General features: G+C 47.7%; 1 protein-coding gene and 1 long non-coding RNA gene across 2 annotated transcripts; one reads left to right on the top strand and one right to left on the bottom strand.

Annotated features, from left to right (window-relative positions):
* The first annotated feature begins 14,302 nt into the window (after window positions 1-14,302).
* Window positions 14,303-41,838, top strand: LOC123368738. The gene is made up of 4 exons (XR_006578873.1): window positions 14,303-14,432; window positions 23,369-23,467; window positions 41,395-41,547; window positions 41,699-41,838. It is a non-coding gene; the product is annotated as an uncharacterized LOC123368738 (long non-coding RNA).
* A 4,467-nt stretch (window positions 41,839-46,305) lies between these two features.
* On the bottom strand, window positions 46,306-83,534 carry LOC123368720 (acyl-CoA 6-desaturase-like). Its single transcript, XM_045013775.1, has 12 exons — window positions 83,271-83,534; window positions 72,367-72,477; window positions 70,630-70,827; window positions 70,110-70,211; window positions 67,686-67,811; window positions 60,173-60,233; window positions 59,578-59,654; window positions 59,287-59,384; window positions 54,693-54,789; window positions 52,472-52,551; window positions 51,098-51,223; window positions 46,306-49,121 (listed from the first exon to the last, which is right to left on the bottom strand). The coding sequence occupies exons 1-12, from the start codon at window positions 83,475-83,477 to the stop codon at window positions 49,070-49,072; spliced, it is 1,335 nt and encodes a 444-aa protein (XP_044869710.1). The 5' UTR covers window positions 83,478-83,534; the 3' UTR covers window positions 46,306-49,069.
* Window positions 83,535-128,140: the final 44,606 nt, after the last annotated feature.

Genomic DNA, 128,140 nt, shown 5'->3' on the forward strand with positions numbered 1-128,140 from the left:
GCCATGAGCCGTGGTGGGATTGCAAGGTCTAATTCCTCTTCAGCAACTGGGTGTCCTGGAAATCCTCACTCTGATCCTGGCTGAAAAAATATTAGCTGTTTTCTGCAGGGGAAGGTGATTTACACTGTGAATTACAGGCCTGGAGAGAGCATTTAGGGACAAGCTAGGCTGGGTGCCAGCATTTGAGCTGGTGTGAATCAGCATCTCTCTGAGTCCAGAGGAGCTATTCTGATTTACACCAGCTGTGAGAAGGGAAACCTGAGAATGTCCTCCTCAGAGTCAGATTTCAGCTCTTCCCTTGCAGTTCCACCTGGATCTATTTTTCCATGGTTCCTGCTCTAAATTGCTATGTAATGTTGCTGTGTGCTGTTAACCAGCTGTGGTGTTCCAGCCTGGAGGTCACTGCAGGTCAGCAGTGGGTGAGATGATCCTTCTGTGTAGATTTTCCTATCAGTCTGTAAAGTGCTTTGGGATGAAAGGAGCTAGAGAACTGCAAGCTGTTATTGGTCTAGACACTTTGTTTTTGTCTTACATTTAAAACAATGTGTTAATTACTCTGAAATTGCTCAATTTAAACATCAAGATGGCTGCACTCTGCTCTTTATAAAGGAAAATAAACCTTTGTCTAGAGGAAGAATCACAATTCCAGACTCCGTATTTGGCTTGGCCACACCAAGGAGGGCAGGGAAGCAGTTTAGTGGCCAAAATAGGGATCCAAATAGCTCTGTGGACAGGACCGGCTCTACAGTTTTCTCCACCCCAAGCAGCGCACCGAATTGCCGCCATGGATGGCGGGGGCAGTCCGTGTGCCTTTAGGGCGGCAGGCGCTTTTCCGCGGCGGCGGCAATTCGGCGGCAGTTTCTATGTTTAGCTAACAGCGGACAGCTAAATATAGAAGCTGCTGCCGAATTGCTGCCACCTCGGAAATGCATGTGCCGCCCTAAGGGCACACGGACTGCCCCCGCCATCCGCGGCGGCAATTCGGCGCGCTGCTAGGGGCAAAACAACAGGGACTGCCGCCCCTTGCAGAATGCCGCCCCAAGCACCAGCTTGGAATGCTGGTGCCTGGAGCCGGCCCTGTCTGTGGTGATAAGCTGGTCTAAGGCTCCTCAGGATGAGCTTACGTAGGGGCTCATGGATTGGCGTGGAGTTGCTGCCTTCAGTGGTTTGAGCACTGGCCTGCTAAACCCAGGGTTGTGAGTTCAATCCTTGAGGGGGCCACTTAGGGATCTGGGGCAAAAAATTGGTCCTGCTAGTAAAGGCAGGGGGCTGGACTCAATGACCTTTCAAGGTCCCTTCCAGTTCTAGGAGATTGGTATATCTCCAATTATTACCACCCTGGGTTTCTGCACTGCTTGACTAGGAAATGCCCTGGTGCCACTGTAGCAGGGGTAGGCAAACTTTTTGGCCCAAGGGCCACATCTAGGTGGGGAAATTGCATGCAGGGCCATGAATGCAGGGCTGGGGCAGGGGGTTGGGGTGCAGGAGGGCTCAGGGCAGGGGGTCGGGGTGCAGGATGTGGCACGGGGCTCGACAGGGTTTTGGGGGCTCAGGGCAGGGGATTGGGGTGCAGGAGGGGTTTGGGGTGCGGGCTCCGGCCCAGTGCTGTTTACCTCAAGCAGCTGTAGGTGGCAGCGGCATGCAGCAGGGCTAAGGCAGGCTCCCTGCCTGCCCTGGCCCCGCGCTGCTCCTGGAAGTGGCCAGCATGTCCAGCAGTGGCTCCTGAAGCTGGGGCAAGCAGCTCCGCCACATGCTGTCCTTGCTTGTGGGTACCACCCTGGCTACGGTTCCACATTCCCAGCCAACGGGAGCTGCAGGGGGCAGTGCCTGCAGGTGAGGGCAGCGCACAGAGCCCTCTGCCCCCCCCCCCTGCCTTCCCCAGGGGCCACAGAGATGTGGTTCTGGCCACTTCTGGGAGTGGCATGGGGCCAGGGCAGGCAGGGAGCCTGCCTTAGCCCCACTGTGCCACAGGGCTGGCAATCCCGTGGGCCGGGCCGGGCCGGGCCAGATCTATCCCACAGGCTGTCTTGTGCCCTCCCCTGCACTATAGAAACTGGCCAATCAGAGCTACTGGAACTGCAGTATTGCAATAGGAACAGGGGATACCATGGTACTGTTACATAAAGAATGGATTGGCAGTGATTGTGTAACCAGTTTAGGAGAACGTTGGTCTTTGTCTCCCTCTAGTGGCATAGGATGCTTACGTGTCTGCTACCCCCGCCAAACAGGAGAGTTAACTCTTTAGCTCAGGGGTTGGCAACCTTTCAGAAGTGGTGTGCCGAGTCTTCAGTTACTCACTCCAATTTAAGGTTTCGCATGCCAGTAATACATTTTAATGTTTTTAGAAGGTCTCTTTCTATAAGTCTATAATATATAACAAAACTATTGTATGTAAAGTAAATAAGGTTTTTAAAATGTTTAAGAAGCTTCATTTAAAATTAAATTAAAATGCAGAGCCCCCCAGACCAGTGGCCAGGACCTGGGCAGTGTGAGTGCCACTGAAAATCAGCTCGCGTGCTGCCTTCGGCACACGTGCCATAAGTTGCCTACCCCTGCTTTAGCTCCAGGAGTAGATGCTGGAGCTGAAGATAGTTGGGTTCAAACCCTACTGTTGTCTGATGGGGATAGATTGGTTATAATTGTTTTACTGGTAGGGCAAATGCTGAGTTTTAAGGGGGTTTGCAGCACTACACCTTCACTTCTGCCATGTGGGACCTGGTGACTGGGAAAGGAACTCAGCAAATCAAAGGTGAACAAGGTGCAGGGTGAGATCAGAGCAGAAAAGTGTCCAGAAATGTGCTACATTAGAGTCTAAATCATCTGCAGCATCAGGGTCACCCTCAGCCTCCAGTGGGGACTAGCTGCAAGAGGTCACCTCGGATGAGCATACACAGCAGCCAAATGCCATTCCCCACCATCGCTGGGGCTGAAGATGCCTTGGAGATCAGTTCTCACCTAAATATAAAAGGATCCTGGGAAGTTTTCAGTTCTACACCTGAGTTGCCACTACACGTGTCCTAAGGCCGTGGTTTTATAGCAACTCATTCACTTCAACAGACCTGGAGCCTGCTCCTATAGAGTCAACAGCCAAACTCCCATTGACTTCAGCAGGGGCAGGGGAGGCCAATACCAGCCCATTTTACCTTCAGTAGGTAGGTGTGGGACCAGCATTGGGGCCTGGGCATATCAGTGATTACCTTTGAAAATGGGCCCCCAATGATGGGGAGTGGGGGTTCCCCAGCATTTAGCCTCCTTTCTCCTGTGTCATTACAGCACGTTAGACTCTCCTGCACTAAAGCAGTGGGTGATCCCAGCCCATCACTTCGGGATCCAGTGGGATTCTAGGAAATCATTCTGGCAGGGCCTGTCTCATCTTTCAGCAGCCCCTTGGACCAGTGTTCTCCTGGGTGCATCATTATCTCCTTATTGGTATTGTCCTATTTAAACATCCTCTCTTCCTGAGAGCAGGGTGGTCTTTCTTGCCTCAGTACTGTTTTACTCCTCCTAAGCCTGTCTCTCCTCCAGCTGCAAAAGAAACATTACCTTTTCCACATGGAGCTTCCATGCATTTGCCTTCCCCACGTGGGAGGGTTAGCCCTAATGAGGAGGCAAGTTAGCTTCCTACAGGCCTGGAGGAAGTGCCAAGAGTGACCTCACCTGCTGAGTGCATCTAGATCCCTGCTGGGGTCAGACTTATCCAGCAGCTGGGGCTTGATTTGATTAATGAGGGTAATTATCTGGAGGAAGAGACCACACACACACACACACATACTCAGGCTGGGAACACAGGGGCAGACTCCACCCTATGCCAGCACAGGACCAGAGGGAAATCATTCAGAGACTGTGAGTGATGGGTCAGCCTCCAGCACAGCTCTCAGGCCTGCCTTAAATTGTCCCAGCACCTGGCTGCTGTGAGCCATTGCAGAGGCACAGCAGATCTACCCTAGCCTGTCTCTTGTCCAGCCTGCCCATGCCCTGCCTCGCCATGCCCGCTGTGCCTGGTGCTCATGCAGTGGCAGGGTAGAGGGGCACAGCTGGAGTATGGACCTTCTCTGCCAGGTTTAGTCCTTGGGAAGGGAAGCGATCTCAGGGTGGCCCTATGGCCTTTTTGTGCCAGCTGGGCTAGTGCAAAGAGACCCTGCGCAAGGATGAATGAAGCCCTTATTCCACCAAGAGGAGACTGAGACTAAGCTCCGAGAGGTTTCCAGTTGACAGACACTAGCCAGAAACAGATGGGCTGTGCCTGCTCCTTCCGTCCCAAAGTATCCCTCTGAGTTCAACTGAAGCTTGACTGAAAGACGCTGCTTTTCTCCCGAGCAGAAATGAAATCAGATGCAGACCCCTGGGGCCACTTTCATGATGGTTCCTCCTAGAAGACTGAGGAACATCAGCTGGTGCAGCTGTTGTCCTCCCCACAGAGCGCCTGCATGTTCCTGGAGAGAGTATGGCAGTCCCCTGCCAGCGGGTGCCGATCTCGCACTGGGCACACTGCCTACCGTAATGCCAATAAGGTACCGTGTGTGCCGCTGCAGAGCCTCGCTGGAAAAGCAGGTGTAAGTCACAGCCAGCAGATGTGTTAGATTGTCCGTTCCATGTCCCTGGGCCCAGTGCGTGGCTATTCCCTCTGCAGCATATCACCTGGTGTTTGGTCCTATTGTGAGACGTCCCAACCGCTGAGTCTCCGTCCACTTCCCTCAGGATTCTTACAGCTTAATCTGCTATCCAAACTTGTGCATCTTCACAGGCCTAGAGTTTCACCTGGTTTGTACCTCAGATTGGTACAAAACAACCACTCTTCAGCCTTTCCTTCCTCCTCCTCTGGCACTGTCCCACAGGGAAGGCTCAGGAGTGTTGCGTCCCCTCCCCTGCCCCCCATCTTGCTTCACACCATGCACAGTGTTTCCATGGTAACGTTAACAGTGCATCTTAGAATGCTTTTAATCAGTCAAAATACAGATTGAACTGTCAGGATTCCCCTTTGGGAAAGTACTTAAATCCCTGGTTTTATTTCAACACTGGTTTAGAAGGGGTTTGGTGTGAAGGGTTGGAGGTTCATACTGATCTTAAAGCAGGGGTGATAGAGGGTCCAATACCCACCTTGGGCTTAACTGTTCCCACAGTCACACCCTTGGACTCCTACATCTATGGGTTTGCATGGGGCATAGGTCAGGGCAGAATTTGGTCCTGAGCCTGTAAAGGCCCAGTTCTACCCTCAAATACATGGGTGAAGCACCCTTGTAATCCCATTGATTCCTAGCTCCCTTGCTGTGTCTCTGCCTGTAGTTCCCTCTCGCCTGTCTGTGGCAGTTGATATGTTCATGGCAGACCTGAGGGGGTATCAAATGGCATCAAATTCATGAATTTCTTCCCTATTCAAAATGGCCACCATTTCCCCTGCCTTTCCATAGGGCTGAAGAAATAGGCTGCGTTTGGTCAAGCTGGCTGTCGTTTCCCTCCAGCTTTGGGTGTGGAGGCTGGGCTGTAGTAAAGATAGCTACCAGCCAGTGCCGATGTCTTTCAGTCATTGTCCTTTTCCCTTGTGACCTGCCTGAGTCCCTCAGGCTTTATTCGTTCTTATTGCCACCAAGGTGACTAGTAGTTATTGAGTAAGAAGGGATGGTGCGGGGCAGCGGGGGAGTTACTCCAGCAGGTTGGGCTGGAGGTTGTCTCTGGCAGACCTCTGCTGTTAGACAACTCTGGGGTGAGATGGTGGGTGAGCTCCCAGAGTGTATGTCACCTGCTGGTCTGTGCCACAGCAGTCAGTAACTCTAGAGGTGTGTGTGTGTTGGGGGGGGAGGGGGACGCTAAAGGAAATCTGGCTTCCACTCTTGCATGGTTCTTTTGTCCAGGATGCTTTGGAAATTCTGTCCTGTGATCAGGGCTGGTGCCAGTGTGGCTGCTGGGATTCCTGAGATGAGAGCTGGAGGGGATGGTTATAGTTGGCAGCACTCTGACTTCTGAGCTTGCTGGGGCAGCCCTGGGGACAATTAGTACCTTCAGACACAGCCAAGTCCTTCCCTCCCTGGAAATATCTGGGAAGGAAATCAGAAAGAAAACTGTCTGTGGCTGTGCAGGAGCAAGTGGGGTGGGGAGGATAGCTCAGTGGTTTGGGCACTGGCCTGCTAAACCCAGGGTTGTGAATTCAGTCCTTGAGGGGTCATTTAGGGAACTGGGGTGTGGAAAAAAAAACTGTCTCAGGAGTTGTCCTGCTTTGAGCAGGGGGTTGGACTAGATGATCGCCTGAGGTCCCTTCCAACTCTGATATTCTATGAAACAGGCAGGAAGGCTACCAGGGCCATACTGATTCCTGTGAAGACAGCAAGGGCCTGGTTCTGATCTCACATCAGCCTTACAGCTGTCTCTCTCTTGGTGGATTTACACCAGCATAAATGGGAGGAGAATCAGCCCTTGGGACTCTTCTGCAAGCTGGCACTGAAGGTCAAAGTCCCCAGATCAGAGAACAGAAATGGTGTTAGAATGGATCAAACAGACTTTTTTATCATAGAATCATAGAATCTCAGGGTTGGAAGGGACCTCAGGAGGTCATCTAGTCCAACCCCCTGCTCAAAGCAGGACCAAACCCAACTAAATCATCCCAGCCAGGGCTTTGTCAAGCCTGACCTTAAAAACCTCTAAGGAAGGAGATTCCACCACCTCCCTAGGTAACCCATTCCAGTGCTTCACCACCCTACTAGTGAAAAAGTTTTTCCTAATGTCCAACCTAAACCTCCCCCTCTGCAACTTGAGACCATTACTCCTTGTTCTGTCATCTTCTACCACTGAGAACAGTCTAAATCCATCCTCTTTGGAACCCCCTTTCAGGTAGTTGAAAGCAGCTATCAAATCCCCCCTCATTCTTCTCTTCTGCAGACTAAACAATCCCAGTTCCCTCAGCCTCTCCTCATAAGTCATGTTCTCCAGCCCCCTAATCATTTTTGTTGCCCTCCGCTGGACTCTCTCCAATTTATCCACATCCTTCTTGTAGTGTGGGGCCCAAAACTGGACACAGTTCTCCAAATGAGGCCTCACCAGTGCTGAGTAGAGGGGAATGATCACATCCCTTGATCTGCTGGAAATGCCCCTACTTATACAACCCAAAATGCCATTAGCCTTCTTGGCAACAAGGGCACACTGTTGACTCATATTCAGCTTTTCGTCCACCATAATCCCTAGGTCCTTTTCTGCAGAACTGCTGCCCAGCCATTCGGTCCCTAGTCTGTAGCAGTGCATGGGATTCTTCCGTCCTAAGTGCAGGACTCTACACTTGTCCTTGTTGAACCTCATCATATTTCTTTTGGCCCAATCCTCTAATTTGTCTAGGTCCCTCTGTATCCTAGCCCTACCCTCCAGCGTATCAACCACTCCTCCCAGTTTAGTGTCATCTGCAAACTTGCTAAGGGTGCAGTCCACACCATCCTCCAGATCATTAATGAAGATATTGAATAAAACCGGCCCCAGCACCGACCCTTGGGGCACTCCACTTGATACCGGCTGCCAACTAGACATGGAACCATTGATCACTACCCGTTGAGCCCGACCATCTAGCCAGTTTTCTATCCACCTTACCGTCCATTCATCCAGCCCATACTTCTTTAACTTGCTGGCAAGAATACTGTGGGAGACTGTATCAAAAGCTTTGCTAAAGTCCAGAAATAGTACATCCACTGCTTTCCCCTCATCCACAGAGCCGGTTATCTCATCATAGAAGGTAATTAGGTTAGTCAGGCATGACTTGCCCTTGGTGAATCCATGCTGACTGTTCCTGATCACTTCCCCCTCCTTTAAGTGGTTCAGGATTGATTCCTTGAGGACCTGTTCCATGATTTTTCCAGGGACTGAGGTGAGACTGACTGGCCTGTAGTTCCCTGGATCTTCCTTCTTCCCTTTTTTAAAGATGGGCACTACATTAGTTTTTTTCCAGTCATCCGGGACCTCCCCCGATAGCCATGATTTTTCAAAGATAATGGCTAATGGCTCTGCAATCTCATCGGCCAACTCCTTTAGCACCCTCGGATGCAGCGCATCCGGCCCCATGGACTTGTGCTCGTCCAGCTTTTCTAAATAGTCCCGAACTACTTCTTTCTCCACAGAGAGCTGGTCACCTCCTCCCCATACCGTGCTGCAGAGTGCAGCTGTCTGGGAACTGACCTTGTCTGTGAAGACAGAGGCAAAAAAAGCATTGAGTACACTAGCTTTCTCCACATCCTCTGTCACTAGGTTCCCTCCCTCATTCAGCAAGGGGCCCAGAGAGCAGGAATGCAAGGGTGTCCTCACTACAGGCCTAACAACAAGCTCAGTCTACATCTGGAGTCACTCCACTGAAGGTCATGGAGTTTCTCTAGATTTACACCTGTGTGGGTGAGATCAGAACTGGGCCCTTTGGCATGTAATGTGTAGCTGAGAATCAGTCACTCATGCCCCCCAGTACAGAGGGCTGAGTCTAGAAATATCACTGCCCCCCCCCCCCCCCGGTGATATATCCGTGCAGGGGCAGGCATGGGGGCCAGTGTTCTCTTTGGTTTTGCTTTCCTCAGGGTGCTCTCCACAAGGGGTCCATCATCCCCTATGCTTTGTACTCACTCCTCAGATGAGCTGTGTGAGTGGAATTCTCCTTGCAGCTTGTCATAAGCAATTGAGTGATGTGTAGATCTTTTTCCGTGGGAGCACAGGCCACCACACTCCCAGCCCCTGCCAGCAGGGGGCATGGGTGCTACACCAATAATTGGACATGCTTCTGCTGCAGAGGTGGCAGCATTTCAGTGGTAAACCAACTGGCCACCCCATTCACAGAGCATTTTGTAGAATGCTTGGAGATCCTTCAGGTGCTGTGTACATGGAAAGTGATTTATTAATCTGAATTGTGATAGATTGTAACTTCTCCTGGGCAAGGACTGTCGCTCATGCTCTGTACAGCACCTAGCACAATGGGGCCTCTTAGTATAATAGTAGTCATAATCAACAAAGAGTCCTGTGGCACCTTATAGACTAACAAATGTATTGGAGCATAAGCTTTCGTGGGTGAATACCCACTTCGTTAGACACCTGATAATAGTAGTAATAATAGCTCTGTTATTTTCCATTCCCCCACTAGGTGGCACTATAGATGAGGCATACACAGCTTCCACAGATTGACAGAGCCAGAAGAGTATCCAGAAGCCACCTACTACAGGACAGGCCCAACAAAGAAAATAACAGAACGCCACTAGCCATCACCTACAGCCCCCAGCTAAAACCTCTCCAGCGCATCATCAAAGATCTACAACCTATCCTTAAAGATGACCCCTCACTCTCACAGATCTTGGGAGACAGGCCAGTCCTCGCTTATAGACAGCCTCCCAACCTGAAGCAAATACTCACCAGCAACCGCACACCATACAACATAAACACTAACCCAGGAACCTATCCTTGCAACAAAGCCCGATGCCAGCTCTGTCCACATATCTATTCAAGTGACACCGTCATATGACCTAATCACATCAGCCACGCCATCAGGGGCTCGTTCACCTGCACATCTACCAACGTGATATATGCCATCATGTGCCAGCAATGCCCCTCTGCCGTGTACATTGGCCAAACCGGACAATCTCTACGCAAAAGAATAAATGGACACAAATCTGACATAGGAATCATAACATTCAAAAACCAGTGGGAGAACACTTCAACCTCTCTAACCACTCAGTGACAGACTTGAAGGTGGCAATTTTGCAACAAAAAAACTTCAAAAACAGACTGCAAAGAGAGACTGCTGAACTTGAATTAATATGCAAATTAGACACAATTAACTCAGGCCTAAACAGAGACTGGGAATGGTTGGGTCATTACACTAATTGAATCTATTTCCCTATGTTAAGTTCTCCTCACACCTTCTATGGGTCATCTTAATTATCACTTCAAAAGTTTTTTTTCTCCTGCTGATGATAGCTCATCTCAATTAATTAGATTCTTCCAGTTGCTATGCATACTTCCACCTTTTCATGTTCTCTGTATGTATAAATATCTCCTGTCTGTGTGTTCCATTCTATGCATCCGAAGAAGTGAGCTGTAGCTCACGAAAGCTCATGCTGAAATAAATTTGTTAGTCTCTAAGGTGCCACAAGTACTCCTTTTTACAGTCAGCTTGGTTACATGTTAGGATGTGATACAGAATGATCCTATAGGGATAGGCAGCTCGTTATAAATTTCAGGAAGTTGTAAATTAAATCCCTTAACTCCATTTCTTTCTCTCTTAAAATGCAGTGTCCAATGTTAGGGAACTGTGTGGTTCGGGTCCTGGCTACCCAAGAAACAGCCTCTCCTCCTGCTCCATCCTGATAACCTGCTTTACCTACTTATAGGGTTTTTTCACCCAACTCTTTAGCACAGCACAGAGAATGGTTCCTGCTGCTGGCTCTCTGGATGCCTGACCTTGGAACATGGGCAGTGGGGTCTGCACTCTCTGCTGACATGGCTGCAGAGTAGGGACAAAGGCCCCTCTGGGCTGTAGCCAGTCTGGTACTCAAAGAATACAGAGGATTTACAGGGAACAAAGTAGGCTCCTTCTGCAGTGGGGACTGGGGAGAGGGACAGAGAGACAGTGAAGGGAATTGGCCACTGACTCTACAGCAAAGGAAATTGGGTTGTAAACTGTACAGAGTACGGACAAACTCCCTGATATAGTCATCGGAATGTGCAAAATGCCCAGGGCAGCCTGGATTTTAACCCTCCTAAGTAAAGGCAGGAGATTGCCACCACACCCTTAACTCTGACCCCCTTGTGCATCTGCATTACAACAAGGTCTTTGGTTCTATGGTTGCATAATGCACAGGCCCAATTTTCTGCTCCCCTAGCCCAGCATCAATCAGAGGTAACCACTGAAGTCTATGGTCTTACAGCTGTGTGGAGCTGACATAAGTGAAAAACTAATCAGGCTCCCAGCATGGTCACTGCCACAGGAGTGCTTTGTAAAAGAGAGAGTGGTTATTAATAGAGAAAGTGGCAGTAGATGGTACTCAGGAATGCACCACACAGTTCTTGGGCTTTGTAGGACCAATAAAACTACATATTGGTGAGCACAACACTGCTTTACATGCATCTCTAGTTAACAGTCCCTAGTTCTTGCCAGTTACCACACACTGGCACCAAAGACAGCCTGTTTTCCTAGGCCTAGAGTACAAAATAGTCTTGCTGTCTCAGACACGGTGCAACGGCCTGTATTGATAAATGTGGGCTGTCCCTAGCTAATCATGGTTTTCCAGGCACAAACGGAATGCATAGAGAATGACCAAACAAGAAAAAAGGACACAGTGTGCATGTGTGTGATCTGAAACCGTGCACTGAGCTGAATGCCACATGGCTGCTAATCTCTGCAGATTTAGAAATGTAAAGGTCACCCCAGGTACACAGCTACAGTAGATGCACCTTATTTGTCACATCACCCTGCTATCACAGCCCACTGCAATATGCTTTATGGATGAACATTTTTGAGCAGTTACCTTGCCTGGGGGCTTTCCATAGCCGACAGCCAGATGCTCCAGGTTTTACCTGTCGGATCCTGTCTCCAGGCAGCCAGATCCACCCTGGGAATCAGGAGACTATTGCAGGGGGACAAAGTGGTCCAGGAAGTGGCTGAGAACATGTCTATGTGGAGCTGGCGGATGTGGGCATTCTCGCACAGGATCCAGAAGAGAGTTACCTTTGCCAGCTCTTCTCTCTGCTGGGAGGTGTAGCTAATATGTAGTGCCTAGCTAAATAATGCTGACATAAGCATCCCTTCCCTATAATAAATCCTGGGTGGCCTGAGGAATCTGAGGAAGCTAATGCTGTGATCACCCAGTGCTGGAATTCTGAGCTGGCATTTGGGGACTGAATGACGAAGTGCTGCTTTGTCACAGGACCTCTCACCTGTCCCCATCAAACAGAGCCTAGAACTGCTTCCCTAGCAGGCAGGCAGGCCAGGAGCTCACCCACCTCATGTGTATTACACTAGGGATGGGTGGATGGCTGTGCCATTGCTCCCGCCCTGGGGCCAGCATTAAAGGTTTGATTTTCAGAGGTGCCAAGCCACCTGCACCTGCCACTGAAGTGAGTCAGAGTTCTGGGAGCCCCGTGATTTCCAGGCGAAGGGCCATTCCCTGCCAGCTGCAGTCTGATCCTAGCATTAGTTTCTGTTTGCTGTATAAGCTTTATCAAGGTCAGGGCTGCTCTTATATAAATCTACGTGTGCATTAACTTGGTGTAGTGTGTAGCATTCTTGGCCCGTCTCTGATAAGAGCAGGGTCTGCCAAGCAGGGAGGTGTGAGAGAACAGCTGAGAAATATGTGGTGGCAACTATGGGTCTGATTCAATGCTCACTGATGTCAGGGGAAATCTGTCTGCTGGCTTCAATAGGAGTTGGGTGTGGTCCTGAATGAGGGATGCCATGCCATGGGCTGGGCAGCTCCAAACTGTTGCCCTGATTTGGAGATATGCACGGATGATCTTGCAGGTCTCCTGGTAGCAGCATCCCTCACTCCAGGTGGGGCTGAGCTGGTGGACAGCTGCAGGGACTCTCTCATTCTCCCTCAGGAACACAGCTGCCAGGACCTGTATTCCTAAATGCTCATCAGATCTTGAGTGCCCTGGGGAGGGAAGAGGCCATTAAAGCAGGAATTCTAATGTCATTTCAGTGAAATCCTCAGCACTGAAAGCCAGCTCCTCCCATGTGCTGTTGACTTGACAGGAGCAGCTAGACCAAGACTGCACTCTGCAGGCCATTGCACAGATAGAATAAATCACCCATTTTGGGGGCAGAAACAAAGCATGCTGTGGAGGGACACCTAGCCAGAGCTAGCAAGAGGAGATGGAACCCAGCAGAAAAGCCAAACTGGAAAGGAGAAAGCAGGTGGGAGCATTGGCTCTTAGAGGATAGAAGGCAGCCCAAAACCAGGATAGAAAGTCTTCCATGGGGCACCCATGTTACAGACTTAGAATGTGCCCCGAGACATCCCCTAGGACAGCCATGGGGTGGAGCATGCAAAGCAGGTCCTGTACAGGGCAGCCATTGTATTAGAGAGGCCATTTGAGAATCCAAATTAGAAGCACAAATGGAGCACGTGGGAGAGAGACATTGCTGGGAAGAGAAGGAGAAGCTCCAGAATCAGGAAGAATTTGGGGAATTTCATTCCAAAAGTGACTGTAGTTATTTAAAGCGTGTGTTGGAACAGCAGCCAAACCAGACATATACTGCTATCCCGCCATGCTGTCCTGAGCGTCTCCTACCTACTACAAAGCAGGAAACATCAGACATGTTAGTGGGAGCACAGGGGTTCCTAGTCAAGGTGCAGGAATTGGGGGATTTCTTCTCAGTGCAGGGCAGGAGGGGAGGCCCCCCCACTCCCATCAGAGTACTTCAGGTTCCCAGCCAGCAGCCCAGCTCGTGGGTGAAGTTGCAGAGTTCCTTGGCCAGCCACGAGGCTGTGCTGCCATCCACGAAGGAGGTGATGCTGTTCAGCTGCTCCCGAGGCTGCAGCTGTCCTAGGAGGAAGCTAGATCCACCAGTGCTGTAGGCAGGTGAGGAGCAGATTAAGGGTGGGCTCTCTATCCTGCCCCCACCCAGATGGTGATCGTCTGACAGGGAAAACATGGCAGTAAATACCCTATGGCCCAGAGACACAGTGACAGCAATGAAGAGATTTCAGTGCCAGGGGTGTATTCCCTATGGTCATTCCAGGGGAGAGAGCACAGGTCCCTTTTCACAGAGTCACAGAACCTAGATTTGCGTTATGACTACTGTTAGCATACTGTTCTTTCTGTTGTTACTGAGTGCACTGAGACCCATTTGCTCTGGCCATTTGCCTGAGCACAGGGCCTGTGCAGTTGAAGGCACAGTGTGCCTGGATAGGGAAGAGTTAGTGGAGCCTTGGGAACAGTCTGTTCCATCCACAAAACAGGTGGTGCTGGTGCTCTGGGGAGTCAGGTCCATGTCATGGTCAATCCACTAGCCCCACTCCACAAGCCTGTGAACATATAGTCGCTGTCCAGAGAGACATTCTCATTCTGCCTATGCAGGACCTCATGGGAGATCCGGTGCCCCTGGAGGAGCAGAGAGATGGATATGTGTGTGTGTGTCCAGTTACTAATGGACAACAAGCAGCTTGGCAGTCAGATACCTGACTCCCAATTTGGAGCAATTTTAATTCCATCTGAAACAGGATGGCTTGCAGTGGGCTGGAGAGCCTAGGGCTTCATTGGGCCACTTTGCAAGATGAGCCCCACCTGAGAGGAATCCCATGATTCCAATATAAAAGGCTGCAGTAAGCTGCAGGCAGGGCTGGGGATGAGAGAGTGTAAGTAGAGATCATTAGTGGTGAGAAGGCTGGCACTGAATTGGGGAGCTCAGGAGAGTGTGTGAAACTGAAGCTGGTGGAAACGGCAGCTGCTAGGATCAAATGTGGCCCCTGCAGAGCCCTAACTAGGTAAGGCCTGTGAGGGGGAGTTAGAGAAGGGAAGATGAACTGAAAAGCTTTTGAATTCTATTTGATAAGCTCTGTTGCCAGCCTGAGGAGAACAGGGGAAGTGTGAATGGAAGGATTTGAGCTTAGCAGGTCACTGGTGACTGTGTCCTTAAAGAGGCCTGGATGAAGGAAAAATAGAGGTGGGAGGGCCAAAAAGGCAACCATAGCCACTAGGGGGCACGCAGGAGTCAGTAAGCAGGCACTGTGCTACATAACTCAACACAGCGGTCAGTAGTCCCCTGGCTTGGCTTGGCTCGGCTCGGCTTGGCTCTCTTCAGCTGGATAAGACCACAGGAGGAGAAGCAACCTAACAATGCTGTTCGGAATAGCACTGGCATTTAATCATGTTGATTACAGTAATGCCTCACAGCCACCCAAGAATGGGGCTCCGTTGTGCTAGGCATTCACTAGAGCTGGGTGATGCCTTCTCAGCCAGGCACGGGTGTGACACGTTTTGCCTCTTCTCCTGTGTGTCTTGTCTGTGAGCCACTTCAGATTGTCTTGGATGTATTTGTTATGTGACATCACTCCCTAGATGATTTCAGACAGTCACCAGTAGGTCTCCCTGTGAGCCATTCATTGTACATATGCAATATTTGAGCTTCAAGTTATGCCCATTTGATTGGACCGGGGGGGAGGGGGGGTGTCACATGGTATATTTCCATTCCCGGACTGAATCAGTGTGACTGTAAGCTTTGCTTCCATGAGCATTCGCCAGCGTTCAGTTCAAGCTCGCTAGGCCCAGGCCTATTCCTGCGGGTGAACTTGATGCTGGCAAAGGCACAGGAAGCAAACACAAAGGGACAAAGATATTTGAAGCAAAGTCATTTAAACGTTCAAATGCGGCTTTTTTATGCTATTTGCCCAGCTCTAATAGAACTCAGTGACCTGCCCAGACGTGAACGAGCCTATGCACCTCCCTAATAGCCAGACATACACGCTGCTCCTCTCTATACCTGTATGCACAGCACAATATGCACTAACAATATACACAAACACACCCACTGAGGTGCTTTTACATAGAAACACAACCACTCACCCCATCATACATGCTCCTACTTGTAGACAGTGCTCTCTCATTCTTGCACATCCACCCATAACTTCATATAGCTACACAGTCACATGCACCCATATAAACTCTAGTATGAATGAACCCCTTCCCCCATCGCTATACAGAACAACACCTGTCTGTGTGGGGTAAATACAGAGGAGAGGTACTAAGGGGATGGGGCCTGGGAAGCATGTGGTTACATGGCCAGTAAGTCTTCCTTGCTGTCACAGTTGGCTCTTTGTGAGATGCCTCTGCCCATTCCCACCTGGAGATGTCTCTCTCCCCACCCACTTTCACATACAACAGCTACCTGCTGCAACTACCGTCTCTGGGTTTCATTCCAGTTTTAGGCACATTTTCAGAGTCTGCAGGGAGCCAGCAGACATAGCCCATGTTTGCTGTGCCCCAGAGAGGGTTCTTCCTGCCAGGGTGGGCATAAGTAACCTTGGAATGTGAATGAACCGTAGTCACCAGTGTAAAGAAACAGGTGCATACGTGCAGAAGAGAAGTAAGCCTGTCTCCAGATGTGGCACGTGCCTATGGATAGTGCACTGGAATGGGCTTGAGACCCCCGTTCTAGTCTTGGCCACTGATCTGCTGTGCGACTTTGGGCCTGTCGCTTCCCCTCTCTGTACCTCCATTCCTCTTTGTCCCCTTAGGGTGTATGCACTTTGGGGCAGGGACTATCTCTTCTTATGTGTACATACAGTGCCTAACACAATGGGACCCCAGTGTTCGTGTCACAGGGCCTTTGGGGAGATGGGCCCAGTCCCCTGTGACACAACCTGTTTGCCTCCCCAGGTGGAGGGAATGAATTGAGTCATTAGAAAAAGCGAGGCCTGGAGAGAAAACTGGAGCAGAGAATAGATCCCTTGGGAAGGAGGGGCTGGGCCCATCTGGAAACTGCTGTGACAGTGCAGTAGAGAAGGGCAGGGACCTGAAGAAGCCAGGGGAGAAGGAGAGGGTGGGGTTTGCCTGCTGGCCTGGGGGTGGGGGGCAGAAAGAGTTGGACATGGCAGGCAGAGGCCTGTGGAAGGACTCCACAGAGCCCTAGGAGTGGCTGCGGAGTGCTGCTATTCTGCTGCTGCTCTGCAGTGTTTGGAGTTCCAGGGTATTGCGCATTAGCAGTGAGTGCAAAAGCAACAAGGAGTCCGGTGGCACCTTAAAGACTAACAGGTTTATTAGGGCACGCAGCAGAACTAAAATTCATTTGCAAATTTAACACCATTAATTTGGGCTTGAATAGGGACTGGGAGTGGCTGGCTCACTACAGAAGCAGCTTTGTGTCTCCTGGAACTGACACCTCTTCATCAGGGCTGGCTCCAGCTTTCTTGCCACCCCAAGCGGCAAGGAAAAAAAAATCAGTCCAGGATGCCAGCCTCCATCGCCCACTTGTTGCATTTTCAAGCAAGCCCTTTTGTGCTTCCCCTAATGCTGTCCCTCACGCCTGGGAGACGCTCCCCATCAACATCCACAAAGCTGCCCCGTCATCCTCCTTCAAGTCTTCCTTAAAACTCGCCTTTGCTGGGATGCCTACAAAACCCTGACAAGACCTACGCTGTTGGTATGCAGAGAGCACCGTCTGTCATGCTGACCAACGTTGTCTCATTGTTCACTTGTACTCCTTCACCTGTCTGTACCCTTCTGTTCGCTCTTGTCTTAGTGTGTGTGGGAGCTCTTTGGGATGGGGAATGTGTGGTTTTGTTCAGGGTTTGTATAGTGCCCAGTGCAGTGGGCTCCTGGTCCATGACTGTGCTCCTATGATAATACACACAGAACCTTTCTTCCATCTCTCAGCATGAGTTAGAGGGGCCCTGTGGGCTGGGTTAGTCTTTAACAGGCCAGATTAATCACTGTTGTAGTAACTCCATTGCCTGCCGTGGAGTTACACCAGGGAAGTATTTGCCTTTTCTTTGTGCCCTTTTCCCACCACTGTCCTTTCCCTCTGCAGTCCAGCAGGTGGCAAAGCAGCCTTCTGTAGCGGAGAGCGACAGTGGGTGAATGTACTCATCATTCCTCCCAATCCACCTGGCTTGCACTGCGTCTGCCCCTTTGAAACCTTGGCCACGTTTCACCAGGCTAAGCACCTGCCCTTTGTGGATAAAAGCTTCCCAGCCATTTGTCCAAAATAGGTTGTTTGTTTGCATGTTTTGTGATAAAAAGTCTCTGGCGGGGAGGTGGAGCAGGGGAAGGTGTGCACATGTACAGTGTTTAGTTGCCTGCTGGTGCAGAAGGGGAGAGGGTGTTGGTGTGGGTGCCCAGTTGCATACAGGGATGGATTAAGGCAAGATCCCCAGATGTAGCACAAGACTGGGAGGGGGCATGATCCACAAAACTTGAATCTATGGACACATGTGGCTGAAGGCTGCTACTAGAGAGATTTAGGAACCGCTGTTGGGGCTGGAGAGCAGCAATGAGCCATGGGAATGCAAAAGGTCCCAATTCAAAGCTGATTCCGATTCCTGCCTCCCTGATTTTATTGCTGGATCTGGCCCCTCTGGCTCTTAGCTGGCTAGTGGCTGCTGCCTGCCCCTGAGTGCTGGCTGCAGATGTGCACTTGGAGGATTCCCTAGATGTACACGTGTCTGGATGAATGAATCCATCATTATGCATGCAGATGCACACGCACTAAAACGTGGCTCCTCCAGTCTGCAGTTTGGCAGGATCTCTCATTACCTCATTCCAACAAATGTCTCTCCTAACTTCTTCTGTAATGACCAGATGCACGTGCATGTGCATGCATATTCACATGCCTGTGTGGGCATGGGCTTAGCTATGCACAGATACCCATGCACACCGCTTGGAGATGTTACTCAAAGCCTCTCGAGTATGTGCATGTGTATATGTCCAAGGGCTCATGGCCATGCCTTTTTATGCATATACATCTGGCCAAAGCACCACCATTGTAGAAATTCAGGCCCAGGCTAGGGAAACCATTTGTAGGAATGAGGGACTGAGAAATCCTGCAGAATTGCACGTGGGAGGACGCAAGTGGTCTGTTCTTGCCCAGCTCCCTATAATTCTGTTGCTTTGAAGGTTGTGACATATCAACTCAAGCCAAGTTTCTCATGTACCTGGCTGTTCTTAGCCCTGCTCTTGTGTATGGTGCCAAAACCTGCATCATGTACTTTAGACACCTCAAAGTTCTTGAAAGATACCCACAGCGTTGCCTCTGCAAGATCTTCCAAATCAAGTGGGATGACTGATGCACCAACATCAGTGTTCTGTCCCAAGCCAAAACCTCCAGCATTGAAGCTATGATCATCCACCACCAACTCCATTGGGCTGGTCATGGTCTTTGAATGCCAGAAAATCAACTCCCAAAGTAGGTCATGTTCTCACAACTGAGCCAGGGCCAATGGATGCAGGGCAGGCAAAAAAAGCACTTCAAAGACACCATCAAAGCCAACATGAAGAAGTGCAATATTGAAATAAACTCATGGGGAAACCTAAGCCCTCAACTGACCAAAATGGAAAAGGACCTTGTGGCAAGGATCCCAGTATGTTGAGATCCAATGGAGACACAGGAAAGGAGGAAAGAATGTGCCGCAGCCTGACTCACCAATCAGATCTGCCCTTTCCATTGGGAAATGTCTTCCCCACTTGCGACAAAATCTGTGGATCCTGGGTCGGTCTCAATAACCGCCTGTGGAACTACCAGTGATAACTGTCTGGCTAGCATTTTAAGGAAATCTTCCTCAAACTCTAAGGGATTGTCAACAGTGATTCTGTGTGCATATTTTTAGGGCATGTTTGTGACCAAGTATGTTTGTGGATGGCTCTGGGCCGTGCATTTTTAATGTGTGCCTGCTTGCATGTGTGCGAATAATCTGGATTTGTTTACATAAAACTACCTCTCCAGGGCAGCCATTTCCTTCCCAATGCCCCATGGACTCTCAGAGCCCTGCTGGCTTTATTAAAGTGATTGGGATGAGATCAGTGCCAACTGTGTTCCCTGATGCCGGCGGGGGAAGAAGCAGAGCACACTAATAATTCACCTGAATCCACAGGCCACCTGTGATGCCCAATAACCCTAATCCCTCTGGAGAGAGGGGCTGCTGGATCCCAAACCAGCCTGGGGCATGAGAGAAACCATTGGGTCCCCAAAAGGGGTTCCACCCATGAGAACATCAGACTTCACCTTCAGCAGAGGGAAGGAGTGAAAAGAACACAGGGGTCAGCTGAATGTCTTGGGGCAATGAAAAACAAAAGAAGAAAGGCATTGGGTCAAAGGTTCAAACTAAGGGATCTGGAAGGGGACACCAAGCAAAAAAGCCCGGACACCTCCCTTTGCTCTGAAATCAAGGGAGTTAGTGGGTGGCATCCAGAGGCATGGTGCCCAGATCCATGAATGCAGATGTGCCAGGAAATTGGGCCCACAGTCACAGAGAACATCCTCAGCCAGCTTCCTCCTCCTGACTGGTAAGTGGCCATTATGGCCAGTCCCAGGGGGAGGTTGGTGATGAGATTCCTGGGCTTACTGGGGATGGGATGTGAATAAACATAAGGACGCAAGGAAAAGTGCAGCCAGAATCCCAAGAAGATGTTGTAGAGGAGACAGAAGAGGGGTGGTAACCTGACTGCAGGTAGACATGCACCAGTATCTTCTTCTGAGACGGTGCTTTTAGCAACTATAAATAAAGTCCCTTTTGGGAGCCAGCGCCCTGGTCACTTAGAAGACACAGGAACTGGGCATAGTTAGAGTAGGAGGGAGTAAGGTAGTCTGGGTTTGAAGAGTTAGAGGGAGTCATTTGCACTTGTAAGGAGTCTGATGAACTAATGAGATAATTAGCTTGCCAGCTAGGAGAAGAAAACAACTAGTATAAAAGGCTGGTGCAAGAAGGAGGCCCCTTTGATCTGCTGCTAAGTTGAGTTGTACCTGGAGCATAAGGCAAAACAATAATAAAGATGCACTTGATGGTACCCTGGTAGATTCACACAGCAGGAGGGCTTACCAGCCAGAGTTTCCCTCTACACTTAATCTCAGTGCAGAAAGGGCAGGTGTATCAGTGAACCATGCCAGCAACACGCCTGGGCTCATGGCTCCATGAAGGAGCCACCAATTTATACCCTTGGTGGTTTGTGGTACCAGGGTGGAATATAGGCCAGCCCACCTTACAGCCCTGGAAGCAGAAATCCTCTCTTCATCCACAGAACTGGCATAGCACAGACAGTGACAAGTTTAGCCCTTCCAGTGCTCTGCCAATGTACCTCAGTCCTGACATGAAGGAGCCGCTTAATACCAGTTGTGATGTGGATACTGGCCCCACTAGGAAATGGACTGAATCCCACCATCTTGCTCTGCTTAGGCCACTAAACAGTCATCAGACGGTACCAACTTCAGTCATGAGGCTTCTGTATTGGATTTGAACTGTCATCCTAGCTAGTGAAACTCTTTGTATCTTCTTCCCAATCCCTGGAGCTCTTATCACTGCCATAGCTTTAAATGGTAGGGTCAGGGCTGGCTCCAGGCACCAGCCCAGCAAGCAGCTGCTTGGAGCAGCCAATGCTGAGGGGCGGCACGTCCGGGTCTTTGGCGGCAATTCGGCAGCGGGGTCCCTCAGTCCCTCTCGGAGTGAAGGACCAGCTGCTGAATTGCCACCAAATCCTGAAGTGGCGGCGGCAGAGCTGATCGCGATCGCGGCTTTTCTTTTTCTTTTGCGCTGCTTGGGGCGGCAAAAACCCTGGAGCCAGCCCTGGGTAGAGTACCCTGTGGATAGAGAGAACCCAAGTCTGCTCTGATTTACCTGGTTGCCATTAATGGGAGTTTCACCCATGTACCTGAGGGCAGCACAGAATGTGGGGTGACTTTTGAATGACGTCTGCGTGGGTATGTCCACACTGCTGTTGGGGTGTGTGTGTGTGTGTGGGGGGGGGTGATTCCCAGCGCAGGTAGGTAGACTCACACTAGCTCAGCTTGACCTAGCATGCTAAAAATAGCAGTGTGGACACTGCTGCTCAGGTGGTGGCTTGGGTTAGCCACCTGAGCTTAGGCCCAGGGGGTTGGGCAAGCTTGGCCTTGGGCGGCTAGCCCAAGCTGAGCTAGAGTGTCTACCTGTGCTGGGAATCACACCTCCCAGCTGCAGTGCAGACATATCTTGCTGTGCTCAGGGCTATGAGCATTTCTTTTCTGTTCACACTCAACTACCCATTTGCAGAGGAGTCGTATGAAAACGAGGGGCCCTCCTTGCTGGACTGTATAAAGTCTAATGAGCCCCTCAAGTGTTCTAAAGCCAGCAGGCAAAATCAAGAGAATTGACTCCTTTGTTTTCCTCTTTCCCTCACTCACCAATCCTCTTTTCCTGCCATAAAGAACATTCTTATCAAGATTTTGCATTAAGTTTGGGGATATTGCTTCATAAATCAGGTTTTAGGCTACCCCCTCCATCCCCAGGAGACTTTTAAGTAGAAAAGCACCCGCATGTGACTTTAACCTCTTCTTTCCAGGGCAATTCTTTCTTCTTCGACTCTTTGCCCCTAATAGTAGTTTGTATCACCCCACACTGGGGAAAATACTCCCTGAGTGGTGAGGAGTGGCTATGCACACATTTTCTCCTACTGTGGGACTGGTGCTTTAGAGTGAGAGGTGACACTAGGGAGAACAGCAGTTCTGATCCCAGCTTAGCTGCTAATTTACTGCTGCATGACTTTGGGCAGCCTTATAGCATCTGCTGTCTTAAGTAGTGTTAATATATATATATGCACAACCACATAAGTGCCTCTATGCCCAGGGGCAGCTCTAGCAATTTTGCCGCCCCAAGCACGGCGGCACGCCGCGGGGGGCGCTCTGGCGGTCGCCGGTCCCGCGGCTCCGATGGACCTCCTGCAGACGTGCCTGCGGAGGGTCTGCTGGTCCCGCGGCTCTGGTGGAGCATCCGCAGGCATGCCTGTGGGAGGTCCACCCGAGCCGCGGCACCAGCGGACCCTCCGCAGGCACGCCTGCGGGAGGTCCACCGGAGCCGCCTGCCGCCATCCCAGCGACAGGCAGAGCGCCCCCCGCGGCATGCTGCCCCAAGCGCGCGCTTGGCGCACTGGGGTCTGGAGCCGGCCCTGTCTATGCCTATGGCTTGATGCTGAGTCAGAACCAAGAGTGAGCACCATCTACTGAACTGCCAGCCCCTGTGTTTTCTGAAGAAGTCTGTAATGCAAGTAATAACTACACCTAGCAATGCTGTTTGCAAGGTGAGAGTGATCTTGAGTGAAAAATGAGTGGTCCTGCAGTTGAGGCAGAGGGGACTAGGAATCAGTTAATCTGCATTTTACTTCCAGCCTACTACACACTTTCCTTTGTGACCTTGGGCAAGTCCCTTACCTTTCTGTGCTTTGGTTTCCTTATCTGCAAAATGGAGACCGTAATACTTCCCAACCTCATACCAGTGGGGTGAGATGCTCCGAGACTGTGACTACTGTACGTTATATCAAATATGATCATTTCACTGTCATCTGGGCCTCCCCGTGCCCTTGTTTCTTACCATCACCTGTTGTATTGTAAGGTCTTTGGGGCTGTGACAATCTTATTACGCACAATGGGACCCTGATTTCTTAGTGGCACTATTGTGTTACACATAAATACTAGTACTAATAATTAATGTGCACCATAGAAATACCACTAAATCCTGTATAACTTGGCCACATTTGTAGTTGGTTGGATTACTCCTTATAATATCTATTCTGCATCTTCAATGTGGTGGAATTAATGGTGCCAAATTGAATCTCTTGGCTTGTTTTGAAACACTTGCTCCATTGCACATTGAAAGGAACTTGGAGAACAGGGAACTAACTTTGTTTGTCAACATTATGGCAAAGCATTTTGCCCCAAGGTGACCATCATCTTCCTTCTCGGCAGGTGCCAAGGCTCTGAAGCAATCCTCTCCTCCCCTGCACATGCTGCTTAATGCGCTGAGCTCACACTTGCAAGGTTGCCAGCTTTGAAAGGAAGATCCAGGTAAGTTTCCTAAAAATAGCATTAGGATTCAAATGTGATTTTGGACACAAGTAAAATGGGCTTTGTGTGGAGTTGGCTTATCCTAGCCTGGAAATCTTTTGGTTCATATTAGCAATCTGATACACAACTCATAGGGAGGTATCTGTCTGAAGAGCTCCAGAACTGGAATAAATAGGTGGTGTTGCGGTTCAGATGTTAGAATGGTGAGGGATGCAGCTCAGAACTGAGATGCATTGGCACAGCAGCGTGGGGAGCCCAGACCAGGAACAGCAGGAAGGCTGTTGGTCAGGACTGAATTATTAACAGAGTTGTGTGGGAAGCCCAGAAATGCAATAACTATATTATATTAATACCTAGTTCATTTCATCCCTAGATCTCAAAGTGCTTTACAAAGGAAGTAAGTATCATTAGCCCATTTCTACAGAAGGGGAAACTGAGGCACGGTGCAGTGACTTGCCCAAGGTCATACAATATGGCAGTGGTACAGCTGGGACTAGCACCCAAGTCTCCTGACCCCCAGTCTAGTGGACCTATATAGCTGGGGAGTAGGGAGGCTTCAGGTTAAGACTGACGTGCACTGGCAGAGCCGGGAGGAAACTGATGGTTGGATTAGCAGGGGATGTTGTGCATAAGAACGGAATTGCACAGTCTCAAATGGCCAGGTTGCTGAGGCTGCACTACATTCAGGTGCTTGAAAGGGGTTCATGTACACCTCTACCTCGATATAATGCTGTCCTTGGGAGCCAAAAAATCTGACTGCGTTATAGGTGAAACCATGTTATATTGAACTTGCTTTGATCCACCGGAGTGTGCAGCCCCGCCCCCCCCCGGAGCACTGCTTTACCGCGTTATATCCAAATTCGTGTTATAACGGGTGGCATTATATCGAGGTAGCGGTGTACTTCTATTAGTTTCTGTGGTGGACCCACATGTGCATGAGTGTGTGAAATTTAACATCAGCTTTGAGTGACAGGAAGAGAGAAAGTGAGATTACAAGACTAAAGATGCTAGCTGGCCAGTGACAGGAATTCCCCCAGCACTCTCCTTCCTGTCCATTTCCCCTCCCCCCATCACCAAAGATTTGGACAGACTCTAAAGCAGGCAGACTTAAAGACACAGATGAGAGATTCCTGGGAATCAATAGATGCAAGTTTTAATTTCAGATCCAGACAAAGAGAGGGTGAGAGGGGCAGAGCAAGAGCGCAGGTAATGTGGAGTGTTTAAGAGGCGGGTACTTCACAAAGTTTCCAACATAACTGTGATGTATAAATGTAGATATACCAGTCTCCTAGAACTGGAAGGGACCTTAACAGGTCATTGAGTCCAGCCCCCTGCCTTCATTAGCAGGACCAAGTACTGATTTTTGTCCCCAATTCCTAAGTGGCCCCCTCAAGGATTGAACTCACAACCCTAGGTTTAGCAGGCTAATGCTCAAACCACTGAGCTATCGCTCCCTCCTCCCTGGTCCTATGGCCCGCCTGGGATATCAGTTGGCAGCTCCTTCACGGGGTCGTGAGCACAGGCGTGTATTTGGCGCGGTTTACTCCTGTCCCAAGCACCTGCCCCTTTTGCGGCATGAAGGAAACCCTTGGAATGTGAGGAGATGTCCCTCAATCTGGCTGAAATGCAGAAACAGCAGCAATCCCTGCAGAACATGTAGCAATGTATCATTATAACATCAGGCAAAGCAGATAGCCTGGCACCAGAACCGCGGTGTGCCAGAGGCTGGTCTTGGCAGAAGTAACCAGAGTCGGAGACCTCCTGGACTACGACTGGGGAGACTGGCTGGATCCCCTGATGCTTGCTCAGCACATGGGGCTCTCCAGACCTCGCACTCCCCAGCGCATACTTCAGGAGGTGAAAGCCACTTTACCACCCGCTGCTCAGGCCTACCTTGACCAGGTCCTGCGAGAGGGCACGCCCTGACCACCCTCCACCCCAGGCCCTGTGGACCTTTTCATCAGGCCCCTGCCCCGTGGACCCAACCGGCCCCCTCCACCTTTTCACTGCAAGCCGGCTGCCCGATCTGCAGCCGGTTCTGTTTCAGACCGCGCCTAGGAAACATCTGTACACGCTCGTGCTTCACACTCTTCACTTCCTCACCCTCGTGTCCCGCCCCGACACAAAGTGGCGGGACCTCCTGCCACCTCTCGAGGGTGAGACGCCCCAGTGGGCCAGCTTATATTCTGCCCTGGTCCCAAGACCCGCCAGGGATATCAGTTGGCAGCTCCTTCATGGGGCCATGAGCACAGGCGTGTATTTGGCGTGGTTTACTCCTGTCCCAAGCACCTGCCCCTTTTGCGGCATGAAGGAAACCCTGGCGCACATTTATCTAGAGTGCGCCAGGTTGCAGCCCCTATTCCGGCTCCTCTTAGATCTCTTATTATGTTTTTGGTTGCACTTTTCCCCTCACCTGTTCATCTATGCACTCCCCATCCGTGGCCCCACAAAGTCGCAGGATCTCCTTATCAACCTCCTCTTGGCCCTGGCCAAACTAGCCATCTACAAAACCAGGGAGAGGAGGTTGGTTGACAGGATTTCCTGCGACTGTGGGGCCTATTTCCGCTCCTCCGTCCGTTCACGCATCCGGGCAGAGTTCCTCTGGGTAGCGTCCGCTGGCTCCCTTGATGCCTTTGAGGAGCAGTGGGCGCTGTCCGGGGTTCTCTGCTCAGTATCCCCATCAGGTTCCCTTCGTTTAGCCCTATGACCTCACTCCCGATCCTGTTTTTTTTCATTAGTTGTCCCCCGCATTGATTTGGTATCACAGACCTGTGGATCCTCCCCTTAGGCTGAGGGGAGGGCCTTTAGCACTTCCTGGATACCAACAGGACCAGACCCTACCCACCAGCACCTGGCTCTGTTTCTTAACAGGTCACTGTCAGGTTAGAAGTCCTGGGCTAGATTGTCTGCAGTGGTAACTGGGGTTTTTGTGGGCAGGGTAGGAGGGAGCACAAGGGAGTGGGAAAGGGTTCCCTCATCTGGGGGCTGGTTCTGTGTTGGTCCAATTTAGACTAGAGAAGACAAGTAGGCTAGTCTGTGTTAGATAGTTATGCCTCCCTCGGCCCCTGGGGTAACTGGCTACAGCCTATGCTTCCTCTCCCCATCTTGGCACACCCCCAGTGCTGGGGGCTGCAGGGAGTTACTGTCAGTTCTGCTCCCGCATGGTGCATAGGATTTCCTGCATAGGAGCAATCTCAGTGGCACCATCACTCGCACAACTATCATCTGTTGGACAAATGTTTGTGTTTGCTTGTTTAAATGAGGGCTACTGAGCTATCAACCAGACTGATAACACTTAAAACAGAGACTTCACCCCAGCTGGCAAGGCAGTCGAACTTTGTCCTGTATCACATCTTAGTTGTCTGAATTATCTGGGGGTTAAAGTGAGCTGTAACATATGTAAATGGACAGTCACCCCACTGAAGTCACATAATGTCCTTGGTAAGTCAGGGCAACAGTTTGTTTCATGGACATCAAGATAACCTTCCAATCTCAGCAACCAGTGGTGCCACATTGTTACGGGTTTGTTTGGGGGAAAGGGGAATCTGGGATCAGAAAGGGAGGGCAAGAAAGATCATCTCATAGTTACAGATCCAGCATTGGGTTACTGTTTGTGTTGCAGTCAAGATTGGGACCCCATTTTGATGAGCATTATATAAACACATAGGAGGACTTTTATCTTGCTCTGAAAATTTTACAAGCCAGTAGTTAGAGGGCATTAACTGTTAGTCACAAACAGTCCAGCGCTCGGACCACAGGACAGAGGCCTCATCTGCACTAGGAAATGTTTCCTAAAATCCTGGGCCACTGTTGCTACCTCTGATTCCCCTCCAGTCATGACAGCAAAGGTGGAAGCCCTTGTGTAGAAAATGTGCCACTGGCTTCTGACATTTTAAGCACTGTGCCATGTAGACCTGCTCTGATCAGGCTTAGAGGACATACTCTAGATGCCACGAATTGGGTCTATATTAGTGCTTCCCCTACTGATAGTCATGAGTATACAAATTCCAGTATAGACACAGTCATGGAGATTGTCCACGATTTAAGGCTAATTTGGCACTGGAACTAGGGCCTCAGCAATTTGGCCTCAATTGCAGCTAGTGTGGGGCTGAGGGAGTGCACAAGGGAAATCTTGGGAAGGTTAGCGCTCAGTCACAGATATCCAGCAGTGGAAAGAGTACAATCAAAAGAGAGTAGCCCTAGATCACTTAGGGTAGGTTTACACTTACCGGCCGGGTTGACGCGGTGAGTTCGACTTCTCGGAGTTCGAACTATCGCGTCTGATCTAGACGCGATAGTTCGAACTCCGGAAGCGCTGCGGTCGACTCCAGTACTCCACCACGGCAAACGGCGGTGGCGGAGTCGACGGGGGAGCCGTGGAGTTCGACCCCGCTGCGTCTGGACGGGTGAGTAGTTCGAACTAGGGTACTTCGAATTCAGCTACGCTATTCACGTAGCTGAATTTGCGTACCCTAATTCGAACCCCCTTTTTAGTGTAGACCAGGCCTTAGAGAAGTGAAGGTAGCAGCTGAGTGGTGCAGCACTGGATACATCCACTTGCCTTCTCATGACTAAGGGCCTGATCTAATGCATGATGAAGTATACAGAAAAATGCCCACTGACTATAATGAGTGTTGGATTCTGCCATTCCTACTCATGCTGAGTAGTAGCTTGTTCTGCAAGTAGACCCATGGTTACAGCATGGAAAAAGACACAGAGATGAGTGGGAAAAGGAAATCAAGAGGATATTGAAGCAGGTAACACTGGCAAAGCAGACTAGTAAATGATTGAGTTAGGTCACCCCGTGATATGTGTAGAGGGCCAAGAACATTTCCCTGAGGGACTCTAACAGACAGGTGGAGTAGAGTGGAGGAACTGCTACAGGAAAGGCTGAAAGAGAAGGCAGAGAGGTCATCTCTGGAGAGCTATTGAGGATGTGCCTGATCTCTGGAGAGCTCATGAAGTTATCTACAGGCTCCAGAGAACACTCAGTTGTTCATGCAAAACGTCTGAGAATGTGCCTAATGGCTGCCAATATTTCCTGTTTGAATCTCTACTTATGCTTCATCACTGTAAGCATCTTCTAGCAGGAGAGACAGATGGTAACGTGATTCCGAGGCAGACTCCATCTGTCCTCAGTTCCCTTGGCCCAACATGCTAATCTCACTATCTAATCACGTTAGGGAGTCACATTGAGAATCCTTTCCAGTGGAAATGTCAGTCACTCTTTAGCCAAATCTGTTCTCATCCCATTGCAAAATCTGAGAAAATTCTTCCGTACCTCTAATGACCTTCCAGGTCACCAGGCCAAGCGATTTATTAGTGCAGAAAGCCATCTGGCAAAGTGATAAGAATTAAGGTTGATCCAATTCCCAGTGCAGTCACTGACAATTCAGTGGCAGTGACAGCTGATGTTGATTTCATTGAACATTGGATCAGGTGGTAAATAACTCCAATCTTTTACACCAACCCTGCTAAGGGAGAATGTCAGGAGTGCAGCTAGACAGGTCTGAGGTGCATTGGCAGAGCTATGTGAGAAGTCTTACCTGTACTTTGCCTAAGTATGGGGGGAGGGATAGCTCAGTGGTTTGAGCATTGGCCTGTTAAACCCAGGGTGATGAGTTCAATCCTTGAGAGGGCCATTTAGGGACCTACAGTCAAAATCTGTCTGGGGATTGGTCCTGCTTTGAGCAGGAGGTTGGACTAGATGACCTTCTGAGGTCCCTTCCAACCCTAATTTTCTATGATTAAACAGTCCTTTACTTCCATGAACACTAACTGAGGGGACAATTAGTAACCTGAGGGTCAGATCTTACTTATATTCACAGTTCCATTGAAATCAGTGGGAGTGACATGTATGTATCTTGAGGGCAGAATATGGTACTTGATTCTTAACCCCCTTGATTTGCCTGTTAGCTTCCTTGTCTTTTGGTCCATGTATTCCCCATGTATTGATAGCTGGCTTGGTTAGCAAAGGGGATTGATCTTGCCCAGTGCAACACATGCTAATTATAGATGTTTGTAATCCTCCTCCTGGGTAGTAAATTCTATGAAAACTTGGGAAGTACCTAGACAATCCTGAATTGCCAAAGAGCTGCCGACAGTCATAATTGCTTCAGGAGTAACTTGATGTTAGTTGACACTTAAGCCAGTCTTAACCCACTTGAGGAGCTCCATCTTTCTCACAAACTACAGACATGCCTGGAGTAAGACCCCTCTGATGGGCTGCTGCCTGAGGCAGGCTGAGCTGTCTCCCCACCCATAAGGAGCCAAGATTAGGTTTTGCTAGGGGAGAGGGAGAGGGAGCAGAGGAGGGGTTCTCACTGGCTGTGAGATGGCCTGGAGGAGGAGAGGGAGGAGAAGGTAGCTGAAAGAACCCAGCAGCTCAGGGGAACTCCCTTCCCATGAATAATTGGTAAGTCTGCTCTGCTCCCTGGTCCTCCCCCTTCCCTCTCCATCTCTGCAACACCAGGGCTGGGAGGGGCAAGAAGGGGACCCTGCTGCAGCTGCACCCCCTACTCCAGGCCTAGGTGAGGAGGTTGAAGAACTCTTGAGGCTGCAGGAGGAGCAGCGGTTAGGCTGAGTGATGGGAGCGCAGAACTGATGTGAGGTCAGAATTGATGTGGGGGCAAGGGGACAGGCAGATAAGAACATAAGAAAGGCTGTACCGGGTCAGACCAAAGGTCCATCTAGCCCAGTATCTGTCTACCGACAGTGGCCAATGCCAGGTGCCCCAGAGGGAGTGAACCTAACAGGCAATGATCAAGTGATCTCTCTCCTGCCATCCATCTCCATCCTCTGACGAACAGAGGCTAGGGACACCATTCTTACCCATCCTGGCTAATAGCCATTTATGGACTTAGCCACCATGAATTTATCCAGTCCCCTTTTAAACATTGTTATAGTCCTAGCCTTCACAACCTCCTCAGGTAAGGAGTTCCACAAGTTGACTGTGCGCTGCGTGAAGAAGAACTTTCTTTTATTTGTTTTAAACCTGCTGCCTATTAATTTCATTTGGTGACCCCTAGTTCTTGTATTATGGGAATAAGTAAATAACTTTTCCTTATCCACTTTCTCAACATCACTCATGATTTTATATACCTCTATCATGTCCCCCCTTAGTCTTCTCTTTTCCAAACTGAAGAGTCCTAGCCTCTTTAATCTTTCTTCATATGGGACCCTCTCTAAATCCCTAATCATTTAGTTGCTCTTTTCTGAACCTTTTCTAGTGCTAGAATATCTTTTTTGAGGTGAGGAGACCACATCTGTACACAGTATTCGAGATGTGGGCGTACCATGGATTTATATAAGGGCAATAATATATTCTCAGTCTTATTCTCTATCCCCTTTTTAATGATTCCTAGCATCCTGTTTGCTTTTTTGACCGCCTCTGCACACTGCGTGGACATCTTCAGAGAACTATCCACGATGACGCCAAGATCTTTTTCCTGACTCGTTGTAGCTAAATTAGCCCCCATCATGTTGTATGTATAGTTGGGGTTATTTTTTCCAATGTGCATTACTTTACATTTATCCACATTAAATTTCATTTGCCATTTTGTTGCCCAATCACTTAGTTTTGTGAGATCTTTTTGAAGTTCTTCACAATCTGCTTTGGTCTTAACTATCTTGAGCAGTTTAGTATCATCTGCAAACTTTGCCACCTCACTGTTTACCCCTTTCTCCAGATCATTTATGAATAAATTGAATAGGATTGGTCCTAGGACTGACCCTTGGGGAACACCACTAGTTACCCCTTTCCATTCTGAGAATTTACCATTAATTCCTACCCTTTGTTCCCTGTCCTTTAACCAGTTCTCAATCCATGAAAGGACCTTTCCTTTTATCCCATGACAGCTTAATTTACGTAAGAGCCTTTGGTGAGGGACCTTGTCAAAGGCTTTCTGGAAATCTAAGTACACTATGTCCACCGGATCCCCCTTGTCCACATGTTTGTTGACCCCTTCAAAGAACTCTAATAGACTAGTAAGACACGATTTCCCTTTACAGAAACCATGTTGACTATTGCTCAAGAGTTTGTTTTTCTATGTGTCTGACAATTTTATTCTTTACTATTGTTTCAACTAATTTGCCCGGTACCGACGTTAGACTTACCGGTCTGTAATTGCCGGGATCACCCCTAGAGCCCTTTTTAAATATTGGCGTTACATTAGCTAACTTCCAGTCATTGGGTACCGAAGCCGATTTAAAGGACAGGTTACAAACCTTAGTTAATAGTTCCGCAACTTCACATTTGAGTTCTTTCAGAACTCTTGGGTGAATGCCATCTGGTCCCGGTGACTTGTTAATGTTGAGTTTATCAAATAATTCCAAAACCTCCTCTAGTGATAGTTCAATCTGTGACAGTTCCTCAGATTTGTCACCTACAAAAGCCAGCTCAGGTTTGGGAATCTCCCTAACATCCTCAGCCGTGAAGACTGAAGCAAAGAATCCATTTAGTTTCTCCGCAATGACTTTATCATCTTTAAGTGCTCCTTTTGTATTTTGATCATCAAGGGGCCCCACTGGTTGTTTAGCAGGCTTCCTGCTTCTGATGTACTTAAAAAACATTTTGTTATTACCTTTGGAGTTTTTGGCTAGCCGTTCTTCAAACTCCTCTTTGGCTTTTCTTATTATACTCTTTTTTAATTCTTTTACTGTTTTTCTTAATTTGGGGTATACATTGAAGTTGGGCCTCTATTATGGTGTCTTTAAAAAGGGCCCACGCAACTTGCAGGGATTTCACTTTAGTCACTGTACCTTTTAACTTTTGTCTAACTAACCCCCTCATTTTTGTATAGTTCCCCCTTTTGAAATTAAAGGCCACAGTGTTGGGCAGTTGAGATGTTCTTCCCACCACAGGGATGTTGAATGCTATTGTATTATGGTCACTATTTCCAAGCGGTCCTGCTACAGTTACCTCTTGGACCAGCTCCTGCGCTCCACTCAGGATTAAATCTAGAGTCGCCTCTCCTCTTGTGGGTTCCCGTACCAGCTGCTCCATGAAGCAGTCATTTAAAGTATCGAGAAATTTTATCTCTGCATTTCATCCTGAAGTGAAATGTTCCCAGTCAATATGGGGATAATTGAAATCCCCCACTATTATTGGGTTCTTAATTTTGATAGCCTCTCTAATTTCCCTTAGCATTTCATCATCACTATTACTGTCCTGGTCAGGTGGTCGATAATAGATCCCTACTGTTATATTTTTACTAGAGCATGAAATTTCTATCCATAGAGACTCTATGGAACCTGTGGATTCGCTTAAGATTTTAACTTCATTTGAATCTACACTTTCTTTAACATATAGTGCCACTCCTCCCCCTGCACGGCCTGTTCTGTCCTTCCGATATATTTTGTACCCCGGAATGATTGTGTCCCATTGATTGCTCTCAGTCCACCAGGTTTCTGTGATGCCTATTATATCTATATCCTCCTTTATCACAAGGCACTCTAGTTCACCCATCTTATTATTTAGACTTCTGGCATTTGTGTACAAGCACTTTAAAAACTTGTCCCTGTTTATTAGCCTGCCTTTTTCTGATGTGCCAGATTCTTTTTTATGTGACTGTTTATCATCTGATCCGGCCCTTACATTATACTTCTCATTCCTCTGCTCCTGACTATAACCTGGAGATTCTCTATCATCAGACTCTCCCCTAAGAGAAGTCTGTGTCCGATCCACACGCTCCTCTGCAGCAGTCGGCTTTCCCCCATCTCCTAGTTTAAAAACTGCTCTACAACCTTTTTAATGTTTAGTGCCAGCAGTCTGGTTCCACTTTGGTTTAGGTGGAGCCCATCTCTCCTGTATAGGCTCCTCCCATCCCAGAAGTTTCCCCAGTTCCTAATGAACGTGAACCCCTCCTTTCTACACCATCGTCTCATCCACGCATTGAGACTCTGAAGCTCTGCCTGCCTACTCGGCCCTGCGCGTGGAACTGGGAGCATTTCTGAAAATGCCACCATCGAGGTCCTGGATTTCAGTCTCTTCCCTAGCAGCCTAAATTTGGCTTCCAGGACATCTCTCCTACCCTTCCCTATGTCATTGGTACCTACATGTACCACGACCACCGGCTCCTCCCCAGCACTACACATAAGTCTGTCTAGATGCCTCGAGAGATCCGCAACCTTCGCACCAGGCAGGCAAGTCACCATACGGTTCTCCCGGTCATCACAGACCCAGCTATCTACATTTCTAATAATCGAATCTCCCATTACTAACACCTGCCTTTTCCTAGAAACTGGAGTTCCCTCCCCCGGAGAGGCAACCTCAGTGCGAGAGGCAACCCCAGCTCCATCTGGAAGGAGGGTCCCAACTACGGGAAGGTTTCCCTCTGCTCCCATTGACTGCTCTACTTCCCTGGGCCCTTCTTCCTCCTCAACAGCCAGGGGCGGCTCTAGGCACCAGCAAAACAAGCTGGTGCCTAGGGCGGCAAAATCTAGGGGGCATCCCCTGCGGCCGGGGGGGGGCGGCAGGCTGGGCCGGCGGACCTGCCGCAGTAATGCCTGCGGGAGGTCCACCGGAGCCCCGGGACGACTGGACCTGCCGCAGGCATGACTGCGGAGGGGGCGCTCGTCCCGCGGCTTGGCTGGACCTCCCGCAGGCATGACTGCGGCAGCTCAAGCGGAGCCGCCGGACCCGTGAACCGTCCGCAGCCGCGGGAGGTCCAGCCGAGCCACGCGGGACCAGCGGTCCCTCTGCAGTCATGCCTGCGGGAGGTCCGCTGCTCCCGCGGCTCCGGGGCGCCTCCCACGCATGACTGCTTGGGGCGGCCAAAAACGTAGAGCCGCCCCTGTCAACAGCACAGGAGCTGTCTAAGCGGAGGTGGGACAATTCTACAGTGTCCCGGAAAGCCTCATCAACATACCTCTCTGCCTCTCAGCTCCTCCAGTTCCACCACCCTGGCCTCCAAAGTCCGTACATGGTCTCTGAGGGCCAGGAGCTCCTTGCACCGACTGCACACATACGCCACCCGCCCACAGGGCAGGTAATCATACATGTGACAGTCAGCGCAATAAACTGGATAGCCCCCACTCTGCTGCTGGGCTTCTGCCTGCATTGTCTCCTAGTTAGTGAAAGGGTGGTTTACGGAAAGTAGTTTTGGAATGTGGTTCGGTTTATAGGTTTTAGGGGGGGGCCACGGGGAAGGGGTTAGGGCTGGCGAGGGGCTCCCACTCCCTTCCCACTCCCCTTCTAAACTCCCTTGCGAAACTCCCTGTTAGCAGCCCCTGTTCAGATGTGATGACTGGGGGAAGAGAATTGATGTGGGGACTCGGGGGTGTATAATTAATTGCTAGGCTGGGGAAGGGTCAGATGTGGGGCTGGGAGGGACACAGAATACATGAATTAGGAGGTTGGGGATTGGGGAGAAGGCAGAAGCTGGAAGCTCTGCACTCTCATGCAGTCAGTGAGAGCTCTTGCAGTGGGGGCCAAAGTCACCTCACTCTATACATTTGGGGGAGCTGCCAACACTGATTTGTTACACACACAGAGAGACACACACATGAGGGGGGTAGGGGAGCTCAGAACTCAGAAGATAGACAATGAAACACAATATAATTTAAAACAAAATCTCATGGTTTTTGGACCGGTCTTGTGATTTTCTTGGAGTCTTACACATGATTTCTGAACTTTTGGTGTTGGCAATACTGTTAACACTCCAGGCCTGATTTTCTACACGGGCCAGTTAAGTGTGCACTAGGGGGCATCAGTGTGCAAACACTTAGCACCAGGCTTCCTGTTTGCACAGGCTCATTTTACACACACAGGTTTGTGCACTAAAGTGTTTTTAAGGAATTTGGACCCTAAGTCCACTGATGACATTTTGGAGTGAAAGTTACACCTATAAGGCCAGATTTTACTTTCATTTACACCAGCACAAATCTGGAGTCATTTTACTGGTGTCAATGGAGTTACTCCAGATGGACACTGGTGTAAACTGAGAGAAGAATCTGGCCTTAACTGTTCAAAATCCACAACCACACTTAAATAGCTGGCACCACCCCAACCCCTCATCCCCTCACTTATCTTTACTCTCTGTTGGATGTGCAGTAGATTTTGCCCACCTACATGTAACTGATTGAGAATGGAATTGGCCTCACATAGTCACAGCAACATATTTTGCATACCCAGTTCGGACAAAGGAATTTAGTCCTTGCCACAGTCAGGTGACATTTACAAAATATTTGTCTCAAACCCCACAAAATTGTCCTGACGTTTTTGTCTATTCACTTCCTATGATAGCTGGTTACCAAGACACCTGTGGACAAAACCACCCTGAGGAGCTTTCTCCTTAATAAACATCCTCCTTCTCCCTGTGTGATTCACTCACAGATGTCACCAGGAGAACTGTGCAACATTCCCTGCTTTTGCTTTGTGAATACTCCCCCGTGCAAACAGATATGTTAGCCAAACCCCAGATTTCAAAATATTGTTCTGACACCATGTCTTCCTCCCTGGCAAGCAAAGAACAACAGGAAAGAGTCTGGGTTTGTTATTCTTTATTTCTATTTCCTTAGTGTTGGGGTGCCAACTGAAACTGGGGCCTCAATGTGCTAGGCACCCTACACATAGACTGAGTCAGACTCTCTCACAAAGAGCTTACAGTCTAAATAAACAAGGTAAAGTGGGAGGAAAGGATACAGCATAGAAGCAGAAGATTGGGAATAAAGGCACACAGAGATTAAGTGACTTGCCCAAGGTCACTGGGGGAGGCTGTAGCACAGCCAAAAATTGACTCCACATCTCCTAAGCCCCCAGATCAGTGCCTTACCTACAAGACCATAGTTCTACTCTCTTTAGGCCATATGGGGGGTGATAGGGAGAAAGAAAATCATGAGGTTGGGACACTGCACCACAAACTAAACAATGTATCAAGACCATTCTGTGGCTCTACTGCAACATAACATTGAATTGCTGCATCACAGTCCCATCATAATATATACAGGAGAGTGTTTTTTCCCATTCACACTGAATTAGATATTTATTTGTGTTGGAAAACTCAGGGTTGCCTATAAGCTTCAGCAGGACTGATTGACATGAATGAGAGCAAGGGATTGGAGCGCAAAGATGTCTACAAAGCATCTTCTTGTGTCAGACTAGCTTTGTTTGGGGGTGCTGGTCTAACCTCATAGCAAACATTCAGATCCATAGAATCATTGAGAAGTAGGGCTGGGAGGGACCTTGAGAAGTCATCTGAGGCAGGACCAAGAATGGACCATTCCTGCCAGGTGTTTGTCCAACCTGTTCTGATAAACCTCCAAAGACGTGGGAACACGTGAACCTTCATCTGGGAATATGTACATGGACCTGGTGGTCACTACTCTGCAAAGGGTTAAGACTTGAATGCTGACTTTTGCACAGCTCTGACTATGAAATTTCTGAATGAGTCAAGCAGGAGGGGGAAGGAGGTGGTCATTGAGGAGAATACTCCTACTGATACACAAATGTCATCTAGTGTACCTCTGGCTGTTTTGTAGTTTCATCAGACACATGAACTTTTTCTGAGCTCCCCAAGGATGTGGGCCCAGTGTTGCAAACCTTGATGAGAGACTGCATCAAAGAATGAATCAGGGAAGAGGCATAGGCTAAATTCTCAGGTTTTATTCTCATGTGGATGCTCTCTGCTGGATTGAAAGTTCATTGGTGCCTACAGAATTTGCACGTTCACCTTCCAAATTCAGGGAGTCTGTCGTCAGATGTCAAGTGAATTGGTTCAGCAGAGATCAAGAGAGAGAAGCCCAGGCATTGAGATTAATGGGAGTGTCTGGGTGCTCAGCACTTTTGAAAATCATATCATGTATTTTAGAGGTTAACTTTAGCGTTCCATTTTTGGAATGTCTTTGCCTAGGTGTCTGCCTCAATCAATTTCAGTACCCATTTATGACCAATTGAAAATTCATGTGTATCTTTGGTTATGTCTGAACATGCATCTCGAGTGATGCTATCATGCCCCAGTTACCATTTCTGGTTTGGTTTGGTGGACTGGGTGACACAGGTATATTCACAGGTTCATAGATTTTATGGCCAAAAAGGAATGTTATGATCATCCAGCCTGGCCTCTTGCATAACTGAGGCCATAGATACTCACCCAGTAATTCATGCAGCAAGCCCAGTAATTTGTGGTTGAATTATGTTGTCATATCCTTTAAAGACATCTATTCTTGATTTAAAGACATCCCTTGGCAATGGTTGATTGCTCTCACTTTTCAAAACATGCGTTTTATTTCTTGTTGGAATTTTTCTAGCGTCAGCTTGCAGACACTGCATCTCATTATGTCTTTGCCTGCTAGAATAAAGAGACCTCTGCTCTCATATATTTTCTCGCTGTGTGCATAAGTATAGACCATGGGCAAGTCTCCGCTTAACCTTCTCTGTGATAACCTAAAAAGAGTGATTCTCTCATTGTAAGTCATATTTTCCAGACTTTCAATCATTCTTGTAGCTCTTCTCTGAATCTGAATAAAAAAAAACCCTCCTTAATGTGTCTATAACAGAACTGGACTGGGAAGAATTAGGTGAATTCAGTTAAAAAAAAACAAACCAACCCAAGAATTTTCTCAAGTTTAAAAATAAATTGACTTCAGTTCATGTTCATTTGTGATTATAAATGGATGAGCAAATACTTGCTGATTATAAGCTTGCATCCTTGATTATTTGCAGATAGTGAAGTCATGGATGAGTTCTTCCATTGCAGATAAATATATTTATTTGGTGTGGGGACACTGTTTGATACAGCAGGGTGACAGGATTCCTGAAGTCTCTAGCCTGAGTCCTGATGGAAAGGCAACTAAATGATCTGTGTCCAGACAAAGGGCCTGTTCCAATACCCATTGAAATCAATGAAAAGATTTCTACTAATTTCACTGGGCTTTCGGTTAGGCTCAAAGGCTAGATGGCACCCTTTGCAACTAGAACCATGAACATAGGTGTAATTGCTTTGTGCCTATGGCTGTGATAAAGACAGAAAATCACAGGCTAATAAATGATAATGAACTTGGTATTCTTCATATGGGCTGATCACTGCTTTATGTGGCACAGTCATGATAGGGGGACAGGAATCATGGAGTCCTGTGATCTGGTTGCTGTCACATTCCATATTCCTTATGAAAATATGGTTATGATATGACATAACTGAGATGTACTTTATGCAAGGTGGCTCATGTAAGGTATGGTTGGAAAGGTTATCATAGAATATCAGGCTTGGAAGGGACCTCAGGAGGTCATCTAGTCCAACCCCCTGCTCAAAGCAGGACTAATTGCCAGACAGAATTTTTCCCCAGTTACCTAAATGGCTCTCTCAAGGCTTGAGCTCACAATCCTGGGTTTAGCAGGCCAATGCTCAAACCACTGAGCTATCCCTCCCCCTGAGAGCGGAGCTGAGCTGAGCTGAGCTGCAGCTGGCTGTGGCCCCACCGTGTATGTGTGTGTGTGTGTGAGAGAGAGTGAGTTAGTTAGTTAGAGGAGGTTTTAAGAGCCTGGCTCAGCAAGACAGGTTAAAGGGGGCCCAGGCTGGCAGAACAGGTAGACTTAGTGGTATTTCAGCACATCCGGTGGCTTCCCAGAGGGTCCAACCCATCACAGTTGCATCCTTTGAAACTAGGACTCCACTCACATGCAATTACTCTAAGTGTAAGTGATTAGAGAAGATTAAATGTTAACTCTGCATCCAGCCGATAAATCTCACAGTGACCTACACTGTTCTGGGAATGATGCCTCTGACAGGGCTTGTGTGGCCTGGAAGAAAAGGGTCAACATCCCCCAATCAAGTTTATCTGCTCCCTGCCGCCAAAATGATCTGTCTCCCTGATAGACTCAGAGCCCCCATGGCATCCTGAATATTTAAGGCCTTGTTTGTACTTCAGATTAAGCCAGAGGTTCTCAAACTTCATTGCACCGTGACTCCCTTCTGACAACAAAACTTAAGACATGACCCCCAGCAGGGGGGACCGAAGCCGGAGCCCACTAGAGCCCTGCTGCCCCGGCCAGGGGGGGCCAAAGCTCAAGCCCATCACCTGAGGTGGGGGGGCCAACTTGGGCTTCAGCCCCAGGGTGGGGATCCTGTAACCTGAGCTCTGCTGTAAGCCTGAGGTCTGTCGCCCAAGGCTGAAGCCCATGGGCTTCGGCCCCAGATGGTGAGGCTTGGGCTTTGGCCCTGGGCCCCAGTAAGTCGAATGCCAGCCCCAGTGACCCCATTTGGGGTCCCAACCCACAGTTTGAGAACGGCTGAATTAAGCCATTGGTGGCCAGCAATTGGCATAGCTGCAGCAGAGCAAAACGCAAGTGTATATAAAGAAAGTCATGATATACATCAGTGGTGACACCAGTGCTTGAAATGAAGTAATCTTTACTGGTGCTGAGCAGCTTTCTTTGTGTACTGAGGTTACGGGACAATGCTGTCTGAGTTAGGGATAATCCCAAGTATGGACAAACACTAAGAGCTATGCTCCTATCTCAGGAACAATACGACATGATATATGTGGTTAATAACATATAACCAACCATGATTAATCTTGAATAATGGATACTTTATAGTGAATTGTTTGTAGTAAACCCTAAGTGAAAAATCTCCCTGAAATTAATCAACTAAATCTGAACAAATACATCTGAGGAAATTTTAATCGGTTCATGAGAACTTCTCAAGGAAAAAAGAGGCTGGATTCTTAAAACATCAGATTTGGCATGTATGATGTGGAATGGAATCCCAGATATGTTGGTCTTTCTGCATTTTCTTTGCTAGTCACATTTGCTTATTTGTGACTATTTTTGCCAGAATGCACTTATTCAATTGCTATTTTCCTTATAACTATGCTTGATGTGGGGCTTGCATTCTCAGTCCCCATTTCCAGTAGTTATAGCTTTGGAAAACAGTTCAGGTTTGAAATTTCTCATACTTGTTCTTAGCGTAGAGATGAATTAAAGTCCAAGAGTCTGGAGAAACATCTTTCATTTTTTTTTCTGAGAACTTGGGCAATCAAATTAGCACAGATGCATTTTTGTTAACCAAAGTGTTTAATTTTCAAAAATACACTCTCCATTGCTTGTACGTAATCTACCATAGTGATTATCTATTTGTGTACAGTTGATTATTTTCATTATCTTCTTTTGATATTAGATTTTGTATGTTACAATAACTGTCTGAATGATTGTCATTTTTTTTGGTCAAATGTGATACTTAGGGATAAACAAGATAAATTAACAGTTTTGACATTATGTATATTATTTATATACTTTGTGATTTGTGGAGTTGTGAACAAGGTCATTTTTCTTTTCTTATAAATCTTTGAGAAATTTATAAGAACATTCCTCCCTTTTTCTCTAATCAAAATGATATATTTTGCAATTATACATAAAGTATTTTATGAGCCAAATTCTCAGCTGATGTAAATCAGTTTCTCTATTAACTTCAAAGGACTAAACTGAATTTATAGCACCTGTGGAGCTGCCACTATATATTTTAAAAATATATTTGCAACAATATAAGTTAGCAGTGCAGTTTCACTCAATACCAGTAGATTTCTCACCCTGCAGAGAGGAACAAGATGGGGAATAACAGTGAATTTAGCATGCAGAAATTGTCTGAGGCATTCCTTGCTGTCAATATTGGTAACATTATAATCATACTCATGATGAATCTACCAACCAATCATGTCTCTGGTGGTTTTGTGCAAAGAGAAAATGTATAGTACATGATGTGTGCAAACAGGAGCTTTCTCTTCAATAACCTCCTTCCTACCTGACACATTCATCATTGTCCTTATGGTCCTGATCCTGGTTGAGAATCTTCACTTCCCATTAATTTTAAGGGAGGAGAGCACCTCCCAGGATTGTGCCCTGTGGGAGCAGCACACAATCTCCAGTTTGCTTGGTGATGAAAGCAGAGATTTGAGCAAAAGGGTGCTTCTGTGACATCCCTCTTTGTCCACAGCCAGCCTAGAAACTATTCAAGCAAGTGCCTCAGATTGGGCTGCCTTCAGGAAGTTTACATGCAGGGACCACCTCCCCCCACCCAAAAGAAGTGCAAACATAGTGAAGCTGCATTCCAAAACGAGACTGCAGGAAGACTTCCTGAGGTTCCATGGTGAGAGCTCTGAATCACTACATCATGCTGCTGTCTACAGGCTTGATCCTGCTCTGATTGAAGTGAGTGGCAAAAGTCCCATTGACTTAAGTAGTGCAGGATCAAGCTTTTGACACAGACAGAATTGACCCTGGGATCCTCTCCTTTGTAGCAAAAACTAACAGGAGGCCAGAAGAGACATGGAGCAGCCACTTGGGATTGAACAGGGTCTGGTGGTGATAAAAGGGCAGGGGCTGGGCTTCCTAGACGAGAGCCTTGCAACATGCTCAGTGGAGGAACAGAGCAAGAGGAACAGAGGTATGAAAGGTCAAGCCTGAGGAGGGCAGACATTGGTTTAAGTTTATACTTTTGGTTTGAGGTTTATTGGGGGAGTTCAGGGAAGAGATATTTGAGTCCTGGCCCTGAAAGAAGGGTGAACTTAGAGGGCTGTAGGAAGAAGTCCAGGAAGGTGGCAGCAAGGAGTTGTGCTGTGAACCTTGATGGTCTGTCCTAGGGTCCCTGGACTGGAACCCAGTGCAGTGGGAGGGCCTGGTAATGCATCATGAAGCCCCTGAGAAAGGTACAAGGATGATTGAGATCCCTGAGAGAAGAGTGTGAGAACTGTGGGGGCCAGAGTCAGGTCCAAAGACATTGTGTAAAGACATTGGACTGTTGTTTGTTGGACATTCTATTACCCTCAAAATGGTGGGAGTACAATGTGGCTCAGCTGGAGGGCCAAGTCACAAGAAGAAGGGACCGTTGCAGGGCTGGAGTGGCTGTTGTCACGGACTCACAGATCGTGCCCACTCTTGGCCCCGTGCGGTCCGTGGGGGGTGCCCCTTTCAGTGAGACAGCCCTTCTCGGAGGTCCACTCTCTCGGGGTCAGGCCCCTCCACCTCCTGGAGCCGCACCTCTCTGAGCCTTAGCACACCTGTTTCTCGCCGTGGGCCCCCTCAGGGAGTCCACGCGCTCTGGACCCCCCGGGCCTCCTCACCCCCGAAGGGGCTGATGCAACCCTGCTCTCTAGACCGGAGTGACTCTCAGCCAGCCTAAAACAGGAGGGTTTATTGAGAGTTGAACACAGCACAGAAAACTCTCAGGGCCTCAGGCCTGGCCTCCCTCAGCACAGCATATCCTGTCCCTCTGCAGCCAGGTGGGCTCTGCCTGCTCCCCCTCTCCAGCCCAGAGCCCCCCTGCTTCCCAGCTGGGCCTCCGATATCCCCGGCCTCATGCCCCGCCTCTGTCCATTGTCTTCTCTCCAGGTAAACAGGATCGTAAACAGGAAGGCCTGGGGTCTCCTCTCTCCAGCCCTCCTCTGGCCTCCTCTGGCTGGAACCGGCTGGTCAGGTCACCGGGGTCCTCTCTTCACAGCCCATTGTCCTCCCACTGGCCAGAACCGGCTGTGTCTCCTGAGCCCGGTCACCAGGGTCTCCATCCTCCAGGCCATTGGCTGGGGTCCTGAGTTCCCTCTCTGGTCCTCTGTAACAACAAACTCCCTCTCCCCTCACCTCGTTAAACCAGTAACACCCAGGGACACAGAGTCCCACCCTCTGTGCATGCAAACCATTGGCAAACACAGAAAACCCCCCACTTCGTCACAGCTGTCAACAGGGGCTGTCATAGTTTCTTCTGTATTAGGAACATAAGACTATTTTGTGGCTCCAAGTTCATTCACAGATGAAGGAACCCTCCTGATCTTCAAGGTTTACACCCTCTAATACAAAGCCATGCTGAGATGTCTATTTTTAATGGCTCAAATAGTCACCACACCAACTCATCCCCACAGAGCGAGAGGCTGGGGCTATCATAGAACACAGAGGGTTCCCCAGAGATATTCATAAAAGTCATGTCTGTTAAATATGGCTAGTTAGAAAGTGGTAATTTGTAATAAGCAAACAGCCACAACTGGAACTTTAAATCCTAATCCTTCTGAGGCCCAGGCAGGTCTGGACCTCAGCTGTTCTTATGGCTTGGGGGGTCTGGTTTGGGGATTCAAAACAGGAAAAAGCTGTTTCATCTCTGATTTGGAATTGGAAGCAGTCAAAAAGAACAGCACTAACAAAACGGATCCTGAACCATGTACCAGATTCAGCCTTAAATCACACAAGTTTACACAAGTCATACTGAAAGAGCATTATGTAAAAGCGCACGGGGAAACTTTAATGTGCACCAGCAGGGTATATACAGATCAATTAACATGCAACACAGTGCTTTAGAAATCACACCCCATAGTGCGCATTATCCCTCTGGGTGAACAAGCCTTAAATCCCACCCCAAACCCAGCTAGTACTGGATTTAAACACACATCCTTGACACAACTCCAGTCATAAGGAATGGTGTGCTGCCCTGGTGTTCAGATAATACAGCGATGGGTGTCCTAAAAATGCCCTAATTAGGTTAGATAGTTCTTCCTTGTTGCATACCTGCAGTGTTTTTGTACATCTGCAGCTGCTCGAGAAGCATATACCTCAACAGGTTTCACTATGGACAGCAATGACTTTGAATGTGAGTGAATGAACCACATTAAACGGTTTTATAGTCAACAGTTATGAATTTATTGAGAAGTAGATACACTAGAAAAAATAGTTCCTTTGATTTACTGAAATATTTATTGAAGAATGATACAATCAGGAGCTTTTCTATGATGATTTTTGATTTGATGCTTTTTTTTTAACTACCTCTAGACACACACTATATTTTAGGGCTCTGTTAGGGTGGCTTTTAGCAAAGTAGCTGTTGGAAGAGGCCATGGCTGATGTATAGCAGCTTGTTACAGAAAGGAGGCATTTTGACACAGACCTCTATTGATGTGTGTGGACGGTGTTATCCGGGTTACATGAATCCTCAGCAGTAGGTTCCCTGACCCTTTTTTACCCCTCACCACAACTGACTAATTACTGTCAGGATTTACTTGGAGGGCCAGATCCCCAGCTGGTGGAAACTGGCACAGATCTATTGACTGCAATGGAGTGGCACAGATTTACACCCGCTGAGTATCTACCCCACAGCTTTTAGGAGATTTCCTAGCTGGCTCACCCAGCATGTCTCCCAGAGTGCTAGGGAAGTGCACACTTCAGAGAGAACTGAAACACCCCTTTAAAGGGTGCAGTGTGTGTTTTCTTCCCCCTCCCTCACACTGGTCCTGTTCTGCTGAGTAGGATGGGTCCAAAACCCAACTCTTTGGGTTGTCTAGTATTGCTGCTTGCATTAGACGCACCCAGTCTTTACTTAGGGAGATCAAGGATTGGGAGTGAGCCTTCTCCTTCCTTGTGAAAGGGAGCGCTCCTTGAGCTGGTGTCCTCCCTTCTCGTGCACCCATGCACAATCCAGCCTTGAAGCCATTATCTGGTCAGGTAACAATTACATGAGAGAGCATGTGAGACAGTATCTGGGTTTCCTTTCTCTCCTCGTCCTCTTTCCCCTGCTGATTTCTTTTCTGCCTCTTGCTCACATCCCTGACTCTGTTCCCCTCACACATCCCCCAGCTCCCTATGACCTCCTCCTTCCCACCTCCCCCATCTCCCTGCCCAGGGTTCCTGCCCCTCTTTCGGCAGGTAACTCCTTCCCCCTCCAACTGCCAAGGAACCTTCCACCCTGCCCCTTGCTAACTGGAGGGAAGCAAAGATTGTTCCTCCAGGTCTACCCATTCAATTGTCCTGTCTGAAACAAGCGGCTTACCTCCAACCCACAGCCTCTAGAAATGGCCTGCATGCTGCCAAAGGCCAAGTCACCCATGGCATGGCTCAGGCTTGTTTCCTGAAAGCCCCAACAGGCTCCCTGCATGTCCTAGAGTTTGTTGTGTGCTTGTATCTCATTCAAAAGCAATAATCAAAAGAGAGAAAACATTATAGATTTTTCCCTGCTCGCTCTGGGAGGGGAACTTGGGGATTTGGGCAAACTAGGTTTTAAGTTTCCATGTTTGCACCCCTGAATTTCACTTTGAGTGTCAAGTTCAAACCTACAAACACAAAGTCAAATTCAGCTAAAATTGCTGAGTTTAGGCTGGTTTGGGACCAAAGCCATGAAAGGCCACTTCAGTGGTTCTTGGCTTTCATTCCAAAGCCTTCAATAAAGCCAGGATCTCTCTCTGCTGCCCCGGGTTGCAAACTGCTCTGCACCTTTCAAATTTCATCATGAAAGCTTTTCACTTCTCTGAATACAGTGAGCCTGATTCATCCCTTTACACCAGGGCTCAGCCTGACTCACTCCAATGTATGCATGGAGACCTTGCCATTCTATCGAGTTGTTGCATCTGGACACACCTTTGTCTAAATAAAAGACTGTCTGGAGTTGGAGGGCGAGAGAGAAAAGAGGCCTCAGTTCCAGCGAAAGAGGGACGTTTTGAGAACACTGCTCATTTGGGAAGGTGATTAAGTGGGGCTGGCCCCAGAGGCAAAATTGACAGATATAGCTGACATTGTTCCCAACACATACAGTTTTCATAAGAGAATTTGGTTTGCATGATAATGTGACACTAACAGACCCCAGTGATCAGCACTGAACTTGGGACTTCTGGAGTGAAATGCACGAACCTGTATTGCATGAGCTAAAAGCCACATTCCTCTTAGCCAATGCTGTAGCAGACTCATTAATCTCTAGGTGGTCTAGCTGCCACTAGAGGGGGACAGATCACCACACTCAGCAGGCATAGGTTATATTACTACATAAAGTAAGATAAACACACCTGCAAGTTATGGTGGAGTCAGTGACTTGATCCTCTGTAGAGAGAGGACTTTCATCTTCCAGTAGACATAACAATACGACACTCAAATCTCTCCCAACTATAAAATGGCATCATTTTTATTTTGCAGATCTTAGTGACTCAGAGTTTTCCATGAACAAGAATGTTTCTATAGTTTGATCTAAAGCACCCAGCTCGCCTGGGTGAGAGGGAAGAGCCAATATCAGGCACTTGCCTGTCCCTACTTGTTCCCTTTATGATTTTGTTTGTTGTTGCTCAGTACAAATGAAACAATTGTTCTGTTTAAGGACTGGCCCTTCCTTCTGCATGGTGCCCAGCCCCATTGCTCTTCTAGAATGTTCCGAGGTTCTACAACTGTCAGTAGTGATAGCTGCCATCTCCCAGGCATTGGCAATGCAGAGTGCCCTACTGGAATTGCATTATTATTTTAATAAAACACGAGTCCCTCCAGTAAGCTGATCAATGACAACTACAAAAGCATGTGACTAGAATAAGGCTACTGTTTTGGGATGGGTCTGTTGGGTCACCACTCTCCTGAGATTCCTCTGGACGTTTAGCATGCAAATGGACAACATTTCAACATGACAGACAGCAAAGAGCAAAGGGCCAGAGCCCAGAGGAAGCAGCAGCCAAACTCAGAGTTTGTTTTGGAAACAAGAACTGGAGGAACAAAGAACCTGAACCTTCTCGAAAAGCGAGCTGCCTGTTTGGAAGACTGCAAAGCAGGTGCCGCAGTATGTTTGTGCTCATCTCTCCTGGAGCAGAGAAAGTGAGATACATTCATTGAATCAAAAAGAGACTGAGATTAAGGCAGTTTCAATGGTGTTTTCCACAATCCCATGCTAACTCATTACTACCTTGTTCAAAAAGATTACAAAATACAGAAGGATACTATTAATTATGCTATTGGAGATTGGAACCCCCAGGGACTGCAGTATAAAAGGTGTTCAAGGTCTGGTTGAAACTGAAACACCACCAGGACAATAAAGCTTCATTTTAACCACCTGTGGTGATATTTAAGTATTTCAATCAACAGGGTGTGTAAAATCACCCAAATATTTAGTCTCTCCTACAAACTTCAGGCATCAGTGGATTGGTTAAATTACAATGTCCGCTATGAATTTCATGGCTTTAGTGCAGTAAAATCTGATCTTCAGGGAGATATTTTCTAAAGCGGGTTAAACTTTCTCAAGTATCAAGTCCCAGTCCTGCAGCTGCCTCCAGGCAGGCAGAGCCCTGTTGATTTTAGTGGAGCATCATCTGGGTGATAGGATCTGCTTGGGAAGATGAATGATGTGCTTGCAAACTTGATGTTAGGTAACTGCATGAGAAAATACCTATTTTGCACAAGGAAATGTGGGATTTGAACAAGCAATGAGGGATGGGCAGAAGTTTAGAGGCCTTTTTTAGAAACCTTGGCCCTTAATGTTACTGGAATGTCACATCTGTCTTGCTTTCAACTGTATTAAATTAAAGTCTCCAGGCCTAATGTAAAGGCAACTGCGGTCTATGGAAAACTTTCTATTGCTACCAGTTGGCTTTGGATTGGGCCCTGTGTCATGGAACCAACTGAACACTACCCTCCATTAGAGCCATGAATGGTTCTTGGGTAACTGTGTATCAGACAGAAAACAGGTCTAGACAATTTAAGAGATTTCTCAGTGCTCTATGGAAAGTTTCACACCAAATGAAAAACCAGGGTAGCTTGGTTCTCTGCTGTATTTGTGTTAAGTAGCTGCAACCCCTCCCGCCCAAGGCAGTTTATGAACTATAGAGGAGCACAATAAAGCAGCTGCAATGGGCAGGTCAATTTGTTATATGCATCAATATTATCATTAGTTAGCAGACAACTCAGCAGTGTTAATGGGCCACATGGAAAGAAAACCTGACTAAGTGATTGTTAAATCCCTCTCGCTGTTTCAGCCCAGAGCTGAGTTGCAGACCCCTGAAAACAGGGGTGAGCAGTAAAAACACACACGGAGCCTGATCCAGCCCTGAGGCCCATGCAGCTGGATACTTTCGCCTGTGTAGAGTCCCAAGGAAGCTAATGCGGGAGTTCAGCTTAGGACTGGTGCCGTGGCCTTTACTAAAGCAGCGCTGTGCTCACAGAGAGAAAGAGGCTGATAGAGAGACAAAGCCACAGCAGGGCTCTGAGTGAGGCAGACAGACTAATAATGCAGCACCTGCTGCTCACAGCTGCGCCTCCCAGTTCTCCAGGGAGGATGCAGCAGGCAGTGCAGCCAAGAGACTTCACCGTTCTGTGGGTGATCAAACAGGCTTTTGGGGGTTTTGTTTTTAACCACAATCCAATCCTGGGCTGTTGCTTCTCTGCACCAGCATCAGAAAGGGGGAAAGGGTGTAAGCTGATTGGGGTTTCTGGGATTGTAAATATTGGAACAGATGCAGAAGCTCTCTGATGCTGGCCTGATCATGTTTATGAATCAAGTGCCTGTGTGTGGGGGGTTGAGGCTAAGGCTGAAGTGAATGGCTCTGGAAGAGGGAGGGGAGGGAAGAAATTGCCCTTCTGGTTATCCACCCTGCTCTCTCACCCTCCACCTCCAAAACAGAAAACCCCACTCAGCTTGGTCAATTTCCAGCCAGGTGGTATAAAATGGATCTTTTAACTCATCTTCTGAAGACTGTGCCAAACACATTTAAAATCCCTCTGGTTTAAAAAGGTGTCTTAACCCCCCAACCCCCCGAGTAGCATTTCACAAGACAGGAAACTCCCCTCCAACTGTGCACACAGATAAAGGCTGAAAATCTGACAGTAAAAAACAAAAAAAACAAAAACACACGGTCCTTCCCCTATCACTCGAACCTCCCCACTACGATGCAATTTCATTTATGGAGGTAGGCATCCAACCAGAGATCTCCAGATTTCTTTAGGGACCTATGGAAAGAGAAGAGAGGCATTAGTGAAGCAGGATTCACAGGCCTACCTGAACAGAGATTCTGCAAGGAGTTGCCTGCTTCTGAATACAACCATCATTCCTCAGGAGGTCAATAGTCCTTCCCGAATGTTGGGTCTATAAAGTGAGATGAGGTGCCTATCTCGCTCCATACACAACTTGACTTAAAACACAATGGGCACAATCCTCAGGTAGTGTCCATCAGATTAACTCCACAGACTTCATGGGCATCACACTGATTTACACCCACTGAGGAGGTGACCCAAAAGAAAACAAATTGTAACTCCACACACTGGAACTATCCCTTCCTAACCATGCAGAACAAGCTGCACACACGCAAGAATTCCCCCCTTCTTCCTCTGCATCACCCCTCATACAGAATTCCCTTCCACAGCAGCTCTCTGAAGACAATCAGACATGGAGACTGTAAGAGATTTGGGCTATTATGGATCAAATATTCCTCTCAATGAGACGAGGTGGCTGGAGATGCCATGCATGGCGTGGAAGCGATGCTGTGTGAATGTGGGGGAATTCCACAGAGAGGATTGTTGGTTCTTACTCTCCCAAACAAGGGCCACACGCACTTCCTCACTGTACACAGGAAGTTGCTGCTGCCACATTTGGCTGGGCTGACACTATGGGACAGATTGTGATACTCTTACTGACATTGAATCGCAGTCCCTTACTCCACAGGTGGGCTCATTGACTTTAGTGGGGAGTGAAGCTACCTGAATCTGTCTCTCTCTGAGCGTGCAGAGGTTTCCACAGAGTGTTATGTACCCTGCCCTCTGTAGTAGGAGGACTTTATACAAAGTGCCAGAAAGTAGCTCAATATGTTCCACAGCAGGAACTCCTTCTAGTTACAATTCAGACAACACCCAGGTTTCATGGTTTCAGAGAATTTGTATGTTCTAGCCATGTGGCCACTGACTTGAGAAACATCTGGCAGAATCCCCCTGTGCATCAGAGCAGTACTTGATGCATCTGAGGGCAAGGGGGGAGGGAGGTGGGAAGAGCAAAGGTGGTTTGCTGCCACTTTTCCATCCTTTTAAAGATTGCACTAACTTGTGCCAGCTTAGATTCGTTCTTTAGAGGCTGTTATGGCAGCATGCTGTTTCCACATCCCCTCCCGCCCCCAACAGGCCCCCGTTGGAGTAGGTGGTACAGAACCAGTGATGCTAACTCTTTGCCAGCTGAGGATTCTGAAATGGTGGAGAAATCCTCAACTGCTTCTTTAGCACATAAATCGTGAGCATATGTGTGCTTTGAAGTGCCCTCTCTGCTGCTGGAGGGGCACAAACAGGACTCAGTATGGCTCAAGATCTGGGCCTTTTGTCTTAAAGTCCACCTATTTCCCCCATCCTGAGGATGTACCACTTCTTCGGGAATGTCAGCTGAGCAATAAGAAGGTGCCGTCTGCAACAGTCAGGTGAAAAATGGCTACTTTAGGCCTGTAGCTACTTGATTTAAAGGGCCAGCCACCTTAATAGCATGGTAGGAAAGGTGCTAGAAAGGGGTGAACATCTCTTGGGGGAATTCAGTGGTGACTTGGTAATCACCGAGCAAGACACTCCTGATTTCTCCTTGTTTGAGGGCCAGGGTAGAAGGAGTCTGTGGGTTAGAGAGCTGGAACCTGCTGTTTTTGAGATAGTTTTGTCCTTTTCTTCTCTCTGACATTACGTCAACTGGGGATCTGGCTCAGAAATGGTTGTTACTCCACTGAAGTCAATGGAGCTATGTCATTTCCACACTAAAAATCCAGATGCTTTTTAGTTTGGTGCAAAAACGTTATCACTCCTACACCAAACAAACATTTTACAGCTCTGATGCCACTGCTCTAGGCACAGGTATTTATGAAACAGAGCTTTATATATTAAAATAGACAAGAGATTACTGGAAGGCTGGCACTGGCACTACAGGCTTCATACACCCATGAATAGTACTGAAGGCCCCTTACCCAACAATGTCTTTGAATGCCTTGCCGAGAGATTTCTCTTCATAGTGGACGCCATACTTGGTGCACAAAGACTTCACCAGTGGGGCAATCTTGCAGTAATTGTGTCGTGGCATCATGGGAAACAGGCTTGAATAAAGAAGTAGAGAGAGCCTGAGAAAAACCTAACAGACCCCTGGGAACAGACACTTCTTTCTGCTTCCTCTTAGGGCTATTTACTGCCTCCTTCTCTCCAAGCAAAACAGGCAGACAGAACAGCGCGAGAGGGAGAAATCCAAGCTTTGAAGTACTCCCTTTAAAGAACCGCTCTTGAAAATTGAATGTATTGATTCCCATTCCTGCTGTCATGCCCCAAAACAAAAATGTGCTTAGAAAGAATGAAAAATCAGGTTAGAAAACAGGGAGTGCTAGAAAAATAAGGAGTGAGGAAACTTCACTTGATCTACTGAGATTGCTGTCATAGAACATTAGGGTTGGAAGAGATCTCAGGATGTCATCTAGTCCAACCCCCTGCTCAAAGCAGGACCAATCCCCAACTAAATCATCTCAGCCAGGGCTTTGTCAAGCCGGGCCTTAAAAACCTCTAAGTATGGAGATTCCACCACCTCTCTAAGGAACTCATTCCAATGCTTCACCACCCTCCTAGTAAAATCGTGTTTCCTAATATTCAAACTAGACCTACTCCACTGCAACTTGAGTTGCATTCCCTTTGGAAAACAACTAATTGTCTATTGACAAGCTAAATTGTCTGGAAGTTCATAGACTAGACAAACAGATAAAGAATCTGTGGTCTCATTATCCTCTGCTGCTCTGTTGGGTTCTCTTTCATTCCCTAAGTCAACATCCGGGTCCTTCAGTCTTACTCTATATGATCTCTCCTCTAATTTTTGTATTGTCATGGACAGCATTTTGCATAATTGATCTTATCTGTTGACATCTTTGCTGAACTAGGGTACCTAGAACTGCAAATGGTCCCACACAGTTGCACTAAAGCTACATAAATCAGATGCTGGGAAGAGGCAGAGGGAATTACTTAAGTAAGTAGAAACACTCCAAACCAATTGAACCCAAGGACCTGATTTAATGGCCATTTTAATCAATGAGTCCTGAATCAGACTCTAAATTAAGATTGTGAGGGTGAAAGGGGAATGTGCTGGTGGCAACAGGTGAAAGCTATTTGTGTTCAGTGGTGAAATGAGAGGATGACTGCAGTTGTTCTGATTTCATGCATGATGTTCCTGAGGTCCCTTTTCCTTCCCTGCTTATTGCAGCCCCATGATGCTTGCACCCCTCCTCCAAGCCCTGCCCTGACTGTCCAGGGTGGTGACCTGGTTGTGTCCATAAGATTCCTTACCATCCCCCTGGGCCCATACTCACTGGTGCTCGATTTGGAAGTTCAGGTGCCCGGTGAACCAGTCATTGAAAAAGGACTGCTCAATATTACAGGTAGCTGCCAGCTGCAAAGACAAGATGCCGAAGTGAATTTTAATGAAGCCTGGGCCTAAAACCAATTGGTGCAGGCTCTTGTTCTTGCATGCTGCAGAAGGCAGAGGAGGTACTTCAAACCAAGTAGGCGTGTGCACTACCAAGCTGTTGGATGAAATATTCTCTCATGCAGCTTCTCCTGCACTGGCTGTATTCCCTATACTCCTCTAGACCAATCCCATCCGGCTGCTGGTGATCTACTGTATATTCCCCTGATGCACCCTGGGGCTTGAGACCAGGAAGACCATCTTGGTAACTGGCAAAGAGGCTAATGGTGCCAGGCCTGTTAAACTACTAGGGTGTTCATAGTCTCAGCCTATCTTGGAAATGGCTCCTAGCTCCAAGGTGTGCAGCACATCACATTGCAGGTTGTCCTGTGATCCTTCATGACAACAGGGCTGATGTCAGGGTGTTTTCACTCGTTTATATCCCTCTCTGTTCTTCATAATAGTACCTCTCTATCTCCAATAGCAAGTTGCTCCTGAGACGTCCATCCCTTCTGAGCCAGAGGAAGATTGACAGAGAGGGCTGGGGGCACTAAAAGAAGAGTGACCAACTCCCCCACTCCTTAGGGAATAACCACATCCTCTTGCATGGCTCCACTAGCCTAGAAAGGAGAGAAGGCTCGAAGGCATCAGACCCAAGTCTCTGTCACCAGAGAGGCTTGATCAGGGATTCTCTCAAGTTTCAGAAACTGAACTGCACATGTGAGGCAGCATAGGGGCTGCCATACTGCCTCACGTTCATCTAATTGGTATCCTGCCTTCAACACAGCCTATACCCAGTGTGTCAGATCCAGGCAAAATAAGAGGCCATTGTACATCCAGCCAGCCATGTAATACTATGACTTTGTGTGAGGTGGGGGATGGAAGGGAGGGAATAGGAAGATTACCTTCCCAGTTGCACACAGGTCATCAGCTGAACCCTGAAGCATAAGGTTTCAACAGGCTGGGAACATTGCTTAGCTGGCATAGCTACCATAGGGATTCGGGAGCATACAATTACATAGTCTTTCTTAAAATTCTCTTACATTCTTTTCCTTGCTAAACTGGTGCAGTGAATTCTGCATGGTGACTGCATGAGCAACAGGTGTTTCCAAAGAACTCAGCTTAAAACCACATCAGTGTCAGATTTGCTCTTTCTCCAAATCCAACAAAACAGGTAAGCATGTGCTTCACTTCATACACATGAGTAGCGGACTACAGTGGGACTATTTACATGCTTAAAGTTAAGCAAATACTTAAGCATTTACTGGATCTGGACCCGAGAGAGATGGTGACTTCCAGACTTTGAAAGCTATCCCTTGAGGGCCTCAGTAGATAGTAGATACTGTAACTTGATGTAGGAGAATCCATCTCCTACTCAACTCAGCTACACCCGCTTTCTACTGATGTTATTGGAACTATTTCTGATTTATACCAGTATAATGGAGAGGAGACGCAGGCCAAGTGAGAGCTGAATTAGTCTTAGAGCACTGCAGGTAAGAGGCATGGTATCTCCTCCTCTGGTTGTATATGTTTGATGAGTCTGTGGAAGGCATTTTGAGCCATTGCAGCTGCTACAGCTGGTTTTCACACGATGTGTTCAGAATTTGTTATTCCTGAACAGTAAAAGTTAGACATTGGGCCAGGTCCTCAGCTGGTCTTGTATATCTCCACTGAAGTCAAAGAAGTGAAACTGATTTACACCTGAGGATCTGGCCCATTGACATCCATGGAGTTACTTCTGATTTACACACCTGGGTGCCAACACACTTATGAAGGAGGGTTGTTGTGAAGCCCCTTGAACCTTGCACTTCTCCAGACCTGAATGAGGAACGCTTTAATTAGCCCCTCAAAATGTATCAATTTAGGGGCCAGATTCAGCACACAGATTTGGATTTCCACCTCCTCATAGTCAGCCTTACTCCCTATAGCAGAGTGTGTGTGTGTGTGTCTGTGTGTGTCTGTGAGGGAAGGGTCCTAGACAGATACTCCAGGCTATTATGTTGTAAAACTGCTAAACTGGGCTCAAACTAAACATTAAGGCCAGGTAGTCAATGATAATCCAGCTGTTCTCTAAAGGGCAAGTGAATTTCTAACCTATTATGGGACATTAACATCCCAGCCATTACCTGAGCGCTGAGCCAGTCTCTGTGCTTCTCACAGTCAATTTCCATTGGAATATGGTTCATCTGTGTGACCCACACAAACCAGTGACTCTCCAGAAACCTTCAAAAGGAAGCATAACCATTCACAGCGCAGATCAGGATATAATCTGTGCAGCTTGCCATCCTTATATAGGGTAGTGCAGGTAAGGCCAACAGTGATAGCAAAAGGGAGTGGGGAGAGGGGTGTACAGGCAGCAGCCATGTTGTACACATTGGGGGCATAGGATACTAGGGGAGTATTTCCCAAGATGAGGGAGCAGAAAGCTTTCTGAATCTGGACAATGGAAGGAATCAGCTCTGCAGTAGGTTTTCCTTTCTCCATTGGGGGTCCATTTTAGGTCTAGGTGTTAACATGATTATTAGGATACCTTACTGTATTAACCTTAGTGGCTATCTCCCTTGATCTCTCATTCTCACTGAGGGATTGCTCTTCCACACTACTTTGCCTTTACAAGCTTTGATTCACCCCATACTTTGTGGAGTACTTGTAGCACCTTAGAGACTAACAAATTTATTTGGACATAAGCTTTCATGGGCTAAAACCCACTTCATCAGATGCATGCAGTGGAAAATATAGTAGGAAGATATATATACACAGAGAACATGAAAAAATGGGTGTTGCCATACCAACTCTAAGGAGACTAATCAATTAAGGTGGGCTATTAGCAGCAGGAGAAAACAAACTTTTGTAGTGATAATCAGGATGGCTCATTTCAAACAGTTGACAAGAAGGTGTGAGTAACAGTAGGGGAAAAATTAACAAGGGGCAACAGTTTTTACTTTGTGTAATGACCCATCCACTCCCAGTCTTTATTCAAGCCTAATTTAATGGTGTCCAATTTGCAAATTAATTCTGCATTAATTGATTAGTCTCATTAGAGCTAGTATGGCAACACCCATTTTTTCATGTTCTCTGTATATATATCTTCCTACTGTATTTTCCACTGCATGCATCCGATGAAGTGGGTTTTAGCCCACAAAAGCTTATGCCTAAATAAATTTGTTAGTCTCTAAGGTGCTACAAGTACTCCTCATTCTTTTTGCTGATACAGACTAACACGGCTGCCACTCTGAAACCCTTAGTTTGTGATCCACTGGGATGGGCCACCAGTATGGATAAAATAAGAACTGACCAAGAAACACTCACTCAGAATTAACCTTTCTGATCTGTTCAATTTCCTGGTGGACTTGTGTTCTCCTCACAACACCCTCCTCCCCAATCATTGTTAGGTTTCTGGCTGTCAGTCTTAGCAAAGAGATCAAGAATGGAATAGACCAGTGGTCACCAACCATAGAATCATAGAAGATTAGGGTTGGAAGAGACCTCAGGAGATCATCTAGTCTAACCCCCTGCTCGAAGCAGGACCAACCCCAACTAAATCATCCCAGCCAGGGCTTTGTCAAGCTGGGCCTTAAAAACCTCTAAGGACAGAGATTCCACCACCTCCCTAGGTAACTCATTCCAGGGCTTCAGCACCCTCCTAGTGAAATAGTGTTTCCTAATATCCAACCTAGACCTCCCCCACTGCAACTTGTGACTATTGCTCCTTGTTCTGTTATCTGCCACCACTGAGAACAGCCGAGTTCCATCCTCCTTGGAACCCCCCTTCAGGGAGTTGAAGGCTGCTATCAAATCCCACCTCACTCTTCTCTTCTGCAGACTAAACAAGCCCAGTTCCCTCAGCCTCTCCTCGTAAGTCATGTGCCCCAGCCCCCTGATCATTTTCATTGCCCTCCACTGGACTCTCTCCAATTTGTCCACATCCTTTCTGTAGTGGGGGGCCCAAAACTGGACATAATACTGCAGATGTGGCCTCACCAGTGCCGAATAGAGGGGAATAATCACTTCCCTCGATCTGTTGGCAATGCTCCTACTAATGCTGCCCAATATGCCGTTAATCTTCTTCGCAACAAGGGCACACAGCTGACTTATATCCAGCTTCTCATCCACTGAAATCCCCAGGTTCTTTTCTGCAGAACTGCTGCTTAGCCAGTCAGTCCCCAGCCTGTAGCGGTGCCTGGGATTCTTCCATCCCAAGTCCTAAACCAGTCGATTGCCATCAACTGGTTGATCCTGGAGCCTCTGCCAGTCGATTGTGATCTCCAGTTGCTAAAAGTCCGGCGGCACAGCAGGGCTAAGGCAGGCTCTCTGCCTTCCCTGGCCCTGCACCACTCCCAGAAGTGGCCAGCACACTCCTGGCCAGTGGCCCCTGGAGGTGGGGGTGAGCAGGAGTTTCCACACACTGCTCCTCCGTGCAAGCACTACTCCTGGAGCTCCCATTGGCCGGGAACAGGGAACTGATGCCACTGGGAGCTGCGGGGGTGGTGCTTGCAGGAAGGGGCAGTGTGTGGAGCCATGTGCCCCCGCTGGGGCTGCCGGGGCATGCTGGCTGCTTCCGGGAGCAGTATGGGGCTGGGGCAGGCAGGGAGCCTGCCTTAGCCTGGCTGCACTGCCGCCCAGAGCCATCCGAGGTAAGTGCTGCCTGGTGGGAGCCCTCCCCTCGACTCCCTCCCAGACCCAGCACCCCATACCCCCTCCTGCACCCTCAAACCTTCTCCTGCACCCCAACCCCCTGCCCCAGCTCTGAACCCCATCCCAGAGCCAGCACTCCGTACCCTCTCCTGCACCCCAACACTCTGCCCCAGCCCAGTGCCCCCTCCTGCATCCAAAATCCCTCCCAGAGCACCCACCTCGCACCCCCTCCTGCACCCCAACCCCCTGCCCCAGCCCGGTGAAAGTGAGTGAGGGTAGGGGAGAGCTAGCAATAGAGATGGGGGGATGGAGTGAGCAGGGTGGGGCTTCAGAGAAGGGGCAGGTAGATCCTGGGTTGCACTTAAATTCAAAAAGTGATCTTGTGTGTAAAAAGGTTGCAGACCACTGGAACAGACCATGGAAACAGAACTCTCTTTTTATGCCTATTCTCTAGGCCAGGGTTGAGAGGGACTTTGGCAGGGCTGTCCTTGTTCTGAACTTTGAACTTCTTTGACGAAACAGAGGACTTCAGTCTCCAGATTCGTCTAGCCTAGCCAGCATCTTTCACCAAAAATAATTTCACACAAAAATTAAAGAAGAGAGTGGTGCACATGAAGAAGGATCTGAGAATTTTTCTAAGGTCCTGATGTTGGCCTAGAGGAGTTTTTATACACCATATTTGTTTCAAATGGTGTTTTAATCCAGCAACTGAAGGGTAATATGGGCCAAATAGCTTAATCAGAACAATCTGAACTTGCTGTCTTCCTGCTGACTAGAAGTGCCTGGACTCACATCAGAAGTAAATGCTTTTATCTGAGTTTGCATCTGCAACTTAAGTAGAAGTGGTAACTCAGTATAAGAATTCTGGCTTCTCTGACCAATGAGAGAGCAGCTAGGGAGAGATTTCATAACTGATTAGAATGCTGGTTTGCTCTATAAAACTCCTTGGACTCTTTCTTGATTGTCTTAAATGTAAATAAGGAATTTTAAGGAAACTTGGTGATGCTTCATTAACCACATTACTGGGAGAAAAGCTGGTCTTGTTGCATTTGTGATCCAACTGAAACAAAGTAGTAGTGGAAATCTAGCTACAGCGTCTGCCACTGTGAGATTTTCAACTGGATTTAACACAAAAGGGGTTGGCTAAACCTTTAAACATATGGATGCTTATCATGACTTAATGAAATCTTTTGAAGTTCACGCTTCTCTAAGGGCCTGATCCAAAGCCCATTGATATCAATGGGAATTTTTCCTAACTAATGATCAAAGCCATTAAAATAACATGGGAGGTGAAATTCTGATCCTACAATTTAAAGATTTTTACACAGTTTTGCAAAAATTCTTTTAAAACGTTATTTTTCTGAGGACCCTAACAATGGAACTAAATTCAGGCCAGCCTTGGGGCATGAGCTAGCAGTCACAGTCACTGCTTCCAGGGTGGAGATGTCAATAAAATCCTATAGTCTGGAACATCAGTCTAGTCAGTCATAGCACTGTCTCTGTACTAGGGTGTAAAACGAAGGCTCTGCGAGTGCCTGGGCCAGGGGTCATCCAGCAAAGCATGCTACATGCAGGGGATCCATGTGGGGAACAGCATTTGACTTCTCGCTCCCTGAGCGGGCAGGAGCTGGGCATAATGTGGAGGCAGCACATTCAGTCCCTAGAGGAGGGAGCTCCATGCCTCATTCCTGAGGTACTTTCCAGTTGACTTGGGAGAGGCTCTGGAAGGAACCACATCCAAAATTCCTCAGGTGACTTAGACCCAGTGTGGGAGCTCTACATGGGTGGGGATGAGTGAGGAAGGAAGGAGGGAATGGAGATTCCCATCTCCGCCTGCCGTCACCACCACAAGGGATTTCCTGATGATGAGAGAGACTAAATACCAAAATCAAATCTTCTGGCAGAGATTGAGGCAAGAGAAGCTAGTCAAGGCAGTGTGATGTAGCACAGATTGGAGTAGATGAGGGGAGAGAATCTTAATTAATGAGGAGAATGGCATGGCATAGATGAGTTAGCTTGACATCGCTCATCACGTGGGATGGGTGGGGCACATGTCTGAAGGGAGAGGAGAACAGTGTCTCCTACCTGACAAAGGTGAGGAGAAACAGGGATCCCAGAACTCCATAGAAAGGGATGTACATGATGAAATAGCGCATGTAATAACTGAAGGCCCAGGCCAGGTCCTAGGGAAAGAAAGAAGAGATAATTCATTACAGGCAACATACCCTCCCCTCACCCCCACCAACACCCCTCCTTAAGCCAGCTCTCTTTACAGAGTGGACAGAAGCCTCTTCTCTCACTCCCCAGATAAGGTTCTCTCCACCATCCACGTGGGAAATGGTTTGACACACAGAGCAGAGACAACTTTGCACTCACCGCCCAGAACCTGCGTCTGATCATGGTCATGATGATTTGCATTTGGAAGTACACGGGGATGAGGAAAGGTGGGAAAACTGAAAGGCAAACAAAAGACAGCAGATGAAGGAGACAGGTGTGTAACATGTGGTGAACAGACATGCTGGGGGCCTGAAAGTAAGAGTTGAGGCAAGAGCTTGTGAAGGGGAAACCAGATCTCAGCTACTGTCTCTCAGCAAAGAGAGGAGGTATTTCCTCCATGTCCTGCTCACCTTGTGGTATGGAAGATTCTAGACCAACAATGAGCAAGCCCAGGACTTCTGCTGACATGTTCATCTACTGGGGGCTGCCTCCTAGACTTGGTCACTTGTCTCACTTTATTTAGCCTCTTTGGTGGTGATAAGGATCCATGGATCTCAATGATGATGTCATGGAGGAACTGAGGTGCCTGTGTCTATTGCAATTAAACTGTGAAAGGGATAGCGGGCCCTAGATAGGGAGGGATTAGTTAGGAAGTGAAGAATAGCTCTGCTGAGGCAAAAGGGAGCTGCAAGGTAAAGATACATCCCCTCTATCTCACCATATAAGGAAGTGAAGGGGGCCGGGGCATGCTCACCTAGGAAGAAGTACTCATGCTGGTGGTGGTAAGGTAGGTATTTCAGCTTCTTCTTGCCATACTGGAGGGGGAGACAAATGACAGAGAACTGTCTTAGCTCATTACACCCATGGATATGAGAAAACTCTCCACGGGCGGAGACTCTCAATGACACCTCTTTATATTTGGTTAACTCTCTTTAGTCAGAGCTGAGGATTTATGGCCTAATCCTACCCTACTGAAGGCAATGAGGGTTTTGCCATTGCTTTACATGGAGCAGGAGCAAGCCCTTAGAAAGCTGTCTTAGCATACAGTACTTCCTTCTCCAAGGCTATGTCTAGAGTAGGAAAATAGGTCATGTTTTGAGACGTGTTAACTGATTGTTGTCAGGGTTGATCTTGCCCTGCTAAAACATGTTTAATCATGACTTCTCTATCTACGCTAGCTGCAAGCTCCCATTTAAAAGCATCTATCTCAAGTACTTATTTGGCCCTATTACCAAAGTACCTGAGCACCTCTCAGTCTTTCATGTACCATGAGGTAGGGAAACACTGTTATCCTGCTGTTACAGAGGGGGAACTGAGGGCGAGAGACTGAGGCCCAGAGTTTTAAAGGTGTTGCTCCACTCAGGGCTTGTCTACATGATAGCCAGGATCGATGCTGTGGTGATCAATCCACCGGGGGTCAATTTAGCGGGTCTAGTGAAGACCTGCTAAATCGACTGCTGAGAGCTTGGATGTTGACACCAGTACTCCACCAGATTGAGAAGAGGAAGGGGAGTCGACGAGAGAGTGTCTCCCGTTGACACAGCCTAGTGTGGACCCCACGGTAAGTAGATCTAAGCTACGTCGATTTGAATTACGCTATTCACATAACTCAAATTGCGTAGCTTAGATCGACTTTTCCCTTTAGGCCTCAGTGTTTCAATGCCTAACTGACTTAGGAGCCTACATTTTGTTTTCAAAAGTGACATAGGCACTTAGAAGCCTAAGTCTCATTGAAAAGCAAGTTGTCTAAAAATGGATGGGTTCTGGCTTCAGGTTTTCATGAAAGAAATGGACAATTGTGGCCACATTGAAAAGGTACTGTGACATTTTTAGTCAAAAGCCACGTTTCATCAAATTAAATATTTTGAGGAAAAAATATCAACCAGCTCGAATAAACATGCATGAGTGTCATAACCATCCTTCAGGCAAGAGGAGGGCAGGTCTAATGGGTAAGGCACTGGAGTGGGACTCAGATCTGAGGCTAATTCACAGCTCTACACAGCTTTCCTGGATGACTTGATCCAGTCATTTAATTTCCTCATCTGCTTCAGTTCCTCATCTGAAAAACAGGGATGATAATTCTTCCTTCCTCCTCCTCCTCCCCTTTGTCTGTCTTATCTATTTGGGTTGTATACACCTCAGGGTAGGGACAGGGCCTAGCACAGGGGTTCTCAAACTGGGGGTTGGGACCCCTCAGGGGGTCGCGAGGTTATTACATGAGGGGTCGCGAGCTGTCAACTTCCACCCCAAACCACGCTTTGCCTCCAGCATTTATAATGGTGTTAAATATATAAAAAAGTGTTTTTAATTTATAAGGGAGGGTCACACTCCGAGACTTGCTATGTGAAAGGGGTCACTAGTAAAAAAGTTTGAGAGCCACTGGCCTAGCACAATGGGGGGGGGCTGATTTCACTCTCTGCTTCTAGGCCCTAGTATTATATCAATGAGAGGCCAGGGTGCAGTAATTGCAACTAAAGTACTTTATCGTACGTCTACACAGCAAAAAAATCCAGCGGCAGAGAGTCCCAGAGCTCAGTTAACTGACTTGGACTTCAGCAGCTTGTGCTTTGGGGCTAAATATAGCAGTGTAAATCTTCGGACTTCGGCTGAAGCCAAGACCCAGGTGTGATGGTGCGCCCCCTAAGGCTTTATCGAAATATGCTTATGAATGTATATATGACATAACTGGAATATGTTTTATTCTACTGTAACAGGGTCAGACTCACCCCTGCAGCGCCTCCTACTGGTTGCTCTGGGGAATTAGCTCTGTTCCAGCCAGGAGTGCCCTCTGCAGGACGGTGATCCACCTGTCCATCACTACTGGCTCTGTATCCCTCCCAGGCCCCTGGTGCCCCTTTAACCGGGTTGCCCCTTCCCAGGGGGAACCTCCACCCTATTATCCCCACTGTGCCTCAGTAGTGGCTACTGCCCAGTCTCTATCTAGCCCCCATTCGCTGGGGCAGACTGCAGTATCCAGTACTCATCATCGGCAAAGGGGGTTTTGGACCTGCTGCCTTGGCCTACCCCTAGGTTGCCCCCTGCAACCCCCAGTACCTTTTGCCCTATGCTAGGCCGCAGCCTGGGGCTTTCTAGGCTGGAGCTCCCCAGCTCCTCTGCCTTTCCCCAGCCCTGCTCCACCCTAGGTACCTTGTCTCAGTTCCCTGCAGCCAGGCCCTTCTCTCTCTGAAGGCAGACAGAGACTGTCTGGCTTCTGGCTTCCCTGCCTTCTTATAAGGCCCTGTTGCTCAGTTTGGGGCGTGGCTCCAGCTGCAGACACTTCCCTGATCAGCCCAGCTTTGAGAGCAGGAGCTCTCAAGCCCTGCCAGGCCATTTTTTAAACCCCTTCAAACCAGGAGCAGAGGTCCACCCTGCTACAGCTACATATGCCATGTAACATATCTCTGCAAAGGTTATGATCTACTGAATCTATTCCTCCTATTTGTATGAATGTATCATTTTTCTATTCAAAGTTATGAATGTTTGCTGTATACTTGCTGGATTTTTAAGTAGCCTTAGTAAAGATTTTGGTCAGCTTCTTGAGAAAGGAATGTGCAAATTAAGTGCCCAATCAAGAAACATTTAACGAACAATGGATCTTGGAATGCTCCAATCCACATAACAAGTCTACTTGAGGACATTCAAGGTAGCATGTGAACCATGGCTGCTACCTGTAAGTTCTGAGTCATGCATGGACATGTGACTTGCCCATGTGACTCCAAAACTCCATCTTGTAGCTGGAATTCTACACAGAGTGAGGAGGGGGTCTCCACCCACAAGAGAAAGTCTATTTAAACCCCCTGAGAGACCCCGCCATTTGGACTTCAGCTGGCTCAAGGGATAGCCTCTCCACCCCCAAGGATACCTGAAAGAAACTGGAAGAAAGGACAGTAACTACAGGGGGTGTGAATGATTGCTGGACCCAGACTAGAAGGAGACTAGTTTGTAAAAGGAAGGTTACTGGAAAAGCTCTGAGGGTGAGGTTTTATCTGTATTCAGATTTCTTACTGTATTAGGCATAGGCTTGCGTGTTTTATTTTGTTTGTTAATTTATTTTGTTCTGTCTGCTATTACTTTGAACCACTTAAATCCTACTTTCTGTATTTAATAAAATCACTTTTTACTTATTAATTAACCCAGAGTATGTATTAATACCTGGGGGGACAAACAGCTGTGCATCTCTCTCTATCAGTGTTATAGAGGGCGAACAATTTGAGTTTACCCTGTATAAGTTTTATATAGCGTAAAATGGATTTATTTGGAGTTTGGACCCCATTGGGAGTTGGGCATCTGAGTGTTAAGGACAGGAACACTTCTTAAGCTGCTTTCAATTAAGCCTACAGCTGTTAGGGGACGTGGTTCAGACCCGGGTCTGTGTTTGTAGCAGGCTAGAGGGTCCGGCTCAGACCAGGCAGGGCCCTGAAGTCCCAAGCTGCCAAGGCAGGGAAAGCAGGGGCAGAAGTAGTCTTGGCAAATCAGTTGGCAGTTCCCAAGGGGTTTTCTGTGATCCAACCTGTCACACCAGGTCTCAGAGCCTGGGCTCCAGCCTGAGCCCAAGGCTCTAGCTGAGCCTGAACATCTACCCTGCCATTCTTAGCTCTACAATGTGAGCTCTATATGGCTGAGTAGTTAACACAAGCTCTGAGACTCGCTGCTGCAAGATTATTATTATTTTATTGTTGCTGTGTCAATGTTCCCTAAGATACAATTCAATCCATTAAAACTGCACCTCTGCAATGTTAAGTTTGAGATGTAAGTATACCGACAGTCAGAAATTCATAATTAGTCTCCCCACAGCATCTGTAACTCAGCCAAACTGTGCAGAATTAACAGCTTTTAATACTGTATGCAGTACTGGCTGAAAAGGCTTTTATTACACTTTTATAATGTATCACGCTACAGGTCTGCAGCAATCAGAGGATAAAGTTTCTTAGCAACATCAATAGTTATGGCAGTCAAGATCAATTACAATAATAGCCATAAAAAGAGTGGGCATGCACAAGTGAGTGAGGAATCAGATCAGTGGCTGTTTGGTAGTCTCCAGTATGTGAACTAAATCTAGGGTTTTCATTTAGTTTCCAGAGGACAGGTGTCCCCGTCACAAAATACTGTCACCAATTGTTAGTGATGGTAGGTGGCAGTGGCAGCAGAGAGGCCAAAGATTGACTAGGCTATATAGTCTGAAAAGCCCTCTCCCCTCTGAGTGATCCCTCCCATCTGGGTTAAGGCATAAGAATGGCCAAACTGGGTCAGACTCATGGTCCATCTAGCCTAGTATCCTGCCTTCCGATAGTGGCCGATGACATACTCTTCAGAGGGAATGAACAGAACAGGGCAATCACTGAGTGATTCATCCCCTGTCATCCACTTCCAGCATCTGGCAGTCAGAGGCTTAGGGATATCCACAGCATGGGATTGTGTTCCTGACCACCTTAGCTAATAGCCATTGATGGACCTATATTCTATGAACTTATCTAATTCTTCTTTGAACCCAGTTATAGTTCTGACCTTCACAACTTCGGCAATGAGTTCCACAGGTTGACTGTGCACTGTGCAAGGAAATACTTCTTCACACAAGGATGGGGCAGTGTTGGGAAGCTTGAACTGCTGCTGATTTTTCTGTGGGTAGGGGAGAGTTTCCTGTGCTATCAATCCAACACTCATTGCCAGTTGTCTGGGGTTCTCAGCTCAGTGTCACCATCTGGGGTTCCCTTGCTTTAAACCTTTGATCTGCATGTTCATTCCTGTTTCCTTCTTTTGTTGTCAACTGATTACTTGGGACCTCGGCCTCTCCTTCATCTGAGGGGGTGTTCCTTTAGTTCCTGGTGGTCTCCACTCACCACCCCAGACTTGGAAATAGTCCCTGTCACTGGTTGTCTAGGGTGGTCTGGACAGTGTTCCCACACTTGTGTTCTTCTCTTACTTGTTTAATCTTACTATTTCTCCCCACTCCCTTGTTCATTTCCATCTTGATTGACCCCTCTTCTATTTTGTCCCCTTCTCTCTGATTGAGGGGCATCTTCCAGGGACCTGTTCCATGTCTTCATCCGAGTTCAAACAGACTAACACTTTTCACCAGTAATACATTCACATGGCCTGTGGGGCACTGGTGATTTCAGGAATTACAGATTTATGAGAAGGGAATTAAGTGCGGTCCAAGTTCTGCAAGGCTGCACTAGGGTAAGGTTTCAATCTACAAGAGTGCACGCACATCCAAGCACTGATATAGCGCTCGTACTTCATACACTCATCTTGGAAGACAGAACCAATTCTTTCATTGCTATAAGCACCCACATTCTGCTCAGCTATTTGTGCAGTGATGGGCCCATGATCCTCAAAACCTAACTATCAGAGGCCAGCTCTTCAAATGGTGTAAATCGGCAAACTCCATTGACATCAATGGAGTGGCACTGATTTACACCAATTGAAGATCTGACTCCTGATATCTAGCTACCATAGTGTAATGGTTGGTTAGTGGTTTGTTATGGTCCACTCATTTCAGTGACATATGGTTAGACCTTTCTGTAGAACACTCTCAGTACCTGTGCAGGTAACTCATCTTTTAGGCAGCCTCTCTATCATGTATCTGGAATTAGCTTCTTTGTGCCCTAAAAGTGGGTTGCGGTGGCATGAGTGTGCACCAGTATTTTCTTTTATGTCTTCCTATATTCCATTTGTTACAAATGCTGTTGCCGTGGTGTTTCAGATCCATGTGTTGGCTTTCTAAGCTTTTTTTGCTGCATGTCCTTATGCTGATACATCATATACCACTATTGATCTTTATATACCCTTCCCTTAGGTTTTTGTACAATACAGACAGTAAATATTGTGGCCCCAGAGAATTGGATTTAATTGCATTACCTTGATACAGTTACTGTGTGCAGTGTGGCTGACTCATAGTTGCCTTGGGAACCATGGCTCTGAACCTGAGCTGTTGTAAATCAATATAGCCCCATTGACTTCATGGATTTACATAGTCCAGTATCTGGCCCAAGGACACCACCCAGGCTTGAATTGCCCCGGGAAGGAATTACATCTCAGGGAGCTGCAATTCCCTCCGTGTTCGCCGCTTGCTTCAGGGGTATAATACACCAGCAGTAAATTACCATTCACCCTGCTATGCTGGCTCAGCTCTGCTGGGTGGTGATTGGGAAATGCAGCCAAAGCTTCACTTATTCCCTGCCCTACCCCCACTTGCTCCAGGGGGGAAGTAAGTAAGCATGCAGCACCTTTTACCCTTCATGACCAGGGGCGGCTCTAGACATTTCGCCGCCCCAAGCAGGGCGGCATGCCGCGGGAGGCGCTCTGCCGGTCGCCAGTCCCACGGCTCCAGTGGACCTCCCGCAGGCGTGTCCACCGGAGTGCGGGACCAGCAGACCCTCTGCAGGCACGCCTGCAGGAGGTCCACCGGAGCCGCCTGCCGCCCTCCCGGCGACCGGCAGAGCGCCCCCCGCCGCATGCCGCCCCAAGCACGCGCTTGGCGTGCTGGGATCTGGAGCCGCCCCTGTTCATGACCAGACCCAAAGCCTATGTCCCTATGTCCCTATAAGGGCATGAAGTACAACCAAGCCTTTGGTGTTTGACACATCAGCACTACAATTGCATTAATGTAGGTCTCTCCCCCCCCCACCCATAGAGTTTCCTCATGTTTTTCCCCAAGCAGAAGACACAAGAGGAAACCATTATTCTGATGTTACCATGCAATCTGCTCTAAACAGAATTTGCCAAGGCTCCAATGAAGTGAGGACTCCTGTTTGTACACAAATATCGTAAGGCATTTATTTCAATATTAGATCAACTTTTTAAAGGAATTTGCTTTGACTACTCACAAGAGGTACCTGTCCTCACAGAAGAAATAAACCAATGACAAGTTGGAAATTACAGAAAGAAACCCTGTTTAGGTTAAGTCAGCAAAGGAGTATTCTGCACCATTTTTTCCACACTTGGATATCTCAGAACAATGGGATGAAAATTTCCCTATTTCTGCATTCTCTTCATTCTCATTCCCTAGCTCTCAAGCCACCTAAAAATATTTTCACCTTTGGGCTGAAAACAGACATGAGAAATTATATCAGCCACTGAACTTTCTGGCCGTCACATCTTCTCAAATTTTGACCCAAACTCCTATCAGAAAATACAGATGCAGGGAACATTTCCTCAAAGATGAAGTCTTAACAGCCGAGGTCTGGTCCTCCAGACCGTGATTAACCTCTGACCTCACAGAAAAAGTTATCTAAAGCCCACCAGCAGACACCACTTCCTTGTCTTACCTCAACGGGCTGAGAATCTCCCAGGACAAAAATATGCAGCATGTTCACATCTGGGTCCTTCTTGAAGATGTTGGGCTTGGCATGATGTTGGAAGTGACGATGATTCCACCAGTTTGCTGAGGCACCCTGGGAAGAGGGAGGAAATGTTTAGTAAATGGGGAGGCATGGTTCTGACTAATCCCCCCGGCTGTGATATTCATTCACTTGTATAATCTAAATCACCCATGACATATAGTTTATGTCAAAACTCTTAGCTACCTTTGAAATTGTTGTAAGAGTGAAGGGGCTAAATCCTCTGCTCTGATAGGCTGATTGGTACCAGCTGAGGATCTGGATCTGTCTGGATTAGTAAATCGTTTTTAAAAAATGCCACTCACTTTGAGAAAAAAGAAGTTAGCCTTGCTTACACGTAACTCCTAATATTTATATGCTGCAAAGTCAGGCAGACAGACATCCCACCAGCAGGGGAAACACAAGATAAACAGAATCCTTTACCCAGAGCTCTGTTGTCATCGGTGTCATCACCCATTTCATTGATTATGTCAAGAATGACGTAAGCAGGCAAAGCCATGTTGGCTTATGCAATGGAAGAAAGAATATGAAAAGAATCCCTCTTTGCCCAATGGAAAAAAGACAAAACTGGCTAGGAAATAAATATTATTTCAGTCTCTAAGAAGGTTTTAATGGAGAGTATTAAAAAAAAGAGGACTGAACAGTGTTCCATAAGGGTCTTATATCCTCATTTTCCTCTGTCACTTGTGAAACACAGTGCCACGCTATCCCACTGCCAAGGATGCTCAGGCAGAAGGCCAGCAAAGCACTTGCCTTGTGACTGGTGATAAGCATTGTGGGCAGCTGGCTGCTTCCAAGAATTCAGAGTGGACAGAGAGCCTCCATCTCACAAAGCTGCCTTTAGTTTAGTCATGTTAATGAGCATTCGGAGGTTACTTGCCCCTGCTTACACATGTTGGAAACCAGTTGTCCCAGGACTGGGCAATCTGAGAGCTCTGGTTGCTATGAATAACGGGGCATTGTTGGGAAGTTGGCAGTGAGGGACTAGCCAACCCCAATGTGGGAGCCCTCGTTTTTAGATTGCTGCAATAAATTGCTTTGTGGTTTTTGGTGTTCCCTGTTCAGGACCTGCAAGTGATCATCTATAAAGTGAAGAAGGAGGAACACAGAGAATTGTGAGATGGGCAAAGGTCCAACAATGCCCCTCCTCTCCTCCAGAAGGAAAGGAGCTGTATCATGTAGGCTATGCCCATCTAATCCTAAAAGATTATCCCCTGTTCAGTGCTCTAGAGGAAGGGAAATCCTGCCTCTTCACCCCAGATCCCTACTGATCTCTCTCTCTCTGAGATATCATCTCTCTGCTCTGATATTTTGCCTGCCTCCTGCCTTGTTTTTTTCTATACTGCCAAATATGCCCCGAGGAAGAAAATTCATCTGGACCCTAAATCTGGCAATTTGCTTAACCCTGTCCATGCAAACGAGACTCTCCATATTTAATCCCTTTGTATACACCAGGAAGAATGGGCTGCTTCTGCTAGGACTGCCTATTTCCTCTCCTTGCATTAAAACTGGTTGGTAGCAATTGAGCATTATTTGTGCTGCTTGCAAATTGGGAAATGTCTGGTCAGTACCACCCAAGCTGGGCCTCAAGAGGAGTAGAGGGACACCGTCCACAAGGTGAGAACAGAACTGTGGCCAAGGAGGTTACTTGTTGCTGTGGTTTTCAATAGATGATGCCCCACCTTGGGTCTAGACACAGTGTTGTCTCACTGCTGCTTTTTAATACTTTTTATTGCTAGTGGGGTCAGTCCATGCCTGTGGTTAAAATGACCAAGGGCAAACTAAATGTGCATCTAATAATGCCTACCATTCCATCCCTTCCTACAAGATTCCCCACTGTAGATGGATCCTTTTGCCAGCTGTATTGTATAGGACTCTTGTGTTGGACCCTATCCGCGACTGAAGTTCTAAAATGTCCTGAATGGGTAAGAGATGGCAGGATGGTCATTTTAATCAATAAACACGTTACTCAGGCTTTATGTAGGGAAAGTGGGGAGAATGGGGAGTAAAGGAGATTGTATAATGCTTCATTTTAACAATCTTATGGGCCAGATCCCCAGCTGGCATAAATCAGCATAGTTCCATTGGTGTTACTGGAGCTATGATGATTTACACCAGCTGAGGATCTGGCTCCCCGATCTGAGCCTCCAAGAACTCCACCTGGAATCTGTCACTAATTCTTCCTCCCTGCTGCTGCTCCCTCTGAAAGGGTGAGATCCGACTGGCAGGCTGGGGTTTATAGCTTTTACACCTAGAGTCTGTGAAATGGGATGGAGTGGATCTCCAGTCTCCATCGCTGCAATCATTTCCTTTCTGCACAGTGTGTTCTGGCATCCAGCAAATGACCTTTACCTTCAGGTGCCCAATGACAAACTTGTGGACGATATGGTTCCATTTAGACTTCTTAAAGACAGAGAGGTGTCCAAAGTCATGCTGTAGCCACCCAGCCTGGGCCTGCAGAGGAAAAAGGACCAGGGGTGACAGGGCTGCTTGAAATCGAAGGTAAGTAAGAAAGGACACCCAGAGTGGAAGGCAAGTATTGTGTGTCTGTATGAAATTTGCACAGTCCTATGCAAAGAAAAAGTGTTGAAGGGGGAGAGTTTTGTATTAATTTCATTGATATTGGATCTATGGGAGGGAGACCTGAGACAGGCAGTGGACTCAATGCATCTGGGTGTGAGGCAGTGACTAGGCTCACTATGAGCAAGAACAAGACAGTGAGGGGGCTGAGGGGTGCATGAGGTTCATGAATGTTCTTCCAAAGTGAGTGTTGTGATAGTCCCGGCATGAGGTGCTCTGAACGACTGGATGCACTTACAGGTCACCTGTCATGGAAGCACCTACCCCCCCGTTACGCCGTGCTATTTCTCACCTGGGAGGTTGCAAGGATGCAGGAAAGGATAAAAGTTGTGACCCAGCCGGTGCCGTAGTATGAAATTAGTAACCAAGCCAAAGTTTCCATCATGATGATGTGAGCCAGGTAAAGGGAGAAAAATAAGGGATCTGCTTTGAACAAATTCATATCCTCTGCTGTCTTTCTCAGGGCCCGGAAATCATCCACCAGCTGGGGCTGCAAAATGGAAATGCAAGATTTAAGGTGCACCTTCTTTACATGTGTGAATGTGTCCATTCAAGCTTGGGCTTCCACACTACTAACCCCTGCCTGTTTTGGAGCCATCAGCTTCCCCAGAATGGGAGAAGAATTAGTCTCTGTACTCACGCAGTCTTCAGAATTTCTACACTGCCCCCCACAGGAACCTGATCCTAGTCCCTACCCTGATGGGTCTTACCCCACCTTCTGAATTACAATTAAAATCCAGATCCTCAGCTGGTGTAAGTCACCCGAGACCCACTGAAGTCAATATATCTATGGCGATTTACACCAGCTGGTCCAACACCTCTCCCTTTATCCAGTCTCAGTGCTCCGTAATTCATTCCATTTACGCTATAAAGGGACATCTCCCCTCTTCTTGGGGAAGAGAGAATTCAGTCTCTTCACTTATGCATAACCCTGAACCTCTGCTGATGAGAGAGTATAGTGGCAAGGCAGCTCCGTTCTCTTTGGGATGTGTTCAGTTAGCATGCAGTCACTCATGAAAGCAGGTCAAGAGGTAATGCAGGTTAATGTATTCATGCACAATAGCAGTGACACAGGCATGTCATCAACTCAGTAGGCTAAAGAACAATAAGGAAGAGAAAGGGTTTCACTTTAGGAGTCAGTTGTGCAGTGCACAGGGTCTGAATAATGAATGAATGGAACATTTGGGACTTGCATAGAGCTGGACACATTGACGTGGGGTGGATAAAGGGCCCTGCTGTGTTACAGCTTCATAAGCACAGTGCTTAGAGCGAGCAGTTTGTTTCATCTCACCCATTGGTGTTATTGCCACTTACTCCACAAACATGGCCACTTTCACAGACTTCTCCATTGCTGAGAGCTAATCAGAATAATCCCATATGAAGTCCAGAGTAGTGGGCTGCATGGTCAATGGTATGGAGCAGAGGATGGAAGAGAGTTCAAATCTGCTTTAGATGACAAGCAGTCTTGTTTTGATGGCCTCATGGCCTTTTGTCCATAGCACAAAACTGACATGCAATATGGAACGATGGGCAGACCCAGGTCATGAAAATTTGAGCAACAGGATTGTTGACTAGAGATGAACTCCAGCCACAAAGACTGGATCCAGATCTTGATCCATATTTATCCAAAGTTTGCAAGTGTTCAAATCGGCAAGTTTGAACTAGGCTCTTCTTTAGTTGTCACAGATCAGGCCTGAACAGCACAGGCAGAGCTGTTGAAAGCCTGCAGGAGGGGAATAGCAGGGGGTGCTGCAGGTCAGGAGAAGTTGACCTAAGTGTTGCCTGTCCCTGCACCAGTCAATACTGGGACATCCACATGGCCTCACAGAGCTGTCTGACTGTGGGTGTCTTTCCCTGCAGTTTCCTGTACTTGCTAGAGCTTTCTATAGTGAAGAAGGCTTGTGAATTATATGTAGTGGCTTTGCACACAGGACCTGGAGGGCAGCTTTGTAGATAAATTGCGGCATGATCAGGCTGTAGACTCTTCTCCAGAAACAGAGCCCACAGAGAGGGGTTTGCAGCTACTCACGTTTTTGCCTCGGTCCTGGCTAGGTTCCCCTGGGGCGAGCTCTCCAATCAGTAATGGCTTGAGAAACTTCTGCACAAAGCTGGGGTTGAGGTGAAAGGCCCAGAAAGCATCCTGGATTGGAAACACAGGCAGACAGATGGGATTCAATAAAAGCGATTGCTCACTGCACACTGGTCGTTTCCTGTTTGTTCCCAGTAATGACTTCTCCTCAGGGTTTCCCCCACATTACCCAGCAGTTTCCCCAATTCTGGTGTCAGTTCACTGTCAGTACCCACAGTACGCAACTCTTTCAGTGCAGTGTTCCTGGTTCTAGCAGATGCTGCTAGAAGCAGATGAATGAATATGCAGTCTGTAGACATAGGGCCAGAGTTTTAAAGGTATTTTGATGCCTAAAGATGCAGATAGGTACCTAGAGCGATTTTCATAAGCTCCTAGGTGCCTAATTCCCATTCATTTCAATGGAGTTAAGCACCTAGGCAAAAAGAAGTCCAATATATCTTTCACCCCAATTAGAAGCTGTGAATTTGTCTGCCTTATGTATCAGAAAAACATCTCTCAATATGAAGATGATCAGTCTCATTCTTTCAGTATAATGTCTCTAAAGGATCTGAAAAGAAAGATATTAAATATAATCAAAGAATGTATGGATGATGTCCACTAAATTTAGAGGAATGATTAAAGATTTTTTGGGTTTTCTTTCTAAGTTAGTATTATTATTTGCATTACCAACAATTCAAAAAATAATAAAGTAGGACCCCATTGCACAATATAAACACCAGAACAAAAAGACAATCCCGGCTCCAAGGAATTTTCAATCAAAGTGTGAGAAAGTGAAAACAGATGCATATAGACAAATGGAGGAGTACAAGTAAGCAAGGAGACAATATTGGGCACCGTGATAGGCAGTGCTCTCTGCACACCAACAGCCTTCTGTAATTCTAAAAGTGATATGAATTCCAGAGGAAAAAGAATATTGAAAGCCTGTGTATAGCTCTAAAATGTTCAATGAAAATGCTTAAAAGGGGGAAATTGCAACTCCAGGCTTGAAAGCTTGAATGCCCAGGCCTGAGCTCCAGCCCAAGGTGCAACATCAAAGCACTGTCTACACAGTTATTTTTAATGCGCTAGTTTGAGTCCCACTAACACAAGTGTGTGGATCTGGCCTGGGAGACTCACTCCCAGTGTAGACATACCCTAAAACATCCGTAGTACTGAAACAGCAGTATGTCAAAGTACAGTATGGAACTTTTAATGCACAGTAGCAGGGTCCACCTAGCCAGTTAGTGCATGGCAAGCTAGTGTGCTACAGATTTACACTCTGGCTTCTAGACTAGACTAGACTAGACTAGATGTGATAAATCCACCCCTGCTGGATTGATCGCTGCCCGCCAATCCGTCGGGTAGTGTAGACATACCCTAAGTCTCTGTGTAGACAAGCCCTAAGCAGCCTGGTCTCAGAAATACTGTGCAAGGTAAAAGCTGACCTGAGAAAAACCTTGTGTTAACATTAGTAAGCGAACGTTCCCTGGATGCAATAAAAAAGGGTTATCCAAATCAAATTCTGTTCAGATACTGGCTATAATATTTATCCAACTGGCAAATCTGATGGTTAGATTTCAGTTTTAAAATCTGACTGGGACCCCAGCAAATTCATAAAATTGACCCCCACTTATGCACCAAGAACATGCCAGCTCCCACACAGTGGAGGGGAAAACGATAAATCCATTTGTCAGAGAGGTTTTCAGAGTTTTCAAGGTGTTGGATAGTTCCCTCCTTACAATGTGCAAGGTTCTGGCTCTGCTACCTTGAGACCCTGGATGGGATGCAGAGGCCAAGTTGCTGTGTCAGCCAGAATTCTGCATGGGGCTCACCCGTCAGTGTACACTGCATGTGTGTAACAAATGTTCCTCTCTGTGCTTTGCCAGTTCCATTGGCGGCAAAACCTTGACTCTTCCTCCATCCAACCCTTTCCTGCTCAGTTTTAGGTACCTAGCTCCCACAAGTGTTGGCAGGGAAAAGGGACTATACTCCTGATGGGATTCTGACCGGCACTTTAGTTTTACACACCCCTCCAACCACAGGATCTGGCCAGAATGTGGCCGAAAGTGGCAGTGGGGTGGGGAGTTTCTCAAAAGCGAGGATCCCTCCCTCTAGCTGAGTCATTTCTTTTACGGCAAAATTCTGGGATTCACTCCAGAATCTTCACAGAACTTCCACCCAGTGAATTTCAACAGGTCCACATGGTACTGAGATCTACTGTCACAAGAGCCACCACCAGAAACCTGCTTATTTGTTTATATTGCCAAATTCCTTATCTATGGTATTTCCCTTTGCTTGAGAGATCACAAGGGGACTCAGCCTTTGTTTTCTTTTGCCTGACATTGTCCATTACCTAGTGAACTAGCTCATTGCCAGCATGTGGATTTTCACTATTCACACACTGAGACTGGCTAATGTGGTCACTGTGTCACCCAAGGAAATAAGGTTAAGATTTTCAAAGGAGACAAGGTATTGGCCAAGGTCTCCGAGCCTGGAATAGAATGCAGGAGTGTTAAGTCCATCTATTGAGAAGGGCCTAGCAAACAGAGTACAGAAAACTTGGGAGTCTGTAGGAGGGAGTTCAGGGGATTTTCATCCTTTCTTCTTTAAGGTAAGGGACTAGAAAGAAAAGACAATGATGGCTATGGAGGCGGCCCTAGAGGTATCCTGAGGAGAAGTGGAGACAAAGACTGGATGCAGAAGCTGCGGGTTGTATAATATCTTTGAATGGGTACCTGATGAAAGCTATTTACATATGACATGCCACCAGATAGAACTCATGGCAGAAAAGATCCAAGTGCTAGAGATCCACCTGGAGATGATGGTGGAGTTCAGATGGGGATTTGAAGACATGGGAGAGGAAAGAAGGGAGGACTGTAAAGACACAAGAAGTGATAACAGTTTGTTAGGAAGGATTGCAAAAGAGGTTCTACTGGGGTACTGTCAGGGGTTAGATACAGACCCCCAGGGTTGGATTTGGATATGAATAGAGAACACTTAAATATTATTAGAGAACATCACTAAATACTACTGGAAATTGTGCCATTTTGAGAGACTTTAACTTCCCAGATATAGATTGGAGAAAAATGCTACCAATAATGGTAAGGCCCAGTTACTCCTGGATGTGGTAGCTGACAGATTTCTTCACCAAACCATCACTGAGCCCACAAGAGTTGATGCTGTTTTAGACTTGGTTTTGGTAAATAGTGGGGACATTATAGAAGAGCTGGTCATAGGAAAAAACCTTGGATCGAGTGATCACAAGTTGACTTGGTTTAAATTCAATTGAAGGATAATCCAAACAGGTTGGCTGCTATGTTTTTTTTACTTCAAAAGGGCAGTCTCTGAGAAATTAAGGGAACTAATTAGTGAAGTCAGGTGGACCAAACAGCTCAGCGACTTAAATGTGGAGAGGGCTTGGAATTTCTTTAATTCAACAGTGCAAAAACTGTCTGGAATTTGCATCCCAAGCAAGGGGGAAAAACTTGTAGGGAAGTGCTCCAGATTTAGCTGGATGAACAACCACGTCATAAAGGAGATGAGTAAACAAAAAGCCTACAAGGAATAGAAGAAGCAATTAATCAGCTAAAAAAGCTGCATCATGGAGGTCAGAAAGTGTGAGGAGAAGTGAGAATTGCCAAAAGTCAAGCTGAGTTGGACCTTGTCAAAGAAATTAAAACAAACACTAAAAGGTTCATTAGCAGTATAACTAAAAAGAGAACAAGAAAAGAAGTGGGGCTGCTGTGCAGTGAGAATGGGATAGAAATTAAAGATAATCTAGATATATCCCCAGTAAATTAATACTTTGCCTCAGTTCTCAATAAAGAAGACAAAATTGGGAGTCATTGTCAATGAAGAGGAGGATTGGAATATCATACGGGGGAAAATGGATGATCTCGAGGAATGGGATGAAATTTAATAGCATAGAAGTGTAAGGTCATGCACGTAGGGACTGATAACAAGAATTTCTGCTGTAGACTGGGGCCTCATCAATTGGAAATGATAGAGGAGGGAAAAGATCTGGAAGTATCAGTTGATCACAAGATGGTTATGAGCCACCAATGTGATGTTGCTCTGAAAAAAGCAAATACCATCCTAGGATGTATCAGGTAAAATATTTCTAGTAGAGACAGGAAAGCATTAATGCCATTGTACAAGGCACTGGTAAGAATGCTGTGCATAATTATGAACAGCTGTGTTCAAGAAAGATGAATTCAAATTGGAACAAGTGCAGAGAAGGGCTGGAAATTAGGTTTCTTATCACCAGAGTGAGGTTTGGGACCAGCCTTCCTAGAGGAGTAGTAGGGGCCAACAACCTAACTAGTTTTAAGCTGGAGCTATTATGTTAATGAATGGAATTATATGATGGAGTTGCCTATGATAGCAGGGGACTGGGGTCTGTAATTTAGAGCTGGTCCCTTTCAGTCCTATGTTCCTATTGGTCTAAACAGTAAGGGCCAGATTTTCAAGTGCTTCATTATCCACAACTGACCTGTATAGGAGTATGATGCGTTAGATCACAGAAACCCCCTTGGGAACTGCCAACTGATGTGCCAAGACTACTTCTGCCCCTGCTTTCCTGCCCTGGCAGCTTGGGACTTCAGGGCCCTGCCTGGTTTGAGCCAGACCATCTAGCCTGCTGCAAACCCAGACTCAGGTCTGAACCACGTCCCCTAACAGCTGTAGGCTTAATTGAAAGCAGCTTAGGAAGTGTTCCTGTCTTTAACACTCAGATGCTCAACTCCCAATGGGGTCCAAACCCCAAATAAATCCATTTTACCCTGTATAAAACTTATACAGGGTAAACTCATAAATTGTTCACCCTCTATAACACTGATAAGAGAGAGATGCACAGCTGTTTGCTCCCCCCCCCCCCCGGGTATTAATACATACTCCGGGTTTATTAATAAGTAAAAAAGTGATTTTATTAAATAAAGAAAGTAGGATTTAAGTGGTTCCAAGTAGTAACAGACAGAGCAAAGTGAATTACCAAGTAAAATAAAATAAAACACGCAAGTCTGAGCCTAATACAGTAAGAAAACTGAATACAGATAAAACCTCACCCTCACAGCTGTTCCGGTAAGCCTCCTTTTACAGACTAGTCTCCTTCTAATGTGGGTCCAGAAATCACTCATACCCCCTGTAGTTACTGTCCTTTGTTCCAGTTTCTCTCAGGTATCCTTGGGGGTGAAGAGGCTATCTCTTGAGCCAGCTGAAGACCAAATGGAGGGGTCTCCCAGAGGTTTAAATAGACTTTCTCTTGTGGGTGGACACCTCTCCCACCCCCTGTGTAGAATCCCAGCTACAAGATGGAGTTTTGGAGTCACATGGGCAAGTCACATGTCCATGTATGACTCAGAACTTACAGGTAGCATCCATGGTTCACATGCCGCCTTGAAGGTCCTCAAGTAAACTTCTTATGTGGATTGCAGCCTTCCAAGATCCATTGTCCATTAAGTGCTTCTTGATTAGGCACTTAACTTGCACATTCCCTTCTCAAGAAGCTGACCAAATGCTTAACTAAGCCTACTTAGAAATCAAGCAAGTATACAGCCAATGTTCCTAACTTCAAGTACAAAAATTATACATGCATACAATAGGAGGAATGTATTCAGTAGATGATAACCTTTACAGAGATATGTTACATGACATATGTAGCATAAAACATATTCCAGTTATGTCATATATACATTCATAAGCATATTTCCATAAAACCTCATGGGGTGTAATGTCACAAGGAGATGAGCTCTTTTCAAAATCTGTCCTAAATTGTGGGTGCTGAACCCTTCTGAAAATACTGGGCTAAGAGCCTGATCCAAAGCCTGTTGGAGTCAGAGAGTCTTTCAGTTTACTCCAAAAGGCTTTGGATCAGGCCCTAAAACTGCTCTGTCCACCTCAATTTTGCTGGAGGAAGTGGATGAGCAAGGAGGAAGAAGGGGGAATGTCAATCTGAGTCATTTAAGTTGGGGCTAAAGAAACACAGAGAGGAGGCTATTAGCATCACTGTATGAGAAGCAAGGGCTGCAGCAGGCAGAAGGTGGGGAGGCAGCAGGGGGAGGGGGAGAAAGAAAAAGAAAGTCCATGGGAACAATGTAGTGGTTAGGAAAGCTGTAAAATACCAGAGTCTCAACAGGGGGGAAGAGGCAGAATATGCTGCCTAATAACATGAATAAAGTAAGCCAAAAAAACCCCCCAAAAATCTGATTTACATAATGTCCATTTTTCAGGGAGTCAGGACTTTCCCATTAGTTCTGGGAGCAATTTGATCCCTTTCCACCTCAACCAGAGAGAGAGAAACCTTTCTCTTATTGGGTTAGTGTGTATCAAAGTGTCTATACAATCCCTCTTTATAAGCAAGTGAGGATCAAAGAGAAAGCCTGTTACCATAAAGGATGATTTGCAGTCAGATAGGTTCAGTTTGTGCCTTTACTATGTTGGGAGATTGGCCCTGATTTCAGTCACTGGCTGCACCAGTGCAAACCCCCAGTGTGGGCAAGGAAAGCCATGATTTGCACAGGCACATTTCAAGCAGGGGTGAGACCCACTGGTTCCCATCATCGTTGTTTGCCTTGTGGACACTAAGGGTTAGCCCCGATATAGCTACACCAATGGCTGAAACTGGGATAAATCCCCAATGTCAACAAGGCCTTCAGCACAAGCTTCCATTGGGTACAGTTTGGAACTCTTTCTGTTTGGTCCTCTGACCCAGACCAAGCAAACTTTGTCCTGAGTCATTAGTTCTATCTATGTACCCTATACAGACGCCCCCGGGGTTACGCAAACACGACTAACACAAATCCGCACTTATGGAAAAAGTTCCAAAGCTAGAAATGGGGGGGAGGAGTTGGGTTTTTTTTGCATAATTGTCGGGTATACGTTTCCGACTTATCCAAAATTCGAGTTAAGCAAGGCATTCCGGAATGGAATGCTTGCGTAAGTCGGGGAGCGTCTGTATACCTATATAGCCTCCATTGCTGTAGTATCTGAGCACCTCACAATCTCTGCTGTATTTATGCTCACAACGTCCCTGTGAAGTAGGGAAGTGCTATTATTTCTATTTTACAGATGGGAGCTTGAGATATAGGGAGTCAAGTGACCTGCCCAAGGTCACACAGGAAGTCTGTGGCAGAACAGGGACTTAAAACCAGCTCTTCCAGCCCTGAGCTAGTGCCCTAACCACTGGTCCATCCTTCCCCTGATCTGACAACAAGCCTCCATGGGTATTCCCTCAAAATGTTAATGCAAGTCACTAGACTCCTTCCTCCTCACTCCTGTTGTGGGACTGACATCACCTCCGGAAGATGACCCAAAAGGGAAGTAAGGGAGGATGATGGTAACCAGAATTAATGTTTGGGGGTGAATGTCCAAGGACTCTTGCTGCCAGGTCATGGAGAATCAGCCACTCAGAGCAAAGGTTCTGAGAAAAAAGAAGGAGCACTTGAATCACAAAGGAAATTATAGAGAATATCTGATTAGCATCATTTCGTTCATGGAAAAAATGAATCTTGTAGGGCAGTGGTTCCCAAACTGGGGTTCATGAACCCCTGGGAGGTGCACGAAATATTATAGGGGGTTCTTGGGAAAAAATTCCCTAATGGCAGACAGAGCTGTCCATAGGGACCCCGGGCAGCACAGGACCTTGGGGACTTCCAAGAGCTAAGCAGATCAAAGCAAGCATCTCTATCACACTGAGGAGATTTAAACTTCAAGACTCCTTATACAAAATACAAAAGGGAGGTGGATATTTTTTGCTGTTTTTAAAATTAAATAGGCTGCTAGTGTTGTTTTTAAATTATTATGAAGAAAAGTTTAAGCTTTGTTGTAACGTGCACTGTTTGCCTGGACTGCTCAAGACCTGAATGCTTGCATAGGAGGAACTCTTTGATTTGGCTTCTTAAATGCCTTCATGCTCTTTCATATCTGATACTCCTTGATGAAACATAGGAGCCAGAGGCGCCAGTATGGGGGGGCAATGAGGGTCAAGTGCTGCCCCTGCATCGGTATGAACCACCCCGCAGGTCCCTCCCCTTTTTTTCTGGCCGCGGCTGGCCCCCACCACTTTTCCGGCGGTGCCCCCCAGACCCCAGGTGCAGCAGGCTTTGCCCCCACACTCTTTTTTTCTACTGGCGCCTCTGATAGGAGCCTTGTCTTATAACAGGCTTAATCAAAACTGATACAAGCTACAAAAGTGAGATCTTGGAAGAGTGTTTCCATTTTCATAATGTAATAAACATATTGTAATGATAAATAATCATTAATAAACAGTGTGTAATAAGCATGTCATAAAACACATTTTATATTTCCAATATCACTGCTTTTATAATTTATGCTGAGGTAAGGGAGAAAATCCCTGGAAATATTCATTTCTAGGAGGGAGTTCATGAGACTTGACATTTTAGTGAAAGGGATTGTTAAAGTTTGGGAACCACTGTTCTAGGGGCTGGCGCGCTCTCATCATGATTACAGCCAAGGAGCTGTCTCTTTCTGATTCATGTGGTGTTACTGGAGGGCGACTCAAAGAAGCATCTTCTGCTTGCTACTCAGCTGTCCCTCCACCCCACCCCCAGGGTTACCCTACCAATATCCCTTCCATTTTCTCATAATGTATTCCCCAAATACGCGACATGCATTTCATAATGCTTCCAGGGAGAGAGCCTGCTCTGGATCCTTCCTTCAATCCATTTATTTTGAGGGGCCTTAAAAGTCTCACTGTGATGGGTTGGATCACAGAGACCCCTGGGGGCTGCCAACTGATTTGCCAAGACTACTTCTGTCCCTGCCTTCTTGCCCTGGCAGCTTGGGACTTCAGGGCCCTGCCTGGTTTGAGCCAGACTCGCTAGTCTGCTGCAAACCCAGACTCAGGTCTGAACCACGTCCCCTAACAGTTTTTATTCAATATCTTCATTAACGATCTGGAGGATGGTGTGGACTGCACCCTTAGCAAGTTTGCAGATGACACTAAACTGGGAGGAGTGGTTGATACGCTGGAGGGTAGGGCTAGGATACAGAGGGACCTAGACAAATTTGAGGATTGGGCCAAAAGAAATATGATGAGGTTCAACAAGGACAAGTGCAGAGTCCTGCACTTAGGACGGAAGAATCCCATGCACTGCTACAGACTAGGGACCGAATGGCTGGGCAGCAGTTCTGCAGAAAAGGACCTAGGGGTTACGGTGGACGAAAAGCTGAATATGAGTCAACAGTGTGCCCTTGTTGCCAAGAAGGCTAATGGCATTTTGGGTTGTATAAGTAGGGGCATTTCCAGCAGATCGAGGGACGTGATCATTCCCCTCTATTCAGCACTGGTGAGGCCTCATTTGGAGTACTGTGTCCAGTTTTGGGCCCCACACTACAAGAAGGATGTGGATAAATTGGAGACAGTCCAGCGGAGGGCAACAAAAATAATTAGGGGGCTGGAGCACATGATTTATGAGGTGAGGCTGAGGGAACTGAGATTGTTTAGCCTGCAGAAGAGAAGAATGAGGGGGGATTTGATATCTGCTTTCAACTACCTGAAAGGGGGTTCCAAAGAGGATGGATCTAGACTGTTCTCAGTGGTAGAAGATGACAGAACAAGGAGTAATGGTCTCAAGTTGCAGAGGGGGAGGTTTAGGTTGGACATTAGGAAAAACTTTTTCACTAGTAGAGTGGTGAAGAACTGGAATGGGATACCTAGGGAGGTGGTGGAATCTCCTTCCTTAGAGGTTTTTAAGGTCAGGCTTGACAAAGCCCTGGCTGGGATGATTTAGTTGGGTTTGGTCCTGCTTTGAGCAGGGGGTGGGACTAGATTACCTCCTGAGGTCCCTTCCAACCCTGAGATTCTATGATTCTATGAAATACCCTTTGAGTGACAAACTGGAGACATCTGAGCCAAAGCAGTCTCTCATTTGTACTGCTGCTGCAACCCTTCTGGTTTCAATGGGTTTGTGCTAATGCAGCTGAAAGAAGAATATGGCCCATTTGCAAAGCCCATTCATTCAGAGGCTTTGCTCCAAAGGCACAGAGGCAGCAAAGGAAATCATTGTACTTTAAGGAGAGTGACTGGAAATAACCTCACCGCCAGTGGCCTGCAGCAAACGCACACCTGGGGAAAGCCAGCTGCAGTGCACGATGTCAGACCCACCTCTCCCGTCTGCTGAGGAGCCCCAGCCACGGTACACAAGTGGTTAGTTCATCTCGCTGCTTGATCTCTCCGGCCCCCTGACGTCTCTGGGGCACACACAGTGTGGAGAGCCACAAGGCAGCGAGCGGCGGGCTGGGAGGAGCACAGACTCGGTGGCTGCGCTCCTGGGCCAGGTGGTTTGGGAACCCGCCGCCAGCGAGCCACGGGCCGATCCTGCAGCAGCTGCTACCTCCGCTCTCTTGGGGCTGGAAGCCATGGAAACGGGAGGCAAAGCTCAGTGCAGCAGCTGTGGCAAACGGATCCGGTTCTTTCCTTACAAAGCGGCGGCAGAGCCTCTAGAGACCTGCCTCCTGGGGGAGAGAGGAAAGCGGCTCCCTGCTCTGCCCTCTTAACCCCCCACCCCCCAGAGCCACTTCGGAGCCTGCGCTGCCCCCCGCTTACCCCTGTCTTGGGGGCTGGCTAGCGGGGCTCCCCACGCGAGCGCCACCTGCCACCAGGCAGGGAGAGAACTGGGGATCGCTTGATCCCGGACTCAAAGGGCCGAGGCTGCACCAGACCAAAGGCAAACCCTGGGGGGCGTGGTGGGGGGAACGCCTCGCGATTCCCCCCCCCCCAACCCGCTCCGCAGCCGGTGCGCCCGGCTGAGTTCAGCGGCGCTACCCCGCGGTCAGCCCGGCGCTAGCGCCCCTTCCCCCGAGCCGCGGGCAGGTGTCAGAGCCCCCCGGAGGCGGCTGTGTCTTACCGTGGCATCTTCGCCGGCGTAGTGGCTGATCACCCGGGGGCCGCCCGGGTGCCTGGCTGCCCACGTGGTGATGTTGTAAACCTTGCGCTCGATCACCAGCCACTTGTCCGTCCGCAGGTTGTGCCGCTGGATCTCCTCCCAGCTGTAGAGCCGGCTCTGCGCCTCGCGCTCCCCTGCCTCCTCGCCTTTCTCCCCGCCTTTCCCCATGGGCGCCCCTGGCTCCGCGCTCCCCCGGCCCGAACCGCCCGCTGCCTGCGCCTCCTGGAGCGGCTGGAAGGAAAGAAGAGCGTTTCCCCCCCCCCCGGGATGAATTCAGCTGATCCCCTGTTCTCCCCCCTTCCCGCCTCTCATGTTCGCTCTTGGCTTCTCTTTGTCTTCCCTTCCCTCTCCGCTGCCAGCCCCTTTGCAGTTACCCCGCCCCGCTGCCTGCTCTGAAGTGCCCCCTAGGCTGCTCTTCCCTGCACGGATAGGCCTCCCCCTCTCCGCTAATAACCCTGCTCTGTGGGAACCTCAGCCAGCTGCCCCCCTCTTCCCAGCAGCATCCCTCCTCCATTCATCACTGGGGCTGGGGGGGAGGGGGGGGGTCCACAGTGATCAGCAGAGCTCCTGCACCAATCCCAGCTCGCCTCCCAGCAGAGCCGGAGCCTGCCATTGGCTGGGGTTAATCTTGCGAAGGGGAAAGCAGGCTGAATTCCAGCATAAACCCGAAGAAGCCTTGACATTGTATCCCACTGGGATTGGGGCCAGCTCCCTCACGAGAGGCAGCAGGAAGGGGGTACCTAGCAAAGGGATGGGGGAGGTGTAATTTCTAATGCGCCTCTAATTTTTGTTTGTATTTGCATTTTGGCTTGGGTTTTAGAAAGCTGGTTCAGGGCTGTCATCTCATTGGTAATTAGTGCCGGTTTTAGGAAGGAGACATTTAGACTGTAGCATGATTTGGTCGCTTTGATCATGCTGAATTATGGCCAATGCATTGCAGTTTCTTCCACTGCCAAGGCGGTTAATCTCTTTGTAGGGCAGTTCTTTGCTTGGGGCAGTGCTTGGTGTCAATTTCATTAGCGGGTAGGAGAATTCCCTTCTTCTTTAGCCCCCAGGGCATTTCATAATAAAACGATCCCCATTCTTAGTTGCCAGGGCTTTGCAGCTGAAAGGCAAAAAGAATGGCACAGCAGTTACGCTACCTTCCTTCAGGTGTGGAGGAACATTTATGACAACTTTCCAGGGCAATCCAATCCTGACCCATCCCCTTCTTCTCCTGACCCGCATGGCTCTGCCAATACACCTTATGGTTCACCTGAAGCAGGCATATCATGGCACTCTTATTAAGTGCACCTGTTACATCTCAGATATTCCACTTCCCCATAGAGCTACTATACATCTCAACCCTGAACTGCAGCAGCATGACTCAAGGATCTCAAGGTATTTAGCTTAACAAAGAGGAGGTAAAGGAGTGACTTGTTTCCAGTCTATAAGAACCTACATGGGGAACAAATATTTTGTAATAGGCTCTTCATTTTAGCAGACATAGGTATAACAAAACTCAGTGACTGAAAGTTGAAGCTAGACATACTGAGAGTGGAAGTATGTTTTTAACAGTGAGGGTAATTAACCATTGGAACAATTTACCAGGATTGTGGGGATTCTCTGTCATTGACAATTTTAAAATCAAGATTGCATTTTCTTAATGATATGCTGTAGTTCAAAAAAATTGCTTTGGGGAAAGTTCTATAGCATATGTTACATAGGCGGTTGGTCAGACTAGATTATCATAATTATCCCTTCTGTCCTTGGAATCTATGAATCCTCTCTTCTGTTTCTGCCCCCTCAAACAACTATTTCAAAGTAACTCACTGTCTGCCAATGCAGCCCCTTCATATGCCATCCCTGGGTGTCTGCATTGCTCTGCCAGCATTGCTCGATCCTGTCATGCAGCCCCCGTGATTATTCCAATCCTGGGTCCCATGCCTCCATAGCTCTGCCAATGAATATCAATTCTGTCCTGTAGCCTCTCTTACTATTCCACCTGTATGTCCTCTGCACAGCTCTGCCAATACGCCCAATCTTCCCCTTTCAGGATAAACTGGACACTCTGAGACAAGCTAATCAGTTTCCTGGCACAGGCAAAGTTGGCAAAACCTATTCCTTGTGCTCTTTGGTTGTATTTCCCATGCTGCTTTGCCTAGTGTATGTTTGTGGTGGCATAACTGCCTTAAGTGCATGTGGAATAACTTGACTGATTGTGCCTCCCAGGGCCAGTGCTAGATTTTCTCACAGTTTAGGCAGTCCATCTCACCCTGGAAAGCTGTCCTGGATGGTGAAAGGCTGCAGCTGGGCCAGAGCCCCATTAGTCTGGACCCAGTTGCTGGTGGAGGGAGGGATGTCCTTAAAGCAGAACCTTCCCCCAAAAGTTGTTTAATCTGGTGGGTAGTGGCCAGGCCAAAGCCACATCAATGGGGTGGCTTACAGTCCTGGGTGGACTCCCAGCTGCCCCCAAGGCTCTTCCCAAACTTGGGGGTTGGGGGAACAGTTAGGCCAAAGTTACACTGGCAAAACATCTGCCTTCCACTTCTGCTGGTGTTGGGTAGACACACTTAAAGGGGCACACCCATCCCCCTTTGAAAGCTGTCCTGGCAGGAGTGGTGACTAGGCAGGAGCTGTGTGGCAGTGGTGGCTCCTAGCCCTGCTGCTGCTGTATTGCTGTTGTGGCAAAGTACCTGCTTCTCCTCGGCTGGCTCAGTCCCTTTTAGCCTTGGAGACACAGGCTTGGGCAAAGCAAAGTCCTTCTTGGTCACGCAGGATCTGGCTGATCCTTTTCTCAGTCAGTCCCTTGCTGTTTTTCTCCCCTTCTGGGGACAGAGTGCAGTCTTCCTTGCTGGAAGAGGTCAGAGTCTTGCTGCACCTACTCGCTGGCAGCTTCTCTGCTTCTCTCACTCCCCCCCTGTTTCCCTGCTAGGGAGGGTTTTAAAAGGTCTCCAGCAATTGGGGCCAGCTGAACCTAATTAGTTCCCTGGTAACCCCTGTTCCAGCTGAACCTAATTTCTCCATGGCTATCTCTCCTCAATGGATAGGGAGAGGCCTTTTAACCGCCTTGGGACTAATTCCTACCCAACCCTTTGTAGCCATTTGTCCTGGGTTTGCCACATATCCCCCCCGCCCCACTCAACACTATGGGGTTGGGCTACTTGGGTCGGAAAGCAGTGCACCCTCGACAGGCCATCTGCATTGCCATGTTGGGTTCCAGACCTATGTTGTACTTTGAAGTGGAAGGGTTGAAGTGACAGAAACCATCTTGTTACTCTTGCATTTTTGTCCTTGTTTTGGTGCATCCACTGCAAAGGGGCATGGTCCGTGACCAGGATAAACCTCCGCCCAAGCAGATAGTAGCGGAGGCTTTCTATGGCCCATTTTACTGCCAGGCATTCCTTCTCCACTGTGGCGTATTTCCGTTCCCTAGGTAGGAGCTTCCTACTGAGGAAGAGGATGGGGTGTTCATCATCTCCGACCATTTGTGAAAGCACCGCCCCCAGCCCTACTTCAGAGGCGTCCGTTTGTAGGATAAACTTCTTCTCCCAGTCCGGGGCTACTAGTACGGGGTCTGTGCAGAGGGCTGTCCTCAGATCTGCAAAAGCGGCTTTGGTGCAGCAGACCATTTTACTATGTCTGGGCCCCGAGCTTTGGTTAGGTCCGTTAATGGGCATGCCCTGGTGGCAAAGTGGGGAATGAACCGTCTATAGTACCCCACTAGTCCCAGGAATGCTCTGACCTGTTTTTTCTGGAGTGGTCGGGTCCACTTCTGTATAGCTTCTAACTTGTTGAGTTGGGGCTTCACCACGCCCCTCCCCACTATATACCCAAGGTACTTGGCCTCAGCTAACCCGATCGAACATTTGGAGGGATTTGCAGTCAGTCCTGCCTTCCTCAGGGTGTCCAGGACTGCTTCTACCTTCTCCACGTGCGTCTCCCAGTCGGGGCTATATATGATGACATCGTCAAGATAGGCTGCCGCGTACGTTCCATGGGGCCGTAACAGTTTGTCCATTAGCCGTTGGAAAGTAGCAGGGGCCCCATGCAACCCAAAGGGGAGAACAGTGTACTGATATAGTCCTTCTGGAGTTGCAAAGGCCGTCTTCTCCTTGTCGTCCGTGGCCAGGGGGATCTGCCAATAGCCCTTGGTAAGGTCAAGGGTAGACATAAACCGTGCCTTTCCCAATCGGTCAATCAGCTCATCTATCCTGGGTATAAGATATACATCAAATCGGGACACCTCATTCAGCTTGCGGAAGTCATTGCAGAACCTCATACTGCCGTCCGGCTTAGGCACTAAAACCACGGGACTGGACCATTGACTATGAGATTCTTCGATGACTCCTAAGGCCAGCATCTTCCTGACCTCTCTCCTAATCTCTTCTCTCTTGGCCTCCGGGATCCGGTATGGCTTGATGTTCACCTTCACTCCAGGCTCTGTGAAGATGTGATGGTGAACCTCAGTCGTCCTGCCTGGCTTTTCCGAGAACACATCCTGGTTGCGTTTGATCAGGCTGATCACTTCTGATCGTTGTTCCGGAGTCAACTCTGAGGATATTCCCACCAGGTCGGGCTGGTTGCTTCTAGGGGATGGTGCCCCCAGCGCAACCATCGGAGCTTCTCTATCCTGCCAAGGTTTCAGCAGATTTATATGGTAGATCTGCTCCAGCTTCCGGCGACCTGGCTGTCGGACCTTATAGTCGACTTCTCCTATAGCTTCTATTACCTCATATGGCCCCTGCCACCTGGCCAGGAGCTTGCTCTCCGCTGTGGGTATGAGCACCATCACCCGGTCCCCTACCTGGAACTTCCGGGTCATTGCTCGACGATTGTAGTACGTCTGTTGTGCCCCTTGGGCCTTCTCCATGTGTTCGCGCACAAGGGGGGGTGACTCGGGCTATTCTGTCTTTCATCTGCAGCACATGTTCCACAATGTTTCTCCCCGGGTTCGGCTGTTCTTCCTAGTCTTCTTTAGCCAGGTCCAGTATGCCCCTGGGGTGGCGACCATATAACAGCTCGAAGTGGGAGAATCCAGTGGAAGCCTGAGGAACCTCCCATATGGCAAACAGTACATAAGGCAGCAGGGCGTCCCAGTCTTTCCCATCACGACTAATCACTTTCCGTAACATGTTTTTCAATGTCCTATTAAAACGTTCAACAAGGCCATCGGTCTGGGGATTGTAGACCGATGTTCTAAGGGTCCGTATGTGGAGCATGGTACCTAGGTCCTTCATCAGTTTAGACACAAAGGGGGTCCCTTGGTCCGTCAGGATCTCCTTAGGTATTCCTACCCTGGAAAAAATCTGGACTAATTCTTTGGCTGTGGTCTTGGACATGGTATTCCGTAGGGGTATGGCCTCGGGGTACCGGGTGGCATAATCTAGTACTACCAGGATGTACTGATGGCCCCGGGCTGACTTCTCCAATGGCCCTACTATGTCCATAGCTATTCGCTCAAATGGAACCTCGATAATTGGCAGAGGTACCAGAGGGGCCCTTAAATATGGTCGGGGCCCATGTATTTGGCATTCCGGACAGGAGGTACAATATCGCCGGACGGCCGCATAAATGCCAGGCCAAAAAAACCTCTGTAGAATCTGACCAAGGGTCTTATCTACCCCTAGATGGGCCCCAAACAGATGACTGTGGGCCAGATCCATTACCGCTCTCTGATGCTTCCGGGGGACCAAGAGTTGTTCTATAACTTGCTCTTGGACCCGGACTACTCTATATAGCAGATCCTTCTTAATCATATAATATGGCCCTGGGCCCTTAACTCTCCCCTCCACTGGGACCCCATTTACCTCGACTACTTCCTTATGAATATTGTGGTATATGGGATCATTGGCCTGATCCTGACCAAAATTTCCACGTGCGGTCCCTATTTGTCCAAATTCGGGGGGGGGGGGGGTCCACCTCCGTCTCCCCCTTGGGGACAGCCCCTGGGGAACCAGGTCCAACGATGGGGTTGTTGATGGCCGACCCAGTCCCGCTGTCAGCTGAGCCCCTTCTTTCCCCTGCCAGCGTAGACTTCTGGTACTGGGTCAGGATCCTCGTCCCCCTCCTTTTATCCGCCCTCCGTTCCCTCCGAGTCTTCCTGGACTTCCCCGGCGGGGAGAACAAATTCTGACTAAACTCATGGAAGGCTGGGGAAGGGTCATCCATCTGGGCCACACCTTGGGTCCCAGGGTCATTATTTTCTTCTACCTCGTCCCCGGGGAGTAGGCCATCAAACCCTGGGAAGTCTCGTCCGATTAGGACAGGGTAAGGGAGTTTCGGAACTACTCCCACCGTCAACTTAGTGGGGTTTCCGAGCACTTCTATGCTTACGGGGATGGTTGGATAATAGTTGACATCCCCATGCACACAGGATATTCCCGAGCGTTTGGCCCGGGATAGTTGGTCCTGCCTGACCAGCTTCCCCGAGACTAATGTGATGGCACTTCCCGAGTCAATTAATGCTGTGGTCGCTATACCATTCATCTTAACGGGCCTACTGTATCTATGAGGGACCATCGCAACCCCGACTAGACTTATTAGATCACATGGTCCCCCTATATCTCCCAGTTCACATTGCATAGGCTCTCCTAGGTTTGGGCATTGGGCAGCAATATGCCCCAGTTCGCCACAGGCATAGCATCGGTACCCCGCTCGGGGCAGCCCCCTATTTTTCGGGCTGCTGGGATTTATCCCCCGAGTCTTTCTCCCCCAGTCCTCCAGTCTCTCCAGGACTGCCGGCTGCTCTTCCACCTCCTTCCTCCCCTCCATTGTCCGGCCTGGCGCTAGGGCAAACTGGGGCCTCGGCGCAGAGACTGGTCTCCGATTCTGGCGCCTCCCTTCCTCGGTGGTCCGAGAAAGTTCTTGGGCTACTAAGTGTCTCTCTACGAGAGCAACTAGTTCATCATAAGAGGAGGGATCATTTTGGCGGACCCACCCTCGTATGTCTGGCGGCAACCCCCTCATGTACCTGTCCAATACCAGGATTTCCACTACCTTCTCTGGCCCATGGGTCTTGGGGCGGAGCCACTTCCGAGCGAGGTGTATCAAGTCAAATAGCTGGGACTTTGGTGCTTTGTCATCCCGGTACTTCCACTCGTGGAAGCGCTGGGCCCTTATGGCCAGCGTCACGCCTGTCCTCACCAGGATTTCTACCTTCAGCTGGGGGTAATCCATAGCTGCTTCTGTGGTCAAGTCAAAGTAGGCCTTCTGGGCCTCCCCACACAGGAATGGGGCCAGGAGGCCTGCCCACTGGTCTTGGGGCCAGGGCTCCCGCAGTGCCGTCCTCTTGAATGCAAGGAGATATGCCTCTATATCGTCGTCTGTTGTCATCTTCTGTAAATAGTTGCTCGCCCGTAGCAGCCGGGTCCCCTGGGCCCCGTGCGTCAGCGTGGCCAGGGCTTTCAACTGGTTCACTACTTCATTCAGGGTGGCTCGATCTTGGGCCACCTGGTTCATCAGCAGCTGGTTTGTCTCCTGTTGGACACGTATTGACTCTTGCTGGGCCGCCACCTGTACTCTGGTAGCCTCTTGTTGGGTCGCAGTGGACTGTATCAACGCCTTCACTACGTCCTCCATTTTCTTTTTTTTTTTTTTTCCTTTGTGATTTACCTTGCCCTGAGATGGCTTGCCACAGAGCCTCACTCACTATGACGTCCCACTCCTGACACCACGTGTGGCAAAGTACCTGCTTCTCCTCGGCTGGCTCAGTCCCTTTTAGCCTTGGAGACACAGGCTTGGGCAAAGCAAAGTCCTTCTTGGTCACACAGGGTCTGGCTGATCCTTTTCTCAGTCAGTCCCTTGCTGTTTTTCTCCCCTTCTGGGGACAGAGTGCAGTCTTCCTTGCTGGAAGAGGTCAGAGTCTTGCTGCACCTACTCGCTGGCAGCTTCTCTGCTTCTCTCACTCCCCCCCTGTTTCCCTGCCAGGGAGGGTTTTAAAAGGTCTCCAGCAATTGGGGCCAGCTGAACCTAATTAGTTCCCTGGTAACCCCTGTTCCAGCTGAACCTAATTTCTCCATGGCTATCTCTCCTCAATGGATAGGGAGAGATCTTTTAACCCCCTTGGGACTAATTCCTACCCCTCCCTTTGTAGCCATTTGTCCTGGGTTTGCCACATTGTGTAGGAGTGACAATGTATGAAAATCAGTGCCCTAGGTGATCTCTACCCCCTAACATCAGCCCTGATGCCATCCACGAATGAGTATGGTTCCAATACTCTGCTATGCTCTTAGTGTGTAACAAGCCACTCAGACTTACTTATGCCACTTTGTTCAGTTGCCTCTTTAATACTGGTCATTTTCAGTCTGCTAATAAGTATATTTCAGAATGACATGTACCCGCATGCCATTCCCTACAACTGCTACCAGCCAATGCAATTCTTGCCTGAGCATCATACTCTAGGATCTCTCTTCCTGGCACTAAAGAATGTGGATCTTGTATTTCTGCAAGTGAAGAATCAAGCTCTGTAATCTGAATGGTGATGCGAAGAATGGTTTCTCAATAATTGATTCAAGTGGTTTATAGTCTCATTCAAATGTAGCATAACAATACTGATAAAAGTGCCTGCAGCCAAATATAATTGGCTTTAGTTCCTTTTCTGTCTGGGCATAATAATCCTTGCTTAGCATGGATAATTTTGATGTGTCCAACAGCAGACAACACTCCTGGAGGAAAACTGCAGCAGGTCCATTGTCAGATGCATCTGACTGGACAATACAGCTTCAACTTCCCTTTGTCACACAAACTTATTTGTAACTTTTTGTTATCTTTTCTTATATGTATGTACATGTAGAATCATAGAATCATAGAATATTAGGGTTGGAAGGGACCTCAGGAGGTCATCTAGTCCAACCCCCTGCTCAAAGCAGGACCAATTCCCAACTAAATCATCCCAGCCAGGGCTTTGTCAAGCCTGACCTTAAAAACCTCTAAGGAAGGAGATTCCACCACCTCCCTAGATAACCCATTCCAGTGCTGCACCACTCTCTGAGAGAAAAAGTTTTTCCTAATATCCAACCTAAACCTCCCCCACTGCAACTTGAGACCATTACTTCTTGTTCTGTCATCAGGTACCACTGAGAACAGTCTAGATCCATCCTCTTTGGAACCCCATTTCAGGTAGTTGAAAGCAGCTATCAAATCCCCCCTCATTCTTCTCTTCTGCAGACTAAACAATCCCACTTCCCTCAGCCTCTCCTCATAAGTCATGTGCTCCAGCCCCCTAATCACTTTTGTTGCCCTCCGCCAGGGCTGGCTCCAGACCCCAGCGCGCCAAGCGCGCGCTTGGGGCAGCATTTTGCCGGCAGGGCGGCAGGCGGGTCCGGCGGACCTTCCGCAGTCATGCCTGCAGGAGGTCCACCGGAGCCGCGGGAGCACCTCCCGCAGGCATGACTGCGGATGCTTCACCGGAGCAGCGGGACCAGCGAACCCTCCGCAGCTGCGGGAGGTCCACGGGAGCCGCGGGACCAGCGGACCCTCTGCAGTCATGCCTGTGGGAGGTCGGCTGGTCCCGCGGCTCCGGTACACCTCCCGCAGGCATGACTGCTTGGGGCGGCCAAATTCCTAGAGCCGCCCCTGCCCTCCGCTGGACTCTTTCCAATTTTTCCACATCCTTCTTGTAGTGTGGGGCACATAAACACCAGTACTCCAGACAGGGCCGGCTCCAGACCCCAGCGCGCCAAGCGCGCGCTTCGGGTGGCGTCCCAGCGGGAGGGCGGCAGGCGGCTCCGGCGGACCTCCCGCAGGCATGCCTGCGGAAGGTCTGCTGGGACCGCAGCTCCGGTGGAGCATCCGCAGGCATGCCTGCAGGAGGTCCACCGGAGCCGCGGGGCCAGCGGACCCTCCACAGGCACATCTGCGGGAGGTCCACCGGAGCCGCGGGACTGGCGACTGCTAGAGCGCCGCCCTGCTTGGGGCGGCGAAAATCCTAGAGCTGACCCTGACTCCAGATGAGGCCTCACCAATGTCGAATAGAGGGGAATGATCACATCCCTCGATTTGCTGGCAGTGCCCCTGCTTATACAGCCCAAAATGCCGTTAGCCTTCTTGGCAACAAGGGCACACTGTTTACTCATATCCAGCTTCTCATCCACTGTAACCCCTAGGTCCTTTTCTGCAGAACTGCTTCCTAGCCATTCGGTCCCTAGTCTGTAACATTGTATGGGATTCTTCCGTCCTAAGTGCAGGACTCTGCACTTGTCCTTGTTGAACCTGATCAGGTTTCTTTTGGCCCAGTCCTCTAATTTGTCTAGGTCCCTCTGTATCCTATCCCTACCCTCCAGCGTATCTACCACTCCTCCAAGTTTAGTGTCATCTGCAAACTTGCTGAGAGTGCAGTCCACGCCATCCTCCAGATCATTAATGAAGATATTGAACAAAACCAGTCCCAGGACCAACCCTTGGGGCACTCCGCTTGATACCGGCTGCCAACTAGACATGGAGCCGTTGATCACTACCCGTTGAGCCCGACAATCTAGCCAGCTTTCTATCCGCCTTATAGTCCAATCATCCAGCCCATACTTCTTTAACTTGCTGGCAAGAATACTGTAGGAGACCGTATCAAAAGCTTTGCTAAAGTCAAGGAGTAACACATCCACTGCTTTCCCCTCATCCACAGACCCAGTTATCTCCTCATAGAAGGCAATTAGGTTGGTCAGGCATGACTTGCCCTTGGTGAATCCATACTAACTGTTCCTGATCACTTTCCTCTCCTCTAAGTGCTTCAGAATTGATTCCTTGAGGACCTGCTCTATGATTTTTCCAGGGACTGAGGTGAAGCTCCTTTTGGGAGTCTTGCTCTAGGCCTCAGTGGAACCAGCTGCTGGCCCACAGGAGATATTGCGCAAGGGTGGCTTTTGGAATCTGCTAATCAGTGCACTTTCCATTCTGTTGTGTTACATCAGTTGTGTGGTTTGCCTTAGTATTTCTCAGTTATGGTTTAATTATATTTGTAGAACAATAAGGGCTGTCTCTTTCATCTAATTTAACACTCGCTGGGTCAAATTGAGAGGGGAGGAGAAAGGATCTGTAAGTTAGATTTCAGTGGATGTTGCACCTGTGAAACAAGGCAGAATTAGATACTTTAGATTCCTTTAAACCTATATAAACACAGATATTGAGATGTAAGAGAGACTAAGGTTGTGAAACTTACATAATGTGCAATTAAAAGAAGGTGCAACTTAAAATAGGATATGAACTACTTTATCTTGCAACTTCTTCCTTCTTCTCCCAGCTCCTTGGAATTTAAATTACACTAATGTAGACTACCGTATGCATCAATCTTCTTCTGAGCATATGCGCAACATGCCTCAGGTGGCATGTGACCTGGATTCCTCATGAAATTTGGTCTGCTGGTTGGATCATTAGCTTCCCCAGCTCAGGCCAGGTACTGATGAAGAGTGTGACATGAACATTGATCCATGCTCTATGCATGGGTAAGGAAGGGAGTCTAAATCAGAGTAAAGCACTTTAAATTAGTATAAAGTGCATCACCTCGCCTTGTTTTCTGCCACTGACTAATGTGATAGCAGAGCCAAATGAATAATTTGCATTACTTTGGCTTCTGGGCAGAGCTCTCGAAACCTTATCACTTTTTCTCCAGTTCCATACAGTCATCCCTATGTTCTCTTTTATATCTTCCATTTTTTCATTAGTTCATGTACTAAATTGAGCCTCATATCCAGAGTACTGGTCAGAAACCCTAACTACTTCCATTGTTTGAGAAGATTTTCTGATTTCCGAAGGATAACAAAGGAATTCTGCATGGTTGCACAGGTGGTGTCGGAGAGAGGGCTTTGGATTCTTCGACCATGGGATGTTGTTCCGGGAAGAAGGATTGCTAGGACGAGATGGGATCCACCAATCAAAGACAGGGAAGAGCATCTTTGCAGGCAGGCTTGCTAACCTAGTGAGGAAGGCTTTAAACTAGGTTTGCTGGGGAATGGAGCCCTAAGCCCTGAGGTATGTGGGGAAGTGGGATACTGGGAGGAAACACAAGGAGGAGGATGCAACAGAGGAGGCCTCCTGATTCATGCTGAGAAAGTAGGGCAATCGGCTAGTTATCTTATGTGCCTGTACACAAACACAAGAAGCCTGAAAAACAAGCAGGAGGAATTGGGAATCCTGGCACAGTCAAGGAACTATGATGTGGTTGCAATAACAGACACTTGGAGGGGTAACTCACATGACTGGAGCACTGTCATGGATGGGTATAAACTGTTCAAGAAAGACAGGTAGGGGAGAAAAGGTGGAGGACTTGCACTGTATGTACGAGAGCAGTATGATGGCTCAGAGCTCCAGTATGAAACTGGAGAAAAGCCTGTGGAGAGTTTCTGGGTTAAATTTAGAAGCGAGAGCAACAAGGGTGATGTCATGGTGGGCATCTGCTATAAACAACCAGACCAGGAGGCTGAGGTAGATAAGGCTTTCTTTGGACAACTAAGAGAAGTTTCCAGATCCCAGGCCCTGGTTCTCATGGGGGACTTCAGTCATCCTGGCATCTGCTGGAAGAGCAATATAGCAGTGCACAGACAATTCAGGAAGTTCTTGGAGAGTGTTGGGGACAACTTCCAGGTGCAAGTCCTGGAGGAAAAAAATAAGGGGCATGCTCCTCTTGACCTACTGCTCACAAACAGGGAAGAATTGGTAGGGGAAGTAGAAGTGGGTGGCAACCTGGGCAGCAGTGACCATGAGCTGGTCAAGTTCACTATTCTGACAAAAGGAATAAAGGAGAGCAGCGGAATACGGACCCTGGACATCAGAAAAGCAGACTTTGACTCCCTCAGGGAACTAATGGGCAGATCACCTCAGAGGCTAATATGAGGGGGAAAGGAGTCCAGGAGAGCTGGCTATATTTTAAAGAACCCTTATTGAGGGTGCAGAAACAAACCATCCCGACGTGCAGAAAGAATAGCAAATATGGCAGGCAACCAGTTTGGCTTAACACAGACATCTGCGGTGAGCTTAAACACAAAAAGGAAGCTTTCAAGAAGTGAAACTTGGACAGATGACTAGGGATGAGTATAAAAATATTGCTTGAACATGCAGCGGTGTAATCAGGAAGGCCCAAGCACATTTGGAGTTGCAGCTAGCAAGGGATGTGAAGGGTAACAAGAAGGGTTTCTACAGGTATGTTAGCACCAAGAAGAAGGTCAGGGAAAGTATGGGACCCTTACTGCATGGGGGAGGCAACCTAGTGACAGATGTTGTGGAAAAAGCTGAAGTTCTCAATGCTTTTTTGCCTCAGTCTTCACCGACAAGGTCAGTTCCCAGATTGCTGCCCTGGGCAGCACAGTATGGTGAGGAGGTGAGAAGCCCTCAGTGGTGAAAGAAAAGGTTAAGGACTATTTAGAAAAGCTGGACATGCACAAGTCCATGAGGCCAAATACACTGCATCCAAGGGTGCTGAGAGAGTTGACTGATGTGAATGCAGAGCCATTGGCTATTATCTTTGAAGACTCTTGGTGATGGGTGGTGGTCCCAGGTGATTGGAAAAGGTAAATATAGTGCCCATCTTTAAAAAAAGGGAAAAAGGAGAATCCAGGGAACGACAGACTGGTCAGCCTCAGCTCAGTCCCTGGAAAAATCATGGATCAGGTCCTCAAGAAATCCATTTTGAAGCTCCTGGAGGAGAGGAAGGGGATCAGGAACAGTCAACGTGGATTCACCAAGGACAAGTCATGCCTGACCAACCTGATTGCCTTCTATGACAAGATAACTGGCTCTTCGGCTATGGAGAAAGCGGTGGATTTGATATACCTTGACTTTAGCAAAACTTTTGATATGGTCTCCGACAGTACAATTGCCAGCAAGTTAAAGAAGTATGGATTGGATGAATGGACTATAAGGTGAATAGAAAGCTGGCTAGATCGTCGGGCTCAACAGGTATTGATCAATGGCTTGATGTCCAATTGGCAGCCAGCATCAAGTGGAGTGCCCCAGGGGTCAGTCCTGGGGCGGGTTTTGTTCAACATCTCATTAATGATCTGGGGGATGGTGTGGACTGCACTCTCAGCAAGTTTGCAGATGACACTAAACTGTGAGGAGTGTTAGATATGCTGGAGGGTAGGGATAGAGTCCAGAGGGACCTAGACAAATTGGAGGATTGGGCCAAACGAAATCTGATGAGGTTCAACAAGAGCAAGTGCAGAGTCCTGCACTTAGGATGGAAGAATCCCATGCACTGCCACAGACTAGGGACCTAATGGCTAGGCAGCAGTTCTGCAGAAAAGGACCTAAGGGTTACAGTGGACGAGAAGCTGGATATGAGTCAACAGTGTGCCCTTGTTGCCAAGAAGGCCAATGGAATTTTGGGCTGTATAAGTAGGGGCATTGCCAGCAGATCAAGAGAAGTGATATTCCCCTCTATTCAGCACTGGTGAGACCACATCTGGAGTATTGCATCCAGTTTTGGGGCCCCCACTACAGAATAGATGTGGACAAATTGGAAAGAGTCGAGCAGGGGGCAATGAAAATGATTAGGGGCTGAAAAACATGACTTATGAGGAGAGACTGAGGAACTGGGCTTATTTAGTCTGTAGAAGAGAAGAGTGAGGGGGCATTTGATAGCAGTCATCAACTACCTGAAGGGGGGTTCCAAAGAGGATGGAGCTAGGCTGTTCTCAGTGGTGGAAGATGACAGAACAAGAAGCAGTGGTCTCATGTTGCAGTTGGGAAGGTCTAGGTTGGATATTAGGAAAAACTATTTCACTAGGAGGGTGGTGAAGCCCTGGAATGGGTTACCTAGGGAGGTGGTGGAATCTCCATTCTTAGAGGTTTTTAAGGTCAAGCTTGACAAAGCCCTGGCTGGGATAATTTAGCTGGGGATTGGTACTGCTTTGAGCAGGAGGTTGGACTAGATGATGTCTTGAGGTCCATTCAAACCCTGATATTCTATGATTCCATGATAGAGCTCTGATAACTTTTTTCTTTTTGATCTAAAGAGATCAAGTGGCTTCCCCTTGTTACTTGCAAAGCGATCAAGTTCTATTTGATTAAGATAAATTCCTTCAGAAATTCAGATGCCTCCTTCATCTCCTATTCTGGCATTAAGAAGAGTCTGAAAGATTCAGAACCAACCATTTCCTGATAGCTCAAGACAGCTGTATTAGATGCATATGTACCCTCAACCATGTTGAAGATAGAAACTCTTGAGTAGTTTTGTATCATCTACACATTTTGCCATCTCACTATTTACCCCTTTATCCAGCTTGTTTATGAATATGTTAAATAGGACTGGGCCCACTACAGGTCCCTGGGAGACACCACTATTTACCTCTCTCCATTCTGAAAACTGACCATTTATTCCTACCCTTTGTTTCCTATCTTTTAACCAGTTACCGATCCATGAGAGAACCTTCCCTCTTATCCCATGACTGCTTGTTTTGCTTAAGAGCCTTTGGTGAGGGACCTTGTCAAAGGCTTTCTGAAAATCTAAATACGCTATATCCACTGGATCTCCTTTGTCTGCATGCTTGGTGACCCCCTCAAAGAATTCTAGTAGATTGGTGAGGCATGATTTCCCTTTACAAAAACCATGTTGACTATTTCCTAACAAATTATGTTAATCTATGTGTCTGACAATTTTGTTCTTTATGATAGTAGACCTAATGGGGAGCAGGATAGGCTGCTGTGGGGGCTCTGAAGTAGGGCCTGTTGGAAGCAGGGTGCTGCCTTAAAGAAGCTGCTGGAGTTCTCAGGGCGGGGGAAGCAGCTGGGGAAACCTGCAGGGAAGAAGAGTCCCAAGTGACAAAGCCCTGGGAGGCAGTACTCTGCTTAAAGAAGCAAAAAAGAACTCTGCAGGGTCCAGGGGGAAAGGTGAAGAGCAGATCTGAGGGTACGTCTACACTACAAGACTATTTCGAATCAACTTAATTCGAATTTGTGGAATCGACCTTATGAAGTCGAAGTTGTGTATCCACACTAAATACACTAGTTCGACTGTGTGAGTCCACAGTAACGAGGCCAGTTTCGACTTTGGAAGCGGTGCACTGTGGGAAGCTATCCCACAGTTCCCGCACTCCCCGCTGCCCATTGGAATCCTGGGATTTCCCCCCAATGCATGCTGGGGGGAAAAATGTGTCGAGGGTGGTTTTGGGTAACTGTCATCATTGAACCGTCACTCCCGCCCTCTCTCCGTAAATGCGCCGGCGGGAAATCTGTTCGCGCCCTTCTCTGGTCGGTTACAGCTCGGACGCCACAGCACTGCGAGCATGGAGCCCGCTGCGATCATCGCTGCACTTATGGCCGTTGTCAACTCCTCGCACCTTATCGTCCACCTCTTCCACAGTCAGCTGCTGAGAAATCGGGCGAGGAGGCTCCGGCAGCGCGGTGAGGACAGGAAGTCACAGAGTGGCGCAGACCTCTCACAAAGCAGGGTACGCCGCGCAGTGGAGATCATGGTGGCAATGGGTCAAGTTCATGGTGTGGAACGGCGATTCTGGGCCCGGGAAACAAGCACGGACTGGTGGGACCGCATAGTGCTGCAGGTCTGGGATGAATCACAGTGGCTGCGAAACTTCAGGATGCGTAAGGGCACTTTCCAAGAACTCTGTGACTTGCTGTCCCCTGCCCTGAAGCGCCAGGACACCCGGATGTGGGCAGCCCTGACTGTGCAGAAGCGAGTGGCCATAGCCCTCTGGAAACTTGCAACGCCAGACAGCTACCGGTCAGTAGCGAACCACTTTGGCGTGGGCAAATCTACCGTGGGGGTTGCTGTGATTCAAGTAGCCCAGGCAATCGTTGAGCAACTGTTCTCAAAGGTAGTGACCCTGGGAAACGTCCAGGTCGTCATAGATGGCTTCGGCGCGATGGGATTCCCAAACTGCGGTGGGGCTATAGATGGGACTCACATCCCTATCCTGGGACCGGCCCACCAGGCCAGCGAGTACATTAACCGAAAGGGCTACTTTTCTATGGTGCTGCAAGCACTGGTGGACCATAGGGGACGTTTTACCAACATCTACGTGGGGTGGCCGGGCAAGGTTCATGACGCGCGTGTGTTCAGGAACTCTGGTCTGTTTAAACGCCTCCAGGCAGGTAGTTTCTTCCCGGACCACAAAATAACGGTTGGGGATGTGCAGATGCCTACAGTGATCCTCGGGGACCCAGCCTACCCGCTAATGCCCTGGCTCATGAAGCCCTATACAGGCGCCTTGGACAGTGAGAAGGAACTCTTCAACTACCAGCTGAGCAAGTGCAGAATGGTGGTGGAGTGTGCTTTCGGACGTCTCAAGGGGAGATGGCGGAGCTTACTGACTCGCTCGGACCTCAGCGAAAAAAATACCCCCGTTGTTATTGCTGCTTGCTGTGTGCTCCACAATCTCTGTGAGAGCAAGGGCGAGACCTTTATGGCTGGATGGGAGGTTGAGGCCAATCGCCTGGCTGCTGATTACGCTCAGCCAGACACCCGTGCCGATAGAAGATCCCAGCGGGAAGCGCTGTGCATCCGGGAGGCTTTGAAAGATAGGTTCCTCGGAGAGCAGGGTAACCTATGACTCTCCAGTTGTTTTACAGAGAGGCTGAACCTGAGCCTGTTTCAGTGACTGTTGACTTCGATCTGCGGTTACATACCCCGTTCTCCGGGTTTCCCCCCTTCCAACACACGTTTTAAAATAACTTTAATGGAACACTGATTATTAATAAAGTTTTCTTTAATTATGAATTCCTGTTCAAGGGTTGAAACATGGACGCGGATTGTGGTGGGTACGGTGTGCACTGATGTCCAGACCGCTTCTACACTAAAGGAATGACAGGCTCCTGCTCCTACAGCGGTCTCTGGGGGGAGGACGGTTGCAGGTGGGTGTGCAGGAAGGGGTGGGTTTGCAGGAAGGGGTGAGGGGTGCCGTCTTTGGGACGGAGTTTGGATGCAGGCTCTGGACTGGGGGTTGGGGCATAGGAAGGGGTGAGGGGTGTGTGGGAAGGGTGAGTATGTGTCCGTGGATGAGGGCTCTTGCTGGGGCTCAGGGCATCGGAGAGGCTCGTGGCTAGGGGGGAAGGGCATGGTAAGGGCAGCCTGCCTTGCCATTTGTGGATGTCAGGCGCTAGGACCCTGGGGCAGCATATACCTCACATACTGACCCGGGGCAGCATTCACCTCTCAGAATGACCCTAGTGCCTAGTGACTGCAGTCTGTGTGTGTCCTGCTGTTGATCCTGCCCCCAAGTCTGTACCCTGGTAATGGAGGCTGTCCTATGCAATTAAAAAACCCCTCCCCCCCCCCTTCACACAAAGTCTTCTGACAAGGAAAACGTGACGGAAACAGTGAATAACAACAAACTACTTTTAATACTCAACTACACAGTGGGGGGATGAAACTTGGATTTGGGACTGGGTGATCCTGGAAGGGAAGCACTTCTCACACTTTAGGGTATGAGAGCTTTTGGGTACATGAGCGCTCTGCTGGGGTGGAGTGACAGTTTTCACGGCCCCTAGCGCCCCTCCTTCTTGTGATTTTGGGTGAGGGGGGGACAGGACTTTGTGGCGGGGGAAGGCGGTTGCAGATACAGTTCAGGGGGGCTCTCTGCTCCTGCCTGCGGTCCTGCAGAACATCTACAAGGCGCCGGAGCGTGTCCGTTTGTTCCCTCATTAGCCCAAGCAGCGTTTGAGTCGCCTGCTGGTCTTCCTGCCGCCACCTGTCCTCCCGTTCGCTGTGTGAGCGCTGCTGCTGACATAGGGTCTCCCTCCACTGTCTCTGCTCGGCCACCTCGGCTCTGGAGCAAGCCATCAGTTCCGAGAACATGTCGTCCCTAGTCTTTTTCTTTCGCCGCCTAATCTGCGCCAGCCTCTGTGAGGGGGATGCCGGGGCAGTTTGTGAAAGAGCCGCAGCTGTGTGATGGGAAAAAGGAAGTGATTTCCTTGAAAAGATACATGTTTGCGAACACTGAACACAGTCTAGTCAGTTTCTGTGAACAAGACCATACAGGGCACCTAGTCTCACAAGCTCTCAGGACAAGTTCGAGATTTCGGAATACGCTTTCATTGGCTGCGGTCTTGCACAGGAGATCGGACAAGCGGGGCGGTACAGCTGAATCCGTGTAGCAGCCAGGCCTGGTAAGCACTACACTATAGGCTGCTTAACAGTTAATGGATAGCTGTGCCCTCCCGCTGAAGGCAATCTGTAAAGCATAAAGTCTGACCTTGTTCCAGCCCCTCGCGGCTGTGCACGGGAAAGATCACTGTATGCTTTTCCTCTGTGGCCTCCAACACGTGGCTGTTAAGCGAAGGTCATTGCTATGCAAAGTAAAAGTCAAGCATTCACAATAGTAACAGTACACTAATTGCCCTAATTAGATGCAGCAGTCGCCGAACGAGATTAGCCTGAGGCGGGTCACTTGGAGAGAGAGAGAGCGGATGCTGCTCAAATCCCTGCACAGACCAGGACCGTACGCTGCAATGCTGGTGGAGGCAATGATTCCGCTGTACATTAGGATGGCCTGGCGCGGAAGAGTGTGCTTCCACGGAGCACCAAATAAGGCACCTCTCCCCAGGAACCTCCTGCGGAGACTTTTCGAGCTGCTCTCCGAGAGCTTCGTGGAACTGTCCCAGGAGGATTTCTGTTCCATCCCTATCTGTGTGGACCTTCTCTTTATATAGTTTTTTAAGCAAAAGGTTTCATATAGTTGTGACGTTATTGATATAAATTGGGACCATATAGAACATGGGTTGCAACCAAGGTCCTATAGTGGCACCAAATCCTAAGTAAAGGGGGTCATATAAGGTGTCTAAGACCAGGTTCCGGGTTGCTGGTTATAATTATGCTGTCTGTATGTCTGTATCATTTTAGTCGAAGTTATGAATGTTGGCTCTATGCTGTCAGTATTTCAAGTTTGTGCTGTGCTTCTGGGGGAAGCCTCCCAGACAAGCTGGTGTTAGCTCTGCCTAGCCTGTTTGATGGCCCATTAAGGACCATTAAGGACACAATGGACCCATGGAGAGAAGGCAGACACGCCTTGTGACTCAGCAAAGTATGCAGGGACTGGCTCATGTGACTCCAGGCTCCATTTTGCTGTAAAATTCCACAGTGAAGACAAAGGGATTCTTACACCTGGAAAAGTCTATATAAGGCCAATGCCTCATCTCCATCTTGTCTTCAATCCTGCTTCTGACCTCTGGAAGGACTTTGCTACAAACTGAAGCTTTACACAAGGGACTGAACGACCCATCCCAGTGGGGGATGCATTCCAGAGACTCAATTTTAAACCTGCAGTTTACTCCAGCACTGCTGCAAGCCTGAACTAAGAACTTTGCCATCACTGTATGTAATTGATTCCATTTAACCAATTCTACCTCTCATTTCCACCTTTTTCCCTTTGTAAATAAACCTTTAGATTTTAGATTCTAAAGGATTGGCAACAGCGTGATTTGTGGGTAAGATCTGATGTGTATATTGACCTGGGTCTGGGGCTTGGTCCTTTGGGATCGAGGGAACCGTTTTCTTTTATTGGGGTGTTGGTTTTCATAACCATTCATCCCCAGGACGAGTGCACTGGTGGTGATGCTGGGAGACTGGAGTGTCTAAGGAAATTGCTTGTGTGACTTGTGGTTAGCCAGTGGGGTGAGACCAAAGTCCTTTTTGTCTGGCTGGTTTGGTTGGCCTTAGAGGTGGAAAAACCCCAGCCTAGGGCTGTGACTGCCCTGTTTGAGCAATTGGTCCTGATTTGGCACTCTCAGTTGGGTCCCGCCAGAATCGCTCCGTCACAGTGGCGTAGTCGGCAGGATCCACAGAACCAGGTCAATTAAGCTTTGGGTCAGAACCCCACGCTATTCAAATTTTGAATTTGGGATTGAGAGTTTGGTTGGTTAAAGATCAGTGACAATGAGACAGAAAGCAAGGAAACTGCAAGCCTTGAGAGACAGCCTGCAGTTTGATTATGAGCAAGAACTGGCAGAAATTCGAATGGAGAAAGAGGCTGATGAGAGAAAGAAAGAAGTTGCTAAGAGAGAAGAAAAAGCTCGTAAGAGGCGTCTGGAGCTGCTGGCTGCTGAGGAGAAAACTCGACAGATGCAACAGGAGACAGCTAGACTCCAACTCCAAGTCAAAAAAGCAATGGAAGAACAGCAGAGACTGTATCCTCTTGAAAGTCCAGTTTGTAACAATGTTGGTATGTTGTATAACTCTGAGCAGTTGTCTGGGGGTAACCAAATGTACCCCAACAATGCCACCTTTTATGTCAATGCTGTTACTGTGTGTTCAGTAGGGGGTGGCCCCATAAATTGTGCCAGTGCTATGGATGGGAGTGGTAATGGAAAATTCATAGAGTGTGTAAAAGTCAATGGTAAAAGCTGTTTAGGGCAAATTATGGCTTCTAACATCACTCTTGTTAAAGCAGATCTGGTCAAAGAGGAAGATTATTTACCAAATCAGAGTGTGAATGTTGTGATCCTCTGTGAGTTTACTGTCCTTGTGCCTTTAGCCAGAATCCACCTTGAGTGGAATGGGGCTCAGCATGAAGTGATAGCTGGCGTCAGGAAGTTATTGCCTAAAGATCTTTTAATTGGGGAAAATGTCAAAGCTTTGTTCAATCCAGGTAGCCAGTCACAGGAGAGGAATGATCTTAAACCTGTGTCTAGTGTGGGCAATGATTTGCCTGAGGTGGGTTGCTCCAAAGGTTTGTCTGTGCCAAGAAGCAGTGTGTCTGGGAATGAAGTTTCTGAATGTCTGTCTGATGTCTCAGAAGTGAATCTGGAGTTAAATCAAGAGCAGAAAGATCTCATTGGTGAGGAAAATGTTTCTCAGGAGCAGATTAAAGTAGATGGTCAGGTTAAATCCCTAACTGAGGAAGGAGAGGGTGAATTTGTAATGGGTAATGGATTGTTGGCTAGTGCAGCTTGTAGAAGTAAACCTGAAATGGGTAACTGTGATTTGCTAAAAGTAGCTCAGTGTAGTGAAAAGAGCAGCAGCTTATCTGTTGGGAGAGGCAATGTGCCTGGTAGGGAAAGTTTGCAGGAGCCTAGGCAGCCTGTGATGGTTGAGGGTGATTCAGTTGTCTCGAAGTTGGTTGTAAATACGGCTAAAGCCCAGGAAGGGAATAGTCCTGAGTTTGTGTCTGCTGGGGAGAATGGCACTGTGACTAGGTTGCATCCAGTTAGTGTCTTAGCAAAATCCCAGAGACCAGACAGTTCTGGTGCTTGTAGTTTGCCAGTTGCTAATGTGTGGTTGGAAAAGGGTGCAGCAACTCTGTCTGATCAGGGTGATACCCTAGCCAGGGCACAAGGAGAGCATGAAGGTGATTTAAGTGTGTTACCTACTGACAGTTTGACAACTTGTGGCAAGAAGGAAAAGATTCCTGAACTTGTTCATGGCCAAGGGAAGGAGACTGCTTCTGACCTGTTATCTAGAAAGTCAGTAGCATCTGTGGTTGCTCAGGGAAGTGTTCCTTTAGAGCAAGCCCTAGGTGAAGAAGGGAAGGGCAAAATTTCTGAGAGGGGTGAATTGCTGCTTAGAGAAGCTCCTAGGGAAAGGAATCCTCATGGTAGCCTGTGCAAGCAGTTTACTGCAACTGAAGGGTGTAAAAGTGATTTAATCAAGAAAGTTTCAGTTCCTAACAGCCAGAAATTTTCTGTTGTGAATGGATCCACTGACTTTCCTTTTGAGAGATCCAGTGTGGGCAGCTTTGAAAAGGTCTCAGGTGGAGTAGAAGCTGTTAAGGAAGTTGAGCAGCCCTATAACCACCTGGCTGTGTGTGGCCAGCTTGTTGGTGGGGAGACAATGCTGTTGGGACAGGAATGTCTCCATGCTGAATCTGTAAGTGAGCAGTCTGTGCTTCAGGATCTGAGGACAGATTCAGTTACTGGTGTTTCAGAGCAGAACAGTTGTATGGCTAAATGCTTGAGGAGGCAGGGGAGAGCAAGCCAGCTCTCACCCTCAGACTCTTTGGATTTGTGTGGTATCTCTGTAAGTCAAAGTCCAGCCTTGGAATCCATAGCAGCTGAAGAGTTAAAAGCTAGTGTCTGTGTTGATGCGAATTACTTGGCTGGCAGGGAGAAGACAGAATTGCTAATAGCTGTTAGCACAGAGGGCCCACCCCATCAGCCAGTGAATTCGGTTAAGCAAGAGAAATCAGGGTCTCATCCTGCAGGACAAGGAGGAAAGAGAAGACTGAATTTTGCAAAGGGAAGCCACAGGTTAACCCTAAAATGCCCAATCTCCAATGGTATTGAGCCAAGGGTATGGCATGACAAATATAATTGTAAATGGACACTTGCAATGAATTTGTTGTTATTGCTAATGCTAATGTTTGTAACTAATGTGTTGCTATTGCCAAGGACTGTAACAATGTACAATGGGCCTAATCTTTTGGAAAATCCCTGGAACATGGTGAAAGGAATACATGAAAACACACTTTATGTTAAAGGGCCTTGCTATACTGATGTTTCACAGTTAATGCATGTAAACAATGTTGGAACTTTTCACAGGGGAAAATACATCCCAGACCTAATGTGCTGTATGAAAGGGGAAACTGAGGCACACTACCATATTGCTTTCATGGCTAAATGCCAAAAGTCCTGTACTATGAACAACATCAATATCTACATTGGTTTAATGTTAATTGGGTTCAAAACATTGGCCAAAGCTGGTATGGATAAAGTAGCTGTTTTCTTTAGCTCTTGGCAAGATCACATGAAACATACAGGAACCATGCTGCAAAAGCTAACCAAGTTATACCTTAAGTTTGTAAAGAGATCCATTCATGTTATTGAACATGACTTTGATAAACCATTTCGGTTATACACTGATACGGCCTCTGGCCCAACACTAGCTGTAGTGAGACAGACCCAAGGAAAGGGGGTTCTTGGGATGCAGTCAGCGATGTTTTGTCATCCCTTCCTGCATCAATTTTGCGTTGGGGGTGTGACGTTATTGATATAAATTGGGACCATATAGAACATGGGTTGCAACCAAGGTCCTATAGTGGCACCAAATCCTAAGTAAAGGGGGTCATATAAGGTGTCTAAGACCAGGTTCCGGGTTGCTGGTTATAATTATGCTGTCTGTATGTCTGTATCATTTTAGTCGAAGTTATGAATGTTGGCTCTATGCTGTCAGTATTTCAAGTTTGTGCTGTGCTTCTGGGGGAAGCCTCCCAGACAAGCTGGTGTTAGCTCTGCCTAGCCTGTTTGATGGCCCATTAAGGACCATTAAGGACACAATGGACCCATGGAGAGAAGGCAGACACGCCTTGTGACTCAGCAAAGTATGCAGGGACTGGCTCATGTGACTCCAGGCTCCATTTTGCTGTAAAATTCCACAGTGAAGACAAAGGGATTCTTACACCTGGAAAAGTCTATATAAGGCCAATGCCTCATCTCCATCTTGTCTTCAATCCTGCTTCTGACCTCTGGAAGGACTTTGCTACAAACTGAAGCTTTACACAAGGGACTGAACGACCCATCCCAGTGGGGGATGCATTCCAGAGACTCAATTTTAAACCTGCAGTTTACTCCAGCACTGCTGCAAGCCTGAACTAAGAACTTTGCCATCACTGTATGTAATTGATTCCATTTAACCAATTCTACCTCTCATTTCCACCTTTTTCCCTTTGTAAATAAACCTTTAGATTTTAGATTCTAAAGGATTGGCAACAGCGTGATTTGTGGGTAAGATCTGATGTGTATATTGACCTGGGTCTGGGGCTTGGTCCTTTGGGATCGAGGGAACCGTTTTCTTTTATTGGGGTGTTGGTTTTCATAACCATTCATCCCCAGGACGAGTGCACTGGTGGTGATGCTGGGAGACTGGAGTGTCTAAGGAAATTGCTTGTGTGACTTGTGGTTAGCCAGTGGGGTGAGACCAAAGTCCTTTTTGTCTGGCTGGTTTGGTTGGCCTTAGAGGTGGAAAAACCCCAGCCTAGGGCTGTGACTGCCCTGTTTGAGCAATTGGTCCTGATTTGGCACTCTCAGTTGGGTCCCGCCAGAATCGCTCCGTCACAATAGTTTTTACATATTTTTTATTCCTGTTTTTTAAAAAATAAATGTTTCCATGTTTATAGCACTTACCGACTGATCCTTCCCCTGATTCTGAGTCCGGGTTAACGGCCGGGGAGGGTTGGTAGGGGATCTCTGTGAGGGTGATGAAGAGATCCTGGCTGTCGGGGAAAGCGGTATTGTAAGCGCTGTCGCCTGCGTCGTCCTCCACAAACCCTTCCTCATCTTCCCCATCGGCGAACATCGCCGAGGAACTGCCCCTCGACACTATCCCATACTCAGAGTCCACGGTCACTGGTGGGGCAGTGGTGGCAGACCCACCTAGAATGGCATGCAGTGCCTCGTAGAAGCGGCAGGTCTGGGGCTGTGCTCCGGAGCCTCCGTTTGCCGCTCTGACTTTTTGGTAGCCTTGTCTCAGGTCCTTGATTTTCACGCGGCACTGCGTTGTATCCCGGCTGTATCCTCTGAGTGCCATGGCTTTGGAGACCTTCTCGTAGGTCTTTGCATTCCGTTTGTTGGAGCGCAGCTCCGAAAGCACAGACTCATCACCCCACACAGCGATCAGATCCAGGACTTCCCAGTCTGTCCATGCTGGGGACCTCTTTCTATTCTGGGATTGCATGGACTCCTCTGCTGGAGAGCTCTGCATCGTTGCAGGTGCTGCTGAGCTTGCCCCGATGTCCAACCAGGACATGAGATTCAAAGTGCCCAGACAGGAAAAGGAATTCAAATTTTCCCGGGTCGTTTCCTGTGTGGCTGGTCAGAGAATCCAAGCTTGGACTGCTGTCCAGAGCGTCAACAGAGTGGTGCACTGTGGGATAGCTCCCGGAGCTAGTAAGTTCGATTTGCATCCACACCTAGCCTAATTCGACATAGCCATGTCGAATTTAGCGCTACTCCCCTCGTCGGGGTGGAGTACCGAATTCGAACTAAAGAGCCCTCTAGGTCGAACTAAATGGCTTCCTGGTGTGGACGGGTGCACGGTTAATTCGAATTAACGCTGCTAAATTCGAATTAAAGTCCTAGTGTAGACCAGGCCTTAGATGACAGAATCAGGACCCAAGGATCTTTTCTACAATTTCTACAACTTTTGACAAGTTGGAATTCCTCAGGAAACAAAAGGTCAATAGGATGACTTTGAAGGAGGTCTATCACCAGTACTTAGCTACACAAATTAACATAAGGCAATTTGCTTGTTCCTCCACCATTCACAGTATATTTCAAAGAGAAATGAATACCAAGCTCTCCCATGTTTACAATTCATTTAAATGCTAGGATGTTCTTTTAGGGTGACCAGACGTCCTGATAAAATCGAGACTGTCCCGATATTTAGGGTTTTGTCCCATGTTCCGACTGATGTTTGGTTGGGACGCAATTTGTCCTGATATTTCACGGCACTCCTTTTTATTTTATTTTTTTTGCTTTGCCGGCGGTGCTCCGTTTTGTTTGTTTGTTTGTTTTCCCCCCCTCCACCAGTGGCCGCCCTCCCGCCCCCCAGTGTCCCGATATTTTCTTCCTCTCATCTGGTCACCCTATATTCTTTTGATCTCAGAACTATCAGAATACAGCATAGACAGGGACTGTTGATTACATTGTCCACTCTACTCATACATATGTAAACACACAAAAACACAACCATTACCTCCCCACGTGTCTTTTGAGGGTTATTTATTTTGCAGGATGTTTAAACCTTTCTGGCTATGCGTCACCTCTGGGAAAAACAGTGTTGCCAGGATCCTGCAGTTAGGCTGACCAGATAGCAAGTGTCAAAAATCATGACAGGAGGTGGGGGGTAATAAGTGCTTATGGGACTGTCAGGACTGTCCCTATAAAATCGGGACATCTGGTCACCCTACCTGCAGTCCTCACTCCCCAGCAACAAGAGAGAAGTACTATGGCCAGGGAGAGCTATTTCAGAAGTAGCCTCCAGGGAGTAGCTCTGCAGCCATACCACAGTCTGGATGGGAGGATTCCTTCACTTGACCTCACGTATCTGCCCAGTGTCCAGCTCAGATCCTAGGTGGGCACATATCTGAGAATTTGGCCCTGTGGAGCCAATTCTATTCTTACTGAAATCAATTAGATTTGCCATTGACTTAACTGAGAAAAGGATCACTCCCTTTGAGCATACTGCGCAGTTTATCTGTGCTGGTGATGAAGCCTGGATGAAGAATCCTATTCTATAACTCAGACTTTGCTTATTTTTGCTTATTTTTATTTTGCTTATCACAGCTAAATATGTAACAATCACGTCCCTTCTGTGTCCTGACTTATATTTGCGTCCCCCTGGACTGCATGCTACAAAAGTGCAATAATTAAATGCAGTAGCCCCTCAGTGAAGATGTCATGGCTAAAAAATCACTGTCATATCTGAGAGTTAAAAAGAAGAATAAGAGTTGAAAAAATTTAACCTAAAGGCAAATAGATATCTGGGGTTCGGAAAAAAGCTCCAGAAATGCAGTGTGCTCTCTTGGCAAGAGGTACCGGGGTTTGGTTTGGCAGGCTGCTTGGGGAGTTGTTCCTTTATTTTTTGTTCTAGGAGCTGGTGCTTTGTGTGAAACAAACAATCGATTGGGGGTAACATAAGGAAAAAGCTGAACTGAAAGGCCATAACGGGTGAGAAGGAGAAATCTCTTGGCCTGTGGAAAGGGAAAGTTACAGACAGAAGGAGAAGCTTAGGCAGTTTTAATAAGCTGCACGACATTTATCCCCAAGGTCATTGTTACTGTGTTAAATGCTATGAGACAGATTAGGCCCCGCCATGGAAATTGGGGAGAGGGTACATGAAGCCTGCACCATGGTCAAGCACAGTTCTGTGTGGAGACCATAGACCCTGGACCGGGCTATTTGTAATGCTCTGTCTTCTAGAAGGCCAAACATTACAGCAGACAGCCCCCTCCTCATTCTCCCTGGGCTCCTAAACCCAGCTGTAATGGCTGATTTAGATTATCTCTGAGGGCTTGTCTACACTTAAAACACTATCGTGATAAAGCTGCGCTGCTGTAGTGGCTCAGTGTAGATGCTATGTACACCGACAGGAGGGGTTCTCCCATCAACGTAGGTAATCCATCTCCTCAAGAAGCGTTAGCTAGGTTGACAGAAGAATTTTTCCATCAACCCACCACTGTCTACACAGGGATTTAGGTCGGTTTAACACCACCACTCAGCGTGTGGATTTTTCACACCCCCTGAGCGATGTAATTAAACAGACCTAATTTCTAGTGTAGCCCAGGCCTCAGTAATCCCTCAATCTCTACCATGCCAAAGCAACAGACTGGTTCTTTTTCTATTTAAAAACTTTTTTTTCACTCTTTAGTTCGGGGCCTGACCATGCCAGAGCTGTGCTGCATGCAACTCTTGAGAGATGAGGGATTTTAAGGCAGCTTTGTGCCGCCTCTTAGACCTTCATGATACTGGCCTGCTCCTAGCGCTGGACTGGTCCCTCTGTGCAATTTAGAACTGCCTCAGGGCTGCTCTAAATTATGCCTGGCTGTCCACAGCCCTGCAAAGAGCTGTTCTGGCAACTGTGGATCACCAGGTTATAAGGATGCCTTGGTAAGACCCTGAACCAGATCCGCCACTGGTGTAAATAGGTGTAGCCCCAGTGAAGTCAACAGGATTAGACCCCCACAGAAGATCTGGCTGCTTATTACACGTATCTTTTGAGGTCTGCAGGAAGGAGCCCTGTTCCGCCTGTCTTATAAAATGTGTCCCAAGGTTGTGATCCTGCTGACTCGAGTACTAGTGTAAATCTGAGGTAACTTTGTTGAAGTCAGTGGTGTAAAACCAGAGTAAACAGGATCACAATTCAACCCACGCTGGGGCTGCACTGGTGTATCCGAAATCAGAGTCTGGCTGGTTAATTACAAAGTCACAGTAATAAAACCAATAATTAAATATGGCTTGTTCCATATTTTTTACTGACCATAAGTGGTTCCTAATTACCAGAACTGGATTTTTCTCTTGTCAGCAAACTATCTGCCCTTTTAATCTTTTGTTTTGGCTTCTTTTTCAACTGTGACTGTTTTTTGTTCATGAAGTTTTCTAACATTTACCTTTGTTATTTAGCAAATATTGAAATAAAAACCTCCTTGGACAAAGCCTCAGGCCCTTGTCCGTAACACAGCAGCAGCACCTGGCCTGCACTCAGATACCATCCAACATTTCAAGGGCACTTGAGTTCATTAGACCTAAACAGCTTGGGCAGAGGGAAAGGTTGGCCTAGAACCCACATGAAATCAGGGTGGGTTTGGCTGGTGATAGATCTGTGCACATCAGCTCTAGTCCATAAAGCTGGGCTGAATGTTCTCACAACTTTAGGCCCCTGGCCTTCTCCACAAGTAGACCCCTCAGTTGGTCCTCTTCTTAGATACCTACTGGGTTATGGTTGCATGATTGTACCTTCTGCCCCTTCCAAGGACCCCGTGTCCTCAGGAGGTGCTGAGTGGTAGTTTCTCACAACTGGGCCTTCAGAGAAAGCTGCCAGATAAAGGTCATAGCTGCCCAAATGCATACATGGGTGGGAGGGGTCAGGAAGCCCAGAAGGGTTTTCTCGCATGGACGGTACATTAGCAGCTCCTTCAGACAGATCCTCCTGGGTGAAATCATGTGGCCCTGCAGAGCCAGCTCTGCAAGGGTCACCTACCCCTGCTTAAACCTGGGATTGACAACTTTCTAATTGCGCAAAACCGAACACCCTCGCCCTACCCCTTCCCTGAGGCCCCACCCCACACTCACTCCAGCCCCTTCTCTCTGTTGCTTGCTCTCTCCCACTGGGCTGGGGCAGGGGGTTGGGGTGTGGGAGGGGGTGAGGGCTCCAGCTGGGGGTGTGGGCCCTTGGGTGGGGCCAGAAATTAGGGGTTTGGGGTGCAGGAGGGGATGAGGGCTCCAGCTGGGGGTGCGGGCTCTGGAGTGGGGTTGGGGATGAGAGGTTTGGGGTACAGGAGGGGGCTCAGGGTTGGGGCAAGAGGTTGGAGTGTAGGGGGGTGCAGGGTGTGGGCTTCAGGAGGGAGTTTAGGTGCAGGAGGGGGTTCGGGTGCAGGAGAGGGTGTGGGGTTTAGGCTCTGGGAGGGGGTTCTGATCTGGGGCAGGGGATTGGGGTGCAGGTGGGGGTTCAGGCTCTGGCCAGGCGGCACTTACCTCAGGCAGCTCCCAGTCGGTGGTACAGCAAGGCTAAGGCAGGCTCCCTGCCTGCCCTGGCTCCATGCTGGTCCCAGAAATGGCCAGCATGGCCAGCATGTCTGGCCCCTAAGCTGAGGGGCAAGGGGCTCTGCGTGCTGCCTGCAGGTGCTGCCTCTGCAGCTCCCATTGGCCGCAGTTCCCGGGGAATGGGAGCTGCAGAGCCGGCGCTGGGGGCTGGGGCAGCCCGTGGAGCTTCCCTGATCGTCCCTGTGCCTAGGGGCTGGACATGCCGGCCACTTCTGGGGAGATGCACAGAGCCGGGGCAGGCAGGGAGCCTGCCTCAGCCCCGCTGCGCCACCAACCGGACTTTTAACGGCCCGGTCAGCAGTGCTGACCAGAGCTGCCAGTGTCCCTTTTTGACCGGGTGTTCTGGTCAAGAATCGGACACCTGGCAACCTGACTTAAACCTAAAGGACATGCAAAGCAGAAGCAAAATATCATGTAGCTAACTAGGTTTTAGACCATGGTTAACTCCATAGTATTTGAGGCCTAACACATTTAGTTATTTTTACACTGCTGTAATGCAAATAAATCATCATCATCCTGGGGATTCTAACACATTGTGTATTGAGATATTACCCTCCAAAAGCCAAACATTGGATCTATTTTGTTAAATACTTTTGCATAGATAATCACTCTAACTGCTCATCTAAAATCATTTTAACAGGCCTTCCATTAATGAAAACATTTGCAGGAAAATTTTAGGAAAATTATTATTTCTGCTTTTTTTAAATTGAAGATAGAAAACTCATAAGACCAAATCATAGAATCATAGAATATCAGGGTTGGAAGGGACCTCAGGAGGTCATCTAGTCCAGCCCCCTGCTCAAAGCAGGACCAATACCCAACTAAATCATCCCAGCCAGGGCTTTGTCAAGCCTGACCTTAAAAACTTCTAAGGAAGGAGATTCCACCACCTCCCTAGGTAACCCATTCCAGTGCTTCACCACCCTCCCCGTGAAAAGGTTTTTCCTAATATCCAATCGAAACCTCCCCCATTGCAACTTGAGACCATTACTCCTTGTTCTGTCATCTGGTACCACAGAGAATGGTCTAGATCCCTCCTCTTTAGAACCCCATTTCAGGTAGTTGAAAGCAGCTATCAAATCCCCCCTCATTCTTCTCTTCTGCAGACTAAACAATCCCAGTTCCCTCAGCCTCTCCTCATAAATCATGTGCTCCAGCCCCCTAATCATTTTTGTTGCCCTCTGCTGGACTCTTTCCAATTTGTCCACATCCTTCTTGTAGTGTGGGGCCCAAAACTGGACACAGTACTCCAGATGAGGTCTCACCAATGTCAAATAGAGGGGAATGATCACATCCCTCGATCTGCTGGCAGTGCCCCTACTTATACATCCCAAAATGCTGTTGGCCTCCTTGGCAACAAGGGCACACTGTTGACTTATATCTAGCTTCTCGTCCACTGTAACCCCTAGGTCCTTTTCTGCAGAACTGCTGCTGAGCCACTCGATCCCTAGCCTGTAGTGAGGAATGGGATTCTTCCGTCCTAAGTGCAGGACTCTGCACTTGCCCTTGTTGAACCTCATCAGATTTCATTTGGCCCAATCCTCTAATTTGTCTAGGTCCCTCTGTATCCTATCCCTACTCTCCATAAGAACATAAGAAAGGCCGTACCGGGTCAGACCAAAGGTCCATCTAGCCCAGTATCTGTCTACCGACAGTGGCCAATGCCAGGTGCCCCTGAGGGAGTGAACCTAACAGGCAATGATCAAGTGATCTCTCTCCTGCCATCCATCTCCATCCTCTGACGAACAGAGGCTAGGGACACCATTCTTACCCATCCTGGCTAATAGCCATTTATGGACTTAGCCACCATGAATTTATCTAGTCCCCTTTTAAACATTGTTATAGTCCTAGCCTTCACAACCTCCTCAGGTAAGGAGTTCCACAAGTTGACTGTGCGCTGCATGAAGAAGAACTTCCTTTTATTTGTTTTAAACCTGCTGCCTATTAATTTCATTTGGTGACCCCTAGTTCTTGTATTATGGGAATAAGTAAATAACTTTTCCTTATCCACTTTCTCAACATCACTCATGATTTTATATACCTCTATCATGTCCCCCCTTAGTCTTCTCTTTTCCAAACTGAAGAGTCCTAGCCTCTTTAATCTTTCCTCATATGGGACCCTCTCTAAACCCCTAATCATTTTAGTTGCTCTTTTCTGAACCTTTTCTAGTGCTAGAATATCTTTTTTGAGGTGAGGAGACCACATCTGTACACAGTATTCGAGATGTGGGCATACCATGGATTTATATAAGGGCAATAATATATTCTCAGTCTTATTCTCTATCCCCTTTTTAATGATTCCTAACATCCTGTTTGCTTTTTTGACCGCCTCTGCACACTGCGTGGACATCTTCAAAGAACTATCCACGATAACTCCAAGATCTTTTTCCTGACTCGTTGTAGCTAAATTAGCCCCCATCATGTTGTATGTATAGTTGGGGTTATTTTTTCCAATGTGCATTACTTTACATTTATCCACATTAAATTTCATTTGCCATTTTGTTGCCCAATCACTTAGTTTTGTGAGATCTTTTTGAAGTTCTTCACAATCTGCTTTGGTCTTAACTATCTTGAGTAGTTTAGTATCATCTGCAAACTTTGCCACCTCACTGTTTACCCCTTTCTCCAGATCATTTATGAATAAATTGAATAGGATTGGTCCTAGGACTGACCCTTGGGGAACACCACTAGTTACCCCTCTCCATTCTGAGAATTTACCATTAATTCCTACCCTTTGTTCCCTGTCCTTTAACCAGTTCTCAATCCATGAAAGGACCTTCCCTTTTATCCCATGACAGCTTAATTTACGTAAAAGCCTTTGGTGAGGGACCTTGTCAAAGGCTTTCTGGAAATCTAAGTACACTATGTCCACCGGATCCCCCTTGTCCACATGTTTGTTGACCCCTTCAAAGAACTCTAATAGATTAGTAAGACACGATTTCCCTTTACAGAAACCATGTTGACTATTGCTCAAGAGTTTATGTTTTTCTATGTGTCTGACAATTTTATTCTTTACTATTGTTTCAACTAATTTGCCCGGTACCGACGTTAGACTTACCGGTCTGTAATTGCCGGGATCACCCCTAGAGCCCTTTTTAAATATTGGCGTTACATTAGCTAACTTCCAGTCATTGGGTACCGAAGCCGATTTAAAGGACAGGTTACAAACCTTAGTTAATAGTTCCGCAACTTCACATTTGAGTTCTTTCAGAACTCTTGGGTGAATGCCATTTGGTCCCGGTGACTTGTTAATGTTGAGTTTATCAATTAATTCCAAAACCTCCTCTAGTGATACTTCAATCTGTGACAGTTCCTCAGATTTGTCACCTACAAAAGCCAGCTCAGGTTTGGGAATCTCCCTAACATCCTCAGCCGTGAAGACTGAAGCAAAGAATCCATTTAGTTTCTCCGCAATGACTTTATCATCTTTAAGCGCTCCTTTTGAATTTTGATCATCAAGGGGCCCCACTGGTTATTTAGCAGGCTTCCTGCTTCTGATGTACTTAAAAAACATTTTGTTATTTCCTTTGGAGTTTTTGGCTAGCCGTTCTTCAAACTCCTCTTTGGCTTTTCTTATTACACTCTTGCACTTAAGTTGGCAGTGTTTGTGCTCCTTTCTATTTGCCTCACTAGGATTTGACTTCCACTTTTTAAAGGAAGTCTTTTTATCTCTCACTGCTTCTTTTACATGGTTGTTAAGCCACGGTGGCTCTTTTTTAGTTCTTTTACTGTTTTTCTTAATTTGGGGTATACATTGAAGTTGGGCCTCTATTATGGTGTCTTTAAAAAGGGCCCACGCAACTTGCAGGGATTTCACTTTAGTCACTGTACCTTTTAACTTTTGTCTAACTAACCCCCTCATTTTTGTATAGTTCCCCCTTTTGAAATTAAAGGCCACAGTGTTGGGCAGTTGAGATGTTCTTCCCACCACAGGGATGTTGAATGCTATTGTATTATGGTCACTATTTCCAAGCGGTCCTGCTATAGTTACCTCTTGGACCAGCTCCTGCGCTCCACTCAGGATTAAATCTAGAGTCGCCTCTCCCCTTGTGGGTTCCCGTACCAGCTGCTCCATGAAGCAGTCATTTAAAGTATCGAGAAAATTTATCTTTGCATTTCGTCCTATTCCCAGTCAATATGGGGATAATTGAAATCCCCCACTATTATTGGGTTCTTAATTTTGATAGCCTCTCTAATTTCCCTTAGCATTTCATCATCACTATTACTGTCCTGGTCAGGTGGTCAATAATAGATCCCTAATGTTATATTTTTATTAGAACATGGAATTTCTATCCATAGAGACTCTATGGAACCTGTGGATTCGCTTAAGATTTTTACTTCATTTGAATCTACACTTTCTTTCACATATAGTGCCACTCCTCCCCCTGCACGGCCTGTTCTGTCCTTCCGATATATTTTGTACCCCGGAATGATTGTGTCCCATTGATTGCTCTCAGTCCACCAGGTTTCTGTGATGCCTATTATATCTATATCCTCCTTTATCACAAGGCACTCTAGTTCACCCATCTTATTATTTAGACTTCTGGCATTTGTGTACAAGCACTTTAAAAACTTCTCCCTGTTTATTAGCCTGCCTTTTTCTGATGTGCCAGATTCTTTTTTATGTGACTGTTTATCATCTGATCCGGCCCTTACATTATACTTCTCATTCCTCTGCTCCTGACTATAACCTGGAGATTCTCTATCATCAGACTCTCCCCTAAGAGAAGTCTGTGTCCGATCCACACGCTCCTCTGCAGCAGTCGGCTTTCCCCCATCTCCTAGTTTAAAAACTGCTCTACCACCTTTTTAATGTTTAGTGCCAGCAGTCTGGTTCCACCTTGGTTTAGGTGGAGCCCATCTCTCCTGTATAGGCTCCTCCCATCCCAGAAGTTTCCCCAGTTCCTAATGAACGTGAACCCCTCCTCTCTACACCATCGTCTCATCCACGCATTGAGACTCTGAAGCTCTGTCTGCCTACCTGGCCCTGCGCGTGGAACTGGGAGCATTTCTGAAAATGCCACCATCGAGGTCCTGGATTTCAGTCTCTTCCCTAGCAGCCTAAATTTGGCTTCCAGGACATCTCTCCTACCCTTCCCTATGTCATTGGTACCTACATGTACCACGACCACCGGCTCCTCCCCAGCACTACACATAAGTCTATCTAGATGCCTCGAGAGATCCGCAACCTTCGCACCAGGCAGGCAAGTCACCATACGGTTCTCCCGGTCATCACAGACCCAGCTATCTACATTTCTAATAATCGAATCTCCCATTACTAACACCTGCCTTTTCCTAGAAACTGGAGTACCCTCCCCTGGAGAGGCAACCTCAGTGCGAGAGGCAACCCCAGCACCATCTGGAAGGAGGGTCCCAACTACGGGAAGGTTTCCCTCTGCTCCCATTGACTGCTCTACTTCCCTGGGCCCTTCTTCCTCCTCAACAGCACAGGAGCTGTCTAAGCGGAGGTGGGACAATTCTACAGTGTCCCGGAAAGCCTCATCAACATACCTCTCTGCCTCTCTCAGCTCCTCCAGTTCCGTCATCCTGGCCTCCAAAGTCCGTACATGGTCTCTGAGGGCCAGGAGCTCCTTGCACCGACTGCACACATACGTCACCCGCCCACAGGGCAGGTAGTCATACATGCAACAGTCAGTGCAATAAACTGGATAGCCCCCACTCTGCTGCTGGGCTTCTGCCTGCATTGTCTCCTAGTTAGTGAAAGGGTGGTTTACGGAAAGTAGTTTTGGAATGTGGTTCGGTTTATAGGTTTTAGGGGGGGGCCACGGGGAAGGGATTAGGGCTGGCGAGGGGCTCCCACTCCCTTCCCACTCCCCTTCTAAACTCCCTTGCGAAACTCCCTGTTAGCAGCCCCTGGTCGCTTGTGCGCGGCTTTATAAAGCCCTGGCCTGAGTGAATGCCCCGCCCACTGATTAAGTCTCAGCCAATTACCAGAGGCTTCGAGCTTTCAAACCTGCCTCCAACTGCCAGCCAGAGCACACGGTCCCTCAAACAACCAACCAAACAAACAGACTGACAAACACAAGCTCAGCACACAGCAAGTAACCCCCAAACACAAACAAACACACACTACAGACAGTCACTTACCCCACAGATGCTGTAGTAGCTCCTCCTTCACCTGGAGAACTCCAACATATCTACCACTCCTCCCAGTTTAGTGTCATCTGCAAACTTGCTGAGAGTGCAGTCCATACCATCCTCCAGATCATTAATGAAGATATTGAACAAAACTGGCTCCAGGACCCTTGGGGCACTCCACTTGATACCGGCTGCCAACTAGACATGGAGCCATTGATCACTGCCCATTGAGTCCGATGATCTAGCCAGCTTTCTATCCACCTTATAGTCCATTCATCCAGCCCATACCTCTTTAACTTGCTGGCAAGAATACCGTGGGAGACCATATCAAAAGCTTAGCTAAAGTCAAGGAATAACCCGTCCACTGCTTTCACCTCATCCACAGAGCCAGTTATCTCCTCAGAGAAGGCAATTAGGTTAGTCAGGCATGACTTGCCCATGGTGAATCCATGCTGACTGTTCCTGATCACTTTCCTCTCCTCTAAGTGCTTCAAAATTGATTCCTTGAGGACCTGCTCCATGATTTTTCCAGGGACTGAGGTGAGGCTGACTGGCCTGTAGTTCCCCGGATCCTCCTCCTTCCCTTTTTTAAAGATGGGCACTACAGTAGCCTTTTTCCAACTACAGTAGCCTTTTTCCACATTAACGCTCTCATATCCACATTAACTCTCCTCCCGTCAGTGTAGGTTTAATGTTGGTTCAAACTGATCTTTTCTTTACAACCATGATTACTCGGCAGTTTCTTATACGTGTGGTTCTACTTATGCTTACACTGTTAAATGTTATCAGAACGGATGTTTAAAATTCACAGCAGGCTTCTATCAGGCCTAGATATGTCTTTGGCTCCGAACACGAACCCAATCCTGCTCTCACTGGTGTTTATGGCAAAATTCCATATAACTTCAATGGGAACAAGGTTGGGCGCCACTTGGGTCAAAAAGACAAACAATGGACTCTGTTTTTTGTGGTAAGGAGTTTCTTGTTTAGGAAAGCAATGGCATGTGGCTTATCCTGAATTAATTCAATATCCCCCTGAAGCAACCACTGCAATGCTGCATTGATTTTATACACATCGGGGTGATTTGTCTTGGTGTAACTCCAACTGTGCACAGTGTTCGAGATGTGGGCATACCATTGATTTATACAAGGGCAATAATATATTCTCAGTCTTATTCTCTATCCCTCCCCCCACTTTTTTTTAACACTCGTGACAGCAGCTCCTTTTAATTTCCATCTAACAATCTGTACTTATGCCGATAGGTTGACTTTAGGTCTTTAACATTGACTAGTAGCTGGGAAGATGTTAAATCAGACAGAACCCGTTTGACAAACCTCTTCATTTCCTTGTTATTTCCTGACTTCTTTATTAATTTCCTTTTCCTTATTTCCCAGCAGATCGACTAGACACCAGAGTTGGGTGCTAGCAGGGGGACCTGACGGGCTCCTTATTTTCTGATTTCTTTCGGCAGCGTTGAACTTGCCAGGGCACAGTCAGATTCTGGATGCTTATGTAGATATAACACTTAGTGCTCAGCTTTAGTTCAGTCTCTTAGCTCTTTTGGGAAATCGATCTTTGGTCTGACATGTAGGATCCCTGCATTAGGAGATGGCTAATTAATGGGACCATAAACCTTGGAAATCAAATGAAACCTGAAGTCCATAGAAGACCCCGAAAGGCCCTTGGGGAGCAGAGTGCAAGTTGAGGAAGAGTTCCCTGCACAGTTTACCTCTCAATTCTCATTTTCCTGTACTGAGCACAAAAGTCGTGAATCAGCTCAGGGTAGGGAGGGATACCATATGTGTGCAGTTAGACAGGAAACAGCAAGGAACTGGACTGGTATTGAGTGAAACTGTAAGTATCTTCTGTATGCCTGGACTTTTTGAGAAATTCAGCTAAACTATTTCTCTTTTTTTAACCAGCATAGTCTCTCCAAACGGAAGTGCACTGTTCCCAGAGAAGGGTCCTGGAGAGGGTTTCTCTCATTGGCGCAGGTCATCTACCTCCCCAAAAGGCAGGAGTGAGGTCGATGGATGAATTCTTCCGTCCATGACCCACACTGATGTAGCTGTGCCGACGTACATTCCCTGTGCAGCCCAGGCCTGAGGGTTGGTGCGTGCTGAACAATTAAGTCAAAACAGCACCATCCGTCAGGGGTGTGCAAAAGGGAAACCCGATCCTGGGTGACACGGCCATGCTGACCTAACCCCCAGCGTAGCTAAGGGCATTCGGGGAGGCGGTGGGCCTACAGCGACGGAAAGACCTGGTTGTGCCAGTCAAGTCGCCGTAGCACAGACAGGGCTGCCCCCAAGAGAAAGAACAGACAGCAAAAGCCAAAGCGGCCCCAGGGTGCGGGGGTGAGGTGGGACAGGCATTTTTGACAGGCCAGAGGAGGAAGAGCCCAAGGAGGAGGGATGGGGGCAAAAAGCTGCAAGCAGAGAAAGAGGCAGAGCAGCCAGGCAGCTCCCCTTAAGGCAAAAGAAGGCCCTGGGCCAAGCCCCCCAAAGGCAGACTAGAAAGCAGGCCAGATACAAAAGCCCAGGGAAGGACAGGAAAGCCACGAAGCAGCCAGCAGCCTGACCGTCAATTTACAGAGTAGAAAAAAAAATGCTCAGGTTGGATTTTTGAGTGTGTTGCAGTTGAGAAGCCTGGGGGTTGTTGGGCCTATAGAATATCCCAGGTTATCATAATAAATGACAATAAAAATGTTTGATAGGATATTAAACTTTGTACTTCATGGTTAAGACAATCTCTAACTACTTGAGAGTGGGAGGAGATCTATGTGGAGGGCAGTGTGATGTTGCACCCCATGAGGTTTTATGGAAATATACTTATGAATGTATATATGACATAACTGGAATATGTTTTATGCTACATATGCCATGTAACATATCTCTGTAAAGATTATGATCTACTGAATACATTCTTCCTATTTGTATGCATGTATCATTTTTGTACTTGAAGTTAGGAACATTGGCTGTATACTTGCTTGATTTCTAAGTAGCCTTAGTTAAGCATTTGGTCAACTTCTTGAGAAAGGAATGTGCAAGTTAAGTACCCAATCAAGAAGCACTTAATGGACAGTGGATCTTGGAAGGCTGCAAACCACATAAGAAGTCTACTTGAGGACATTCAAGGTAGCATGTGAACCATGGCTGCTACCTGTAAGTTCTGAGTCATGCATGGACATGTGACTTGCCCATGTGACTCCAAGACTCCATCTTGTAGCTAGAATTCTACACAGAGAGAGGGATGGATATCCACCCACAAGAGAAAGTCTATTTAAACCCCTGAGAGACCCATCCATTTGGACTTCAGCTGGCTCAAGAGATAGCCTCTCCACCTCCAAGGATACCTGAAAGAAATTGGAAGAAAGGACAGTAACTACAGGTGGTGTGGATCCAGACTATAAGGAGACTAGTCTGTAAAAGGAAGTTTACTGGAACACCTCTGAGGGTGATGTTTTATTTGTATACAGTTTTCTTACTGTATTAGGCATAGACTTACATGTTCTATTTTATTTTGTTTGGTAATTTATTTTGTTCTGTCTGCTATTACTTGGAACCACTTAAATCCTACTTTCAGGGGACGTGGTTCAGACCTGGGTCTGGGTTTGCAGCAGGCTAGCGGGTCTGGTTCAGACCAGGCAGGGCACTGAAGCCAGGGCAGGAAAGCAGGGACAGAAGTAGTCTTGGCATGTCAATTGGCAGCCCCAAGGGGGTTTCTGTGATCCAACCTGTCACAGTGGCGTAGTCAGCAGGATCAGTGCATAGCTGATTGCCTTGAGATACTGGTAGTGATTTTAAGCGAGTTTTGGGTGTAGTGGCTGGAGAACAGACAAAGTGGTTACTGGTTTGTTATTTTATGTTTGCTTATTTCAGGGAATGGAATAGAGGCAGGAAAATCAGCAACATGAGTGAGAGTGAGGCTCAGAAAAAGCTAGAACTGCACAGGTTGCAAATGGCTGAGAAAGAAAACAAACATAAAAGACTGATGGAATTAAAACAATTAGAAATTAATGCAGAAGGGGCTGCCTGCAAGAGAGCTATAGAGGCAGAAACAGCCAGGGAGGAGGCTGCCCATAGGAGAGCTATAGAGACCCAGACTGAAGCCCAGAAACATGAACTGGCTGTTATGGAGTTGAAGAGACAAAACCCTCCAGCTGCTGGTTCCACTTCCCCAAAAAGCCACAAATGGGAGTTACTATGTCCACAGTATGATGAATCCAGTGATATTGCTGAATATTTCATCACCTTTGAGAGACTGTGCACCCTCCATGCAATCCCTGAAGATGAAAAGATGACCACATTGATAGCAAAATTGACTGGCAGAGCTCTGGACATATTCAATAAGATGCCTATTGATGATGCTTCAAACTATGGTAAATGTAAGGAACTGGGTTTGAAATGGTGTCAGGTTACACCTGAAACCTACAGGGTTAAATTCAGGAGTCTTAAGAGGAGATGTGGATTGAGTAATGTGGCTTATGTAAATAAAATGAGAAATTTGGTAGATAAGTGGGTGAGGGAGAAAGGCACTACAAACTTGGAAGAAATGTGTGATTTGGTTACTCGGGAACAATTGCTGAATATGTGCAGTGATGATGTAAAACAGTATTTGTGTGACAAAAAGGTGAATGCAGTGGGTGAATTAGCTGGGTTTGCAGACTCTTATGAGCAAGCACAAGCTTCAATTAAACATAAACCACTGGCAGAGGGGTACAGAGTTGAGGGAAAGCAGAATCACCATTTCATCCCTGAGAAAAAGGAGACTGCGTGTTCACCTCCCCATTCCCCTGTTACCCATCCCAAATATCCTGTACAAGCAGAGGCGCCCAAGAGGTGCTATAATTATAAGTTCACTGGGCACCTGAGGAATAAGTGTCCCTTGCTGAGTGGAAACAGGCAGCAAGTAACACGTGAAGCTGCTGCTTCTCAGAGCCCGGCTGCTGCCTCTTTACACAGGATCTGTAAAGCTTGCTTCTACACAACCAAGCAGTGAGCGTATGCATGCTTTTAAACTTAATGCTAAATTACTCATTCGACTGAGAGATACGAGGGCTGAAATTTCTGTGATCAGGAGGGACCCAATCCAGGAGAAGGATTTGCTGTTAATCTTAAAGTGTAGGTGTCTTGGCATTTAGCCACCAATGCCAAGACACCTACACTTTAACAGATATTGCTGACTGCATTCTGTTAGCAATACTGCACCCCAACCTGTTTTCAGGCACCCCAAAACTTGCTGAATGACATCATATGATTTAAAGGTACTGAAAGGGAGTGTGACCAAAGACAAACAGGGATTTTACATGTACTGCCTCTGCCGTGGACAGTGTCCAAGTCTCTGGCAGTAAGTTCAGGAGGCAGGTGTGATGTTGCACCCTATGAGATTTTATGGAAATATGCTTATGAATGTATATATGACATAACTGGAATATGTTTTATGCTACATATGCCATGTAACATATCTCTGTAAAGGTTATCTACTGAATACATTCCTCCTATTTGTATGAATGTATCATTTTTTGTACTTGAAGTTAGGAACATTGGCAGTATACTTGCTTGATTTCTAAGTAGCCTTAGTTAAGCATTTGGTCAGCTTCTTGAGAAAGTATTGTGCAAGTTAAGTGCCCAATCAAGAAGCACTTAATGGACAATGGATCTTGGAAGGCTGCAATCCACATAAGAAGTCTGCTTGAGGAGGTTCAAGGTAGCACGTGAACCATGGCTGCTACCTGTAAGTTCTGAGTCATGCATGGACATGTGACTTGCCATGTGACTCCAAGACTCCATCTTGTTGCTGGAATCCTACACAGGGTGAGGGATGGGTATCCACCCGCAAGAGAAAATCTATTTAAACCCCTGGGAGACCTCTCCATTTTGTCTGCAGCTGGCTCAAGAGAGAGCCTCTCCATCTCCAAGGATACCTGAAAGAAACGGGAACAAAAGACGGTAAGTACAGGGGGTGTGAATGATTGCTGGACCCAGACTATAAGGAAACTAGTCTGTAAAAGAAAGCTTACTGCAACACCACTGAGGGTGAGGTTTTATCTGTATTCAGTTTTCTTACTGTATTAAGCTCAGACTTACATGCTTTATTTTGCTTGGTAATTCACTTTCTGTCTGTTACTACTTAGAACCACTTAAATCCTACTTTCTGTATTTAATAAAATCACTTTTTACTTAATTAACCCAGAGTATATATTAATACCTGTGGGGGGGGGGGGAAGGGAGAAACAGCTGTGCATACCTCTCTAGCTGTGTTATAGATGGCAAACAATTCATGAGTTTACCTGTGTAAGCTTTATACAGGGTAAAATGGATTTCTTTGGGGTTTGGAACCCATTGGGAGTTGGGCATCTGAGTGTTAAAGACAGGAACGCTTCTTAACCTGTTTTCAATTAAGCCTACAGCTGTTAGGGGACGTGGTTCAGACCTGGGTCTGGGTTTGCAGCAGGCTAGCGGGTTTGGCTCAAACCAGGCAGTGCACTAAAGTCCCAAGCTGCCAAGGCAGGAAAGCAGGGGCAGAAGTAGTCTTGGCACATCAATTGGCAGCCCCGAGGGGGTTTCTGTAATCCAACCCGTCACAGGCAGATTATCCCACTGCCTATTGTTGCATTCTCACACCATTCTCTGCAGTATCTGGTTCTAGCCATTGTTGGAGACAGGATATTAGACTGAATGAACCCTGGTTCTGATCTGGTATGGCAATCCTTGTGTTCCTGTAGCTTACAGAGCTGAATTCATGATCTCTTTTCCTACCTTTTTGGTTTGCATTATTTCAGTTTTTGTATTTCCTTTTCTCTGACGATGTTTTAGAGGACCTGTATGGACACTGTCAGATATCTCATTTGAGTGGTCTTATGAGGCTATTTAGAGCTGGATCACCCCCTCTACTTCTGTTACTGTTGATAACCCAGATCCAGTGCCTCTCCCCCAAGGTGCATGGGAGTGCAGGAGCTGTGCTCTGCACCACCTTCCCACAATGCCACAGAAGTCTCTCTGTTCTAAACTATGCAGATCAAGTTCTGTCTTTCTCTCTCTGTAGGGACAGGCTAAGCATGAGGGGATGGCCACTCCCACAACTTTGTTCCCCCCTAGTGGGTGATCTGCTTAAATGGTTGGAGTGTTATTTCTTCCAGCTAGTGGACTTGGTCTGGGGGGATTACCTTCCTAGTGGTGAAAGTCAATAGTTCAAATCTGCTGACAGCCTAAGCAGGACTGGTTACATATTTAAACTCTGAGCCTCCGGCCTCTTCTGCATGAGCAGATCCTCTCTTGAAATAAACATGCTGATGAGAAAGCAGGTAGGTTTGGAAAGCCATTGACCTTTTCCTGCAGGGTATAGTTGCTGTAGCACCTGTCCACATACCTGTCCATTTGTCATGCTGGATGGTTTACAGTGGTAGCTGTTTAATTTAATCAGAAATAACTGAAAGGTGCCTAGTTGCCTGGTGGTAATTGCCAGAGGAACAGCATTATCACCATTATACAATGCAGTCCTTTGGCACTGTCAGGAATTATTTGCATCCCTCTCCACCATCAAGTTTGGGACATGAGTTGGTTTGGTTCAACCAGTATAAAGCAGTCAGTGAAGAGGTGGAAATGAACTATTTATTCTGACAACAGTTTCAGCAGCCAAGTAGGTTAAAGGCTGTTCTCATTGTTGCTGAAGCTTGGGAGCTGGGCACAGAGTAGCTTTAATTACACAAAAGATCCTGTGTAATGGAGGGCAGGAGAAAGACATAGAGATGGGGGAGGAGAGAAGATATAAGCAGGAAGGAGGGAGAGAGGTAAATGAGGCAGGATAGAGGAGGAGAGAGAGACAGCTGAAGTGGCTATGAGATGGATAGACAGAGCAGGTGTGTGAGTCTGTGGGTCTGTGTGCATGTGTGTGTGACAGAGAGAGAGATCCCGACGGAAAAGTCCTGTCAAATTTAATAAAAAACTATCACCTTCCTATAGGTTATTTTTGATCCCTTCTATGGAATTTTATATTCCTGCTTTAGCATTTGCTAGGATTGTTTTTAAAAAATATCAGAAAGGATTTCACTCTCTATTAAGGTGTGTAGGCTAATTTTTGCAGAATCCTATTAAATGTCAGTAAAACCCTATTGATGTTATTCCTATGAAATTTGATAAAACTTTTTCAGATGTGTGAAAATGAGAGTGAAGAAGATTCAGAGATGATTCTATGGAGTTCAAGCTTACACCTTCTATAATTCCTTACTCAGCATGTCAGATTCTTAGACTCACTCATACTCATCAGTAAGCAGGTGTCACTTATGTAACCTTACACATCACCTGTGAATATGGCTCAGTGAGTCTAGAGAAGTCTAAATCGGTGTATCACACATGCCAAGAGGTCAGAAGAGTGTGGCAAAAACACAACGGACAGGAGGAAGTACGCAGGTGCAAATTAAACTAGGGGATGGCAAGAAAGTGCATCAAACATTGTCCTAATGTCCTGGAGTGCAATATTCCTGATGCTCCACCTGCTACCCTAGAGAATGTAAAGTGTGCTGTGACCAAGCAGTATGGATAGGGGTCATCAGGTGTGTGGCATGAGCTATAACTGGACCAACTCATGTTTCCCACAATGCTGTGAAATAAACAACACAGCT

The sequence above is a fragment of the Mauremys mutica genome, chromosome 4 (assembly GCF_020497125.1).
Source record: "Mauremys mutica isolate MM-2020 ecotype Southern chromosome 4, ASM2049712v1, whole genome shotgun sequence".
Taxonomy (NCBI): Eukaryota; Metazoa; Chordata; order Testudines; family Geoemydidae; genus Mauremys; species Mauremys mutica.

Bases quoted from the DNA above. Each gene is read 5' to 3' on its own strand.
- LOC123368720 (XM_045013775.1), bottom strand. From the start codon at position 83,477: ATGGGGAAAGGCGGGGAGAAAGGCGAGGAGGCAGGGGAGCGCGAGGCG. The intron at 60,234-67,685 runs GTAAGACAAGGA...CTCCCCCTCCAG, and splicing joins GAGATTCTCAGCCCGTTGAG to TATGGCAAGAAGAAGCTGAA. The intron at 52,552-54,692 runs GTAATGGCTGGG...TTGTCTTTGCAG, and splicing joins GAGACTGGCTCAGCGCTCAG to CTGGCAGCTACCTGTAATAT.